General features: G+C 37.0%; 3 protein-coding genes across 3 annotated transcripts; 1 reads left to right on the top strand and 2 right to left on the bottom strand.

Annotated features, from left to right (window-relative positions):
• Positions 1-47,449: 47,449 nt before the first annotated feature.
• On the bottom strand, positions 47,450-53,946 carry LOC113897760 (late histone H2B.L4-like). The gene is made up of 4 exons (XM_027550735.1): positions 53,830-53,946; positions 50,751-50,778; positions 48,497-48,518; positions 47,450-47,699 (listed from the first exon to the last, which is right to left on the bottom strand). The coding sequence occupies exons 1-4, from the start codon at positions 53,944-53,946 to the stop codon at positions 47,450-47,452; spliced, it is 417 nt and encodes a 138-aa protein (XP_027406536.1).
• A 21,969-nt stretch (positions 53,947-75,915) lies between these two features.
• Positions 75,916-112,173, top strand: OSTN (osteocrin). Its single transcript, XM_027538364.1, has 5 exons — positions 75,916-76,003; positions 91,623-91,721; positions 94,208-94,422; positions 107,360-107,456; positions 111,196-112,173. Exons 2-4 carry the CDS (start codon positions 91,623-91,625, stop codon positions 107,442-107,444), a joined length of 399 nt encoding a protein of 132 aa, XP_027394165.1. The 5' UTR covers positions 75,916-76,003; the 3' UTR covers positions 107,445-107,456; positions 111,196-112,173.
• Positions 112,174-113,104: 931 nt separating this feature from the next.
• Positions 113,105-130,377, bottom strand: UTS2B (urotensin 2B). Its single transcript, XM_027552197.1, has 5 exons — positions 130,164-130,377; positions 125,175-125,273; positions 123,957-123,994; positions 122,616-122,709; positions 113,105-115,301 (listed from the first exon to the last, which is right to left on the bottom strand). The coding sequence occupies exons 1-5, from the start codon at positions 130,264-130,266 to the stop codon at positions 115,276-115,278; spliced, it is 360 nt and encodes a 119-aa protein (XP_027407998.1). The 5' UTR covers positions 130,267-130,377; the 3' UTR covers positions 113,105-115,275.
• Between the last annotated feature and the right edge of the window lie 13,802 nt (positions 130,378-144,179).

Below are 144,179 nucleotides of genomic sequence, written 5' to 3'. Positions count from 1 at the left end.
GACAGTAACACAATATTAGTAGGAGACTTTAACACCCCACTCACACCAATGGACAGATCATCAAAACAGAAAATTAATAAGGAAACACAAGTCTTAAATGATATATTAGATGAGATGGATCTCATTGATATCTTCAGGACATTCCAACCAAAGGCAGAATACACCTTCTTCTCAAGTGCACATGGGACATTCTCCAGGATAGACCACATCTTGGGTCACAAATCAAACCTCAATAAATTTAAGAAAACTGAAATCATATCAAGCATATTCTCCAACCACAATGCTATAAGACTAGATATCAATTACAAGAAAAAAAACTAAGAAACACAAACACATGGAAATTAAACAACATGTTTCTAAATAACCAACAGGTTACTGGGATTTCCCTGGTGGCTCAGACAATAAAGCATCTACCTACAATGTGGGAGACCCAGGTTCAATCCCTGGGTTGGGAAGATCCTATGGAGAAGGAAATGGCAACCCACTCCAGTACTCTTGCCTGGAAAATTCCATGGGTGGAGGAGCATAGTAGGCTACAGTCCATGGGGTCGCAAAGAGTCAGATATGACTTCACTCTCACTTTCTTAACAGGTTATTGAAGAAATCAAAAGGAAAATCAGAAAATTTCTAGAAACAAATGACAATGAAAATAGGAGAACTAAAAACCTATGGGATGCAACAAAAACAGTTCTAAGAGGGAAGTTTATAGCAATACAATCCTACCTCAAGAAACAAGAAAAACATCAAATAGACAACCTAAATTTACAACTAAAACAACTGGAATAAGAAAAACAAAAAGCCCCAAAATTAATAGAAGGAAAGAAATCATAAAGATCTGAGCAGAAATAAATGAAAACGAAATGAAAGAAACAATAGTAAAGATTAATAAAGATAAAAGCTAGTTCTTTGAGAAGATAAGCAAAATTCACAAACCTTTAGCCAGACTCATCAAGAAAAAATAAGAGAAGAATCAAATCAACAAAATCAGAAATGAAAAAGGGGAGGTTACAAGAAACAATGCAGAAATACAAAGGATTATAAGATACTATTATGAACAACTATATGGCAATAAAATAGATAACCTGGAAGAAATGGACATATTCTTAGAAAAGTTAAATCTTCCAAGACTGAACCAGGAAGAAATAAAAATTATGAACAACCCAATGACAAGCACTGAAATTGAAGCTGTGATCAAAAATCTCCCAAAAGACAAAAGCCCAGGACCAGAGGGCATCACAGGAGAATTCTAACAAACATTTAGAGAAAAGCTAATGCCTATCCTTCTAAAACTCTTTCAAAAAATTGCAGAGGAAGGAACATTTCCAAACTCATTCTCTGAGGCCACCATCAGCCTGTTATCAAAATCAGAGAAAGACAACACAAAAAAAGAAAACTACGGGCCACTGATGAACATATATGCAAAAATCCTCAACAGAATTTTAGCAAACAGAATTCAGCAACACATCAAAAAGCTCATACACCATGATCAAGGTGGGTTTTTTCCAGGGATGCAAGGATTCTTTAATATATGCAAATCAATCAATGTGATACACCATATTAACCAATCGACAGATAAAAACCATATGATAATCTCAATAAATGAATAAAAAGCCTTTAACAAAATTCAGCACCCATTTATGATTAAAACTCTTCAAAAAATGGGCATAGAAGGAATCTATCTCAATATAGTAAAAGCCATATATGATAAGCCTACAGCAAACATTATTCTCAATGGCGAAAAAATGAAAGCATTCCCCCTAAGATAAGGAACAAGACAAGGGTGTCCACTTTCACCACTATTATTCAACATAGTCCTGGAAGTCCTAGCTGCAGCAATCAGAGAAGAAAAAGAAATAAAAGGAATCCAGATGAAGAAGTAAAGCTCTCACTGTTTGTAGATGAAATGATACTGTACATAGAAAACCCTAAAGATAGTATCAGAAAATTACTAGAGCTAGTCAGTGAATTTAACAAAGTTGCAGGATATAAAGTCAATACATAGAAATCACTTGCATTTCTATATACCAACAATGAAAACTCAGAAAAAGAAATTAAGTAATCAATCCCATTCACCATTACAGCAAAAGAATTAAATATCTAGGAATAAACTTACCTAAGGAGACAAAAGAACTGTACACAAAAAATTATGACACTAATGAAAGAAATTAAAGATGACATAAACTGATGGAGAGATATTCCATGTTCCTGGGTAGGAAGAATTGATACTGTGAAAATATCTATACTACCAAATGTAATCTACAGATTCAATGTGATCCCTATCAAATTAGCAATGGCATTTTTCACAGAACTAGAACAAAAAATTTTCATAATTCATATGGAAACTCAGAAGACCCTGAATAGCAAAAGCAATCTTGAGAAAGAAGAATGGAGCTGGAGGAATCAACCTTCCTGACTTCAGATTATACTACAATGCTACAGTCATCAAGATAGTATGGCACTGGCACAAAAACAGAAATATAGACCAATGGAACAAGATAGAAAGCCCAGAAATAAACCCATGCACCTATGGGTACCTTGTTTTTGACAAAGGAGACAAAAATATACCATGGGGCAAAGATAGCCTCTTCAATAAATGATGCTGGGAAAACTGGACAGCTACATGTAAATGAATGAAATTAAAATATTTCTTAATACCATACACAGAGATAAGCTCAAAATGGACTAAAGACCTAAATGTAAGACCAGAAACTATAGAACTCTTAGAGGAAAACATAGGCAGAACACTCAATGACATAAATCAAAGCAAGATCCTCTATGACCCATCTACTAGAGTAGTGGAAATAAAAGTAAACAAGTGGGACCTGATTAAACTTAAAAGCTTTTGCACAGCAAAGGAAACTATAAGCAAGGTGAAAAGACAACCCTCAGAATAGGAGAAAATAATAGCGAATGAAACAACTGACAAAGGATTAATTTCCAAAATACATAAGCACCTCATACAACTCAATGCCAGGAAAACAAAAAACCCAATCAAAAAGTGGGGAAAAGACCTAAACAGACATTTCTCTAAAGAAGACATACAGATGGCTAACAAACACATGAAAAGATGCTCAACGTTGCTCATTAATAGAGAAATGCAAATCAAAACTACAAAGAGATACCACCTCACACTGGTCATAATGGTCATTATCAAAAAGTCTACAAACAATAAATGCTGGAGAGGGTGTGGAGAAAAGGGAACACTCTTGCACTGTTGCTGGGAATGTAAATTGATACAGCCAGTATGGAAGATGGTATGCTGCTGCTGCTGCTGCTGCTAAGTCGCTTGAGTCGTGCCCGACTCTGTGCGACCCCATAGACGGCAGCCCACCAGGTATGGAGATCCTTAAAACACTATGAATAAAACCACGGTGTGACCAAGCATATACCCTGAGGAAACCAAAATTGAAAAAGATACATGTATTCCAATGTTCATTGCAGCACTATTTACAATAGCTAGAACATAGAAGCAACCTAGATGTCCATCAACAGATGAATAGATAAAGAAGATGTAGTACATATACACAATGGAATATTACTCAGTCATAAAGAGGAACACATTTGAGTCAGTTCTAATGAGGTGGATGAACCTAGAACCTATTATACAGAGTGAAGTAAGTCATAAAGAGAAAGATAAACATTGTATTCTAATGCATATATACAGAATCTAGAAAAATGACACTCAAGAATTTATTTACAGGGCAACAGTGGAGAAACAGACATAGCGAATAGACTTATGGACATGGGGAGAGGAGAGGAGAGGGTGAGATGTATGAGAAGAGTAACATGGAAACTTTCATTACCTTATGTAAAATAGATAGCCAACAGGAATTTGCTGTATGGCTCAGGAAAATCAAACAGGGGCTCTGTATTAACCTAGAAGAGTGGGATGGGGAGGAAGATGGGAAGGAGGCTCAAAAGGTAGGGGATATGTGTATACCTACGGCTGATTCATGTTGAGGTTTGACAGAAAACAGCAAAATTCTGTAAAGCAATTATCCTTCTATAAAAATAAATTCATTTAAAAAATTACATGTATAGTGTTCTTGAGATTTTTATTAATTTAAAAAATTGACCATAAAAGGATACATTAACTGTTCTATTAGAAAATGAATATTTTCCTAGTGTGTGGCTTCAATTTAATTTCTAGCTACTTTAGTCTATTACACTGAGAACAATTTGTAGGTAAATGTTTTTAAATCTTTAAATCTCAGAAGCAAAAATGCTCCCTGGGAGAGGGACAACACTTTTTTAATACTTATATTTTTAGTATGTTTAGAATCAGTAAAAACCTGTTAAAATATCACATTTTCATTTTATTCTTTTGCAGAATTTATTAACTTTTCCTTGCAAAATATAGCCAGTTATATGAACAGTAAGGTTTGCAACATAATAATGATGAATATTTATTGTATGCTACCATGTAGCAGGCCTAGCACTAAATGCGGTACCAACCTGATCTTATGTAACCATCAAAACTACTTTATATGATAGTCATTACCATTTTCCATATTATCTGGATCCAAAAATGAATTCTTATGAGAGCTTAAATAACTTCATAATGTCTCTCAATGTTAAGTGTATTTGTCTACTAATTATCAACTGTATCACAAAGCTGGTAGACATTTCAGTAAAATTAGGGTTAGCAAATTATTGAATGTAACTCCATCTTAAAATATATGCAATTATATTAAAATTTGTTGTTGTTCAGTCACTAAGTCACGTCTGACTCTTTGTGACCCCATGAACTGCAGCACACCAGGCTTCCGTGTCCTTCACTATCTCCCTGAGTTTGCTCAAACTAATGTCCATTGAGTCAGTGATGCCATCCAACCATTTCATCCTAATACTAAACACACTTACACTTGGGGAATTCCAAATACTTAAAAAATATTATTTGTGTTAATTCATGAAAAATATTACTTGTGTTAATTCAGGAAAATATTATTTGTGTTAATTCATGAAAATTTGGGGGCTTCCCTGGTAGCTCAGCTGGAAAAGAATTTGAGACCCTGGTTCCATTCCTGGGTCAGGAAGATCCACTGGAGAGGGATAGGCTACCCACTCCAGTATTCTGGCCTGGAGAATTCCAAGGACTGTATAGTACATGGGGTCACAAAGAGTCAGACATAACTGAGAAACCTTCACTTTCATGAAAATTGTTAATGTAAATTTCTCATTCAACTTGTATAAATGATTGTGCACTATGTATGTCATAGCAAATCATGGAATTCTAAACAAACAAACAAAAACCCTCCAAAATTCATATTTTTTAACCCCAAACTTGGGAGGAGAAAGCTTTAATTGTAATTTATTTATGTTGCAGCTGTTCCACAAATATTTGTTCTTGGCTGCTTTCTAAAAGACTCTCAGGGAAATTTTCATACCCATAACAAAGGTCAACCATAAGACTTAACTTACTTAGGGCTTTCTAATTTCTGATATAAATCTCTTTCTACAGTTTTAACATCTTTCTGAGGCTACAATATTCAATCAATTAATCAATCTACCCAATGCCATCCTTATAATAATTTTAACACACTCAGTTTAAATTTTTCCAGAATCAATTACCTAGGTCCCAGTTGGATTAAATACTAATAAACAAATTCACTGTCTACATTAATGAGATGCCATAAAAATAAAATTATGACTCAGAGTTACTTTAAAAGACTTGGAAGATTAAAAATGCTATATTTTATCATTTTTGTTTGACATACTGATGTTATTTAAATCAGAATTAGTGTTGATTATTATAGTTATTCATTTTATACTGATATAACTTTACTGCTTTTTTAGGTAGAACCAAGTCTTTGTCCTGACAAATCACAGAAGAATAATCATAAGGGCAAAAGATACTGTGTGCTAAATAAAAGCCTTCCCATTCAGAAACCTCCTGACGTATTAATACAGGAATTGAAAGCTCTTTACCAAATGTAGGCAATGAGTGAGTGAAAGTCACTCAGTTGTGTCCGACTCTTTGAGACCCAATGGACTATACAGCCTGTGGAATTCTCCAAGCCAGAATACTGGAGTGGGTAGCTGTTCCCTTCTCCAGGAGATCTTCCCAACCAAGGGATTAAACCCAGATGTTCTGCATTGCAGGAGGATTCTTTACCAGCTGAGCCACCAGGGAAGCCCAAGAATACTGGAGTGAGTAGCCTTTTCCTTCTCCAGCAGATCTTCCCAACTCAGGAATGGAACCTGGCTCTCTCGCATTGAAGGTGGATTCTTTACCAGCTGACTTACCAGGTGTATACATTGGGCCAGGCTGTATTCTAGGCACTTAGGTTTCAGCCACAAATATAACATAAAATTCCTTCTTCTCGTGGTTCTGTTGAAAAAAACAGACTTTAATAAAGTAAAATGTAAACCAGTATACTAGAATCACTGGACATAGGTTATACATAAGCTCACCTTTAATCAATACTAACAAAGAGTTGTTCAAGTAATTGTGACTGTATATTTCCATGCAATGGCCCCACTCCAGTACTCTTGCCTGGAAAATCCCATGGACGGAGAAGCCTGGTGGGTTGCAGTCATGGGATCGCTAAGAGTCGGACACGACTGAGTTATTTCATTTTCACTTTTCACTTTTCACTTTCATGCATTGGAGAAGGAAATGGCAACACACTCCAGTGTTCTTGCCTGGAGAATCCCAGGGATGGGGGAGCCTGGTGGGCTGCCGTCTGTGGGATCGCACAGAGTCGGACACGACTGAAGTGACTTAGTAGCAGCAGCAGTGTATGAGAATTCCCATTGCTCCACATCCTTACCAACAGCAAATATTGTCTATCTTTTGATTTCTAGTTGATCAGTGTGAAGTAGTATTTTATTTGATTTTCATTTCCTTTTAATTGATCACCATTTGAATACTTTGTTGTCTGTTTGAATATCCTCCTCTGAAGTGCTTAGCCAGTAATTTTATTGTCTTTTTCTTACTGAATTATAGGAACTCATCATATATTCTAAATATAAACTACACTGTCATATGAGTTACAATCATTGTATTCAATTCTGTTGCTTTTCACTCTATTAATATTTGGAAGGAATGATGCTAAAGCTGAAACTCCAGTACTTTGGCCATCTCATGCGAAGAGTTGACTCATTGGAAGAGATTCTGATGCTGGGAAGGATTGGGGGCAGGAAGAAGAGGGGACGACAGAGGATGAGATGGCTGGATGGCATCACCGACTCAATGGCCATGAGTTTGAGTGAACTCTGAGAGATGGTGATGGACAGGGAGGCCTGGAGAGCTGTGATTCATGGGGTCGAAAAAAGTCAGACATGACTGAGCGACTGAACTGAACTGAACTATGAACAGAACTCCTAAATTTTAATAGAGTTCAATTTTTCAAGTCTTTAATTCTATGATTAGTATCTTATTGTGTTTTACTTAAAAAAATCTTTGCCCATCCACAGTAATGAAGGTGTTCTCCTGTTGTTCTGTGTCATAACATGTATCGTCTTTCACATATATGTCTGCAATCCATTTGGAAATGGTAAACTCTAAGGTATAGGTCAAATTTACTTTAATACAGGTTTCCAGCTGTCTCAGTATCATTTATTGGAATAGTAAAAGCACTTTGTCCTCCATTGCTGTGGCACTTTGTATAAAAAAGACATTTGCTTAAAATGGTACAAGTGTCAGCAAGTTTGAATGCTGATAGCAAAATATCCAGTAGAGAGTAGAAGACGACGATGAGGGAAAGGGAAAACAGAATGAACTGGAGTAGGCTACTGTGGATGTGAATAGAAGTGTAAATGGAGATGGTTACCTTAGCTGAAAACATAGATAGTCATTCATAATGGCAATATTAGTGATAATAATTAGTAATGCTTATATTATTTACTATAAACCAGATAGTTACTGTTCAAAGCACTCACACACACATATATACCTATGAATTCATATAGGTATATGTATTTTATGTCTAAATGTTTATAAACTCATATACATATATTTATATAAACTAATTTCATTTTCTAGCAACACCATGTATACATGTACACAGATGTACACATACAATATTGTTAGATAAAATATATGTGTAAGTGAAATTAGCTCATATATTCTATTCTGCATTTAATTTAAAATATACTATGCTATAGACATGGATTTTATGCAAGAAGTATCTTAAACAGAGTATAAAAGTAATTTGGCCAAGAGTGGTGAAGCTGGAGCTGAAATCCTGGCAAACACATTCAAATTCTCTAGGTTTAAAATTTTATGCTATATTTACCTATAGATATATTTTTATTCAGATTAGATAATAGTAAATTGACAAATACTTATTAATCATCTGTAGCTAACAGAGATTTAGCCAAATATCTAATTTTGGCTATTTTGGCTATTTAGATATTTTGGCAAACATCTAATACCTATTTTCCTGTGTTTTGAGATGTCTTACTAAGTTTAAATTAAATCTCATTTGTAGTATAACTTTCATAAATTTAGCTGTTAAAAGTAATGGGAGAAATGAATTTGATCAGTCACTTTGAGTTTCCTATGTAATGTATTTTTTAAGGCGAATATTCCTCCTTTATCTGAAACCTGTCACTCACAAAATTACAAGCCAGTTAATAGATTCAGCATTCAAAATTCCATTTTTGGTTGCATCCTGCCACACTCTTAAAATGTAAAGTGAAAACTGTGTAGAATGAATCCAAACACCACATTGGAATCCGCTTTAAGCACATGCACAGTTGCTCTAGTGCTACTTGTTTTATCTAATATCATGTTTGGATGGAACATACACATGGTTTTTTAAACACACATTTTAGTCAAATTGTAGACACTAACGTCAGCATAATGTTTGTGTGGTTTTGCAACAGCAAATTCCAAATAAGCTCCTTAGCCCTCTAACCTCTGGAAAGCAAACTAGAGCATGATGCCCATCAGACATTATATTTCTCTGTTGCCCATGAAATCACTGGCATTTATCAGCCGGTTCTGTGAAATTCAGACCAACGCAAGCAGAATGAAACTTGAACTTGTGTTTAATGTCACATAGGTTTGAATCACTTCCCCTAGTTTCCCTACAATTTCTCTGAGGCTTTTCATTTATATGTCCTTTAAAAATGTATACATTGGTCATTGCATTTCAAGATTTAAAAATACTGCTGTAAATAGAGAGTTGCTAAATATACCACACATCCACTACTAATTTTCAAAGCAGAGAGACAGCATTCTAAGCTAAGAGAAAAGCCCAAGAAACGGAATAAGCATGTCACAGCATGTTTGGGAAAAGAGGCAATAAGTTAGCTGGCACAGTGGGTGGCTGTTTAAAACCAGAGTAGGAAAAAAATGCAGAACTTGTGTTAAGTCAGATTATAAAACTCTGGAAATTAAGTTGCAGTATTTAATTAATTAGCTAATTAATTTTAATAGTATTTGGAGTACTTACTTTAGAAGGCACATTGCTATGTACAGATGATTCAGATTTGAACATGATATGATATCTGCTCTCAAGGAACTCAGCATTTCATAGGGAAAAGATGCATGAAAACAAGGTAACACTATATGATAAGATCTATAAAAAGGACATGTTTAAAATGCAATGAGGATTTAAGGTTAAGGCTTATTCAATCTTCCTAAGGGAAATGAGAGAAGTGTTTCCCAAACAGGTTGCAGTTGGTCTGAGCATAAGACCAAGTAATGGTTTACTGTTCATTTCTTGTGGAGGGATCAGCAGTTACAAAAATCCAGAGGCAGATCCCTCCAGAGGCAGATATTTGAATTCAGATGGCACACTGTCAGATAACACTTTCTATTGCTCCCTTCCGTCTAAATATCACAATGACTGATAAAATATACATCTAAAAACTTCAAACAGAAACAGGTTTGTTTGACCAAAACAAAAATTTGCAACTGTGGACTTCAGCCAGTGTTTTCTGCGCTCTGATACCAAGAATAGACTGAGACAGTCAATTTCATCTACTACAGGGTATATATGTATGTCAGGTGACACAAGCCATGTTTATTATATTAAATCAGAAGCCAGAACTGGTTGCTCCAAGAGGAAGGCTAAACCACTGTGCCCACTTGTGATTACTTCTCCAGTAGAAATAGGTTGGTGAGAGAAAGAAAACAAAGCCATACATATAGGACATGGGTCAAGAGATCTGGTGTTCAGTGAATGGATAAGTCTTTTCATGGTTTTGTCACAGGAGAGAAGGGCCCAGTTGTAAATACTGGATCTCATACCAGACTGGGAGATGAGGATACAGGAGTGTATCTGCAAAATGGCTATATTGGATGCAAGGACTACAGAGATCAAGAGCAATATAACAAATGACAAACAAAAACCTCCTGTTCAAACTGAGCTTGAAAACAAAAGATCTAAAGCACAGAGGACTTCCCTGGTGGCTCAGATGGTAAAAGCATCTGGCTACAATGTGGGAGACCTGGGTTCGATCCCTGGGTCGGGAAGATCCCCTGGAGAAGGAAATGGCAACCCACTCTGGTACTCTTGCCTGGAAAATCCCATGAATGGAGGAGCCTGGTGGGCTGCAGTCCATGGGGTCGCAAAGAGTCGGACACGACTGAGCAACTTCACTTCACTTGAAGGAAAATTAAGAATAAGAGTCACTCTTTTACTAGAGCATAGATAGCCAGGGTGACCTTTTTAAATAAAACCACATAATGATGAAATGCACATTCACAGACATCTTTTAAAGCTAATTTTAAGGAATTTCCCTGGTGGTCTAGTGGTTAAAACTTTGCCTTCCAATGCAGGTGGTACAGGTTCTATCCCTGGTTGGGGAGCTAAGATCCGATATGCTTCATGGCCAAAAAATCAAAACATAAAAGAAGCAATATTGTAACAAATTCAATAAAGACTTTACAAATATATAAATAATAAAACTCATTTTAAAGTGATCTGAAAAATAGGAATATGTTGAGAAGAATGAACAAATAAAACAGAAATCCTGGGATGCATAGCGTTAGTATAGCCATTTACCCTGAAAGTGTCTGCCAAACCTCTGAGAAGGCACTTTGATGACTACATGTGATATGGGGGCATAAGGTGAATTTCAGGAAACTCTCAAGTTGCCATTCTTCAGCTAAAACTAGGACCCCAAAGAGCTCTACAGAAAGTAAGGGTGAATCAAAAGCAGACACATGGCACAGTCAATAAGAATTTGAATTTATTATCTCTGGCACTAGATGGAAGGGAAGGAAAAAGTGATATCCCCCTAGAAATCTTTTTTTTTTAAACATTTTTAATAGAAGATAACGTGAATATATTAAATTTCACAAATCTAAAGTGTACAGATGTTTGAATTTCACATTCAACTACAGCAGAGATGAGAATACAGAATATTTCTATCACTCCAGAAAATAACCTCGGCTTCTTCCCAGTTAATCCAGCCTTTATCCTTGGGGTAACTATTATTCTGGCTTCTAGCATTATAGATTCCTTGTTGCTTGCCCTTGAACTTCATATAAATGTAATCATACAGTGTGTCCTATGCGTGTCTGGCTCCCTTCACTCACTGTGATAGGAAGAATAATGAACCTTTAAAGGTATCATCAATCACTTCAGCTAAAGTCAAGGGCACATTTCTTGTCACCTTTTCCTGTTGAAGTTAAGATGCTTTCAACAGTGTGGAAGTCTTAGCAGGCCATTTTCCTCCATGAGGAAGGTGACAGCGGTGGATATTAAAGAAAAAAAAAGATCATTAATGTATCTCTTTCTGCTATATTCTGGAGGTTTTTATTGTTCCTTCCAGAACTACCTGGTTTATTATTTCACCATCATTGCTGCAAAGTTGGTTTATCCCATAGATATAAAACTTATTTTTCAGCAGTTACCTGTTCATGCCACACCTGTGATCAAGAGAGTTCAAGTGCAGTAAGGACAAAGACATTTTTGTAAAACTTACAGAGATTCATTATGTCATCCACTTTGGCTCTTGTACGTTACTTAGGGGCATTCAGTGGGTAGCATATTAGCATTTTGTTTTTAAAAATTGCAATTTGTTTCAATAATACATAGTTCCAAATATGCTACGCTATGCTATGCTAAGTCGCTTCAGTCGTGTCCAACTCTGTGCGACCCCATAGACGGCGGCCCACCAGGCTCCATTGTCCCTGGGATTCTCCAGACAAGAATACTGGAATGGGTTGCCATTTCCTTCTCCAGTGCATGAAAGTGAAAAGTGAAAGTGAAGTTGCTCAGTCATGTCTGACTCTTAGTGACCCCATGGACTGCAGCCTACCAGGCTCCTCCGTCCATGGGATTTTCCAGGCAAGAGTACTGGAGTGGGGTGCCATTGCTTTCTCCAAGTTCCAAATAAGAGTATCTTAAATCTGTTAATCTGTATTTCTTCAAGTGGAAGACCAAACTGCTCTATCATGGCCAACTGAACCAAATATAGCAAGGTTCCTTCAGGGGAATATGGCCAGAGTTATGAGAAAGGACTTGATTTCTGCCCACAGAGAATAGCAAACACAGGCAATTTGGATTCTCCATTTCTAGCACCTACAGTTGAATAGTTGTAGCAGCCCAGAACACACTGTTGAATAGCAGTTTAGCTCAACCAGCAGTGTACATGGACTAGGTATTTGGGAGACCTCTGTGAATCAAGGGCTTCATTAAGCTAGTGACTTTGCATGAGACAGCAGAGTGTAAAATAGACTTTCTCCCAAATGCAAAAGGTAAAGCTGAGATGCCTTTGGGATGAAGCTAGCTACATTCTTTGATATACTGTTTCCATTTGATAAGCAAGATTTTTGAATCCTTCCTACCATATTATTCATGTGTTCAAGTTGACACACCTTATCAGCCTACCAGGCTGAAGACTAACAAGGAACCCATGAGTCAGGTATTTCTATAGAAAGTTAACAGCTAATTTTCAAAGTGGACATGACAGATATGGCAGAGGGACCGTTAGTCCAAAATCTCAAGGGGAGCCTCCCAGTGGAGCTGCTTCACTTGCCTGAGTCTGTAGCTGGCAAAATCATCAGTCACAAAGTGGTCATTACGACTGTGGGACGCCAAAGGTACTAGTGCTTCTCTACATGTGACTCTGTCCAACTGAGAGAGTCCACTTGGTCACAGAGGGAGTTGGGAAATAAAAGCATACAAACATCAATCCCTGTCATATATTTAGTTGTATGATAAACAACAACAATTCATCGAGTTGGCCCAAAGATACTCTTCCACAAGGTCACCTTAGTTTCCCTTCCACATCGTGAACTCTGCCCAAACTCCCATAAGGTGAATCTAAAGACCTCCTCCCACAAGGGGACTGGGTAGGATGCTGACTTCTGGCACCTGCGGCAAATAGAGTTGTAAAAGTGTGAGTTTCTCCTTTTTCGGATATTTTTTAGCATATTGAAATCAGTGCATTTGAACTTCAGTCCACTTTGGGGACAGGGAGAAATTGTCCTGCCCCTAAGTATTATTCTTTTTATTTATTTATCTATGTTTTATTTTAATTGGTGGCTAATTACTTTACAATATTGTGGTGGTTTTTGCCATACTCTCACATGAATCAGCCATGGGTGTACATGTGTTCCCCATCCTGACCCTCCTTTCCACCTCCCTCCCCATCCCATCCCTCAGGGTCATCCCAGTGCACCAGTCCTGAGCACCCTGCCTCATGCATTGAACTTGGACTGGCGATCTATTTCACATATGATAACATACATGTTTCATTGCTATTCTCTCAAATCATCCCACCGTCACCTTCTCCCACAGAATCCAACAGTCTGTTCTTTACATCTGTGTCTCTTTTGCTGTCTCGCATAGAGGGTCATCATTACCATCTGTCTAAATTCCATATATATGCATTAATATACTGTATTGGTATTTTTCTTTCTGATTTACTTCTTTCTGTATAATAGGCTCCAGTTTCATCCACCTCATTAGAACTGATTCAAATGCATTCTTTTTAATAGCCGAGTAATACTCCATTGTGTATATGTACCACAGCTTTCTTATCCATTCATCTGCTGCTGGACATCTAGGTTGCATCCATATCCCGGCTATTGTAAACAGTGCTGCGGTGAACATTGGGGTACACATGTCTCTTTCATTTCTGGTTTCCTCGGTGTGTATGCCCAGCAGCAGGATTGCTGGGTCATATGGCAGTTCTATTACCAGTTTTTTTAAGGAATCTCCACATTGTTCTCCATAGTGGCTGTACTATTTTGCATTCCCACCAACATTGTAAGAGGGTTCACTTTTCTCCACACCCTCTCCAGCATTTATTGCTTGTAGACTTTTGGATAGCAGCCATTCTGACTGGTGTGAGATGGTACCTCACAGTGGCTTAGATTTACATTTCTCTAATAATAAGTGATGTTGAGCATCTTTTCATGTGTTTGTTAGCCATCTGTATGTCTTCTTTGGAGAAATGTCTGTTTAGTTCTTTGGCCCATTTTTTTATTGGGTCACTTACTTTTCTGGAATTGAGCTGCAGGAGTTGCTTGTATATTTTTGAGATTAATTCTTTGTCAGTTGCTTCATTTGCTACTATTTTCTCCCATTCTGAAGGCCGTCTTTTCATTTTGCTTATAGTTTCCTCAGAGAATTCAGTATTATTCTTTTTAAAGTGATCAAAAGCAGGATAAAAGGGTAGGCGAGAGCTACTATATGCCAGGAAGCAAGTGCATCCACTTTCCACTTTGTGCTACATAACAACTGCTTGCAACCCAACCAAATGAATTTCCAGTGTTTTGTCCACCCAAAACTCTATATATTGAGGGATAAAGTCATCATGGGTGACACCATCTATTCCAGCTTTGAGAGAACTTTCATTCAGCAGTCATGGCCATTTTGCTTCCATCTGAGACTAGGATTTTGGATCTTTGTCTTATTTGAACTTGAATCACATAATGACAGCTTTTCAAAAAAAGAATCTACCTTAATATGGGGCATTTGCCGATCCATTTTCATGATAGCATCTTTTCATTTTTCATCAGTTTTAAACATAAGGGCTAGAGGACCTGTTTAGTGTGGTGGATCTGCCTGCAAACATGTACCTATATTTCTTTGGGTAGTTTCTCCTTCTCCAGTGAGTCATCATCATCAACATTGTACCAAATATAGGGCAGTAAGAGCTCAAATACTAGCCAATGCCTTATTTATAATTTCCCATGTGAATTGGTCTCTATAAATTCTCCCCAAGAGGGTCAAAATTTACTTATAGCCATCAGAACTTCAAAACTGCACAACTTTGAAAAGTTTTACAAACTGTATATTAAATAATATTATTGCATTACTGATTACCTTAATTTGGAAATTATGTTTTAATGCTGGGCTGGAAGAAGCACAAGCTAGAATCAAGATTGCCAGGAGAAATATCAATAACCTCAGATATGCAGGTGACACAACCCTTATGGCAGAAAGTGAAGAGGAACTAAAAAGCCTCTTGATGAAAGTCAAAGAGGAGAGTGCAAAAGTTGGCTTAAAGCTCAACATTCAGAAAATGAAGATCATGGCATCTGGTCCCATCACTTCATGGGAAATAGATGGGGAAACAGTGGAAACAGTGTCAGACTTTATTTTGGGGGGCTCCAAAATCACTGCAGATGGTGATTGCAGCCACGAAATTAAAAGACGCTTACTCCTTGGAAGAAAAGTTATGACCAACCTAGATAGCATATTCAAAAGCAGAGACATTACTTTGCCAAAAAGGTCCATCTAGTCAAGGCTATGGTTTTTCCAGTAGTCATGTATGGATGTGAGAGTTGGACTGTGAAGAAAGCTGAAGGCCAAAGAATTGATGCTTTTGAACTATGGTGTTGGAGAAGACTCTTGCAAGTCCCTTGGACTGCAAGGAGATCCAACCAGTCCATTCTAAAGGAGATCAGCCGTGGGTGTTCTTTGGAAGGAATGATGCTAAAGCTGAAACTCCAGTACTTTGGCCACCTCATGCAAAGAGTTGACTCATTGGAAAAGACTCTGATGCTGGGAGGGATTGGGGGCAGGAGGAGAAGGGGACGACAGAAGATGAGATGGCTGGATAGCATCACTGACTCTAGGCACGTGAGTTTGAGTGAACTCCAGGAGTTGGTGATGCACAGGGAGGCCTGGCATGCTGCAATTCATGGGGTCGCAAAGAATCCGACACGAATGAGCTACTGAACTGAACTGAACTGAATGTAAATTAAATATCCTTTTCTTTGGTAATATACACTGAATTATTTAGGCGCAAAAGGACATCATGCCTGTAGCTTACTTCCAAATGTTTCATTGATAATATGAAGAAGGAAGAGCAGCAGAAGGAGAAAAACATATACATGGAGAGAAAAAAAATGTGACAAAATATTAATAGTAATTAATCCAAATGAAAAGACCATGAGAGGTTATACTTTTTTTGCAGGGCCAAAAATTTTTAGGCAAACTGGAAGGAAGGAAATATATAATATATAGCATTTAAATTTTTTCACAGATACATGAGATGCATTTGCCAAGAACACTTGATAAATGATACACAGTTAAATATTATTGTAGGTTAGGGTAAAAAAGAAGAAAAAGATAGTAATATAGTTGAAGAGAAAATTATGGAAAGAAGATGGAACTTTCACCAAGAGTTGATAGATTGCTTCACCAACTTGGGAAGTAATTTTACTACATTCCTAATTTAGAAAACATAATTCTGGTGGCAAAGAGGGTGACTGGACATATGTTGAAGTTGGAGAGAGGAAGGCAAATTAGAAGGATATTATAAAAGTTCAAGTATGATATGATGCAGGCCTACTTTAAAATGAGTACAAAAAGGGGAAAATGTCAGAGGTTATTTTAGAGGCCTCATTTTTATTTCTTTCTCACATGATAGCATTTCAGACTGCTTAATAGTACGTGGTCATCTTCTTTGCACTTGCTTGTCTGTAGTCTATAGCACCTAGATATATTAAACTTCCAGCTGCCTTTCTGGAAAGCCAGGTCTTATCACTAGCAAAAGAAAAGGTCACAGCTTAAGTGCTTTTCTAACAGTAGTTCTGTTCCTTTAGGAACAGACACGGTTGTATTTTTATTTTTTATTGGAGTATAGTTGATTTACCATGTTGTGTTACTTTCTGCTATACAGCAAAGTGAATAGTTTATACATAACAGAGAGTCACAACATATATAACTATCTTCTGGTTTGTTTTCAAGAGCCTGAAACTTAACTTCTCCACCAAATAGAATAGAAACCACTGTAAAACTTCCCATTTATAACATACACTTATTCCAGTACCAATAGAACTTTAGATCTGTGCTATGAAGTCACTTGCTTGGCTGAAATCCATTTAATTTTATTTTTCATCCAAATGTATGTTGTAATAAACACCTGAATATATATACAATATCTTCTGTATAAGAGAGAAACATTTTAAATATAATTAAAGCATATTTATGTCAGAATCATTGACTGAAAACACAGGCTACCTAGATAGAGTCTCCTTTCTAAATTTATTTTGCAAAATGAAAGGAATGCAAATATTCCTTTTTCTTCTTTAGCAGGAAGTCAGGGCAGTTGGGAATTATTTTCAGTTATGATTCTTTTCTATATAAATTTACAGTGGCATATACTGGGGAAAATAAAATACTTGCTAAAGGAAAAAAAGAAATATGCTCAATGAATTAAAAATGGGGAAGATTCACCAAACCATCCAATTCTTTCTTCCCACAGTTGAATTCAGGAAGACATTTTTGCACAGCAACCGCAAATTTTACACAATGTTTTATAAACATTGTCTTCAAACTCAATGAAAAAGTATGTGATACCTATTTTTTACTTTAAGAAATTACATTGTGCTTAGAATTTGTCTTCTAGAAGATACAAGAATTAAAACATTGGCCTAGAATTTGGGTATACATAGTCACATATGGCACCCCACTCCAGTACTCTTGCCTGGAAAATCCCATGGACAGAGGAGCCTGGTAGGCTGCAGTCCATGGGGTCACTAAGAGTTGGACATGACTGAGCAACTTCACTTTCACTTTTCACTTTCATGCATTGGAGAAGGAAACGGCAACCCACAGTGTTCTTGCCTGGAGAATCCCAGGGATGATGGAGCCTGGTGGGCTGCTGTCTATGGGGTCACACAGAGTCAGACACGACTGAAGTGACTTAGCAGGAGCAGCAGCAGTCACCTATTTAAAAAGGCATCTTCGGAGAGGACTGAAATGCATTTTTTAAAATTACTTTGGACTTTGTAATAAATAGTTTATCAAACTCTTAGCTACAGACTCTTGTTAACTGAATTTAAAAGGTTGGCCAATAGAATAATATGTTAAATTGTGTCATTTGTGGTAGAGCATTTTAAGTACCTCAGTTCAGTTCAGTTCAGTCGCTCAATCGTGTCCGACTCTTTGTGACCCCATGAATCGCAGCACGCCAGGCCTCCCTGTCCATCACTAATTCCCGGAGTTCACCCAAACTCATGTGCATCCTGTCAGTGATACCATCCAGCCATCTCATCATCTGTCGTCCCCTTCTCCTCCTGCCCTCAATCCCTCCCAGCATCAGGGTCTTTTCCAAAGAGTCAACTCTGCATGAGGTGGCCAAAGTATTGGAGTTTCAGCCTCAGCATCAGTCCTTCCAATGAACACCCAGTACTGGTCTCCTTTAGGATGGACTGGTTGGATCTCCTTGCAGTCCTAGCTTCTATTTAAACTCAGAACTAGTTTAAATCATTAAAAATTAATTTTAGCATATTCAGGCATCTACTTTCCCTGTAGAAAGAGGGCTGAATACCTGTGCCCAAACTCTGCACCTCCTCTCAGTGGGTGTGCTGCATGAGCCCATTCACACATGTGCACACACACATGCACGCACACACGTGAGCACACACACACAAACACACACACATGCATCAGCCAGGCTTGATCTAATTTCTTTTTTGCTCTCTCTCTCTTTCCAGAATGATGGTGCTGTTACAACCTCATGAATTTGCTTCTCTAAATGCTACTTTGTTGTTACCCTGGGCTTAGGTTAGTGTGGCATTTCTTCAGAGTTTTAAATAACACTGATTAAGGCCTTGGATTTCTTTGGAAGGAATGATGCTAAAGCTGAAACTCCAGTACTTTGGCCACCTCATGCGAAGAATTGACTCATTGGAAAAGACTCTGATGCTGGGAGGGATTGGGGGCCGGAGGAGAAGAGGACGACAGAGGATGAGATGAGATGGCTGGATGGTTGGATGACATCACCGACTTGATGGACATGAGTTTGGGTGAACTCCGGGAGTTGGTGATGGACAGGGAGGCCTGGCGTGCCACAATTCATGGGGTCGCAAAGAGTCGGAGACGACTGAGCAACTGAACTGAACTGAACTGAAAGAACACAGATACAGGACCAAAATGCTGGGACACGTATCTAGATTCTGCTGCTTACTAGTTGTGGAAAATTTGGAGTTACTTTTTAAAAAATTATTATTTATTTATTATATTAAGGGGGGGTGATAATGTAGTACTTCCTCATATGTTATGAGGAGTGGGTAATATTTATAAAGCAATTATTACAGTATCATGTGGCAGAGCACATGATGAGCACTATCATGGTTAAACACTGTGCTGCTACCATAGTTGTTGATTTCACCTTGGCACCTTCAGAGATGTAGTGATGCTTCCTATACAGATTTCACTGACACTTGTTCCATGAGAAGAATGCTGGTTCTACATTTCTGAAAAATAAGCCTAACTCTGAGGCCTCCATTTTCTTGATGAATGGAACACTCTTGCTTGTTGCTTCATATTTTGAGGTCTGGAAGATATGTACATATCTCAGAAAAAAGACACAGAAACCAAACATCTGCTGCTAATTGATAGGGAAGTAGTTGCATTGAGATATTGGTTCTGAACCATTTTGTGGTCACAGGGCATTCTGCTTTTTCATGGTGGAGAGTAGTAACCTACATAAGACAAAGAATTACCTATCTTTTCCACCTTTTTCCATTTTTGGTTACTTGCCATTTTGCTCTTTTGCAGGACGAGTCAGTTTGCAAACTCCTCTAGCAATGACAAGACTTCCTTTCCCCTGTTTGTGTGTGTGTTAGTCACTCAGCTGTTAAACACAGTCTGAGTTGGAGGCTTTGAAACAAGATAAATTCTCCATATAAATTAAGAAATGGGAGCTTGACTCACTTTTTGGTGACAGAAATGATTAATTAATTCATTCAGTCAGTATTTTAGCAAGCATTATTTTTAATGTCTTCTCTGAACCTGAGTTGGTGATGGACAGGGAGGCCTGGCATGCTGTGGTTCATGGGGTCACAAAGAGTCGGACACGACTGAATGACTGAACTGAACTGAACTGATTAAACCTAGGAGATATTCTGCCCTCTTCCAATAAAGGATGGTTAGTTTTAGCTAGAGAACTACTTTATTTTTCTCATCTCTATATCCTTGGTGGAAGGAGGTATCTATCAGGTGTCTATGTGTTTGAGTGAACTCCGGGAGTTGGTGATGGACAGGGAGGCCTGGCATGCTGTGATTCATGGGGTCGCAGAGAGTCGGACATGACTGAGTGACTGAACTGAACTGATGTTCCATAATAATTAGAAAAAAGAAGAACCAAGTGTAAGAATGGACTAGAATCATTTCGAAAGAGATTCGTGACAAAACTTTCTCCATTAGATGTCTATTTTATTGCTAGCTTCCTTTAATATCACACACTCTGTGCTGGCTTCATAATCAAGCAAAAATCTGACATCAGGTCAGTTTCCCAAGCACATATCTCTACTTAGAAGACAATAAACTCACTGACTGATCCAGATACATACACAAACTTTCCAAGTCCTGGATTCTTTCTACTGTATCAATCATTCCAAATTTACCAGTGCAAAAGTTTAAAATGCTTGTCACAGTTTTTCTTTAGACAAAATATAGCAATATGTTGAATATTAGGGGGTAATACTTTTCAAATGTATTTGAATGCTACTGTAATTAATAACAAAAATTACTTAAAGCATTGCTGAGAATGTAATTGCCAGAACTTAGAAGCAATCATGATGGTCTTCAGTAGGTAAATGGATAAATAAACTGTGATACATCCAAAGACTTAAATGTCATTCAGTGCTAAAAATGAGTTTTCAAGCCATGAAAAGAATTACACAAAATTCTGGAAAAATCAAACTATGGAGACAATAAAAAGATCAGTGGTTTCCAGTGGCTAGGGCATGGGTTGAGGTTGGGGGATAATAGGCAAAGCACAGAGAATTTTTAGGGAAGTGAAAATATGATACACATAGTAATTTCACATTGTGTGTGTCAAAGACATCAGTAGGGCCTACCTATTGAATGGTGAATATAGCTTTAAAGATTAATAACCTAGGTATAATTCTGAGTTTTCTTTAAAAATTTTCCTTTTCAAATATATGATATGTCAATGTTGAAATATATTGAGCCATTATTAATTATCATCATTCTATTATTTATCATGTCACTTCTCAAGGTGACAACTAACTTTGAAACAAGAATTTCAAACTTAGGATTAATTCTGACAGGAAGAAAGGAAAAGTTTCAATCTGTATCATCAGTTACAGAGAATTGTCAAACAACAACTAGATAAATGGGTGGATAGATTAAAGGAAAATAGAAGAATTTTGTTTTATGTAAATGATAAAGTAGATTCTATTATTCTAGGGGCAAAATTCTAGTGGTCTTAGTATCTAATACTGAAATATTAACAGTACTATTATCTCATGCTGAAACATTAATATTAGTATCTAATACTGAAACATTAACAGCATTAATATTTAAGTAGTAGTTAATATTTGTCTGCTTTATAAACTCTGAAGAAATTTGAAGAGTACAATAAATGATCATGATGTTGAACATACATTTAGTGTAAATACCAACTGCTTATTAGAATGGTCATAAACTATACATTATTAACATTGTACTCAATTTTCTTTGGATCTCGAAGTACCACTTATGCTTAAATATCCTATCTACTGCATTCTGCCATTTTACAAGTTCCTCTTTAGCTCCCATTGCTGTGTCAGGCACTGGGAATTCAAAAAGTAAGTCACAGTTCTAAAGCAAGGCATTCTAAACTTTGTGGTTGTGATGAAAGGGGTACCCAGCATAGCCTGAAGTGGTCCAAGAAAGACAGACTTCAATGCATACTCAAAGCATAAATAGAAGTTGGTCTTCAGGATAAGCTAATAAGTTGAAAGCCCTTTCATGCAAATATTCCTTAAATATCCGACAACCTTAGCAGTCAACGTGTTGAGTGGCTAATAACATAGACTGGACTCAGGTTGTGCTATGCTCAGTTGTGTCCGACTCTTTGCGACCCTGTGGGCTGTAGCCCACCAGACTCCTCTGTCCATGGGATTTTTTCAGACAAGAATACTGGAGTGGGTTGCCATTTCCTTCTCCAGGGGATCTTCCCAACCCAAGGATTGAACCCGAGTCTCCTATATCACAGGTAGATTCTTTATCAGACTCTACTATTATCTGTGTAACTTGAGCTGGTTACTAAAACTCTGTGGACTTCATTTTCCTCACCTATAAAATGGAGATCATATTACTAGTTCCTACATCAGAGGTATTTCTGTGAGGATTGAAAGTGTTAATGCATGTAAAAACTTAGAACAGTTCTTGCCACATAATAAATGCTGGTCAGGGATGGCTGTTGCCATTTATTTTCAGGAGCTAACTAAATACTCTTAGTCAGCTTGGGGGACACTCACAAAAGCAACCAGCCACTCCCCTGTTGCCATGAACAATCTGGCTCTGTCCCCAAGTTTTCATATTCCACACAGAAATTTATATCCCCTGCATTTGTCTGGACTCAGTGTCCTAATAAAGTAATGTAGAACTCTATCGGTTTAGGACTTTGTTCCTTGGGAGCCCCACCTTTACTCCGACCTCTAGTATTGAGTGTTACTGCAGCCTATAAACATTACTCTCTGTGGTAAAGTCATTTTTTTCTCATATGTTACAGTTTTACTGATTATGTCTAGTCCCTTACAGCCTAGGACTCTAGAAATGGTCTGACAGGTCTGCTCATCTGCTGCTGCTGCTGCTAAATCGCTTCAGTTGTGTCCGACTCTGTGCAACCCCAGAGATGGCAGCCCACCAGGCTCTGGGATTCTCTGCCGTCCCTGGGATTCTCCAGGCAAGAACACTGGAGTGGGTTGCCATTTCCTTCTCCAATGCATGAAAGTGAAAAGTGAAAGGGAAGTTGCTCAGTCTTGTCCTACTCTTAGCGACCCCATGGACTGCAGCCCACCAGACTTCTCCATCCATGGGATTTTCCAGGCAAGAGTAGTGGAGTGGGGTGCCTTTGCCTTATCCGGGTCTGCTCATCAAGATAGGCAAATCTCAGGGTGTGTGTCTCTCAGAAAGGGGAGCAAAAGGGTCTCGAGAAAGGTGGGTAAAGAGTGAAGTAGTGGGATGGAGAGGGTCTTAGCATTCTAAGGAGAAAGAACTGATTTCTTTCTTTCTTTTTTTTTTTTAAAGAAGTACTTCAACTTGGACTTAATGATTTCTTTGAGTTTAGTCTTGAAACATTCTGGTAAGTTCCTATTTGTTTACAGAAGGTAACACTTAAATTTGGGTAATTGAGTTCACATTTGACCTATCACAGCCCTCTGTTCTGTTTCTGCACCCATCAATATCCAAGAGCTATTTGTCTGACCTAGGAGCCATGCATTGGTGTGCATTTGGCTAAAATACATGAGAGAATTTTTTAAATCTTCACCAAATTAAATTCTTTGGGAGGAAGGCTTTCATATTTCTTATTTGTCTCTTCAAGCCCCATACCTAAAAGAGGTTCAGTTCAGTTCAGTCACTCAGTTGTGTCCGACTCTTTGTGATCCCATGAACCACAGCATGCCAGGCCTCCCTGTCCATCACCAACTCAGGTTCAGAGAAGACATTAAAAATAAAAATAATGCTTGCTAAAATACTGACTGAATGAATGAATTAATCATTTCTGTCACCAAAAAGTGAGTCAAGCTCCCATTTCTCAGTTTATATGGAGAATTTATCTTGTTTCAAAGCCTCCAACTCAGACTGTGTTTAACGGCTGAGTGACTAACACACACACAAACAGGGGAAAGGAAGTCTTGTCATTGCTAGAGGAGTTTGCAAACTGACTCTTCCTGCAAAAGAGCAAAATGGCAAGAAATCGAAAATAGAAAAAGGTGGAAAAGATAGGTAATTCTTTGTCTTATGTAGGTTACTACTCTCCACCATGAAAAAGCAGAATGCCCTGTGACCACAAAATGGTTCAGAACCAATATCTCAATGCAACTACTTCCCTATCATTTAGCAGCAGATGTTTGGTTTCTGTGTCTTTTTTCTGAGATATGCACATATCTTCCAGACCTCAAAATATGAAGCAACAAGCAAGAGTGTTACATTCATCAAGAAAATGGAGGCCTCAGAGTTAGGCTTATTTTTCAGAAATGTAGAACCAGCATTCTTCTCATGGAACAAGTGTCAGTGAAATCTGTATAGGAAGCATCACTACATCTCTGAAGGTGCCAAGGTGAAATCAACAACTATAGTAGCAGCACAGTGTTTAACCATGATAGTGCTTATCATGTGCTCTGCCACATGATACTATAATAATTGCTTTATAAATATTACCCACTCCTCATAACATATGAGGAAGTACTACATTACCACCCCCTCCTTAATATAATAAATAAATAATAATTTTTAAAAAAGTAACTCCAAATTTTCCACAACTAGTAAGCAGCAGAATCTAGATACGTGTCCCAGCATTTTGGTCCTGTATCTGTGTTCTTTCAGTTCAGTTCAGTTCAGTTGCTCAGTCGTCTCCGACTCTTTGCGACCCCATGAATTGCAGCACGCCAGGCCTCCCTGTCCATCACCAACTCCCGGAGTTCACTCAGACTCACGTCCATCGAGTCGGTGATGCCATCCAGCCATCTCATCCTCTGTTGTCCCCTTCTCCTACTGCCCCCAATCCCTCCCAGCATCAGAGTCTTTTCCAATGAGTCAGTTCTTCGCATGAGGTGGCCAAAGTACTGGAGTTTCAGCTTTAGCATCACTCCTTCCAAAGAACACCCAGGACTGATCTCCTTTAGAACGGACTGGTTGGATCTCCTTGAAGTCTGTGTTCTTTACCACTGTAAAAATGAAAGTGTTAATTGCTCAGTCATATATGACTCTTTGTGACCCCATAGACTGTAGCCTTCCAGGCTCCTTTGTCCATGGGATTCTCCAGGCAAGAATATTTGAATGGGTAGCCATTCCCTTATCCAGGGGATCTTTCTGATCCAAGGATCCAATTCAGGTCTCCTGCATTGCAGGCAGATTCTTTATCCTCTGAACCATCACTATACTAAAGAAGAAATATAGTATACTCTTACAATTTGGAAAACAAATGATACCTCTGAAGCTTTTAACTAAATTAATTGATAATGTCTCTCGAGCTCCTGCCAAAAAATTTAACAAACATATATGCCAAGCAATGTATTCAGCACTCATGGTGATGGGTAAGGAATCATCTCTGTGCCACAATGAGTGATGAGCTATAAAGGGCAGGTGTGTATAACCAATGGCAAGAGGAATCAAATGAAATAAACACAATAATGGAGAAACATTTTTTGATGCAGGAAGGAGGCCAGTGTTAGAAACAATTGACAGTGGGTTCCAAGGCTTTTGATTTATCTCAGATATTTATTTATTTGGCAGTACAGCATGCAAGATCTTAGTTCTCCAACAAGGGATCGAACCCAGGCCCCCTGAAGTGGACACACAGTGTTAACCACTGGACCATTACGGAAATTTCTAAGATACTTGTTTAAATTAAGAGTCCAGCTTTTGAGGGCCTAAAACTATAAACAGAGGGTCATAATATTTGACTAGTGGAGAGAGCACAGATCAGAAATTAAAAGATCTTTAAGACTAATTCTTTCATTAATTAGTAATCTGAGTTTCAGTTACCTTATCTTTTGTATAGATATGTAAGTCCTCCTCCCATATTTATTTACCCTTTTTTTGGTTCATTATTTTAGGCAATATTCAGGTAGACAATGTGTAAGGATACACAGAGCAATCAGTAAAATACTGTGAGTGTTAGTATTCTTTGTTTTTTCTCTACTTGGTATCACGCAACAAAACTCGCTGTAGCCACATGGGATGAACACCATTCACAGCTTCAAGGTAGCATTCATATGGTTAACGGAAAGAAGGAATAGATCAAATCTCTTACTATACTGATTTTTTAAAATTATTTAATCACTCAGTTACTTACTTGAAATGATGTGGTAAAAGATGTGATACATGTATACAATGGAATATTACTCAGACATAAAAAGGAATAAATTTGAGTCAGTTGCAGTGAGGTGAATGAACCTAGAACCTGTTATACAGAGAGAGGTATGTCAGAGGAGAAAACCAAACATCATCCATTAACACATACATATGGAACCTAGAAAAATAATAGAGATGAACCTATTTGCAAGGAAGAAATAGAAACACAGATGTAGAAAACAGACATGTGGACATGGGAAGGAGGGAGGGGAGGGTGAGATGAATTGGGAGAGTTGCACTGACATGTATACACTAGTTCAGTTGCTCAGTCACGTCTGCTCTTTGCAACACCAAGGCCAGGCTTCCCTGTCCTTCATCAATTCCCCGAGCTTGCTCAAACTCACGTCCACTGAGTCAGTGACGCCATCCAATCATCTCATCCTCTGTCATCCCCTTCTCCTCCTGCCTGCAATCTTTCCTAGCAGCAAGGTCTTTTCCAGTGATTCAGTTCTTCACATCAGGTGGCCAAAGTACTGGAGCTTCAGCTTCAGCATCAGTTCTTCCAATGAATATTCAGGACTGATTTCTTTTAGGATTGACTGGTTTGAGCTCCTTGCAGCCCCAAGGACTCTCAAGAATCTTTCCCAACACCACAGTTCAAAGGCATCAATTCTTCAGTGCTCAGCTTTCTTTATGGTCCAACTGTCACATCCATACATGACTACTGGAAAAACCACAGTTTTGACTAGATGGACCTTATATATACACTATCATGTGTAAAACAAATAGCTAGTGTATATCTAAAACAGACCAAGATGTGGAGAAATGGAATCCTCATACATTGCTGGTGAGAATGGAAATATACAACTACTGTGAAAAGTGGTATGACAGTTTCTCAAAAAGATAAACATTGCATTTCTGTATCATTAAGAAAGTCTACTTCTGGGTATACACTCCAAAGCATTGAAACGGGTATTCCACAGGTATTTGTACACACATTCATAGTAGCATTAGTCATGATAGCTAAAACATGGAAGCAACACAATTAATAAACAAAATATGGTATATACATACAATGGAATATTATTCAGCCTTTAAGAAGAGGGAAATTCTGACACATGCTACAACATAGATAAACCTTGAAAACAGTATGCTAAGCAAAACAACAAGTCACAAAAAAGACAAATGCTGTATGATTCCACTTATATGAGATAACTAGAGTAGTCAACTTTCTAGAAACAGAGTACAGTGGTGGTTGCCAAGGACTGGGGGAGGACGGAATAGGAGTTAGCATCTAATGGGCATGGAGTTTCAATTGGGGAAGATGACAAAGTTCTGGAGATGGATGATAATGATGGTTGCACAGCAATGTAAATATATTAAATGCCACAGAACTGTACACTCAAAGTAGTTAATTTTATATCTGCTGCTGCTGCTAAGTCGCTTCAGTCGTGTCCAACTCTGTGCGACCCCGTAGATGGCAGCCCACAAGGCTCCCCCATCCCTGGGATTCTCCAGGCAAGAACACTGGAGTGGGTTGCCATTTCCTTCTCCAGTGCATGAAAGTGAAAAGTGAAAGTGAAGTCGTTCAGTCGTGTCTGACTTTTAGTGACCCCATGGACTGCAGCATACCAGGCTAAGTCAAGATTAGAAGACTAAGGTAAATTGCATGGCATATATTCCTCAACTAAAAATAAATACAAAGCAAAGAGATAAGTTAATACTGGTTGATGCATGTGTTGATAAGACAAAAAAATAATAATAATAAAATAAGCTACTAACCCTAACTGGAAACCTATAACTTCTACCCTAGTCTCTTAGGTATTTCTCTTGGCAAGGTTCTGTAGCACTTTATATTTGACAAGAGATCAGAATTTAGTAGTGATTCAATAACAGTTTAATAAAGAAGACTTTTTTGGTACCTAAGTTTGAGCTTTGAGCTATATAATCTATAAAATCAACTCTCTTAATATGTCCATCCTTTCAGAAAATAACTAAATAATATTACTGGCCTGTGTATGGTATAGTTGGGCTTCCTAGGTGGCTTAGAGGTAAAGAATCCGCTTGCAATGCAGGAGCCACAGGAGAAGTGGGTTCAATCCCTTGGTCAGGAAGATCCCCTGGAGGAGGGCAGGGCAACCCTCTCCATATTCTTGCCTGGAGAATCCCATGGACAGAGGAACCTGGTGGACTACAGTCCATAGGGGCGCAAAGAGTAGGACATGACTGAAGCAACTTAGCATGCACGCACACACATATGGTATAGTTACCTTGACTCGTTAATTAAATCTTCTTACCTGATACCTGTTTTCTTTTGATAGTAGATTCTTCAAAAAGCTGTGAAAATCTTTTATTCTGAGGATGGACATCACATCTGACATAGTCACATAATGCTAAATCGTTACTCTAGATCAATTGTCATTAGCAACTTTATAATGAAATTTCCTAAAACAAAATCAGATGAAATTTAAAATTGATTTTGTGACTAGGCTCTGAGTCATGCGATCCATTAAAACAAAAACTTTCTGATATTTATACCTGGGATCTAAATCTTATATACTGTCAAATGCTCTAGTCTATAAGTCTAGGTAGCCAGCAATATTTCTAACAAAATACAGCTAATACATGCATGAATGCACAGAAAAATACACATGTACAATCCATTCATTATTGTCACTTTTATCTTGGGTATCAAAAAGCAACAAAATCTTAGTTTATATACTTCCCCATATGAAAAAAAATTACTTGAAATATTGCAAAAAGCTTATGAAAAGGTTTTCCATCAGTTGTCTCTAGCGTATACTCCCTGATTATTTTCCTAAAGCCCATCTTTGATCACATCACTACATTTCACAGAAACCATCAAGAGTTCTTTATGGCCTGAGAAGTGAACCCAAAAACCTCACTCAAACAGCCCAGTGCCTGGAACAGTCTGCAACTTCCTTCTCCAAGTGCCCTGCACTGCTTTTCCTTATTCAACCTCCTCTCTAAACAAAACAGGCAACCTGCCATTCCTGAACAAACCGAAAATTTCCCGTCCCTAGAACTACTGATTCTGCTTGGTTGCCATGCAATTTTATGTGTCTATATGCCACTCTTCCACATCTAAGTGTTCTATAATCATCTTGCTTAGCTGTATACTAGCGTATAGAAAGGAGTACACATACAGATGGGCTTTCCTCCACTGGTTTATAAATTAACACTAAGTACTTTGTGGTATTTGTTTAAAACTTACAAAGCTAGACAGATATTTTGGCTTTCTAGGAATCTGGAAATCAAAGTTCTACATGATTTTATGCAAGTTTCTCTTTCTGGAAGTAAGTTTAATGAAAAAAAATGCAATCATTTTCAACTTGTTTCTCTGGGAATTTTGACCTTTGAGGAATAAAAAGAAACCACATACACAAACGTTATTTGTATATTCCACAAACATTTATTGAATACCTTCCATATGCTTCAAATTATTGAAGAAGAAAATGGAAACCCACTCCAGTACTCTTGCCTGGAAAATCCCATGGACAGAGGAGCCTGGTAGCCTACAGTCCATGGGGTCACAAAGAGCTGGACACGACTGAGCAACTTCACTTTCACTTCACTTTCACTTCAAATTATAGATGGTAATTTAAAATGATGGAAAAATATTAATACATTCTTTGGAGTAAAGAGACATAATTATAATACAGAGTAGACAGTTCTCTTGCCTGGAAAATCCCATGGGCAGAGGACCTGGTAGGCTGCAGTCCATGGGGTCGCTAAGAGTCGGACACGACTGAGCGAATTCATTTTCACTTTTCAGTTTCATGCATTGGAGAAGGAAATGGAAACCCACTCCAGTGTTCTTGCCTGGAGAATCCCATGAATGGAGGAGCCTGGTGGGCTGCCGTCTACCGGGTCGCACAGAGTCAGACACGACTGAAGTGACTTAGCAGCTTAGCAGCAGCAGACAATGACATGTTGTAAAAAAAGAGAGACAGAAAGATTGTGCCTGCTTGGGAGGATCCCAGAACGCTTCGCATTAAAGCAAGTTGTTTCCATTTGTCTTCAGCAAATGTCAACCATAATGGAAAACCATTAAGACATCTAAGTATAAAACCTTTCATCATGAATCTGTTTCCATGGTGTCAGTTCTATATGTTTATATAGACTATTTTCTTGGTCTCATGAAAAAGATTTTAATAAATTTATCCACACAAAAACAGTGAAAGTTGCATTTGCCACAAGATAATAGCATTCTTAAATATTAGTGATTTGGAATATTACTGTGTATATTCCTATCCTGGAATAGTTCTCTCTTTGAGATTTGGGGAATGTTTTCAGATTATCTTGTCCTCACAAACTATTGATGTTGTCTGAGTTCATCAGCACAAAATAGGTCCATGAGAGGAAGATAAGCGCTTATTTCAGGAACTACACTTGTCTTTCACACATGAAAAGGGCTAGAGGTGACTTTATGAGTTAATTGCAACTCATTTCAGGACTCCTCTTGCCTTTAGTGAGTATCTTAAGAGATATACTCCAGATGCACTTTCCTTCTTTAGAAAAATATATGAATTCCTGTGATGCAGGGAAAAGCAACCAAGAAATCCTGCTTAATACATGCTGGAACATTGCCATTAACGAAGGATAAATATAGTCGTTTTTTTGAAATGTCAAGCAGAGCAATGGATTTTTTTAAATATAACAAATATTTATTTAGTTCCTAAAAGTGCCACAGTGTCAGGCACAAGGGACATTGCAGTGAAATAGGCAAATGGTCCATGCTGTCCATACAAGACACGTTGCAGGTTTATGATCTATGGGTTACAAGAAGAGAGAAGGTAAGAAGTTGGAGAAGAGAGGAGATAAAATGCAACTGATTAACAAGCAAACAAATTTCAAAAAATAATTTAAAATAGTGATGAGTGCTATGAAGACAATAACTCAGGGCTATCTGATAAAGAGGAAATTGGCAGAGACCTTTGGTTAAGTGGGTATGGAAGGGAGTCATATATAAGAAGGTGATGTTGGAGCTGATGCCTGAGTAACCAATTTACAAAACAACAGCCATGTAACAATCCAAGCACAAATGCAGTTAGGGCAAAGATCCTAAGGCGGAATATAGGTTGAAAGATTCCAGGGAAAAAAAAAAGGCAGTAGAACAGAAGCATGGTGACTGAGGTGCGGGGTGCTCCAAAGTGTAATTGTGGGGTTTAGCAAGATCATTTAAGATTATGTAGGAAGATCTTTTAAATTTGTGTAGTATATGTAAGTAGTTTGGATTTTATTTTGTAAAGCCCTGATTTGAAGTCATGGTAAGGATTTCTGTATACTTTTGCATACATTAGGGAAGTGAAAGTTTGATGTTTATATTTATTCAAGCAGCAATGGATGAGGAATTCCTATGTTCTAGAGTCTGGAATTAAAGCAGAAAGTAGACAGGAGGATAGACTTAGTACTTACTCTCTAAGAATTTATAGAGTGATAGAAGAAAAGCACTAAAAGTTCCAAGCATATTATATCACATTTATAAAATGGTTTGGATCATCTAAGGACTGATATACCTTCTAGTCAGTAATATATTTTCATATAATATGGCATATAAATTGAGCCTTGAAATATAGATGAGTTGAGTATGGAAATAGAGGCACAGGGAGGTTCTGGAAAATGGATTATGACAGAAGGAAAAATACAAGACACTTTATGGAATGCAGTGAACAGCATTTAACTAAGTGTGGTTGATACTGGCCTTATATATGAGACAATGAAGTGAAATTTGTTAATTCACTCATGTATTTGGTGAATATTGAGCAAGTACTATGTAAGAGGAGCCATACTAGCTGCTAGTGAGCAGTAATGAATGAGACAAAGTTCTTGTTCTTATGGAGGGGTTCAGTTGGTGGGAGGGGTAGATAGACAATAAATAAATAAGTAAATACAGACTGCAAGGTGATAGTAAATGCTATGGAGGAATATCAAGCAGAGAGGAAGAGAAGGTAGTTTGTAGGTAGTTAAACTTTCACGAAGAGTAATAAGAAAGACTCGTCTAATAAGTGACATTATAGCAAAGACCTAAAGGACATGAGAGAGTGACTCATTCAAACACCAAGGGAAGAGAATCAGAGCAGAAGAAGCAATCAGTAGAAATGCCCTCAAGTGAGAGCATACTAGGAATGTTCAAGTACAGAGACAGGTGTAACTACAATATTGGATGAGTTGAAAGTGATAGGAAATGAGGTTGCAGAAGTGCTTTGGGAAGGAGAGGATATAGACATGAGCATCTGGTAGGTGATAGCAAGTTGGGAAGCCAGTGGAAGGCAATGAACAAAATGGTAGAATGTTCTGAATTTCACTGCCAAGAGACACAATGACTCATGCGGTGAGAAGATGAGCATGAAACAGAAGCAGTAGGCTATGGACATTATCCAGGTGAGAGGTGGTGGTGACATGGATCTGGATCTTGATGGAGGAAGTGATGAGAAAGGCCAAATTGTGGAAATACTTTGAACAATAAAGTTTAACAATGGGTCAAATATTGATAAAAGTAGAGTCAGATTGACACCAAGTTTTTTAGCTGAAGTAACTAGAAGGATAGAGTTGACATTCACTCAGAAGAGGAAAACCCCAGAAGAACAGGGATTTGTTAGACAATCTAAATGACAGTTATAAACACAGTTTAAGATGCCAATTTGTAGCTAAGTAGAGATTTTGATGGGCAGTTGAATGTATGGGTCTTGGGTTCAGGGCAAATGACTTGGCTGGAAATAAAAGTTGGGGAGTCATCAGAAGATACATGGCCTTTAACACCTTGTGACTGGATTATCTGAACAGTGGGGTAAATCTAGTGAGAAAAGATGAAGTTTGAGTCCTGAGGTACTACAGATTTAGAGGCCAGACAGAGGAGGAAAAATCAGCAAGGAGAGGAGTTCTAATGATGAAGGAAGTAAAAAGTGAGTCAAAAGGAATTAGTGTGCCAATAGATTAATGAACATAGAGTAATCAACACCAACAAATGCATTTAAGTAATATAAGAATTGAAAAGTCCCCATAGCATTTGGTATTGGGGAAGTAATTAGTGACTTAGCAAGAACAGTTAGAGTGGAGTGGTAATAATTAAAACTTCACTAAAATAGAATTAAGACAGAAAAGACAGAGAAGAATTAGTGAAAGTTAACTCCTCTGAAGAATTGATGCTTTTGAACTATGGTGTTGGAGAAGACTCTTGAGAGTCCCTTGGACTGCAAGGAGATCCAACCAGTCCATCCTAAAGGAAAGCAGTCCTGGGTGTTCATTGGAAGGATGCTGAGGCTGAAACTCCAATACTTTGGCCACCTCATGCAAAGAGTTGACTCATTGGAAAAGACCCTGATGCTGGGAGGGATTGAGGGCAGGAGGAGAAGGGGACGACAGAGGATGAGATGGCTGGATGGCATCACCGACTCAATGTGCATGAGTTTGGGTGAACTCCAGGAGTTTGTGATGGACAGGGAGGCCTGGCGTGCTGTGATTCATAGGGTCGCAGAGTCAAACACCGACTGAGCGACTGAACTGAACTGAAATGAACTGAACTGAACTCCTCTGAGTGGGGCTTCCCTGGTGAAGAATCCGCCTGACCATACAGGAAATGTGGGTTTGATCTCTGGGTAGGAAAGATCCCCTGGAGAAGAAAATGGCAACCCACTCTAGTATTCTTGCCTGGGAAATCCCAGAGAAGCCTTGTGGGCTACAGTCCACAGAGTCGCAGAAGAGTCAGACACAGCTTGGGGACTGAGCACGCACACAGATGGGATAGCAAATGTTTGTAGAAATTTTTTTTTTTCTAATTGCTTTTTGCTGCTCAATGAAATAGAAGGCAATTTTATCAGCTGAGAGTGAAGCCAGAAAGGAGGTGGTTATAGAGAAGATTTAGAGGAGACCTCTAAAGAAGTAGGAAGAAAAAATGGACGTTTCCCTAAGTGGACTATAAGTCAGTGTAAAATGTCTAAGATTAGCAGGCATGTATTTAAAAGTGGTGTCATTAAGTAAAGAATATGTTTTACTCATTATGATTGCAGAAGCAGTAATGAATTTAATCAACTTTAATTTTGTGAAATTAGTATGAAGTGAGGGGCAATAAGGAGATCAGCCCTGGGATTTCTTTGGAAGGAATGATGCTAAAGCTGAAACTCCAGTACTTTGGCCACCTCATGCGAAGAGTTGATTCATTGGAAAAGACTCTGATTCTTGGAGGGATTGGGGGCAGGAAGAGAAGGGGACGACAGAGGATGAGATGGCTGGATGGCATCACTGACTCGATGGACGTGAGTCTGAGTGAACTAAGGGAGTTGGTGATGGATAGGGAGGCTTGGCGTGCTGCGATTCATGGGGTCGAGAAGAGTCGAACACGACTGAGCGACTGAACTGAACTGAACTGAGGGGCAGTATGATGCATGGAAGAATTCTAAACTATTTGAAGACATAAGGGATATAAGTACAGTGAAAACATGATAAGATCTAAAAAGTATAGTTCCTGAAATACTGGAGTTTAGATACAAGGAAGACAGATTTGGAGCTGATAAGTTTGAAGATATTTTGATTACTCATATTTGATAAAGTCTAGTTGTTTTCCTCAAAGTGACTGGTCAAAGTTAGACCAAAAAATGAAATCATTTACAAAGCGGTAAAGAAATCAGGATAAAATGATTAATTTACAGTATATGAAATAAGGGCCACAGATTTCATCTTAGAGTATGTGAGATATGCTGAAATTTTTAGGAAAAGTGCCATGATAAGTATTTTGAAACAGGTAATCAGGGGAAGGGGATGTGGACAGAAACTGAAAGTAGGAGAGAAAAATAAGCAGTCTGATAACACCTTATGGAGTAAAAATGCAAAGGCAAAAACTGAGGAGAAGTTGGGTTGTATAAAGAAACATACAGACTGGACGCATGGTCTCAAGAATTTGGCATTCAAATCAGGTAGACAGGCTTGTAAGTAAATAATTTTGACCAGATGTGATAAACGCTGTGTCACAGATATGCACAAAATGTTATATAGACACGAAAGGGAATTAAATAATTCTGATGGTTCTGCAATGAGCAAAATTGAGGGATAAAGGAAAAATTTAACTGAAGACAAAATTGTTAGTTGAAAGCGGAGTGGTCATTTTCCAAGCAGAGGAAGGTAGAACTGGGTGTGCTCAGTAGAGAGAAGAGAAAGCTTAATATCTAAGCAGTGCAATAATATGACATGTCTAGTAGATAGTGCTGTTTTGGGTACATTTTAGCATGGATGCTAGAGGGGGCATAGTGGGAAATAAGGCCAGACTTAGAAGTTGAAGGCAGTTGTGAGTAATTTGGAATGGCAACCGAAGGGATTTGGACCCTTTTCCTATGGGTACAAAGCTAGTGGAGGTGATGGAATTCCAGTTGAGCTATTTCAAATCCTGAAAGATGATGCTGTGAAAGTGCTGCACTCAATATGCCAGCAAATTTGGAAAACTCAGCAGTGGCCACAGGACTGGAAAAGGTCAGTTTTCATTCCAATCCCAAAGAAAGGCAATGCCAAAGAATGCTCAAACTACCGCACAGTTGCACTCATCTCACATGCTAGTAAAGTAATGCTCAAAATTCTCCAAGCCAGGCTTCAGCAATATGTGAACTGTGAACTTCCTGATGTTCAAGCTGGTTTTAGAAAAGGCAGAGGAACCAGAGATCAAATCGCCAACATCCACTGGATCATCAAAAAAGCAAGAGAGTTCCAGAAAAACATCTATTTCTGCTTGATTGACTATGCCAAAGCCTTTGACTGTGAGGATCACAATAAACTGTGGAAAATTCTGGAAGAGATGGGAATACCAGACCACCTGACCTGCCTCTTGAGAAACCTATATGCAGGTCAGGAAGCAACAGTTAGAACTGGACATGTAACAACAGACTGGTTCCAAATAGGAAAAGGAGTACGTCAAGGCTGTATATTGTCACCCTGCTTATTTAACTCATATGCAGAGTACATCATGACAAACGCTGGACTGGAAGAAACACAAGCTGGAATCAAGATTGCTGGGAGAAATATCAATAATCTCAGATATGCAGATGACACCACCCTTATGGCAGAAAATGAAGAGGAACTAAAAAGTCTCTTGATGAAAGTGAAAGTGGAGAGTGGAAAATTTGGCTTAAAGCTCAACATTCAGAAAACTAAGATAATGGCATCCAGTCCCATCACTTCATGGGAAATAGATGGGGAAATAGTGGAAACAGTGTCAGACTTTATTTTTCTGGGCTCCAAAATCACTGCAGATGGTGATTGCAGCCATGAAATTAAAAGAAGCTTACTCCTTGGAAGAAAAGTTATGACCAACCTAGATAGCATATTCAAAAGCAGAGACATTACTTTGTCAACAAAGGTCCATCTAGTCAAGGCTATGGTTTTTCCTGTGGTCATGTATGGATGTGAGAGTTGGACTGTGAAGAAGACTGAGCACCGAAGAATTGATGCTTTTGAACTGTGGTGTTGGAGAAGACTCTTGAGAGTTCCTTGGACACCAAGGAGATCCAACCAGTCCATTCTGAAGGAGATCAGCCCTGGGGTTTCTTTGGAGGGAATGATGCTGAAGCTGAAACTCCAATACTTTGGCCACCTCATGTGAAGAGCTAACTCATTGGAAAAGACTCTGATGCTGGGAGGGATTGGGGGCAGAAGGAGAAGGGGCGCCAGAGGATGAGATGGCTGGATGGCATCACTGACTCGATAGACGTGAGTCTGAGTGAACTCTGGGAGTTTGTGATGGACAGGGAGGCCTGGCGTGCTGTGGTTCATGGGGTCGCAAAGAGTCAGACACGACTGAGCGACTGAACTGAACTGAACTGAATGAGTATTCACTAAAAGTTTTAATTGTGTACTTTCAGAGGTTTTGTCTGTATGTGTGTATATTTGTTTGTGTACAGTAAGCATGTTTGCCAGTGTTTAAGACAGTGAATGATGTTCTCTCTCTTTTTTTTTAATAAGTCTGAACTTTTTTGGTCACGCTGATCTCCCATAAAATGAGTGATAACTTAAATTGATGTTGTGGTAAAAATACTTGCCCATTAAGAGGACATAATGAGCCTTCCTTTCTAGTAACCCAGTTGGAAACATTGGCCTCATCAGTATTACATTCTCATAAACTGAAACTGATTAACAATTATGTGATTGGGCAAAACCAGAGCCTGGCCAATATCATCCAGCATTTAGATTCTCTTTGAATCCAGTTCCACATTTGTATAGTGGCAAGATGGATATGGACATATTTGATAATTGTAAGATTTGTTTCATGTCTGAAAGTGTGATGACTCCATACAAAGAAGGAAAAAGGCAAACTATAACTAAAATTTCACTATGAATATCCACATATCAAAAAAATGAAAGCAGTTATCCTGTTTTTCCAAATCAGGAATAAAATGTAAAATACTGTTGCCCAAAATAGAAATTGGTTAATATCCTATTAGGCCAACATTAAATAGGCACAAAATTATTAATATATTGAATGCTAGTACCTATATATTGATTTTCAAGGATAGTTGTGGCACATTGGTGTCTGGTCTGGTTAGAATAATTTTCTTGATGTTCAGTTCTTACTGGATTTATTTCATTTGAACTCAAAGGAATAAACCAAAACTTTAAAACAAAATTGGCCAGTTTTTCCTGTGTTTATACATTTTTGTAAATTTTGTGACAAAGGTTTGTAACAAAACCATAGGTCTCAGTGGGTGCATGAGGTTTAAGTGGTTTCATCTCAAACTGGAACCAGATGTGAGGACTGGTGAAGTGACCAAATGTCATATTACAAAACCAAAACAAAACCACTGTTCACTGTCTTCGTCTCTGCTAAGCACCAAAATGATGTGTTTCAAGGACCAGCAAGTCTGAATGAAATTTGTCTTCATTGGGAATTAGGATTTAATCCAAGACCAGCAAAGAGTAAAATCATCCAAGGTATTTGGGTGAAAATTTGCACCATAGATTTCAGAGGAAACTGTTTACCAAACGCTTGGAGCCTGATAATTAATGATACGGAGGTATTTTCACAATTCTACATACCTTATTCATATCCTTTTTAATATTCTTCTTTTATACCCGTAAGTGAGACAACTTTCACTTTTCCTCTCTTCCAGTTTCATCACTGCTCATCACTAGCACTTGCCATGAAGATTCCATTCTTTCATTAGAAATCACTGAATCCCTTTACAAGTGGGAAACTATGTCTCAGAGATATTTATTATATTATTATGCATAAATATTTGTTTATATAAAGGTAAATTACATATATAATTTTTTGGTGAAGTCATACCATTTATTGGAGGCTTAGAATTCCTCTAAATTTCTACAGCTTTAAGCATGTATAACCAAATAATATTTACCATAACTAGAGAAGGGCACATCCCAGATTATAAACATTCAAGCTCGAACAGTATAATCCCACATTGAACATTGAGGGAGATACCTATTAAAAATTCTAGGATGTGATAAGTGTCCCCTGAATTCCACAATGTTACCTACACTGATGCTTTCTTCATAGGTCCAGAAATATGGAGGGGAGCAGCACTCTTTTTCATGTCTCTAAATGGTTTCAAAATCTGAAACTAGCACTTTAATTTCACAGGTTCTCTACTATTGCACCAAAAGATATTTTTATTCTTGTAGCGTTCAAACAACCTAAATTTTCTAATTTCTTCTCATCAATTATTCAGCCAGAGAAGAATAGCAAGATAAAGTGTACTGTTCTTTAAACATGAGTAAAGTTTTCAAAGTAGGTAATATGAAGTCACTTGAAATCAAGTAGTGACCTAGGAGATAAAGTAATACAGTAGTCTAAAATCTTGTGTATCATATAAACCAACAACATTAAAACTCAGAAGAGGAAAAAAATTGGACAAGATAACCCAGCACCTAGCTAAGGTTGGAAACCCACTTGTTTTTGTTCAAACACTTGGCTAAAACAAATGTTGTCCACTTTCCATCTACAAGAATTAGTAGCTCTGCCAATAGCTGCAGTTTCCTAGGCCAAGATTCTCCCACATCTCATAAATCTTCTAAGTACAGTGGTGAAAAATTCCTTTTAAGGTTGTAACTGGTAAAAAATGTCTGAAAAGAAAGACAAAATAATTGTTTCTTCTCCTGAAAAATGTAAAGGGCTTACAGGAAATGGCATGAAATTAGGACACCTAAACAGCAATAAATATCTATAGATGAGTAAGCCTTTTTACATTCTGGAAGCCATGGTATGATATACTCAGGATGTTGTTGAATTGTAAAACACTCTCTAACCCAAACTTATAAATAGCTCCCAAGTGATTGTTTGATTTCCTGACTTCCCCTAAGGGTAACTGGCTTCAATACATAATCCTTCAATAAACTGGCAAAGTTTAGTAAACACAAAAGTTGGCAATAGACAAGGATATATGGATTTAAGGTAATAATGGCACCAGCATATGAGGCCTTCAGAAGCAGGGATTAATATTCTTGTAATTGGCTTTTCACCTCTTATACGATGATATTTCCATTCTCTGAATTTACAATCTTAGTAGAAAACCATTATCATCATTTATATTGACTATTATTCAAAAAATATGAAATTTAACCTGCATTCTACACTTCATCAGTTTATAGCTCAAATAATAAACATATATTGATCAACTAATATATTCCAGGTACCGTGCTAGGCTCTGAGAATATAAAATGAAAAAAAAAAAGTGGTTTTCTTTGAGGAGTTTGCAATTCCAGAAAATGTAGAAGACTGAGGCAGAGAATTAGCAACTTGCACTTATTAATTTATAAGTAGGAGGAGCAGCAACAAAAAAGAGTAATACTTGACTTCCACAAGGCATACATTTAGTTGCAGAAATCAAATGCCCCCTGAATAAGGACTTCATAAAATAGTTTGCTTCTATCAAATTCCAAATCCCAAGCCTAGCAGGTTAAAATACATAGATTTTCATCCTCTCATATCTCTAAAGAAAAGAAGACTACAATTTGTTCTATAATGTTGGTTCCTTATGAAATTACAAATGAGCGAATGAGGCACTACTCCTTTAAACTTTATTATAATATATTTTAAAATCTAGCAAAATAGATGTTTAAAATATATAAGTGTTTCTCATTTATAGCTATATATCTATATAAACCTAAATATATAGATATAAATGAGTAATGTTTATACCAAATATGGCTGTAAAACTGAAAATTCAACACCATAGAATGAACAGGAAAGTATATTTAAAGATATATTCTGACCCAGAGAAACAAATAGGTCCTATGTTTACATAAACTTTTCTAAATCATAAATTGTAGACAGAAAACTGCTCAATCATTTTGATACTAGGTATCAAAAACCATCAACATGCACACACGCACACCCTAAATAAAATCCCATTCATATGCCTAGATTCAAAACCTCCTAAAATTAGTATATTTTAAAAAATCTAAAAAGTAGTAAACACAAAGAGCAATATATTCTGAAGAAATTAAAAAAATTCAGAAGAGAACAATAAAAATATCTTCTTTCCCTCATTTGATGTTTCTGTATTTTGTTAGACTTTGTTAAATATAGATTAGAATTTGCCTGACATATGTTATATTTTGGAGAAGGAAATGGCAACCCACTCTAGCATTCTTGCCTGGAAAATCCCATGGACAGAGGAGCCTGGCATGCTGCAGTCCATGGGGTCGCAAAGAGTGGGACATGACTGAGAGACTAACACACACACACACTATGTTAATTTTAACTTTGTTTTCAACTTTTTAAAAATTATAAGTATTCTTCAGAATAGTGTTTAATTGTTTTTTGTTGTTGTTGTTAGTTTTTTCATTAACTTATTAACCTGATTTTACCCAATTCAAAAGTGTCTATTTTTGGAAGAAGAGAATTGATCATTTTATATTTATTGTAATTCTTATCTGTTTATCTTATTTCTCCTATCTATTTATTCTGTAAGTATATGGAAATCTGGGAAAGGGTTGTGTTTTTTTTTTTCTTTCATATATTTTGCTGAAATTTATAGAATTTTTTTCTTCAACATGTGTACTTCTGGTGATAGATTTCTATCATTGTGATATAGCTATGTATCTAGCATAGGGCCTCCTTACTTTAGTGTGAAAACAAATAGCCTTTATGAGGTATTAGTGCTGAGTCCCCTCCTGATGGCAGAAAATAAGCTGAAAGATTTCTTTTGCCTGTGTCTTTTATGTGGAAGGACTTAACATGAGAAGGGTGAATCCAGAGGAGTTTAGAGAAAGAACGTGGATAAATAGTACCACATCCCAAATTTGATATCGAGTCCCGTTCAAAGAGCAATGTAGATATCAGCTAGTGACCTACAAGCACCTGGACAAAGGGCTTGAAGGAATAACAGGACAGTGTACAATTACTCATTAATGCAGGTTTTGGGCAAAAACTCAAGCCCAAGAATGTCTCACCAAACACAAGAAATATTATAGTTGCAATTCTCATTATTCAACTTAGTGTTTGACCTTGAGTATATGTCTTTATCCTTTTATTTTTTTTCTTTTTTTTTTAATTTTATTTTATTTTTAGACTTTACAATATTGTATTAGTTTTGCCAAATATCGAAATGAATCCGCCACAGGTATACATGCGTTCCCCATCCAGAACCCTCCTCCCTCCTCCCTCCCCATACCACCCCTCTGGGTCGTCCCAGTGCACCAGCCCCAAGCATCCAGTATCGTGCATCGAACCTGGACTGGCGACTCGTTTCATACATGATATACATATTTCAATGCCATACTTTTAAACATCATCAATTAAAGTGATAACCTCAATGATGGCAACACACTCCGGTATTCTTGCCTGGAGGATCCCAGGGACAGGGGAGCCCGCTGGGCTGCCGTCTATGGGATCGCACAGAGTTGGACACAACTGAAGCGACTTAGCAGCAACTTAGCAGCTACAAAACTCAAATTCTTGGCAAAAATTATCTTCCCAGACCAAGCTGTTTTTGTTTATCACTTAGGACTACACGAACTGGAAATTCCCTTGGAGGAGAGGCCAGTTTTAGTCTATTCTAGGTTTGTTTTACCTGATTATCATTTTATCCCATATTTGAGAAGCCAGAAAAGTACCTGGTATCGTATTCACCCTTTCCTGTTCCCCTCCAGTGACTCTGAAATGATTGCACCAGACACAGATCATGGGTTTTGCTTAAGCTTTCAAACAATAAAGCTGTAATTTTAAACACAGAAGAGAAGTTACCCTATTTTTGTTCTTCAATTAGCTAGAATGATTGAGGTTGGAAATTTTTTTGGAACAATCTCTCACACCTAGTTAGTCTTGCTTGTCATTTTATGATAACTCTCTGCATGCCACAGGATCATGTCAACCCTGGAACATGATTTTATGAGGAAGCTCATTTAACATTTATGCCTTTACCAGGGCAGTTATTATTTCTACTAGTTAAACATTTCTAAATTGGATTACAATGTCAAACATCACATTTAGAATGTAAGTGTTTTGGTGGTCTGAATAGTGAATAAAAGGAGTTAAAAACATCATGTGTATGCAGTTGTTCATTGAGCTACTGGCTTGCAAGCATGGCATACTTTTGAATGTCAATTCAACTTGTAAAAATAACTTGGACTCTTAAACACTTAGGTCTGTATAATAATTTATAGACACAGATTAGAATCCCATAGAGTGCTTTGGAAATTTGTTTAGGTAGACTTTATTCCAGGAAAATCTCATCATGTAAGTTTGATAGCTAAAACAGTGTCTTAAATGTTCCAGGCAATTGCCTGCTAACTTGAAATCTTGTACACTCAATATAAAAATTATGGCCATTGAATTTTCAAGGGAAAAATGAAAAAGTTTTTTTTTAATTTTCTTCTTTTAATTCCATAGCATATTTACACCCCAAACTCATAGATTTAAGAGCAAGAATCAGATACCATCTGGCCCACTCTCTATTTTGTATATAAGAAAACCAAGGCCCAGAACAGAGAAATGGATAATTTGGTTATGCAGACATTCGTTGCAGGTCTAGGGAATAAGACTTAAAAATGATGCTGTGAAAGTGTTGCACTCAATATGCCAGCAAATTTGGAAAACTCAGCAGTGGCCACAGGACTGGAAAAGGTCAGTTTTCATTCCAATCCCAAAGAAAAGCAATGCCAAAGAATGCTCAAACTACCGCACAATTGCACTCATCTCACACGCTAGTAAAGTAATGCTCAAAATTCTACAAGCCAATTCTTCAGCAATACGTGAACTGTGAACTTCCAGATGTTCAAGCTGGATTTACAAAAGGTAGAGGAACCAGAGATCAAATTGCCAACACCTGTCGGATCATCGAAAAAATAAGAGAGTTCCCCCAAAACATCAACTTCTGCTTTACTGACTATGCCAAAGCCTTTGACTGTATGGATCACAACAAACTGTGGGAAATTCTTCAAGAGATGGGAATACCAGACCACCTGACCTGCCTCTTGAGAAATCTGTATGCAGGTCAGGAAGCAACAGTTAGAACTGGACATGGAACAACAGACTGGTTCCAAATAGGAAAAGGAGTAGGTCAAGGCTGTATATTGTCACCCTGCTTATTTAACTAATATGCAGAGTACATCATGAGAAATGCTGGACTGGATGAAGCAAAAGCTGGAATCAAGATTGCCAGGAAAAATACTAATAACCTCAGATATGCAGATGATACCACCCTTATGGCAGAAAGTGATCAAGAACTAAAGAGCCTCTTGATGAAAGTGAAAGAGGAGTGAAAAAGTTGGCTTAAACCTCAACATTCAGTAAACTAAGATCATGGCATCTGGTCCCATCACTTCATGGGAAATAGATGGGGAAACAGTGGAAACAGTGACAGACTTTATTTTTGGGGGCTCCAAAATCACTGCAGATGGTGACTGCAGCCATGAAATTAAAAGACACTTACTCTTTGGAAGAAAAGTTATGACCAACCTAGGTTGGTCATATTAAAAAGCAGAGACATTCCTTTGCCAACAAAGGTCCATCTAGTCAAGCTATGGTTTTTCCAGTAGTCATGTATGGATGTGAGAGTTGGACTATAAAGAAACCTGAGAGCCAAAGAATTGATGCTTTTGAACTGTGGTGTTGGAGAAGACTCTTGAGAGTCCCTTGGACTGCAAGGAGATCCAACCAGTCCATCCTAAAGGAAATCAGTCCTGAATATTCATTGGAAGGACTGATGTTGAAGCTTAAACTCCAATACTTTGGCCACCTGATGCAAAGAACTGACTCATTGGAAAAGACCATGATGTTGTGAAAGATTGAGGGCAGGAGGAGAAGGGGACGACAGAGGACGAGATGGTTGGACAGCATCACTGACTCAATGGACATGAGTTTGAGTCAACTCTGAGAGATGGTGATGGACAGGGAGGCCTGATATTCTGTAGTTCATGGGGTCACAAAGAGTCGGACATGACTGAGCGATTGAACTGAGGGAATAGGACACAGATTTCCTACACCTAGTGTTTTCAACTGTGCCCCAGATTACAGTAGGCTGCTGCCGCTGCTGCTGCTAAGTCGCTTCAGTCGTGTCTGACTCTGTGCGACCCCACAGACGGCGGCCCACCAGGCTCTACCGTCCCTGGGATTCTCCAGACAAGAACACTGGAGTGGGTTGCCATTTCCTTCTCCAATGCATGAAAGTGAAAAATGAAAGTGAAGTCGCTCAGTTGTGTCCAAATCTTTGCAACCCCATGGACTGTAGCCTATCAGGCTCCTCAGTCCATGGGATTTTCTAGGCAAGAGTACTGGAGTGGGTTGCCGTTTCCTTCTCCAAGTTCTGGTATACCAAATACTAAATGAGACAAATTCACCTTTTCACTAAAATATGGTACATCAAACAACAAAGGTTTTGAAAGAAAATGAAATTTCCAACATATAATCTTCATTGTCTGACTGATTAAGAGAAAAACAACCAATTTATCTTTGAATGCTAGTAAAAATCAGATTTTTTAAATAATGAATTTTAGGCATGAAAGGAAAATAACCTAAAAAGAGAGCATACAGTTTGCCTTCTGGGGATATTTATTCAAATGTAATCAAGTACCCTTTTTTTTCTTTTTGATTTTTTTCCTTTTGATTTTTTAAATTACAAAAGTATAATAATACATTTACAGAAGACTTGGAAAATACAGAACAAATTTACATATAGTTCTTATATATATTACAATTATTTTTTAAGTAGATAAATTAAGATTTTTAGTTGGGTTTCAATATCAAACTCTCAAAAATTATGGAATTATGTTAGAAATCAATATCAGAAGATATTTGAAAATAAGCCACATATTTTCAAGTGCGCTGTGACATTTACCAAAAGAGATCTTTCATTTAGCCATTGAAAGCCTCAAGTTAGAAGACTTAAAAAACACAGATGATTATAGAGAAGAAAACATTGAAATGAGAAACTAATATCAAAGATACTTTAAAAACCCACGTATTTGAAAATTAAATATCTACTTTTAAGTGTTGGGTGTATCTAAAAAACCATACAAAGGAAAATTAGAAAATATTTGTAACAATAAAAACAAGAGGAAATTATTAACTAAAGTGTTGCTGCTGCTGCTGCTAAGTCACTTCAGTCGTGTCTGACGCTTTGTGACCCCACAGACGGCAGCCCACCAGGCTCCACCATCCTTGGGATTCTCCAGGCAAGAACACTGGAGTGGGTTGCCATTTCCTTCTCCAATGCATGAAAGTGAAAAGTGAAAGTGAAGTCGATCAGTCATGTCCCACTCTTTGCGACCCCATGGACTGCAGCCTACCAGGTTCCTCTGTCCATGGGATTTTCCAGGCAAGAGTACTGGAGTGGGGTGCCATTGCAGATTTTCTTAAATTTCACAAAATTTCATGCTAATACCAGAATTTGAAGCAAATCATTGGAGTACATTAAAACAAATATTTGCTTTTGGAATTAAGGAGTCTACAGATTTTACTAAAAGTTTATGAGAAGTTTCTAAACAACATAATCAAGATTCTTTTGTTGGAATAATTAGTTTTGAAAATGAGAGCTATCAATGAGCCACAAGGGAAGAGAAGCAATTCCTGTTGGGTCACAAGTCACTATTTCCACTCAACAGAGTATTAGGGAAGATGAACCTATAAGAGGGACAGCACAAAGATGTGATCTTCATGTTAAATCAGCTATGCTGCCCTAAACTTAAATGACTGAGAAGATACAAATAATCATTAAATAATGGAAGAGAATTCTATTCTATGAGGGTTTGCTGTGAGACATAATGACCTTCATGAATGTAATCTGACTCAAATTAAATATATCCACAAATTATGTGAAACATGTTCTAAAAATTTACGCTAGCTGACACTGCCCCCTGTGCCCACTTCCACCCCTTCATTCTCCCACTTAGCAAATAATAAGTCTGGATGGTGAACATTCAGATGATAATAAGAAGGAAATATATATATACCATGTGAGTAATACATATTTTAGTTACCAGGCTCCTCTGTCCATGGGATTTTCCAGGCAAGAATACCGGAGTGGATTGCCATTTTCTTCTCCAGATATGAGTTATACTTATGTTTAAACCAAAAGATAAGGAAAGCAATAAAACAAGTAAACAATATGTAATAAAGAACATATTGACCTTATTCATCTTACACCTAAAAGTTTGTACACTTTTACCCACCCCTTCCCCAGGTCCCACCAAATAATTTTTTATACTCTATCCTTCTGAATTTAACTTTTTAAAAAATTGTATATTCTACATAAAAGTGATACCATGCAGTTATTTTTCTTTATTGGTCTGGCTTATTTCACTTGGCGTTTCCTCAAGGTAAACATGTAAAATGATGGGTGTGGTTAAATAACTAGATGGGAGGAATCCTTTCACATCCTTTCACTAAATGGGAGGATTTGCAGGTATTGCAAATCACCACAGTGTATCTTTTAAATAGCTTACAATTTTATATGTAAATTATATCTCAATAAATCTGAAATTTTAAAAATACATACATTATTATTTTTTTAAAGTCTTCATTATAGGGTTTTTATAAAATTAGTTGAACTATGCACTTAGAATGCTGTAGGCATAGGGTAAGTTCTCAGTAAACCTTAGTTATTATAAGTACATATCAGAAAGGAAAACATGCACCCCTTAGCAGATGGTATTATGCATAAGTGAAAGTGAAGTCTCTCAGTCGTGTCCAACTCTTAGCGACCCCATGGACTACAGCCCACCAGGCCCTCCGTCCATGGGATTTTCCAGGCAGGAGTACTGGAGTGGGGTGCCATTGCCTTCTCCGTTAACAGCGGCTGGGCATATTATATTTACTTGGAGCTGGTATACTTGGTGACAGCCTTAGTGCCCTCGGACATGGCGTGCTTGGCCAGCTCCCCAGGTAGCAGCAAGCGCATGGCGGTCTGGATCTCCCTGGATGTGATAGTCGAGCGCTTGTTGTAATGCACCAGGCACGATGCCTCGCCAGCGATGCGCTCGAAAATGTCGTTGACGAAGGAGTTCATGATTCCCATGGCCTTGGACGAGATGCCGGTGTCTGGTATTTTGCGTACTGTTTCACTAGCTAGTAAAAAAAAAAAAAAAACACTAAGAACTACAGGTGAATTTTTAAACTAAATATGAACAATAAAAGTATAAAGGTAATGAAGTTTCTTTTTTAATTTTAAAAATATAAATCACAAGGCATATGTTTGATAAACTTGACTAGCTTAAAATTCAGAAGCTGTGTTCACGACAGATGTCATACCATGTGCCTTGTGCTCAGTCGTGCCTGATTCTTTGTGACCCAGTGGGCTGTAGTCTGCCAGGCTCCTGGGTCTACAGAATGTCCAAGGCAAGAATACAGGAGTTGGTTGCCATTTCCTCCTCCAGGGGATCTTCCAACCCAGGGATCAAACCCGTATCTCTTGGGTTTCTTGCACTACACGCAGATTCTTAACCTGCTGAGCCACCAGGGAAGCCCGACAAATGTCACAGGCAGAGTTAATAGGAAAGGAAAAGGCTAGGAGGAGATATTTGCAACATGGGCTTCCCTGATGGCTCTGCAGGTACAGAATCTGCCTGCAGTGCAACAGCCCCAAGAGATGTGGGTCCATCCCTGAGTCCAGAAGATGCTCTGGAGGAGGATATGGCAACTCATTCCTGTATTCTTGCCTGGTAAATTCTATGGACAGGGGAGCCTGGCAGATTACAGTCCATGAGGTCACAAAGAGTCGGCCACGACTGAGCACATGGCATAAAACAATCTCTAGAGTATAAAAAGAGCCCTTAAAATGTATTAATATCAAAACCCACCAAAAAAAAACCAATGATCCCAAATAACTCTAAATGGGAGAAGTTATGCTACAAAAGAAAACTATATAAGCACAGAATTATTTTAAATATTAATAATATTAAACAGCTTTTAAAATTACAGTTATTGAAGAGGATGTACCCTGCAAGCATGCCACTAAAAAAAAATTTAGATGATGGAAGCAAGCAGAGAAGGTAGGAAGATATATGTACACAAATTTCTCATTCTTTTAAAGCAAGAAACAGTAGATAGTGTTCAAATTGTGTAAACTAGGAAACTGTTTTAAATAAAGAAGTAATTACAATCAGAATACAGCTGCCCAAATTAACCAGAAAAATATAAAAACAAAAGCACGTAAAGCAACACTAACATGGACTAAAAGTAAATGAGGTCAAAAGAAACACTGAAAACAAAGTCAAATATAAAATTAGAAATCAGAACTACAGTACATGTGCTAAATTTCCAAAGCCTGTCATCTACAATATTCAATATTTTCCATGTTTCCTAATCTACTGCCAGCATCTGGAGAGCTGGTTTAATGGTTGATACATCTTTCTGCTAAGTTACGTGCACCCAAGTAAGCACTAAAAAATAAATTCTCAATTTATAATGAATGTATATACAGTTCATCCTTGAACAATGCTGAGATTATAGGTGCCGACCTTTCACACAATCAAAAATCTGCCTTTAATCTATAGTCACTCTTCCTTAGCAATTCCTTATCCACAGTTTTACATCTTCAATTCAACCAATCACAGATGCAGATGAACAATGTAGTACTGTAGCAATTACTACTGAAAAAAATCCAATAAAAGTGGAACCAAATAGTTCAAAAGTGGACACTTTTGCTCAAGGGTCAACTCTGTTTTGAAACCTAGTTAGAGGACTGAAAAATACTTTAAGCATAGCATTTAAGATTGATTAAATAGCACTGCTGATGCCAATATTTTAAAGAGGTTTGAAGAACAATTAAGAATAATGTATTAACCTTTATGTGAGTAGTTCAATCTAGAGTCTTAGCAGAAACAAAAAAATGGCACTTTCAAATTGAGTAAATAGAGGAGAGTTTCAAAATGGATTCTTGTCAAAGCCATGGATCTGATGTAGGGAAACAGTAAGGGACAGCACAATATCCTAAGGCTAACAACAGTGGAGTTCTGCCACCGTCCTGAGTCCCATGGGAAACAGGTGAAGTGAGTTTCGAGAGAGCAGGAAGGCTCATTTTTGGGAGGTGTGACCTGCTGGATAGACAGCTAGCTCATAATAACCCCTGAGGAAAACTGACTGGGGCAATAAAAACCTGAAGATACTTTTTTCCCATTCGCCAAATCTCTTGGAGGACAAGCTACCGCTCAAAATCACCTGAATGCTAGAGAACAGGGAACCAACTGATTTAGCTTAGAACTCAGCCTCTCTCCAAAATGCAAACAGAGAAAGATGAATAGAGGTTCTGGAGGGGCAAACAAACTACCCACCATGGACTCTACTTTCCAAGACTGGAAGAATATGATCTATGTCCACTGTTTTCCAAGGTAGGCAGATAAATACTTTTTAATTAGTAAATACCATGTGTTGGTTCTGAGCTTCTATTTGATCCAAAATTACAATCTCTATCTTCTGTGTATCTAGTATATTCTCAAATAAAATGGAAAAACTATATTCTATTCACTCAGATAGAGTTCTCATTCACAGGTCTTGTTTTATCTTCCCTGGTTTAGAAAATTGAGTCTATGATCTAGTTTTTGGTCAATAAAAAATAAGTCATGAATGACTGAGATAGTTTTCTATGCAGCAAAAATTTTCAGATCACTCAATTCTCATTGCAGCAAAGGTAAAGGTATATATATATATATAATTATATATATATAATATAAATCTATATATTTATACATATAAATAAATTATAATAATAATTTTTATATATAGTAATACACATATAATATTTTTTCTCAGCACAGCAGATCCAAAGAAACACCTAAAGAGTATCTTCTCTTTTGGCTTTTAGGGAGTCAATCCTTTGGCACCAAATCTTACATGATCCATTTTACCACATTATTAATAAAGACAGATGTTTTGAATTGAGAATAAAACACAAGACAAAATGTGCTCTTGACCTTAAAATACTGGATCAAACTTCGACTGTATTGTAATGTTTTTTCATCCAGAGACATTTATTTTGGGATGCATTCCTGTTAGATTTCTGTCAAATGAATTGAAGTACTTTATTTGTCCCTTTGATGGTTAAATCTGAGCACTGCAGATTTAACATTTAACTGGACTTAACATTTCAACTCTGCATTCAGATGATTATATCTTTCCTTTTCTCCTTTGCTTTTCACTTCTCTTCTTTTCACAGCTACTTGTAAAGCCTCCCCAGACAGCCATTTTGCTTTTTTTGCATTTCTTTTCCATGGGGATGGTCTTGACCCCTGTCTTCTGTACAGTGTCACGAACCTCCACCAAGGGAACATTTCATGCAAAGATGGGCTCGATAAAGGACAGAAATGGTATGGACCTAACAGAAGCAGAAGATATTAAGAAGAGGTGGCAAGAATACACGGAAGACTGTACAAAAAAGATCTTCACAACCCAGATAATCACGATACTGTGATCACTCACCTAGAGCCAGACATCCTGGAATGTGAAGTCAAGTGGGCCTTAGAAAGCACCACTATGAACAAAGCTAGTGGAGGTGATAGAATTCCAGTTGAGCTATTTCAAATCCTGAAAGATGATGCTGTGGAAGTGCTGCACTCAATATGCCAGCAAATTTGGAAAACCTCAACATTGGCCACAGGACTGGAAAAGGTCAGTTTTCATTCCAATCCCAAAGAAAGGCAATGCCAAAGAATGCTCAAACTACCACACAATTGCACTCATCTCACATCCTAGTAAAGTAATGCTCAAAATTCTCCACTCAAAATTCTCCAAGCCAGGCTTCAGCAATACGTGAACCATGAACTTCCAGATATTCAAGCTGGTTTTAGGAAAAGCAGAGGAACCAGAGATCAAATTGCCAACATCTGCTGGATCATCAAAAAATCAAGAGAGTTCCAGAAAAACATCTATTTCTACTTTATTGACTATGCCAAAGCCTTTGACTGTGTGGATCACAATAAACTGTGCAAAATTCTGAAAGAGATGGGAATACCAGACCACCTGACCTGCCTCTTGAGAAACCTATATGCAAGTAAGGAAGCAACAGTTAGAACTGGACATGGAACAACAGACCGGTTCCAAATAGGAAAAGGAGTGCGTCAAGGCTGTATATTGTCACCCTGCTTATTTAACTTATATGCAGAGTACATCATGAGAAACGCCGGGCTGGAAGAAGCACAGCTGGAATCAAGATTGCGGGGAGAAATATCAATAACCTCAGATATCCAGATGACACCACCCTTATGGCAGAAAGTGAAGAGGAACTAAAAAGCCTCTCGATGAAGGTGAAAGAGGAGAGTGAAAAAGTGGGCTTAAAACTCAACATTCAGAAAACTAAGATGATGGCATCTGGTCCCATCACTTCATGAGAAATAGATGGAGGAACAGTGAAAATAGTGTCAGACTTTATTTTTTTGGGCTCCAAAATCACTGCAGATGGTGATTTCTGCCATGAAATTAAAAGACGTTTACTCCTTGGAAGGAAACTTATGACCAACCTAGACAGCATATTCAAAAGCAGAGACGTTACTTTGCCAACAAATGTCCCTCTAGTCAAGGCTATGGTTTTTCCTGTGGTCATGTATGGATGTGAGAGTTGGACAGTGAAGAAAGCTGAGTGCCAAAGAATTGATACTTTTAAACTTTGGTGTTGGAGAAGACTCTTGAAAGTCCATTGGACTGCAAGAAGATCCAACCAGTCCATTCTAAAGGAGATCAGTCCTGGGTGTTCTTTGAAAGGACTGATGCTAAAGCTGAAACTCCAATACTTTGGCCACCTCATGTGAAGAGTTGACTCATTGAAGAAGACTCTGATGCTGGGAGAGATTGGGGGCAGAAGGAGAAGGAGACAACAAAGGATTAGATGGCTGGATGGCATCACCGACTCGATGGACGTGAGCTTGAGTGAACTCCAGGAGTTGGTGATAGACAGGGAGGCCTGGCGTGCTGCAGTTCATGGGGTAGCAAAGAGTCGGACAGGACTGAGTGACTGAACTGAACTGAACTGAACATTTCAACTGGGCTCAAAACAGGCAGAGAGTGCTAAGGTAGAAGGTATTTTTACCAAAGTATTGAAATGTAAATCTCATGTTAAAATGAACTAGCCTGACATGACATCTTAACTCTTGTCATTTTTATAAGAATTCAAATTAAAAAAAAAAAAAACTGTGCCAAATTACAGTTCTTCACAGTGGAATTCAGAGCTTATGCTTTGTTTTCATATTCTAGTCAATTTATTTTGTCATCCACTTAATTGTCATTTCAAACAGTAATCAGTTCTCTAATTTCCTTACCTACCTCCTTTACTCTCAACCTCCATGGTTTCTCTCCTAGAATGCAGACCTGAAGAGCTAAGAGATGCCTGAATAATTCCTTAGATGTCACATGGGCACTTACAACTTCATTTTAAAATACACCCTCTTTTTTTCTGGGATTCTCTATCTCATTAAATAACCTATCTATTATCCAGTTTTCAAGACAGAAATCTTGAAAGTTTTCAAGACAAAAGTCTATTAAATCATCACTCTTCATTACACTCTTCAGCCTCATAACCAATTGTTACAGGTTGGGTTCTCTGGGAAGCAAACTCTAAGGCAGAAACTAGCTTTCAGAAGTTTACTAGTAAGTGCGACTAGGATGGGAAGGAAGGGAGGGCATTGGAGGGAAAAGAAGGAAACAAGACTGTGTAGAGGGAATAGTTGGGCTGGGATGCTGTCCCCATCCCATTCCTATGGTTAATCATGGATGAATATTTATATCCCCACACTGATTATTCACTGGATGTGGCCATGTAGGAAGGGGTACAACCTTGGGCAAGGGAGATCTTCCCAGCTGAAGCTAGGGCTTTTTAGCAGCAGCACAGTCTAAAAAGTGGATTTGAATGGCACAGTATCCATCCTACCAACAAACCACCTCATTCTGTCATTTTGTTTCTTAATTAGCTCTCAAGTGATTCCAGTTCTTCATGTCCCTACTTCTACTACTCTGATTTGTTACTAACATTCCTCCCTTATATACAAGGTTTATACGTGTTTTTACTGTATCTAGTGTATTTCTCTTCTACTTTAATCTCCTTCCAACTGTGCCATCTTTGCAAATCATTTACTGGACCACTTTTATCGTGTGCTTAAAATTTTTCAATAGTCTCCTATTGCCTTTGTTATAAAGCAATTTCTTACCAAGATCAGTGAGGCTGTAGTGATCTGTATGTCTCTTCTTTAACATCCTGAAGCCACTTACTCCTTTATGATAACCTCTGTCAATGACTGAGAATATCAAGACTTTCAAATGGATCACATGCTCACTTTTCAGATTTTCCTTACATTGCTTCTGCCCTTGGGAATACATATCACCCATGTCCGTTCTTATGACTGGTTAGCTTACTCTTCCTTAGAGAAGTATTTCTTGAATCCTCAGACTAGCTTAGATTTTTCTGCCTCTGCTCCCTTGTGGTTGGTGTTCAGTTGCTAAATCATGCCCCACTCTTTGCAACCCCATGAATTATACCATACCAGACTCCCCTGTCCTCCATTGTCTCCGGGAGTTTGCTCAAATTCTTGTGCATTGAGTCAGTGATGCTATCTAACCATTTCATCCTCTGCTGCCTGCTTCTCCTCCTGTCTTCAATCTTTCCCAGCATTAGGGTCTTTTCCAATGAGTCAATTTTTCACATCAGTTGGCCAAAGTATTGGCATCAGTCCTTCCAATGAATATTCAAGGTTGATTTCCTTTAGAACTGACAGGTTTGATCACCTTGCAGTCCAAGGAACACTCAAGAGTCTTCTCTAACACCACTTTAAAAGGACTGGTGCACTGGGATGACCCAGAGGGATGGTATGGGGAGGAAGGTGGGAGGGGGGGTTCAGGATGGGGAACTCGTGTACACCCGTGGCAAATTCATGTTGATGTATGGCAAAACCAATACAATATTGTAAAGTACAAAAAAAAAAAAAAAGACAAAAAAAAAGTATCACTTCTTTGGCGCTCAGCTTTATTTACGGTCCAACTCTTACATCCCTATATGACTACTGGAAAAACCATAGATCTTTGACTATACAGATCTTTGTCAGCAAAGTGATGCCTCTTGCTTTTTAATATACCATCTAGGTTTGTCATAACTTTCTTTCCAAGGAGCAAACGTCTTAATTTTGCAACTGCACTCACTATCCACAGTGATTTTGGAGCCCGAGAAAATAAAATACGTCACTGCTACCACTTTTTCCCCTGCTGTTTGCCGTGATGTGATGGGACTGCATGCCATGAGCTTAGTGTTTTGAATGTTGAGTTTCAAACAACTTTTTCACTCTCCTCTTTCATTTTCATCAGGAGGCTCTTTTGTTCCTCTTTGCTTTCTGTATTTTTCCTATCATAATACTTTCCTATCATAAAAATGGTTTATAATTTTCTATCCTTACTAACTTAATTTGTGCCAATTGCCTGCCAATACTCTCATAAAAGCAGAACTTGCATTTGCCATAATAAGCAATATGGCCCAATATTGAGTCTTCATCTGCAGTCTTACTCTTATATAGCACCTGACTCCTATACATATTCCTAATAAATAAGAAAAAAAGGAAAAAGTTAAAACCAAGCACACAATAAGCAAAACATAACTCAAAATCTTTTGAATAAGTAGGTTTGAAGAGAGAATCAGTGACCTTGAAGGTGAATCAGAAGAAATAAACCCTAATCAATCACTGAGCAAAGTGAGTGAAACAGGCGTAATAGTTGGGTAAGACATAAGGAAGATCTAGTGAGATAGTCTCAGATAAGTATAATTGAAATCTCAGAAAAAGAAAAGAGAGAAGAAAAGCAGCAGCAATATGTGAAGACATAATAGAGGAGAATTCTACCATGATAAATGACACAAAAGTTAAGAAGGTATGTTTGATCCAAGAGATCCAAGTAATTGATCCAAGTGACCCAAGTAATTCTGACCTAATTACATTTAACTGATATTCCTAAAAACCTGAAACAATAACAGAGCATAAAAGAAGCTAAAAACACACACACACACAAATATTTTCAAAAGAGCAATAATTGGACTGAGAGCTGAATCCTCAGCAGAAGTAATAAAATAAAATAAAAACAATAACATATACTCTTATAGTACTAAAATAAAATAAATAAAACTTTAGATTGCTGTACCCAGAAAAACAAAATGATAAAAACAAGCATCTTAAAAAATTAATGTGAAATAAACTTATCTTCATATAACTAAAAATTATGAGAATATTATCCAACAGACAAAATTAATTACAAGGAGTATTTTTTAAGTGGAAGGGAAATAATTTCAGATGGAAAATCATAGATATAAGAAAGAATAAAGAGCAATAAAAGTAGTCAATATCAAGGTGAGTCTAAATAAAGATTGACTATATCAAACAATAATGTCTTAGGCTAGATATATAGAGAGAAATAAAATTAAAATACTTATCAACTGCTTATAGATGAAATGTAGCAGTAAAAGGAGTTAAAAGTATTAAGTCCCTTAGTTTTTTAAGGTATAAGTGCCAATTAATTTAGACTAAGTCAAGGATATCGTATTCCTAAAGTATTTACAAAAATAATAATAAAAAGTAATTTTCACCTAACAGAGAAAAAAATGGAACCAGATAAATATGTATTCTACCCCAAAGAAGCAGAAGGTGAAAACAAGATAAGAGAGAGGAGAAATAAATAGAAAGCAAATAGGAAAATGACAGATTTTAGAACAACTATATCAATAGAATTAATGCTTATAAGTGGACTAAGTGTTCTAATTTAAGGTGACTCACATGGTAAAGCATCTGCCTGCAATGCGGGAAACCTGAGTTCGATCCCTGGGTTGGGAAGATCCCCTGGAGAAGGAAATAGAACCCACTCCAGTACCCTTGCTTGGAAAATCCCATGGATGGAGGAGCCTGGTAGGCTACAGTCCATGGGGTCGAAAAAAGTTGGACACGACTGAGAGACTTCATTTTTTTTTTGTAAGACTCAGAAAATAATAATATACAACCTACAAAAAGCATTTTTTACTTTTTTGTTTTTTTTACAACAGAGCTCCAAAGAGCTAATCTTTTCAAATTAATCAATTAATTTATTTATTTGTTTTTGGCTGCATCATGCAGAATGGCAGGATCTTAGTTCCCCCACCAGGGATCAAACCCACACCTCTGCAGTGAAAGTACAGAGCCCCCAACCACTGGACCACCAGGGAAGTCCCACAAAGCATTTTTAAAAATATATAGGTCCTGCAATGTTGAACTTAAAAATTTGGAAAAAGATATAGAATACAAACACTAACTGAAAGAAAGCTTTTAAGTTATATCAGTATCAGACAAAGCAAACTTTAGTACAAAACAATCATTATTAAAAATAAAGTCAGACACATCAAATGGTAAAAAGTTACCCACTAGGATTATAAAGATATAAGATATACATTTGCACACAATGTTATTGTCTCAAAATTTGTGAGACAAAAAATAACATATGTATGGAAGAGAAATAGACAAATACATGATAAGGGGATATTTTAATGCAAGTTATTCACTAGCTGATAGAATAAATATAAAAGAGAAAACCAGTAAATATAGAAAAAAATTTAACAATGTGGTTAGCAAACTTGATCCAACTGAAATATTTGCAACACCTGTAGAAATACCTTCTTTCAAAAATTCTTGGAATATCCATGCTTAGTCACTCAGTCATGTCTGATACTCTTTGTGACCCCATGGACTGTAGCCCACCAGGTTCCTCTGTCCGTGGGGATTCTCCAGGCAAGAATACTGGAGTGGGATGCCATGCCCTCCTCCAAGGAATCTTCCCAACCCAGGGATGGAACCCAGGTCTCCCACATTGCAGGCAGATTCTTTACCAACTGAGGCACCAGGGAAGCACTGAAATATCCATAGAAAATGATTAAACAAAGTAATTTAGAGCACACACTCTTGGCATTTCCTACTAAAGTTGAAGTAACATGTCCTACTTTATGACAAAGGAATTCCACTCAGTATTACAATGTTTTAAAAATCATACAGAGAAGCATCAAAAAGATACATGCAAAATTACTCATAGCAGCAGTATTCCTAATGGTCAAGAACTGTGGAGAATCCAACAGCAAAAGGATGGCTATTAACTGAGAACACATTTATATATTAGAATAGAGATCCAACCAGTCCATTCTGAAGGAGATCAGCCCTGGGATTTCTTTGGAAGGAATGATGCTAAAGCTGAAACTCCAGTACTTTGGCCATCTCATGCGAAGAGTTGACTCATTGGAAAAGACTCTGATGCTGGGAGGGACTGGGGGCAGGAGGAGAAGTGGACAACAGAGGATGAGATGGCTGGATGGCATCACTGACTCGATGGACGTGAGTCTGAGTGAACTCCGGGAGTTGGTGATGGACAGGGAGGCCTGGCGTGCTGCGATTCATGGGGTCGCAAAGAGTCGGACACGACTGAGCGACTGATCTGATCTGATCTGATATGGTAATGAAAATAAACAAACTACAGCCAAAAGCAACAACATATTTAAATATTACCAACCTAATATTTATCAAAAGAACTCAGTCAGGGATAATGTATATTAATACTATATGCTTCCATTTGTACAAAACTCAAAAACTAAAGAATAGTATTAGAAATTGGCATTATCATCAGTTTTTTCAGAGGCAGGCACGAAATAGTGAATGAAGGTAGAATGGGTGCTGGTAATATTCCATTTCTTGAACTGGGTGATGATTACACAGATGCTCTCTTTGTGATAATTCAACTCCACAAATAAATTTTTTCTACATTCTTTTCATATATGTGTTATATATTAGGTTTATATATAGGAATGTATAATTATATATAAGGGAAAATATATATGCATAATCAGAATATGGAGTATGCTATGACACGACTTTCATTAATTGAAATAAGCATACTATCAACCTCTATGGCAACTGACAAATTTTTTCAGCACTTGACCTTGACAAATAAAGGTGTCTCAATCTCTTCCTCTTAAAAATAGTCTATTTTGCGTAGTTAGATTAGAAATAGTACCAGCTGTTGTCTCTTCTTTGGCCCAGATCCCTCCCCTGACACAATAATCAAGCATCTCCTCTAAATTAATATTGAACAAATATTTAAAGGCTATGATATTTAACCAGTGCTAAAACAGTAGACTTCATAATACATCTACATGACTTAATTGAGACTATATGTATAAACGATCTCATGTACCTATTCTATTCCCCAAATCAATATTATTTCCCTTAAAGTGCAGGTTTCACATCTAACTTTCCTTTTATTTTTATTTCCTTGCCTAAAATAATTTACTCTACAGACTAGGTATTCATTAGGTTTTTGTGAATATTAACCATTATCATATGCTTATAAGGTAAAATATCAGTATTTACAGGCTTCCCTGGTGGCTCAAATGGTAAAGAATCTGCCTGCAATGTGGGACACTCGGGTTCGATCGCTGGGTCAGGAAGATCCCCTGGAGAAGGGACTGGCTACCCACTCCAGTATTCTTGCCTGGAGAATTCCATGGACAGCTACAGTCCATGGGGTCAGAAGAGTCAGACTTGACTCAGTGAAATCCATATATATCTCCAAGTTAAATAAGAGGAAAATAAAATTTTGAGAGCTAAACTAAACTACCCATGAGCACACAGATAGAAAATGGCAGAGTTCATATTCAGAGTCTGACTCTATAGCTAAAGTTCTACCCAGCAAGTTCTGCACTGTCCCTAAGCAGAAAGTTAGGGACTCAGATCTTATTTTTTCTTTATTCCTCGCGTTAAGACTCAAGAACATGTAAGAGACAGTCAAAGAAAAATCCCCTCTCCAAAAGAGATTTGAATCAATTTTTTTACACATCTCAACCCACTCTGATACTCAGAGTTCTTTCTTGTAAAACTGTTTGGTTTATCATGCGAAGAATTTCCAGATGAGTCCCTACTATTGATCTCCAGACATGTCCCAGACATATTCAAATCTTCAGTGACAGTTTATGCTAAAATATGTGAATCTCTCACACATAAAAAAGAAATTTGTTTTTCTACCCCCAGAATAGAAATTTAACATTGCCTCATGTGAGTTATTCTTATATTCTTATTAAAAAATCATCTTTGTATGTGTGTCTCTCTTTCCCTCTAACTGGTGAATTTCTTAAGAGCAGAATGTTTATTCTGACTGTCTAATCATATTCAAAGCACTTAACACAGTGCCTAGTACAAATAAGCACTCAGTTAATGTTTTTGTTCAATCTTTCATAGAAATGAAGAGAATTAAATCCACTCAAAAGAACAACAGGAAAATCCAGTGTTGTGTCTTTATTATTAAGATTAATTTATTTGGCTTAGTTTAGGCTAAATAATATAGGTCATTTTTCAATTTTCACCTGATTATCATGTTTCAGCATATTAAAAAAAAGAATGCTGAAGATTGCCCCTAGTAATATGTGTGGAAATATCTCCTTGAGCAATTATACTTGCAAGGTTTTTCCACTTTTACCCTAAGATTTGGTAGCAGATGGAAAAAAGAGGGCCAGTAATAACAGTTGCTAGTGGTAACATATCATGAGGACAAACAAGAAGGAGATCCTGGGAAGTAGCATGAAGAAAACCAAAGAGTTAAGAAAGGATATCAAAGTAAAAATAGAATAATTTAGAAATCACCATCTTTCATTCAATGGATATCCTGGTAGTCAAAGTCCACAAACAGAAGCTGCTTGAGCCAAGACTTCCTTTGAAACCACATCTATTTCATGGAAACTAATTTTTTAAATGCTCAGTGGTTTAGGAACATGAAGAGTCAGTTTACAAATCATTATCCACTTCATGAAAAGAAAAAGAAATCATCAAGAACCTAGGTTTTTAAAACCAAATAATGGAGTTAGACATTAAGTCATGTGACAAATTAGAGGGGCACCAGAGTAATTTCAACACAGTCAAATCATCAGCCTTCAGTCCTCATAGTGATTATGCTCTCAGCTTACATACATCTCCACATTACTGTGGTGTCTTAATAACATCTGTTAAAAATCCTGACATGTTAGTAATGTGAGGAGAGAACATCCTTCAGTGTACCTATGCCAATAAGCAAATGTCTGTTCTAGTTACTGAGGTTTTTAGCCTTTCCAACTATATATAGCTCATACTTCTCTGTTCTCCTGACTTCAGAATGGAGTGTATTAGGTAGCTCAATGAAAATAAGCAAGTTGTGATTATTGATCATTTCATAGGTTGATTTGAAAACCCAGGTCTATGATAAAATGTTCTAATATCCATGAGGCAAGCATGCATTAAATATGGACTTGGTATGAGAGGTGCATTAAATTTATCTTAAATATTACATGGCCATCTTGTTATTTGTTAAGATTTTTTTATTTTCCATTGCTGATATTAAGAAATTATACAGTTATTGTATATTCCATCCCAAATATAATAGCGCTTTCCCCTAGAATGCACACTTTCATCCACAGATACCTCTCTGTGGTTCTCATCACTGAGTACTGTACATATCCTTCATATCTTAACTCATGTACCTCCTACGTTATGAAACCACCCTCCACCCTCCAGGCAAAGGCAATTAAGTGACTTCCTTCATGCTCTCCCTGAATTTACAGCAGCCATAGCACTTGTTATAAGAGTGTGCTTATTTTTCTCTTCTCTTGGATTAAGTTTCTCAAATGCAGAACTGGCTTGTTTAGCCTAGCTCTGGAACATAGTTGAGAAATTTTTTTTAGAATTTGTTAAATGAGCCAATCTGCCTTCTGGATCTTATCTCATAATACCTCACCCCAGTACCACATATGCATTTCATTATGCTTCAGGCACAGAGGAATAGTTACCATTTCATATTTTTTGTTACAGTAGTTTGGTTCAAAGAGGTGTTTCAGTCTGCGTGGCCCATCTCTTGGCTATGACAGAAGACATTCATTGATAGACAATACAGAACTGTTCTCTTGTCTTTAATGAACTCTAGGGAGTTGCCTCGGTTGCCAGAGTCTCTTCCATCAGAGTGTCTTTATTTGCATCACTGCCTAGTCCTACATTAACTTGCAGTTACTTAGAAAAAGATCAACCATTTAATTTCTCTGCTGATACTTTCCAATGTGCACATTATCTGAGAGAGAGAACAATTTGCTCAAAACTCAAAACAATCTCTACACTTTACTGGGTATGTGTTTTGGAGCTGATCATTTATCTTCACTTTGTCTCGAGTCCTCAATTGAAAATTCATGAGATAATTTGATTAATGAGAGTAACCACCTCAAAATACTACCTATTTTATAAAATTCAATTGAATGTGAAACTATCATGATAGTCATCATTTTATTGAATACATACTAAGTATTTACGTTTGCTTTACATACATTATTAAATTTAATCATTCCTACAGTATTACAGAGTAAGTATTGGTATCCACTTTCTACAGAAATACGTGTATGTGTGTGTAGGAGACTATATCTTCTTGAGGATCTAGTCTTTTCAAAAATATTGATGTGCTGTATTCTATTTAATGTTTATCCAAAAGATACATCCCCTCAAGATGGAATTCAAGGCAAATGTAAGGTATTATTATCATGTGACCAAAATATATTAATCATCAGAATTTAAACCACAGAACAAAATCCTGTTTCATAATTTATCTAAAAAGTACATCCCCAGATAGAAGTGAAACCTGTAAAGATACAAATTTAGCTCACGATTTGCATTTTTTCCTGAAATTCAGCCAAGTCTGGAGTGCAAAACAACCATACCTGGTTTCTCTATTAATAAGATCTATGTAATAGGAAGTAAGACAACTGTTTTTTTGAAGGCAAATTAGTTATGGAATTAAACGAAATTCCATCAGTCCAGTTCAGTTGCTCAGTCATGTCCAATTCTTTGCGACCCCATGGACTACAGCACTCCAGGCTTCCCTGTCCATCACCAACTCTAGGAGTTGCTCAAACTCAGGTCCATTGAGTCGGTTCCATAATTCTAATTAAATTCCACAATTATAACTTAATATTTAGTTAATAAATTAAGCTTTTCACATTAGTTCTTTCCAAACCCTACCCCTGTACTTTCTTCACATATCTTACTCCATACTGGTGAAGAAAACAATAACTTCTATCCCTTTGTCAGAAGGAGTATGAGTGAAGGTGATTCCAGATAGGACACATTCCCTGTAACTGAAATAGAGCTAGAAATGGGAAACTTTTACCTTGATAACTTGCAAATAGAGGAAAGATCCCACAAGTCAGGAATCAAAGATTAAAATTTAATGAAATTTAAAAACCAAATAGTCTTTCCAAATAATAAGGTGACCAGTGACAATGAGTAACAAAACTAACTTGTGATTTGAGAAACCAGAAAAACTAAGGATAAAAAGTTGTGGAGGAGACAAAACGGAAGTGATCTGGAAATGCTCCTGAAATGGAGCAAGGTTGAGGTCTGGTAACCAAACCCAAGGCAGGTAAGGGTTTTGTATGTCAGCAGCATCTGATAGAACCTCAGAAGAACAGAAGAAGAACTCATTCTTCTTATTAGGAGATATGAGCAATATGCCAGAAATAAAACCACCTTTTACATTTGTTTCCATGTATTAGTTTAAATCTACTTATCCTATTTACAGGGTCCTTAGAAGCAAATTCCTTCTTATAGTAGGTGCAAACCTATCTTTTAAAATAAGCATTTGGAAAGTCAAAGTTTTTTCTCTGCCCCAATAAGGGCATGTTGATAGAGAAAACAAGGTTTTTGAGAAAGTAAAAGCCATTTTTTAAGATATTATGTTTTGATCCCAGAATCAGTATTTTTAAATGAGCTAAAAAAAAGTCCTAAATTAAAAACCAATTTTTGCTTACTGAGTTAATTCAATCAATAAAACTTTAATGTTAAGACAGTAAATGTAGAAAAACATTTCCAACAGACACATTTCAGAGTAGTTTGATATACCAATAGCCCTTGCATCGGTAGAGAGCTTTCTCCTTGGGATCTTGAATTCTTTGGACCAAAGTAAACAGACACTGGGCCAGATTCTACAGCCCTGCCTCCAATTTTTCCTTCCTTAATCTAGCCAGCCCTGTTTCTAAAAAGAGATTTTTATACACATATGTGATCAGTATATCCTCTTCCATATACTTTGTCTTAATATTTGCAGATGCTTTCTTCATCCTAGCAAGTTTCCCAAAAGAAAAGAAAGAATGAAAAGATACTTTCTAGATAACTTGCTCTAGGTAAAAGGGTGAGTAGAAATTATTTATATTTAAGAGGCTTATGATACGTAGTTAGAATATAGACTGTGAACACATCAGGTTTGAATCCTCCCCCTGCTCCCTCCACCCCACCACTTACCACTTACTAGCTGTGACCTCTCTTAAGGCATTTAAACATTCCATAGCAAAGTTAGTGCTTTGCAAACTTATGGCTAATAATAATAATATCATCTCTTAAAACTACCTGAAGATGAAACAAGATAAAGAACTTGACACTATTAGCAGAGTGCTGACTCTGAGGAAGAATTAAACAAATGTTAAGGATTATTATGATTATTACTAGACACCTATTTTGGTAATATGGAAATGAGCTATTCTTTGTTCCAATTTCCTTTTCCTTAATCAAAATATCACCCTTCGGTCCACAGGAATGGGGATGGGGGATCATGAGGCTTTTAAATAATCATAACCAAATAGATAATTAGATAGATAATTTTTCTTCAATGAGACAAAGTTCAATAAATCATAATTATTTAATAAGGTTGTGCTCAAAGATCCATGAATAAAATAATTAAGAGAAATATGTTATTGGAAGTTTTGTTGCTTAACAAACTCAAATCTTGAAAAAGTGTTTTAAAACTTTTAATAACTGAACTAGCTAAACATTATTTTTAATTTTTAATTAAGTAATCTTTAATGCAGTAATAGTTAACTTCAATGTTCGTCATTTTGAGTGATTTTTACTTCACTCTGTTTTATGTAAATAATGAAAGTAATTTTTCTTCCAATGATTTAACCTACTTTTGTTGTTATTTCATACTAGACTTTAAATATAGTAAAAAATAAATATGAGATTTTAGTGCCCCAGTACTGCTCAGAGAGGACTGGATAAAGCTGGAAATTATTATGGGACAGACTGGGAACAAGGATGGCTTTGCTCACAGCCTTGATTTCCACTGTCAACTCTGCAAAATGAAATTCCACAACTTAATTTTCAAGTTCATTACCATTTTCACAATTATAATTAGATTTAAGGCTAAAGTGTATGCTTTAGTGAGAGGTATATAGTTCTGCTTCACATTGACAGGTAAGTGAATTCTAATATCTTGCAGACTAGTGAGTGAGAGTTTATTGCAGATAATGAACAAGATTCACAAATGCTGAAACAAAGGCTCAATGTGAAGAGTAAGAAAGAACATTTGGGGACTTCCCTCGTGTTCCAGTGGTTAAGAAGCCACACTTCCAGTGTGAAGGGCACAGGTTTGATCCTTGGTCGGGGAACTAAGATCCTACATGCTGGGTGGCATAGACAAGAAAATTTTTTTGAAAAACAGAATTTTTTAATATACTAAAAAATATAAAGGAAGAAGGCTAAGCACATTTTATTTCTTTTTTAATATAAATTTATTTATTTTAATTGGAGGTTAATTACAATATTGTATTGGTTTTGCCATACATCAACATGAATCCGCCACAGGTATACACGTGTTCCCCATCCTGAACCCCACTCCCTCCTCTCTCCCCGTACCATCCCTCTGGGCCGTCTCACTGCATCAGCCCCAAGCATCCAGTATCATGCATCTATTCAAGAAAATAGCTCATGGTGATAATTATAAGTAAGATATATTAAGAATGGACTTTACAGCTTCATTTTTTTTTTACATCGACGGACCCTGAAAAATAATATGGATCTTGAATATTAAAAAAGTTACTTTTGTTCCTTTACAATCATAATAGCATAGACCTTGAAGGCTTTTTCTAGTCTTAACTTGCAGATGGTAAGATACATCCTTATTCAGAAAACATGTGCACATACTTAATGTTAGGGTGAGACCCGTCAGTCACTCTTCAGGCACCCTGGAAACGAAAATAATATGACAGAAGGTAAATCTCTCAAATCATGTTTAAAATATGCTTCCATAAAACTGTTCTTACACTATTTGTATAGCACTAATCACATTGAAATGTCGTTATTTTTCAAATTAACACTCTTCTCTGCAAGACCTTAAGTTACTTGAGAATGCGGGCTATCCCATACAAATTCTTTATCCTACACTTTGACTTTCTAAGGACCTGGTCCACAAAAGACTCTAAGGAAATATTTGTGGAAATGAACACCCTACGCTGTAGTCAATGTAAGCACATTTGCAGATAAGCGGTTACCTGACTTAGTGAGTCAAAGACATTTGAAAACTGGAAAATGCCGTAGGGGTCACTTGAAAAAGCTCCTTATTTCACAGAGAAGGAACTAGAAGCCCAGAAAATATAAGACTTGTCCAGGGCCTGTACAGGACAAAGACAATCTTACTCTTCAATCCCAACTATGCCAGTCCAAGGAAGACCAAATGGTAGCCAGGGGTAATTTTTCCAGGGAGTATCTTACGTCTAATATGCAAAGGGAAAACCTGTGGGATATTCCTAAATTAAATCATGCTAGCAGCTGGAAGTTCAGTTTTGTAGAGGCCGTTTTGTAGACGTAAAGATTCTGTGTGTAGAAAAAGATAACTTACTTGCCTCCACTAAGTATCTACTGGCCTCCAGTGCACAAAGTTATAAAAACATTAAAAACGCTAGAATATGTGTTTGTGTGTCTAACAGAAGGAGAGAAAATGAAAGAAAGAGAACAAGACTGGATGAGAAATATTCCCCCCAGAGTTATATTAATTTTGGGAAAACATAAAAATAAACAATAGCATTTAGTCATAAATATCTTTTAAAAACAAAAAGGAAAATATTACCTTTACTAATTCCTAATTTTTATGGCTAAAACCTATTGCTATTCCAGCTAAAATTGTCACTTGTCACTTTCTTGGCACAATGCACTTTCTCTATCAATAAAAAGTGACGGCCAAGAATCTGGCCTCTGAACCAAACTGAATCTGTTGACTAACCTAAATATATCTCAGTTTCCTTATTTTCAAAATGAATATAATAAAAGAATTAACCTCAGAGTATTGTTGTGATGATTTTAAGTAAGCTGATACAATCCCAAAAAAGGGCAACGCCAAAGCATGTTCAAACTATTGCACAAGTGCACTCATCTCACACCCTAGTAAAGTAATGCTCAAAATTCTCCAAGCCAGGCTTCAGCAATACGTGAACTGTGAACTTCCAGATGTTCAAGCTGGTTTTAGAAAAGGCAGAGGAACCAGAGAGCAAATTGCCAACATCCGCTGGATCATGGAAAAGCAAGAGAGTTCCAGAAAAACATCTATTTCTGCTTTATTGACTATGCCAAAGCCTTTGACTGTGTGGATCACAAGAAACTGTGGAAAATTCTGAAAGAGATGGGAATACCAGAGCACCTGACCTGCCTCTTGAGAAACCTGTACGCAGCTCAGGAAGCAACAGTTAGAACTGGACATGGAACAACAGACTGGTTCCAAATAGGAAAAGGAGTACGTCAAGGCTGTATATTGTCACCTTGCTTATTTAACTTATATACAGAGTACATCATGAGAAACGCTGGGCTGGAAGAAGCACAAGCTGGAATCAAGATTGCCGGGAGAAATATAAATAACCTGAGATATGCAGATGACACCACCTTTATGGCAGAAAGTGAAAAGGAACTAAAAAGCCTCTTGATGAAAGTGAAAGTAGAGAGCGAAAAAGTCGGCTTAAAGCTCAACATTCAGAAAACGAAGATCATGGCATCTGGTCCCATCACTTAATGGGAAATAGATGGGGAAACAATGGAAATAGTATCAGACTTTATTTTTTGGGGCTCCAAAATCACTGCAGATGGTGACTGCAGCCATGAAATTAAAAGACGCTTACTCCTTGGAAGAAAAGTTATGACCAACCTAGATAGCCTATTCCAAAGCAGAGACATTACTTTGCCAACAAAGGTCCATCTAGTCAAGGCTATGGTTTTTCCATTGGTCATGTATGGATGTGAGAGTTGGACTGTGAAGAAAGCTGAGTGCCAAAGAACTGATGCTTTTGAACTGTGGTGTTGGAGAAGACTCTTGAGAGTCCCTTGGACTGCAAGAAGATCCAATCAGTCCATTCTGAAGGAGATCAGCCCTGGGATTTCTTTGGAAGGAATGATACTAAAGCTGAAACTCCAGTACTTTGGCCACCTCATGAGAAGAGTTGACTCATTGGAAAAGACTCTGAAAAGAGGGATTGGGGGCAGGAGCAGAAGGGGACAACAGAGGATGAGATGGCTGGATGGCATCACTGACTCGATGGACGTGAGTCTGGGTAAACTCCAGGAGTTGGTGATGGACAGGGAGGCCTGGCGTGCTGCGATTCATGGGGTCGCAAAGAGTCGGACACGACTGAGCGACTGAACCGGACTGGATACATGTAAAACCCCTTAGAGCAGTATATGGTTCATGGTAAGTACTTAATAAATTTTAAATATGTATTTAACCTTTATTTAAATATTTATTTTCATAAATAAATACAGAGTGTATTTTAAAATGTATGTCTGATTCCTAAACACTGAATTCTTCAATATACCTCCTAATTTGAAATTTGGAAGGAAAGAAAAGGAAAAGAAATTTAGTGTTTAAAGAATTTCAAAGTCACTTGTAAGTCATCCCCTCCTCCTTCCTCAATTTGAATTCATTATTAAAAAGACAGAGAAAACTAAACTTATATACTTTTTTGCTTGAGAAAACAATTAATTAAAAACCAAAAAATGATTACTGTAGAACCATCTGCCTGAGGTTAGAATAAATTACTTTTATTTAATATATGGCGGTAGTAACTAGGGAGATGAGTGAAATCTGATGAGAAATATTCTTGACAAGGACTTACATTCATGCCTATACCTATCTACTCCCATTTAGAGTGAAAATATTTATAATTTTGTGAGCAAATATAATAAGAGAACTAATTCTGAAGCAAAAGAGATTAATGATTGTATCACATATTACATGTATATTTTATTCAACCAGTGTATTTGTTTAGGTAATAAGATATAAATTGATTTTAGGGCAAAGATGGGCAATATCAAGTCAAAGTTTATTTTAACTTGTCCAATATGTCTGGCAACCACACTAAGGAGAGTGCTTTATATTTAAAACTTACACATGGTAATAACTTTGATCAATATATGACAGATGATATAAACAAGTCACTCTGTATATTTGAATATATGTTCATACCAATATATACTTTTCAGTTTTTGTTAAGAGAATCACAGGTTTAGAACCTTACTAGTCTTCTAATCTAAGGGATTAGAAGTGCAATCCTTTCTTCAACACACTCAACAGACTCACTTTTCTTTTTGATGTAGGGACTAACTGTTCTTTGAGGGAAATAATTCTATTGTCAAAAGATCTAAATAAAATGTAGACAGTGCTTTGTTCCTATTGAATTAAAATCTCTCTTCCTGTGTTTTATGACCCATAATCAATATTAGGACCCTCTATAGTTTGTTTGCTTGTTTTTATTTTTTGCCCCTCAAATTAAACTTATGCATTCTTCTATATGGTCTTTAAAGCAACTGTCTTCCAGATACCACCCTGAGCTGGGTCCTCATTTTGGGACACTAATTTGTCTGCAACTCTCTCAAAGTACAATACAATCTGACACGCATAGAGTAGAGTAGGATGATTACGTTCATCCTTTGGATACTGTCTATGTTAGAGGTTTTTAAGCATTCATATTATAGTTAATTTGCACTGGATATCTTACTTGAAGTCTTGCTTTATTGGTGCTTTTGAATTGTGGTGCTGGAGAAGATTCTTGAGAGTCCCCTGGACTGCAAGGAGATCAAATCAGTCAATCCTAAAGGAAATCAACCCTGAATATTCATTGGAAGGACAGATGCTGAAGTTGAAGTTTTAATACTTGGGCCACCTGATGTAAAGAGCTGACTCATTGGAAAAGATCCTGACGCTGGGAAAGATTGAAGGCAAAAGGCGGCAGGGTTGGGTTGGGGGAGAGGGGAGGTGCAGAGGATGAATTGGCTGAATAGCATCACCAACTCAATGGACAAAAATTTGAGCAAACTCCAAGAGACAGTGAAGGTCAGGGGAGCCTAGTGTGCTGCAGTTCATGGAGGTGCAAAGAGTCAGATACAACTTAATGACTGAACAACAATCAACAAAGAGAATTTAATAATCTTGTTACTGGCTGTATAGTCAGGCCACCCAAGGTGGCTGTTCTCTTGCTCCCCATACAACCCCTGCTCAACCAGTGCATGCCTCACCTATACCCTGCTCACAAGACTGACCTTTCTACACACTTGCCCCAGGCCCCCACTAGTGATAATTCTTACCAAAAGGAAAGGGTGAGAGGTGTGCCTCTCTCCTGGTTTTCCAGTAACCAGTGAGCCCATTGTTGTTGCTGTTGTTGTTCAGTTGGTAATTTGTGTCCTACTCTTATGTGACCCCATGGACACGTTTTTGTGATCTCATAGACCCTGCCAGGTTCCTCTGTCCATGGGACTTCCCAGGCAAGAATACTGGACAGGGTTGCCATTTCCTTCTCTAGGGGATCTTTCCAACTCAGGGGTTGAATCCATGACTTCTACATTGGTATGTGGATTTTCAACCACTGATCCACCAGGAAAACCCAACATGTAAACCTACTTGATGTCTATTCCTTCAGAACTGGTAACTTCTCCCCACCCTCGAGAGAGAGAGAAGTCTCCTGCCATGCCCTGCACCATCTGCCACACACAGTGGGGTGTCACTCTCGGACCTTGTTTCAGACATGTAAGCTCCTCCATCCATTAAGCCGTTGACCTCTCAGTCTCAGACTCCAGGCTCTTTTGTTGGTCCTGAAGCTGGGCAAGTACAGGAATGTAAGTCTGACGGGTACAGTCCAGCAGTGGCATTTCCTACTTACTTGCTGCTGCTGCTGCTAAGTCGCTTCAGTTGTGTCCAACTCTGTGCGACCCAATAGACGGCAGCCCACCAGGCTCCCCCGTCCCTGGGGTTCTCCAGGCAAAAACACTGGAGTGGTCTGCCATTTCCTTCTCCAATGCATGAAAGTGAAAAGTGAAAGTGAAGTCGCTCAGTCGCGTCCGACTCTTCGTGACCCCATGGACTGCAGCCTACCAGGCTCCTCCGTCCATGGGATTTTCCAGGCAAGAGTACTGGAGTGGGGTGCCATCACCTTCTCTGTCCTACTTACTTAAGAGGTTCTAATTTACTTGTCTTATTTCCTATTGCATATTGAGCAAAGTTTATTTATATTTTGATACCTGAGTATCCTTCCCAGTGTGAATTTGTAGAGATGAATTTAAAGGGTATATAATTCATAAAGACATGACTTCTCCACAATGATGAAAGTTGATGGCCTAAATAGATCATTCCAGAATATCAGGGATACCCAGGACTGTCAAGCTGACTTCTCAGCATCATTGGTATAGCACAGTGGAAAGCAATATTGAAGAAGTTTTAAAGAAAAGTTTTGGAGGAGTCACTCACAAGCACAAATCCTAGCTCTCACCTTTATACCTGCATGACTTCGAACATATTCCAAATCGTATTTCCCGATGATTTAATTATGGATAATTCCTACCTTGTAAGATGTGTCCCTTATGGCGGAAAGTGAAGAGGAACTAAAAAGCCTCTTGATGAAAGTGAAAGAGGAGAGTGAAAAAGTTGGTTTAAAGCTCAACATTCAGAAAACGAAGATCATGGCATCTGATCCCATCACTTCATGGGAAATAGATGGGGAAACAGTGTCAGGCTTTATTTTTGGGGGCTCCAAAATCACTGAAGATGGTGACTGCAGCCATGAAATTAAAAAACGCTTACTCCTTGGAAGAAAAGTTATGACCAACCTAGATAGCCTATTCCAAAGCAGAGACATTACTTTGCCAACAAAGGTCCGTCTAGTCAAGGCTATGGTTTTTCCAGTGGTCACATATGGATGTGAGAGTTGGACTGTGAAGAAGGTTGAGTGCCAAAGAATTGATGCTTTTGAACTGTGGTGTTGGAGAAGACTCTTGAGAGTCCCTTGGACTGCAAGGAGATCCAACCAGTCCATCCTAAAGGAGACCAGTCCTGGGTGTTCATTGGAAGGACTGATGCTGAGGCTGAAACTCCAATACTTTGGCCACCTCATGTGAAGAGTTGACTCATTGGAAAAGACCCTGATGCTGGGAGGGATTGGGGGCAGGAGGAGAAGGGGACAACAGAGAATGAGATGGCTGGATGGCATCACTGACTCGATGGACGTGAGTCTGAGTGAACTCTGGGAGTTGGTGATGGACAGGGAGGCCTGGCGTGCTGCGATTCATGGGGTCGCAAAGAGGCAGATGCGACTGAGAGACTGAACTGAACTGAAATTTAAAAAATTTTTAATCACTAAAAATTATTGACTTTGTAAAATAAATATAGAAAAAATAATTGGGTTTATAAAAGCGAAAATTAAAAAGTGTGACAATAATGCTACAAAGGATAAAAAGAATACTATGAAATTATACTATTAAAAGATGGTTACCCTATATGTGAAGTGGAAAAATATGACTTGAAGGAAAGCTGTGTCAATATAATGATTGGCATATTGTAAATCTATAGCAACAACTTAAACATAGGTATTAACAATAATCCAAATTAAAGTAGAATAGTAGAAAATAGATGAAACAAAAAACACCAGTTTTAAGATTGTAGCTTTAAAAATAAGTATATCAATAATTGCAGGGGTTTCCCAGGTGGCTCAGAGGGTAAAGAATCTGTCTGCAAGCAGGATACACTGGTTTGATCCCTGGGTCGAGAAGATCCCTTGGGCAAGGGCATGGCAACCCACTCCAGTATTGTTGCCTGGAGAATCCCATGAACAGAGGAGCCTGGCGGCTACAGTCCACAGGGTCTCAAAGAGTTGGATTGAGCAACTAACACTTTCACTTTTCATCCTAACCCCTAATGTGATAGTATTAGGAGATGGGGGGTGGGGGGGTCTTTGAGAAGTGATTAGGTCATAATGGTGGAAGCTTCGTGTATAGAATTAGTGTTCTTACAAAAGAGACCCAATGGGTTTCCCAGATGCCTCAGTGATAAAGAATCCACTTGCCAATGCAGGAGACACAGGTTCGATTCCTGGGTCAGAAAGATCCCCTGGAGGAGGAAATGGCAACCCATTATAGTATATTCTTGCCTGGAAAATCCCATGGACACAGGAGCCTGGTTGGCTACAGTCCATAGGGTCTCAAAGAGTCGGACACAACTGAGAGACTGAGCATACATGCAAAAGAGACCCCACAGATGTCTCTCACACTTCCTGTTATGTGAGAAAACATTGAGAAGTTCATCATCTATGAACCAGGAAATACGCTCCCATTAGACTCCAAATCTGCAGGCACTTTAATCTTGGACTGCCCAGCTTCCAGAAAATTAGAAATAAATGTTTGTTGTTAAGCCTTCCAGTCTATAGTATTTTCATTATAACATCCTGAATGAACTAAAACAAGGGTATAATTCTTCCCAATTATTTTGTAAGACCACCATAATTCTGATACCAAAAGCTGAAAAATACATTTTAAGGAAATAAAAAGCCTACCTCCCTCATCAATAAATACCCTTAAATGTATTCATTGTGATCAAGTAGAATTTATCTCAGAAGAGCAAGGTTATAATTCACTTTCAGAAAACTAATAACCGAAGGGAACTTCTGCAACCTGATAAAGGGCAGTTATACAAACCCTACATTATCATATTTAATGGTGAAAAATTAATACCTTCTTAACCACAAGATCAGGAACAAGGTGGGGATTTTCACCCTCCACTTCTATAGACTATTTCACTGGAGGGGCTGGATAAGGCAATAAACAATTACAAAAATATGAGAGACATGCAAGTTGAAGATTCAAAACAGGTTTCCTACCTGAACCAGGTTTTTTATGTACCTACATAAAATCCTGTTTAATCTATAAAAACCTACTAGAACTGATAAATAAGTTTAAGAAGGTCACAGAATAAAAGATCAATAGACAATAATCAATTGTATTTTTGTAAACTAGAGATGTCCACTTAGATATTGAAATTTTAGAAGCTACATTTGTAATAGCATAAAAAATATCAAACAATTAGTGAAATATTTAACAAAATAAATACAAGATTAGTACTCTTTGAAATTTAAAAACATTATAAGGAGAAATCAAAGAGCTAAATAAACTATGGAAAGTAGGCTGCAGTCCATGGGGTCGCTAAGAGTGGGACATGACTGAGCAACTTCACTTTCACTTTTCACTTTCATACATTGGAGAAGGAAATGGCAACCCACTCCAGTGTTCTTGCCTGGAGAATCCCAGGGACGGCAGAGAATCCCAGAGCCTGGTGGGCTGCCATCTCTGGGGTCGCTAAGAGTCGGACACGACTGAAGCGACTTAGCAGCAGCAGCAATAAGGTTATTATGATAATTAAATAATGATGTAAGTTTTTAGTAATACTTTTTCCCTTTTTCATCTTAGTCTCTCTATTACTGGGTGTTTTTTCTCCTTCAGTGTCTTCATATGCTTCTATTTCTACTCTCTCTTTTAAGTAATACTTTCTTTATTATGTATAAATGTATAAGTAATTTACATAGGGCTTTATAATGTGGAGAAGCCTGTATAAATGGCTTAAATGTACCATGGTTATGTTCCTGGAATAAACTGTTGCTATTTCTACTGCTACAGAACAGTTAAGTCAAATTTTTGAATTAGGTCAACAAAATCCACAAATAGGGTGGAATCTCTGGACTGTCTAAGCAGGGATAGATCTGGAATAAATCAGCCACAGATATCACTTGTCAGCACTCTAAGGGAGGCCTTTCAAATAAGGGTAGAAGGTACATCAAGAATATCAGCTTCTAGTAGCATTATGACGAATCCATTAAATCTATATTGAGAGTTTTCCATCATGTGGATTCAAGTTAACATAATCGTTTTATTGCAGTAATGTCTAAACAAGGATCCACGATTAGGCTGTATTTTTATCTTGACTTGTGAACTATTGCTGCCAACTACTCAAATTTCAAGCTTGTTGAGACATATGTTATCCCTGGAAACCCTTCATAAAAATGAAGCATTTTACTGTCCCACCAATTCAGTACAGTCTGGTCAGTTCTCCATCTAGATCTAAGTAAACCATGTAATAGTTCCTACACTAGCCAGAAGTTTTGAAAATGGCTTTTAAAGTAAAACCAAAAGAACAAATTTATTTCTATTTGTGCCAATTAATCTGGTTTGGATTCTCTTTCCTAACTTCTTAAATAATGGGACAGAATGAAGTTGTGGGAAAAGAACTGGATATGGAATTAAGAAGATCTGTATTTGAAATCTAGCTCTAATGCTGCTTCCTAGCTGTGTGATTTCATTAAATCATTTACCTAGCCTCAGTCTCTATCTGTCAAGTGGGAATCTACTGGTGACTTAAGTGAGCTAATAATGATCTGACAACATATTCCTTTAAGGACTTAATAACTTATTTTTTATAACTCATGTATGTAAAGTTTCAAATGTGATTAGTGAGAAATGGGAATGAAGGAAATTTTCAGACAGAGGCAAGAATGTTTAGTTAAAAGGAAATTAAAAAACAAGAGAACAAAAGCAAGATGAAAATGAGTACAATGTATGCATTTATAGCCCACATGTCACAGTTCAGTATTTATAGGTTTGTAAGTGACAGCCTTCCCAGTATAGCAAAGTTAATTATGAAGTAGCTGTCAGTTTCAAGCTGTGTACCTGACTGAGGCTGAAACTAGTCACCATTTCCACACATGATCATTTAATTTAAGAGTCCAAAATATACACCAATAAATCAGTTTATGTTTCTGATTTTGTTTCCCTAAATCTTTTTTTGAAATGGCCTAGTGACTTTCTATTTAATGAATATTAGTGCATTTTATTTCGCAAATGTGATTTGTAATTATCAGAGCTGGACTGAAACCTCAGGAAGAGGTGATGAGTCCAAGACTGAACGCAATACTAAATGTATACTTAAATTTTCCAGAGCTGATGCTCCCGTTGCTACTTAAATTCCATGGTCAAAACAATAGATAGAATAAATATGAAAAAGAAGAATAGGAGATGGAAACAGAGAAAGAGAGACAGAGGTGAAGAAAGAGAGAGAGAAAAGAATGAGAGAGAGAGATTGAGAAGAAGCTTGGGAAAATGTTCAGTGGAAAATCTGTAGAAATGATGTAAGAGAAAGCAAAGGCAGGGATTGGAGTGAGGGGTGTATAACTGAGACTATAAAAACTCAGACAGAAAACTCACCATCAGAGCTGAGTTTGGGAGAAACTGCACAGACAGGACTCTAAAGTTAGACTCTCCTGATTTTTCACAAGGTAAGTTAAATATAAAAGCTGATAAAGAGTTAGGCTTTTTCCTTTTAACTGTTTTTTTTTAAGTTTTTGATTACTTTTCAAATGCTTTGATTATATCTTGATTTTGTTAAAATTAGAAATGTTTTGGGGAATATTATCCTCTCTAAAATGAGTAAAATACCTAAGATATTTTGTAATGTAAACTTAGGGTAGAGATAATTGTTTGCTCAGGCATTTTGTATTTATTATATTGTTTTTGCTTTTATATTCTATTTCAAAATAAAGAGAAAAGGAACTCAAAATAATGATCCTATAAGAGTGTTAGATATATTAATTTTGCTTTTATCAAATATGTCCAGTGTTAGGAAATTTTTAAAGTTACAAAGTGGCCTAAAAACCTAGGTAGAAAAGAAAGTTTCTCTCTTATCTTTATTTCTGTTAAAATTAGAACTTAAGAAACATCCCTATATTAACCAAATTATATGCTCTATGTTCTTCAAACCTATACTATCCAGTGCTTTTATTCTTATGAACCCAAATAGGCAAATATGATACTAATAACCTAGTTTAAAATAGACCTAGGTCATGTTTATTCTTCAGTATTTGAAGTACTCTTGCTATTAATGATTGAATTAAGTGTTAATCTGAAACATATGCTTGAGTTCTGTTTAAGAAAAAATTTAAAATGTTGTTTCAAGTTTTCATCTGTGGAAACAGTGTACAGTCTACAAATTCAGTTCTAGCAAAACAAAATATGACTCTTTTGAATTCCAATTATAGGTTCCATAGGTTTAGGAAAGTGACTACTATGTATTTCTGAGTTATCTCTCTAGAAATTAGATAAACAATGATTTACGATGATTTCAGTGCTCAAGTAAGCTATAGAATTGATAGCAGTATATTTAATGGTCTCCCACAAACATCAAGCACATTTTGTGTCTTCTCTTTAATTTGGTGTTACTCTTCAGCACTCTTACAGAACTTTTCTAAGGAGAGCTTCCTGTAGATACGCATTCAAGTCTCCTCTTTATAAGTTAATTGAATGTGGCTTCATTCAGCAAGTTAATTTAGGTATTTAAGGTTATTTGCTTTCTCCCTTTATTTCTCAGGGTTCTTAACTGATTCTAATACAATGAATCATGGGCAATAAAGAAGCAGTTATGCTTAAAGACTAGGTTTGGGGACCTTAGGGGTGCAATTTTAACTTATTCAAATATTTTCATGATTTGAACATTAGTTAATAAAATTAAATTGGAACAGAACTCAAATTGAGCAGTTTCAAAATATTACCCCAACTCTGTCATTATGCAGTTGTGCAGCTTCAGGCAAGCTTAAGCACAGAGTGGTGCTCCATTACATTTTGTTATCATTGAAAAAGACAAAAGAACTAAAAGGGTCAGTGATACTGAATGTGAGAATGACCTGGGAAGCTCCCACATCTATCATTTTTCCCTATATTAGAGAATGAAGAATCAGTATCACAGAGTCTTGGGGCTAATCCTTAGACATCATCTAATTTAACCTTCTTACCAACAATTCATCCACTGTGATCTGTACCCACCAGACAATCTTTGCTTAGATTCCATGTTATCAGAGGAACACAAGCTTTGGAGTCAGGAAAACAGCCTTCTAATCTCAGTCCCAGCTTTATCAGCTTTTACACAGCTTCCCAGGGGCTTCCTTCTTTCCTAGTAAAACTAGAGTTTGTGTGTATACAAATGAGGAGACACAAGTTCCCTCCTTGCCCTGGGCACCTCTCTACATGGGCCAATTTCTATGTCCCTGAAGATCTCTCTGATTAGAGATGTTTTTAACTGAGTTCTCCTCCTTTCTCCAAATAATTCTCAGGGCAGCTCACAGGAACAGTGGTTAGCATCACTGGCCAGTAATTACTGGTGCTTTGGTCGGCATGAACTGGCTGTTACTCAGTTTTGCCTTTTCTCCCTTATTGATGCCTCATCAGCTCTGGTCTCAGCACAAAGCACACACTCCCTCCAGAACCAACTCTTCTGCCATGCCTCCTTCTGCTTACCCCCTCTCCATCCATTTTATATCTCCCTTTCATCTCCTCTTGCTTAGACAAGTTAATTACCTTTGAGTCTGGCTCTCTCCATTTACTGAGACTGAAAGTGAAAAGTGAAAGTCTCTCAGTCGTATTCAACTCTTTGTGACCCCAAGGACTATACAGTCCATGGAATTCTCCAGGTCAGAATACTGGAGTTGGTAGTCTTTCCTTTCTCCAGAGGATCTTCCCAACCCAATAATCCAACCCAGGTCTCCCACATTGCAGGTGGATTTTTTTCCAGCTAAGCCACAAGGGAAGCCCAACAATACTGGAGTGGGTAGCCTATTCCTTCTCCCAGGGATCTTCCCGACCCACGAATCAAACTGGGGTCTCCTGCATTGCAGGTGGATTCTTTACCAACTGAGCTATCAGAGAAGCCCTTACTGAAAATAGTAAATTCCAGTTGCTGATGATAGCCTCCTTCTTTTCTAAAACTCTATGTTCCTAAGATACAAGGCTCTAACCATTGTGAAAAATGCACCTTTAAAATATCAGCTGGGCCACCACTGATAACTTGGCTATTGGCCCACCAAGTAAGAGCTGTGGCTTTGCATGGTCCTCTCCAAGAGCCTTTCCATGGATTTCTCCATGACTTCCCTGTGTTCCCACATTGGTGGTTGAATTTCCTTGCAAACTCTGACTTGTCCATCCATGCCAGGGCACTAAGATGTTTAAACAGTGACATCTCTTCCTCTTCCTCTTCCATAGTCCATCCCTTCCTGACTGCTCCCATGTTTGTGTACAGTCCAGTTCCTGTAGTGAAGTCCTTAACTACCATAACAACCACGTTGGCTCCACTTCCATTACACAGCCTCACTATGCTATACTGTCAACATTACAAAAACTGTAGGAAAACCATGACTGAACATAATTAGTGATTTTTTAAAAAAAAATAATAGAGATATTTTATGAACCATAAAACAAAATATAAATCATTTAAAATTCAATTAAAATTTTACTTTGGTTAATATAATAAGAGTTTGAAGAATAATTATATTTTAAGTATAACAGATTTTTCCCTTTGTTTTCTTTTCATTATGATATTGTTCATGCGTGCATGCTTGCTAAGTTGCTTTAGTCATGTCTGACTCTGCGACTCCATAGACTGTAGCTCACTGGGCTCCTCTGTCCATAGGATCCTCCAGGCAAGAATACTGGACTGAGTTGCAAGGGATCTGCCTGGCCCAGGGATCAAACTCACATCTCTTATGTCTCCTGCATTGGCAGTCAAGCTCTTTACCACTAGTATCACCTGGGAAGCCAGATATTGTTCATAGTTTTACACTAATATTTTAATAGAAGTATTATGGCTGAAATTAATGATAATACATAGTATACTATAACATTAAATGTTAAAAGTAATTGCCATTTATAACTCTTTAGTAAAATTTCCTTCCCTCAGTCAATGTTATTTCATTATATTTTATTTTCTATCACTATTCTATAATTCTAGATTCCAACGTCCAATTTTACTCCTTAAAGTGAACAAGGATAAAATTTTTTCATAAAAATAAAAGAATAAAAAGAATATTTTGACAAGTTGCCATTTTTAGAAGGCAATATCAGGATGTGGTGGTTTAGTCGCTATGCCATTTCCAACTCTTGCAACCCCAAGGACTGTAGCCTGCCAGGGTCTTCTTTCCATGGGATTCTCCAGGTAAGAATACTGGAGTGGGTTGTCATTTCCTTCTCCAGGGGATCTTCCCAACCCAGGAATGGAACCCAGGTCTCCTGCACTGCCGGCAGATTCTTTACCGACTGAGCTAGGAGGGAAGCGCCTAATATCAGGATAATAATAGCTATTATTTAATAAGTTATCACTTTATGCCTGTCCCTGTACCTGTATTATTTCTAGTCCTTACAATAAGCCTAAAAAGTAAGTTTTTGCCCCATTTTCCTGGTGAATATATTAAAAACAATGAAGCTAAGTAACATTTCCAGTCAAGAGTCATATTCAAGTCTGTGTAACTTAAGAACAACCAGTCTCTTTCTACTAACTCACTTTTTTTGGATTAGAAAGTATAACTACAATACCAGGAGTCAGGAGATGAGGAAGTAACCTGAGTTGGGTCAGTTAATCTATTAAAAAATAGAATTATAATATTTTCCATATAAATCATAGCTTGACTATTAGGAGGATGAAAGGAGATAGACAGATTTCAAAATAATAAAGTACCTTGCAGACATAATCAACTGTACTTGAAGGAAATGAAAGAATTACAGGAAGAGTCTGCTCTTGCAGGAGGAAATCATTGGCTGGGCAGAGCCAGTGGCCAAGGAGTTTTCATCTCCGCCAGGCTGTGAGCAACTGGATGACAGAAAGAGTGTCTCATTCATGTTTATATCCCTGGTGCCTAATAAATAGCATATACCCAATAAATGCATCTTGTTGAGTATTACAAAATATATTTTTGGCTTTTATTTATATTTTAGAGTATTTTTTCATCGATTATATTGTCTAATTTAATGTAATTGAAATGTAATTTACTATTTTATTAAATAGTATTCATACAGGCTAAGTCGCTTTGCTGCTTCTGCTGCTGCTAAGCCCCGTCAGTCGTGTCCGACTCTTAGCGACCCCATAGACGGCAGCCCACCAGGCTCCCCTCTCCCTGGGATTCTCCAGGCAAGAACACTGGAGTGGGTTACCATTTCCTTCTCCTAAGTCGCTTCAGTTAAGTTCAGTTCAGTCCAGTCGCTCAGTCGTGTCCACTCGGCTCCTCTATTCCTGGGATTCTCCAGGCAAGAATGCTGGAGTGGGTTGCCATTTCCTTCTCCAATGCATGAAAGTGAAAAGTGAAAGTGAAGTCGCTCAGTTGTGCCCGACTCTTAACTACCCCATGGACTGCAGCCTACCAGGCTTCTCCATCCATGAGATTTTTCAGGCAAGACTGGCATGGGTTGCCATTGCCTTCTCCGGCTAAGTCAGTTTCAGTTCAATTCAGTCACTCAGTCGTGTCTGATTCTTTGCGACCCCATGAATCGCAGCACGCCAGGCCTCCCTGTCCATCACCAACTCCCGGAGTTCACTCAGACTCACGTCCATCGAGTCAGGGATGCCATCCAACCATCTCATCCTCTGTCGTCCCCTTCTCCTCCTGCCCCCAATCCCTCCCAGCATCAGAGTCTTTCCCAATGAGTCAACTCTTCGCATGAGGTGGCCAAAGTACTGGAGTTTCAGCTTTAGCATCATTCCTTCCAAAGAAATCCCAGGGCTGATCTCCTTCAGAATGGACTGATTGGATCTCCTTGCAGTCCAAGGGACTCTCAAGAGTCTTCTCCAACACCACAGTTCAAAAGCATCAATTGTTCGGCGCTCAGCTTTCTTCATAGTTCATCTCTCACATCCATACATGACCACAGGAAAAACCATAGCCTTGACTAGACGGACCTTTGTTGGCAAAGTAATGTCTCTGCTTTTCAATATACTATCTAGGTTGGTCGCTTTAGTTGTGTCCAAATCTGTGTGACCCCATGGACTATAGCCCCCCAGGTTCCTCTATCCATGGGACAGAGGCAAGAATTCCAAGCAAGAATACTAGAGCAGGTTGCCATGCCCTCCTTCAGGGAATCTTCCTGACTCAGGGATCAAACCCACGTCTCTCATGTCTCCTGCACTGGCAGATGTGTTCTTTACCACTAGCACCACCTGGGAAGCCCATTAAATAGTATATGCAATTACAAAGTGGAGTAAAAAGTGAAGGAGGTGGTAATAGTCCATATTATCCTGATGCATATATATGCCATATTTAACTACATTTATCCAACTTTACTCTCTGAATGCCTTTTCATACCACATAAAAATGGCTTGTATCAAATGACCAAATAGCATGTGTATGTGCAAGTCTATCTACATTTCCCTGTCTCTAGTTTTGAAGATTCTTTTTTCTCCCATTATTAACTGTTAACAATCATACATGAAGTTCTCTTCTATTTCTAGAGGATATAATTTACTATGAAGAAATTTACAATATTTCACGGATCAGAATGCAAATTAGTGTTTGATAAGGAGAAATCTTAAACTTTACTGGAATAATGATTAGGGAATAAGGACACATGTCCCTCTCATTAGAATGAGAATCTGTGATGTGAAATATGAACAGACATACCCGGAGTTTGGCATAACTTCATCACATATTATTGTAGGTATAAAAGTTGGGCAAATCTCTTCCCATGACTAAGCCTTAGTTTCCATATCACTTAGTATCTGTCCCTCCTTTCTGTTTACCTACCACAGAGGGCGGCTTCATTCATTCATTCTTTCAACACATAATACTGACTCCCTGCCAGGCATTATGTTGGGTGCTGAGATAAAATAGTGAACATGACATAGTTCCTGCCCTCAAGGAATTTACAGCAACATTTAAATAATTTACTTATCTGGGCTTTTTAATAATGTGATCTTACTAATATCATGGTAGGTTTCTAACTTCTTAAATGTGTGCAAGAAAGATACTAGCAGTATGGTTGAAAATTCAAAATGGAAAAAAAATTGAGGTTTAACAACAAAGTTTTATGATTTTGGAAGACAATAGTGTCTGAAAAAGAACAAAAATGGTGCCAGACAGAATAAAGTCACTTAACACATGTATACTAGTAAATTATCATTCTTCCTGATTTGTAGTACTCAGGGAAAGTCATTTTAAAATGCAGGTGTCTGCCACCTTAAGAACACCTCATCCATACACATCTGACTTTATAAGCAATTTGTTTTGGAGATGGGAAAATGCTTTATACTTCCACAAATAAGTTAAACTTGAAGAAGCATGAAACTGAGAGGCTGAAAGCATTACGTTGTTGTTCTGGCTCTTCTAACTGGCTTTGTGACTTCGGAAAATTGACTACCGCTGATGGAAGAACAATGAGAAATGAGAAAGAATGCATTCCTGACATTTTCATTTTTTTTTTAAATGAAATGTTAAGTTTCTCAGTCTCAATTTGCACCTTCTTTTCAAAATCATACTCAATATATCAAGCAAATGCCCATCACACAATCTACTAAAAAGAGCAAATTTTACACAGAGAATTTTAAATAAAATAAACACCAAGTATTTCTCAGATGTATTTCAGTGAGAATGATATAGACAATGTATATGCTAGTGATAGAAGCAACCAGCTGTAGTTCAATTGCTCTTGGGTGAAAATCCTCAATGACTTTAAATTAAGTATTTGAGTTTAAGAGGATCTGAAAGTAATACCCACTCCTGAAGTTCTAAGTGCCTTAGCCACGATTAGTTCTCTTGTTTGTGGAGCCGACTGCACCAAAGGTTGTGGCATGGCAGCACCAATAAAGGAGACATTCCAGCGTCCAAGTCTCTGCTTTCCAGCAGGAGAGTGTCTCAAGTACCTGGTTTCTTCCCTCATCAGTGAAAACTAGAAACAACCTTAATGCCTGTTCGAATGTCATTCATTGAAACATTAAGATTATGCCTATAATGTCAAACTGTTCTGTATCCTCTTGATTTTTTAACATAGACTTTGCTGATTGACGTCAAAGATGGCCCCAAGTCCCCTAAGTCATTGTGGGTATAAGCTTTACTTTCCCTGGAAGGACTTGACTTCAAATACCTGCCTTGGGCTCAATAATAATTATTTTTATACAAAATGGTTTCAGGCAAAATTTAGAGTTTCCATTGAAAAATTTTACCTATGATAAAATAAGAATGATGCAGTGTTTTTTTACAGATAAATGTATATCTTTATACATTCTCAATAAAAATATTAAACATAAAAGTACATGTTTTTATTGCTCTTGTTCAGCAAACAAGGCAAATCCATAATGATTTGTGCCATTTGTAAATTAAACAATTCTAAATTAAACAAATTTAATTAATTAAAATGTGAGATCATACATGAGGTTTATTAGACAACTTGACAGTTTAGGCATCTTGCTCAAGGTTAACTAGCACAACAAGGAGAATTATCCCTATCCTTCAAGTCTGATTCTGAGTTTTCCTCACCGTCACAGAAATATATGTTTTCTATATATATCTGAAATTTCCTATTATCAAAAAGTCTTACTTTTGTATTTAAAATTATTTTGTATTAATTTTGTATCCATTAATATATGAAGTAGGAAACAGCAGCCCACCCCAGTATTCTTGACTGGAGAGTCCCACGATCAGAGGAGCCTGGTGGCTATATACAGTCTATGGGGTTGGTGGAGTATAGTTCATGGGGTCACAAAGAGTCAGACACAACTGAAAAGACTGGGCACATCCACTAAAACTAAGACTTGTGAGTACTCTGAAAAGAGTCAAATGATTATTTTACCTTGATAGACACACTATTAATAACAAATACAGAGGAACAGGAACTCAGTCAAATCTTTAAATTTTTTAACATTATGTGATTTTAAAAAAATTTAGTCATTTTCTGGCTGCATCACGTCTTAGTTGCAGCATGCAGGATCTTAGTTGGGGAACACTGGCTGTGCCTGGGCAACACTAGTTGCCCCGAGGCAAGTGGGATCTTAGTTCCATGACCAGAGATTGAACCCACGTCCCTTGCATTGTAAGCTGGATTCTCAACCACTGGACTACCAGGGAACTCCCAACATTATGCGATTTTTTAAAATTTACAGCTAATAATGCATTAAATATTGCACAATCCTTTCTCTCACTCCCAAAAAGCAGACGTAACTGCTGCATACCAGGGCATCTGGATCCTCCCTCAGCTCTAACATCTTTGTTTCTAAAGTGTGGGGGAACTGAGTATACTGTCTTAAGAATGATGAGAAAAAAAACTTGAAGTAAATATTTGAAAGTAAATAGATATAGCTTATTTCATCCCTTCTGTGCACCTTGAACCTCTCTAAAATTGGAACACCTTACACTTGATTGCTGTTGTTGTTGTTTAGTCGCTCAGTCTTGTCTGACTCTTTTGCGACCCCATGAACTGTAGCCTGTCAGGCTCTTCTGTCCATATGATTTCCCAGGCAAGAACACTAGATCAGGTTGCCATTTTCTTCTCCAGGGGATCTTCCCAACACAGGGATCAAATTTGTGTCTCCTGAATTGGCAGACAGATTCTTTACCACTGAGACACAGGGATGCCCTTACACCTGATTGCATGTCATAACTTAATTGATAGCATTTTTTTCTTTCTTAAAATACACTTATAAAATCGAATCACTGCAAATGAAATCTTAAAATCAAAGACTTGAAGGCCCTCTCTTTTCAGTTAGAAATACTTTAAATTAATGAGAAGTATTTTTATGTGAAAACCTAAATGCAGTCTTATGCATAGACCCACCTGATTTGAGGGAGGGCAGAAAGGTTTTCTCAGCCAAACCTACACCAACAACATACAGTGTCTGTGCTTCCATCAGAAAAGAGTCGGATTCAGCAACAGTCTTTACAAAAGCTAGAAGCAACTTTAGAGGTCATTTGCCCAAAATCGTATAGTGAAATAACAGCCAAGCAAGAGCAGGGCCTGAGTCTCAGAACCCCTAGCTCAGGTCTCTATCATACAGACTTTGTGTTAACCATTGTCCCTTAGATGCACCTTTACAATAAGAAAAAAGGTAGTTACTCTATTATCTGCTATACTGGAAGCTTTCCTCCATTACTAAAATGACTCGGGTGAGCATGACTTCATGGAGAAGGATAAACGCTACACTGTAGAAGTAGCCTACAATATCGGGCTTCCCAGGTTACAACAGTGGTTAAGAACCCACCTGCCCAACCATGAGACATAAGAGACTCCCTGGGTTGGGAAGATGCCCAGGAGAAGGGCATGGCAACCCAGTCCATTATTCATGCCTGGAGAATCTCATGGACAGAGGATCCTGGCGGACTACAGTCCACAGGGTCACACAGAGTCGGACACAACCGAAGCAACTTAGCATGCAAAGGGTATGCTTTCGAATTTACTCTGCTTTTCAGTTTTACTGTGGGACCAAGGTGACCCACCACTTGCCTAGAAGACCATGCCTGTTTTCAGAGAAAGAAGGTTTGAGGAGTGTTATGTGCAGGCTTACAAGGCCATTTCCCAGTGATAGAACTAGGGACCTTCCACAACATGTCCTGTTAAATCTCACTTAAATGCCTGCCATGTCACAGTGGGAGAGGATTTTTAAGTTTAATTACTTTTTTAAGTACTTTATCTTTAATTAAGCCTTTAATTTCTGTTGAAAGTAATGTGGGTAGAGTCTATTTTGTATATTTCCAATTAAGAAATTAGTAATATAAAACATCCAAAGAATTATCTAGACTAAACCTAAAAATTTAGTCCTCTCATGAATTTCTAATGGTTAGACCCACTATATCTAAGTCAGACCTTGTTGAGAAATTGCCTTAGTAACCTGAGTGATTTGGTTTTCTTCAATACCAGCCCTCAAAGAATGGTTGCCAATCTTTTCCTAGCCCAGTCCACTTTAGAGATTATTTTTCATAATAACGATGACTCACTGCAGCACTGATGGTCAATAATGCAAACATCTTTTTTGTTTTAGCAGACTTCTCATTTAATCTTATTTTAAATAAATTATATCAGAATTTTTAACATGTCAGTGTGCACTGTCAATGTTTTAAAGAAATATATATGAAAGTGAAAGTTGCTCAGTCACGTCCGACTCTTTGCAGCCCCATGGACTGTAGTCCGTGGAATTCTCCAGGACAGAATACTGAAGAGGGCAGCCTTTCCCTTCTCCAGGGGATCTTCCCAACCCAGGGATCCAACCCAGGTCTACCACATTGCAGTCAGATTCTTTACCAGCTGAGCCACAAGGGAAGCCTTGTGGCTATAATAAATGTCTATCTGCAACCCAAACTTCAGTGACAAACCATCAGGTCTTCCTCCTCCCACCACAACTCCAGCCACAGATTGGATGATCCCTTCAGGGTATAGTGAGTTCTTGCATATGAAAAATCTTTGAAGCAAAGGTTAAGATGTTACACAATGTAAGACGTTTGTTTATTCAATAGCAATATCATTAGTGACAATATGTAGACATGGTAGACCAATGGACTGAAAATGAAGTACACGCCTAATCTTATAAGGTAGAGCTCATGCCCACTGTCTATTTGGAAACTCCTCGCGTTGGAGAACTGTTATTCAAAAATTTCTCAGTGAAAATTATGGCTGTACAAAAAATAACTCCAGGTGCCTCCACTGTCATATATTCACACAATGAACATCCTCTGAATGTTCTTTCTGGAATTCGCAGTGTACATGGTGCTGAGTAGATTTTTAGTCATGGACTAAATTTATCCACTATCAACAAAATAGGGAAATGGAGCTCAACCTGGTCTTTTCCTTCCCTCCCTATAATTTCCTGTTTCTAATTTTGTAGCAATCAAGTTTCAACAAGTTAATCAAATGTCTTTTGTGTGGCAGGTGCCAGGGTGTTTGTTTTCATTAGTGTACCAAATGCCATATTTAGGAACTTGGCCTTTTGGTTAACTGGCTACAAGCATGGCTTTAAACCGTTAAATGTGTGTATTTAAACTCAGCATTTATTTTTATTTCTCCCTATCCAAATAATCAGGATGTGGTTATCTATAAGATGACACATTATGACTTTTTTCCTATATACACCCAAGAACAAAAATATATGCCTCAGACATAATCATCAATATTATAAACACCCATCATCCTGTGCCATTTATAAGATTGCAGAGATGAAGAGAAACCTGGTTAGTAAAATGTGCATAAAAATAGATGAAGAAAGTCCACACAGGAAAGCTTATAAAATTGAAAAATTTTGAGACTGTTTAAAAAAAGAGTGGAAAGAAAACATCACAATTATAAGCTTATCTTTGAGTGAATAGAAGAGTTACTTTTTTAAAGATATGCCAGAAATATGAGATCATTGTAAAAAAATGTTATATTTTTAATATATCTTACCTTTTGCCGAGGAAAGTCAAACACATCAGCAAAATCAGAAGGAAAAATAAGATTCAATGCCTGATTTTCTAAAAGAATAAGTAATGCAGTTTTTGGTTGGTATTTTTTACCAGATAACTTTTACATTTCTTCCTGTTAGTTTTCTTCTGTCCTAATTTAGAGAAATAATCATGATCAGCTCTATTTAGAAGAGAAGCTATGGGGCAAAGGAGAAAAGGAAAGATACACCCATCTGAATGCAGAGTTCCAAAGAATAGCAAGAAGAGATAAGAAAGCCTTCCTCAGAGATCAATGTGAAAAAATAGAGGAGAAAACAATAGAATGGGAAAGACTAGAGATTTCTTCAAGAAAATAAGAGCTACCAAGGGAATATATCATGCAAAGATGGGCACAATAAAGGACAGAAACAGTATGGACCTAATAAAAGTAAAAGATATTAGAGGAGGTGGCAAGAATACACGGAAGAACTATACAAAAAATATCTTAATGGTGTGATCACTCACCTAGAGCCAGACATCTTGGAATGCAAAGTCAAATGGGCCTTAGGAAACATCACTACAAACAAAGCTAGTGGAGGTGATGGAATTCCAATTGAGCTATTTCAAATCCTGAAAGATGATGCTGTGAAAGTACTGCATTCAATATGCCAGCAAATTTGGAAAACTCAGCAGTGGCCACAGGACTGGAAAAGGTCAGTTTTCATTCCAATCCCAAAGAAAGGCAATGACAAAGAAGGTTCAAACTACCCCACAATTGCACTCATCTCACATGCTGGCAAAGTAGTGCTCAAATTCTCCAAGCCAGGCTTCAACAGTATGTGAACCATGAACTTCCAGATGTTCAAGTTGGATTTAGAAAAGGCAGAAGAACCAGAGATCAAATTGCCAACATCTCTTGGATCATAGATAAAGCAAGAGAGTTCCAGATAAAACATCTACTTCTGCTTCACTGACTGAGCCAAAGCCTTTGATTGTGTGGATCACAACAAACTGTGGAAAATTCTTCAAGATATGGGAATACCAAACCACCTTACCTTCCTCCTGAGAAATCTGTATGCAGGACAAGAAGCAACAGTTAGAACTGGACATGAAACAGCAGTCTGGTTCCAAATTGAGAAAGGAGTACGTCAAGAGTGTATATTGTCACCCTGCTTATTTAACTTCTATGCAGATTACATCATAAGAAATTCTGGGCTGGATGAAGTTCAATCTGGAAACAAAATTGCCAGGAGAAATATCAATATTCTCAGATCTGCAGATGACACCACACTTATGGCAGAAAGTGAAGCAGAACTAAAGAACCTCTTGATGAAAGTGAAAGAGGAGAGTAACATTCAAAAAATGAAGATCATGGCATCCTTTCTCATCAATTTACGGCAAATAGATGTGAATACAATGAAAACAGTGACATACTTTCTTTTCCTGGGCTTCAAAATCACAGCAGATGGTGACTGCACCCATGAAATTAAAAGATGCTTGCTCCTTGGAAGAAAAGCTATGAGCAACCTAGACAGCATATTAAAAAGCAGAGACATTACTCTGCCAACAAAGGTCCACCTAGCCAAAGTTATGGTTTTTCCAGTAGTCATGTATGGATGTGAGAGTTGGATTGTGAAGAAAGCTGAGAGCCGAAGAACTGATACTTTTGAACTGTGCTGTTGGAGAAGACCTTTGAGAGTCCCCTGGACTGCAAGGACATCAGACTAGTCCATCCTAAAGGAAATCAGCCCTGAATATTCATTGGAAGGACTGATGCTGAAGCTGAAACGTCAATACTTTGGCTACCTGCTGTGAAGAGTCGACTGATTGGAAAAGACCCTGATGCTGGGAAAGATTGAAGGCAGGAGGAGAAGGAGACAACAGAGGATGAGATGATTGTATGGCATCATTGACTCAATGGACATGAGTCTGTTCAAGCTCTGGGAGTTGGTGGTGGACAGGGAGGCCTGGCGTGCTGCAGTCCATGGGTCACAGAGTCTGACACAATTGAGCAACTGAACAATATATGCGGTGGAGAGTTTATACATGAATTAATCCAACCTCTCAAAGTTCTTTTGAAGTCAGCATTACTCCTCATTTCACCAGTATGGAAAATAAATTTCAACAGATTAAGTAACACACACGCAAGGCCATACTATTACTAAAGCAAATATGAGTCTCAAATCCAAGTATTCAGATTGAATAATTCTTCTTTTTGCTCCCTGCAGGTTTCCAAATGATTTTTTTTCTTTTTTAAGGAAACAGAAGTTTGCTGAGAATTGTTATTAATGATGAACTGGGGGACTTCCCAGTGTCATGCGTTAAGTGGAGAAGTCGAGTCGCTTTTATTGGTAGCCCAAAGCCAGGGATCTTTTCCCAGCAGGACAAGGCCTCCCATTTTAACCAGCTGTCAGACTGGCAGCCAGAAGGTCTAATCTATATTGTAAATAAGCTTTAATTGGATTTATAGTGCTTTATTAATGTAAAAATTCATAAAAGTATCAATGACACACGTTTGTGCTTACTACACAGAATTAATAAATGCAACCTTTTGACTTATTTGCTTTCCTGTGTATATACAGGTAAAACCTGAGTCCCTTATGTTTTCTTCATAATCTTATATTCTCCCCCACTTTCCCCAGAAGCAATCAGTCATGAATCAACTTCCGTTGGTCTCTATTTTAATTATAGGTATAGATTTCAAAATACAGGAAATTGCTTTATGTATTTCCAATTTAGGTAAATGGTAGCATGGCATATATACTGTTCTAGAATTTCTAATCTCCCCTCAAATCTGCTCTGTTTTAAGTCCATGCATACAATTACACATAACATTTACATCGTTTGTTTGAACTATAGATAACACATATATTTAAATCGTTTGCTTTAAGTCCACAGTATGAATGTAACTCAACTGACAAATCCATTTCCTTCTGAGTAAGGTACTTGGGTTGATTCATTTTTTCACTGCTATAAACAATGAGGCTATGAACTTTCAAATACATGTTTTCTTATAAACTTTGGCCCATTTTTATTTAATTGTGTCTGTTTTTTAAATTTTATTTATCAGTTACTTAAATGTTTAAAATGCTAATCTTGCTTTTTTATATCTGTTCAAAATACATTTCATTTGTAATTTGTTATTTATTGCAATTTGTTTACTGTACCTTATCATATGGAAAATTTCAATTTTGATATAGTGTAATTTGTTAATTTTTTCTATGAAGTTCACCTTTTGAATCTTGCTCAAAAAAATCCTTTTAAATCACAGGACATAAAGATATTCTACTATTGGAACAGTGGTGTTTTTGAAATTTCATATAAAATTACTTTCAGACGCAGCACATTCTGTCTTGTTCACTGCAAACCCCAGCAGGGGTTGGTTTATCATACCTAGTCAATTTAACACATTTCTCCTTAGATACATGATGTTGTAACCTGTGGATTACAAAGAATAAGGGTCCACAAACTAGATTTCTCAGACTCGGGGTTTTTTTAGTTAAATTATGATTATAGCTGTACGACCCCAGTCTAGGTTTCCATGGAAATGAAGCCTTGATAGAATTCATTCTGGGAGATTGACAGCCTCTATTAAGTATAATTTAAGTGTTGCAAAGGTGCACTCCAATGTAGAGAAGCTGAATAATTTAGTTTATTACCTGCCTATAACAAGCTTTACAGGCATTTTTGTTTCCTATCTTTATATGTCAAACTAATGAATGTTAACCCTGTTGTGTGTGGCCCTTAGATGCTGGACTGGAGATTAGCAAGTGCACATTTTATCCTGGCTATGACACTGATGCTCTGGAGCTCAGGAAAAGTGTTCTCAGTGGGTGTCACAACAGAGGTAATGGAAACTAGGGGCCATGTTTTTTAATGAACTTAAATCATTTTTCCTAAGGTCAGTAGCAGGTGCTGCTGACAAATACGGAGAAGTTTCAATAACACAAAAATCAAGTAAATAGACATTTCTTCCTATGCTGTGTCCTCACAATGGATTCAGAGAAAACCTGGTATATAAATCTTTAAAAGAAAAAAAAAAAACTGTAAGTCACAACAAAGATTGGTATTCCATAAACCAAAAACTTTAGGAGAAAATTCATTATAATTTCAGCCATATACATACATAATTGAATGAATTATATAAAGATGAAGTACTTTTACGTGAACTTTAAAGTTGTTTACATGTCAGGATTTGAGTCACTTGGCCAAAATTTTATCACACTATAAATATTTTCTTGCTGCCAATACTAAACTACAAAGGAAAAGAAATGTGAGGACATCCTGACACAGAGAAAGGTTAACTTGGATCATTTGATCTTAAGAGAAATATGCATTCTTTGTACTTGCTTACATAGCATGCAGTGAGAATCTGAAACGCATTTTACTGAAGGGCAAGTTTTATAAAAGGTTTGTGCCTTTTTTCTGGAGGATTAGGAATATCTTTAAAACGAAAGAAAACTTGACTTTGTATGTATATCAGTAGGAAGAATTAACACATATTTTTCGGAGGACTCTCAGAGATAATAAAAGATCTCTTAACTTTGCCCTGTGATTTTTCTCTTGATCTTCATCATTTCTTTCTCATGATTATTCCCTCTTTAGTTTCTATGCTTCCAAGCTTATGCAGGGAAGTAATTGAAGTTAAGATTTTTTAAAAGGAGTTCTGGAGTTTGCACTGTAAGTAACAAAGGGTTATACAGATTTTTAATTTTTTTATATGATGAAAGTAGTGTTTGGAGATAATTTACTTCATGGCAGTACTCAGGACAGAACAGAAAAGAGGCAGAGAGAGGGAACAAATGAATTATATGAGGATTCAGAGTGTGCACTGAGTGAAGAGGTTGTTGCTGTTGTTCAGTTGCTGAGTCGTGTCCGATTCTTTGAGACCCCATGAACTACAGCATACGAGGCTCCCTTGTCCTTCACTATCTCTCAGAGTTTGCTCAAATTCTTGTCCATTGAGCTGGGGATTATATCTAACCGCCTCATCCTCTGCTGCCAAGAGGATCTGATGTCAATCACTCCTGATAGGAATCAGAAAGAGCAGGGCAAGAGGAGTTTTCCAAGAAGAACTAGCCATATTTAGAGCAGATTTGACTTGTTTAGGAAAGAAGTTCAGCGGCCATTAGTATCAAGAGCTTTGAGGCAGACTGCAAGTATTCCAAAAGAAAAATGTTTGAGTCGACGATGAAAAGGTTTAGAAAGTGCTACTCTTTCATTTTATTGCAGAAAAAAATGAACGGAAGAGAAAGAGAATGAGATAAACAATTCAAAAACAAAGACAGGATGTGAAAAAAGATAAGTCCTGCTCACACCAAGAGTCAGCTGTAGTTAATGTTTCTTCTCAGAGGGGAATATTCTCAAACTCTTAGGAAAGAAGTTATATCCCCTGGACTACAGAATGACTCCAGATTGTTAATAGGAGCATTTTTTTTAAATGTTGTGATTGGGCCTGAGAAAGGAAGATAGACTTCATAAACCAGACACTTACACACTTTTATGACTTGGATGGACTACCAAGTGGCAGTATGTGTAAATAAACAAAGAAATTTGACATGGGACAATAAAATTCTTGGGATAGCTCTGACTCGCCGTAGATACTGATTGCTATTTGTTAGTAAATCACACTGGTAGAGATGGTAAGCTCCCTCAAAGCACAGATTGGATTTTTCTTATTTTTGTATCTCTTCGGTCAAATACAGGACCTGCATAGTGGATGTTTAGTGGTTTGAATGAATGAATCAGTAGTGAAAAGAAAACAGCAAGAGGTTTATATTTTTTTGGAATTCATTCAATAAATATTCATCAGAAATGTACTAATTAGTGCAATAATAATGAGAAAAATACTGAAATAGGGAATGAATAGCACAAACAAAAAGCTGATTAGACATAGTCTTTGACTTCAAGTTACTCACAATTTAATATGCAACATACATATGTTTTAGTTAATATAATACAGGGGAAAATGTAATAATTGTAGAGATGGAAGAAGTATAGATAAAACGCTGTTAGAGTAATAAGAATGCAGTTGTTACTGGGAAAGAATCTGAAAAAATAATTAGTTAATATACTAAATTTTAGAGGCAGGTCTGGAGTTCATCCTTTTTTTCTTTGTATATATGTGTGTGTGTGTGTTATTTTCATTTCTTTTGGATAAGCTTCAACCCTATGTGTTTTTCTCCTCAAAAGTCTTTCTCTCTGGATCATAGCTCCGTGAGAAACCAAGTTTTGAGACATGTCAGCTGAAAAATAGTAAAATCCAAATATAGATAGATGATTGTATGCATACTCTTTCTCTTAATGAATGGACTCACCTTTCTTGCCCAATAGGCCTTTGATTCTGGAGTCTTAGGTGTTCAGTCATCACCCACAGTCAGAGAAGCGAAGTCGGCCACTGACCTGGCAGCAAAACTCTTACTTCTTGATGAACTTGTGTCTCTGGAGAATGACGTGATTGAAACAAAGAAGAAAAGAAGCTTCTCTGGGTTTGGTTCTCCCCTGGACAGACTCTCAGCTGGCTCTGTAAGTCATAAAGGTAAACAGAGGTAAGTGCATTCTTGGAGAAGGAACATTTTCATTTTCTAATTTCTCCACACTGGGTTGAGAAACAGGGAGAATTCTACCTAGAAAAAAGTACAATGAAAGTCTTGTAGGTAAACAGATTTGAAAGTATCTTAGCTCATTTCTGAGTTTAAAGGCATCATTTTGGAAATAAAGTTTGGGAAGCAAAATGACTGCCATTCTTGAATTATCAAAGTACTTAAAATTGAATTTGCCACTAATATGCACAATATGCACTAATATTTTTGTCAAAATATTTTCTGAAGAAGATTCTGTTGCATGTAGATATAAAGTAATTATTACTAAAGACATACAGCATTTGGGAGGTAAGAGCAGAAGTATACACTGTGAGATAAATGTTCCAGTCAATTAAGTTTTCTCTTTAATAGAGGTAACTAGAATTCCATTTTTATTTTTACCCTTGTTACAAAGCTTTCCAAATGATATGAGTAAGTCTCCTCTCCTATACCAAGAAGGTAGTGAAGATCTCTCAGGATCTAGAGTCAAAACAAATATGTCTATGTCAAATTTCTTATTATTTCTAGCCATGTGATTTGTATAAGGATCTTACACTCTGTGATCCTCAGCTTATTTATCTGGAAAGTGGGGATAATTACTTACTTCCATAAAAATCAAATGAGAACTTTGCAAACTGTTAATTATTATAATAAAATTAAAGTAATTAAATCTCTCTTTAATCAGTGAGCAATTGTCAGTACTTTAAAGCAGTCATGCCAAACTTAATTAATTTTATACCTCTTCAAAATCTATTCCTTGTGCTGCTGCTGCTGCTGCTAAGTCACTCCAGTCGTGCCCCACTCCGTGGGACCCCATAGACGGCAGCCCACCAGGCCCCTCTGTCCCTGGGATTCTCCAGGCAAGAATACTGGAGGGGGTTGCCATTTCCTTCTCCAATGCATGAAAGTGCTAGACACTTCATATTAGCAGTGGCCCAAGAGACTACCCAGTTCCCATAGTCTGGAATTTGGGGAATATACTAGGATCACAAGATTCCTCACAGGATTCCTTTTGCTCACAGGATTCCTTTTCTGCACTTGAAACACTGCGTTTATCACTAAATTCTTTAAATCTTGTTTGTTTTATATGTTAAATATCTCCAAGATAGCCTTTCACATGAAGACTTTCCTAATTCTGGCCTAAATGATCTTTTCACCTTTTCTTTCTCCAGTCTTCCCTCATCTCTTCTTCCACCACCATCCTCACTTTTTTAGATCACCAATTGTATCTTTTACTACCAGAGGAATTATCTAACACTTCGTGAAAAGTTCCCATTGCTTACAAGATAAAAGCAAACTCCTTAGGAAATCCTGTGCAGAATTTCATTTACTGACACCTCATTTCTTCCTGCACTCATCTACATATCCTTTAGTCCAGTTTTCTTGGTCACTTGGAATTCTAGGACTTGTCACATTTGTTCCTGGTGAATGATTTTGCTTTCACTTTGATTTTCAACATACAGGATGCAATTGCTAGGCTTCTGTTCTGAAAGATTCTCAAAGCAACACTAGGAAATAAAATCACTCTGGGACTAGATTTATCCTACATATACTTGACAAAAATTTCACACCTGTATTTTGAAATTCAGATCCTATTTTAATTTAACAAATACAAGTTAGTTTCACTTATGTTCTAGGCACTGTGTTGGACTATGGTGGAAAAAAGTAGAAAAATATAATCTCTGTCCCTCAAATAAATCACATGCCAATTAAAAGCAGAAGTATTTTTAACCAATTATAACACAAAGCAAGAAGAGATACATTTAAAAGCAATTTATAAAGAAGAATATGGAAGAACAAAGGATAAGTGGAGAAAAGACTGTGCCTTCTAATAAACAGAATTTCTCTGATTCCTGGATCTTGCAGCAGTCTACAAAATAATTTGAAAATCAACATGTAAATGTTTATGTAAAACTTGTATATGAATTTATAATATTGCATAAATATAAATATATATAATCTACATAGAGGTTTCATCATAACAATTTCTTTAAGATATCAGGAGATATAATCTACCTAATATAGCTCAATTTATAGGCAATAAGGGGAAATTGGTGAACATTTAATATTCATTTAAACAGCATTTCACATTTGAAGGCTAAAAATAAACTATTACAACTGTTTAAAAGATTAGGGAATATTGTTCACATGAGTAGTACTTCCTGAGGAAGTTACTAGATGAATTTGTTCAGTCAAAATGACTCTAGAGTTATGCTCATAAGAACTGGTGCAAGCATAACTTTAGAATTAGAGTGTAATGATGGTTGCAAAACAAAAGAGTGCCACGTATTATAGTTATGCAGTCTGACAATATAGATATAGCAAAATATCAAGTAATTTAGGGACAGTAGTGAAAGCATATAAAATGTAGAGTAAGTTTTTGATTGCTTCATGGCTATTAACTGAGCATAAAAGGATATTACAACAAATAGTTGCTTGCAAACACAAAGAAGAAAAGGTGGAATTTTCTCTTTATAAAATTTGTACAGCTAAAGCAATGAAGAAACAATACACATAGTAGATGAGGTCGAAATTCTCCTTTATATAATTATTCCAGCTAATAAGTGAAGGAAGAACAAAAGTATTAGAATGTCTCCATCTTGCAAACCCTAATGAAATGATGGCTCTAGACAATGACTGTCAATTTTCTGCTAGCATCACAAGAGAAAAAAGAGCAAGTCATGATACGCCCTATGTTGGACTAACTCAGTACTACTTATATAACAGAATTGCAAAAGAAAATTCTTGCCTCAAGTTCCACCTGCCAATTTTCAGGAAATATGAGAAGACAGAGAAATGACCAGAAACAATACAGGGAATCTGGGACTTCCCTAGCAGTCCAATAGTTAATAATATGCTTTGTAATGCAGAGTGTGCCGGTTCTATCCCTGGTCAGGGAGATAAGACTCCACCTGCCTTGCAGCCAAAAAAATAGTAAACATAAAACAGAAGCAATGTTGTAACAAATTGGTACATGACCCCAGATTTTAAAGCTCTGTCTCAAGCATATGAAATGCATTATTTTATTTTCAGTTACTATAAAATATTCAGAAAAGAAAAAATTTTAAATCTGCTTTTGGAAAGGTCCATAAGAGATGGAAATGGAAGAATGAATGAACACCTAGAGAAAAATAAAAAAGAAAACAAGCATAGAAAACAGGACAAAGTCTACGTCAGATCATAATAAAATGAAGCAAAGAATCATCTGTTGTTTCCTATTTTATATTATATTCAATATTTATTCCACCTGATTATGATATTAGCTTCATTTTCAATTGAATGTGCAAGTTACTTTAATTCTCAGAGCAGGGTTATCTCAACTATGCTTTGAAATCCAAACTATTTTCTCCATTCAGTTCACTTGTTTAAAGCCTGAAGAGGCCATTCAGTTTATGAAAAATAAGAGGAAGTAGCTTCCACAACTTCCCTAGGAAAATAATAGCTACTATTTGAATGACCTTTAATATTAGAAGATATTGGAATTTTTCTAAAAAGTGGTTTCTCTCTCTTTTTCACACAAAACTGAAAATGCCTTGTAAAATATTAACAATAATAATACTTTATATTTGAATTTAATTAGGGTAAATATTTTCACAACTGTATTGTTCTAATTCTCCCATTAATATTTTGAGGTCAGGAAAGGAAGTAATATCATGGTGTCAGTCAGCGTTTCCAGAGGAAACAGGCAGGACATTTGAAACAGGAAAATTTGAGAAGGCACACTACGAAATTCTGGGAGAGGCACATCATACCGTATGGCACAATAGCCCAGGAACCTGGTCTTTGAAGAGTCAGATTCCCTGGGAGAAGCTATGACCTCCAGTTAAGAGGAAGTGAGCTTGCAAGGAGGGAGCAAGTGGAAAAGTATCCTGATTTCACTTCCTCTCTCCTTCCAGTCTCTTCTGCCAAGGTTGCCCATTGCCTGCCCCAGACCAAAGCCAGGGAGTACAGGAACGTTTGTGGGATCCAGAAAGGTTAATTTCCTAGACTGAAAAGGCAGAGAGTGTATCTGAAGAACAGATGAAAGTTACCCAGCACAGTTACATACATTCTATAGATTCAGGTCAATAAACACTTTGCTTTTAACATTGTTTCTATAATCACTTAATTGAAAGAGAAGGACTTTATAGAACATAAATAGAAAAGCAACTTTATTCCTCACCCACATGAATTCAAACACATTCAATAGGAGTTGTTATTTTCTATCTTTTGGGTAAAAATAAAAGAAGGTGCTATGACTCTGTGGGTCACATTGAAATAACAAAAAATTTTCTGATCACTTATATTAGAAAAAGAATCTTATTTCAGTAATTAAAATAACTATTCATATGTCTTAGCTGTTGTTCAGTCACTAAGTCCTGTCTGACTCTTTGCGACCCCATGAACAGCAGCATGCCAGGCTTCCCTGTCCTTCACTATCTCCCTGAGTTTGCTCAAGTCGGTGATGCCATCCAACCATCTTATCTTCTGTCACCCCCTTCTCCTTTTGCTCTCAGTCTTTCCCAGTATCAGAGTCTTTTCCAATGAGTCGACTCTTCACATCAGGTGGACAAAGTATTGCAGCTTCAGCAACAGTCTTAGACCAAACTATAAGTATTAAAATGTTTCTCCTTTTCAGGCTGGAAAGCTGCAGTGGGAAAGAGTTTGTGTCAGTCTGCCCTCACCCCTTCCCCTACCACTCTGGGCTGTAGAAGCAAAGTCTTACTTTATTGATACTATCATGACTTGACATTTATGTTCTCTGCCCTCAGTGAATGCTCAAAGTGACTCCTCACCATGGGCTGTTTTTCTGGGGTCACTGCATAACCACCGTGAACACTGACAATAAATACCCTTGCCTCCAGCAATGCTTCTCTTTCAGCAGATCAGTTTTGCTCCTCACCTTCATCCTATTCGCTTGGTTTCTTCATTTGACAGCACCATCACCAGCGTCCTGCTGAGGCCACATCACCCATAACCCCTGGCCAAAAGCAGGGGAAGTTTCCTTTTATAATTAACCTAGGCCAACTCTACCCACATGCTTGCTCTACATCTGTTCCACAGAAAACCCACATCCTTGACTCTGGTCACTGAAAGTAAAGCTGTTGCTTATGTAACCATCTCTTCACTCTGGAATTGAGCCAATTCTCACAGCTTCCTGCCCTTTAGATTTCAGTCTGTTCTATGAGGTCTACCCTGCTTTAAAGGGTATTTGTTGTTGTTTAGTTGCTCGGGCATGTCCAACTGTTTTGCGTACCCATGAACTGCAGCCCCCAGGCTCCTCTGCCAAAGCATAGAGACTGACTGAGAAACAAGGTTTTCTTGAAGCCCTTTCTCCATATGAAAAAAGAGGGAAATGTCCCTGTTCTCCAGTAACTTGCTCCAGAGAAATTCTTATTTACCTCTTCAGTATCAATCTTTTTTTTTTTTTTGGAAAAATAGTTTATAGCCACCTTCTTTACAAATACTGCATAACTCTAGCACCCTACTTTGGAATGCAAGAGGAAATACCATCCTTTTATCCCCCTCAGTTTTTCTGGGCCACAGCCAAAACTGTGACAGAAAGAATCCCATTTTAACGTTCCAATACACTGGGTTTTTAAAATTCCTAACACCCTAAGAAAATATTATCCCCTATTTATTGGTATATTTTCACAGATATAAAGTGACTTCCTGGCTATAATCTAGCTAGAACGCCAGGTTCTTGAACCTCAAGTCCAATGACTTTCTAGAGAAACAAACTGCTTATGATAAAGAAATTAAATTATGTGTGAATAAGGCACTTGTCCAAGGCCAGAAAAAGTGAGATTCACTTAGAATGACTACATTAAATAAATCATTTTGGAAAAACTGTACCAATGATACATATGATTCTATCCTAAGCCAGACATAAAGTTTAAATTAAATTGAGAAGAGCAATTCCAACTTCAATTTTTCAGACACAATTGCTCTTCTTGACCAAAGATTAAAGGTGAAAAATCCTAAGATTTCACCTTTTTAATTCATTGTAAAACAATGCCACAGACTAAGGCCAATCCAGTTACTCCATGAGTTTTTACTTCTTTCCAGCTTTTAATTGTTAATGTCTAAAGCAGATAGTTCAAAATGGGCTCCATTCCATGGTGAAGAACACAGAGAAAGAACTCAGAATGTGATGCCCTATTTTCATGTTTCCTTCTTTATATTCAAAAGTCTGTCTGTTCTATAGGAAATGCCCTTGAACATTGATCTTGGGCCATTTCCCCCAATAATTGTTCTTTATTGCTTGCCTCTTACACCCCAACTCAGGTCCATGAAAAGAAACAGTTCCTTTACCTTTTACTTCTAACCTAACTCATGCATGAAGGTTTAAAACTTTCCCCCAAAAGGGATAATGCTTAATTCCATATATGGGTTTTGAAATGTACATTATCCACTCCCCACAAAAGAAAATTATAGAAGACATTTTTGTGTAAATTCATTTGCTGGATAGAAATTCCAAGTGTCATTAGTCCCTAAAAGAGGCTCATGAGCCAAGTAAATGAAAATCCTTTCCGCCTAGTCCTACAGATCTACAGTAGCTTCCAAATCAGGCATGTCTGATTTGGAACCCTTTAAATCTCGCTATTTAATTCCAGAGCTCTTGGTTTATTTCTGAATGCCTGTTAATATGGTCCGTTTGGGGAATAATATTTCAGAAGCTGACATTATGCCTAGTCAGCACCATCATCAAAAATTTAATAGAATCTACTCAAGATTGAATTACCACTTTTGAGGTAGAACTCCAAAAGTCGTAAGTCAACTGTGTGCTAATGAAGTAGCAGTTTCTTTCATCATTCCAAACATATCCCATTTATTAAGTCATATTTTCCAGCCTCATGTTTCCAAGTAGAAGAACTCCAGTTAGAAAAATACTGACCCCAAGCATTAATCCTTTATTCATTCTTTCCCAAAGGAGAAGTAATCATGCACCAGATAGGTTAATTTGGGAGGAAGAGTTGAGCATGTTCAGCTCATCCTCTTCTTCTTGTTTTTACTTGATAATTAGGACTAATTGTGTAAATCAGTCTAATCCTCAGAGGAAATGTAGGAAAGTCATTTAAATGCAAATTGAAGTTTTATTCTACATTCAGCTTAAACAAAATGATGTTTTGATTTCTATGCATTGATCATTCATATCATTTCTACTTTGTGTCTAAAGATGGATTCAGAAAAAAAAAAGGGGGCATTATGTATTGGTCCCTAAAAATTACATCATCACTCAGATTTGTGTGGTCTTTCATCAGAACATTCTGGAATTTGAATTTGAAAACCCAGTTGTCTCTTTTAAATTTAAAAATCCATTTAAAAGTTAACCTTTCATTCATTCTCATTTTTTACAGGCCCTTGCTGAGTCTCCTTCATACTAGTCTGTCTCATATATTAGTTTTTCTAAGCTCTTATATTTATATCTAACTTCCTATGTCATTTATTAATTCTATAATTTTAAATTGTGATAAACAAGATTGCAGGACTCGGGGGTCACCGTTTGTTTTATTGTTTTCATATGTTCCATAAGTTCCTCCTGGAACCCTCAAATTTGGCTATGATCTCTTCTCTTGTGGAATCCCACAGCCCTTTGAGTCTTACTGTATTAGGTGTCTATTGCTATGCAAGCAAGTTACTCAAATACAGCAGCTTAAGACAATAAGGAAATGGCAACCCACTCCAGTATTCTTGCCTAGGGAATCCCATGGACAGAGGAGCCTGGTGGCTACAGTCCATGGGGTTAAAAAGAGTTGGATATGACTCAGTGACTGAGCAGCAGCAGCAAGACAATAATACACATTTATGTTCTCACTCAGTTTTTGTGCATCACAAATCTAGGAAAAGTTTGCCTGAGTGATTCTGGCTTAGGGTCTGTCCCAAGGTTACAATGAAGAAGCTGACCAGGATTGCAATAAACTGAAGGCTGCATGGGGACTGGGGAGCTCCATTTCCAAAATGGCCCACTCACAAGGCTAATGGCAGGAAGTCTCAGGCCCTTGCTAGCTCTTGGCAGGAAGCCTTAGGTCCTTGTCATGTAAACCTCTCTGAAGGAGCGTAGGATGGCCTTAGAAAGTGGCAAGTGATTTCCCCTAGAGATCCAACAAAGCAAGGCAGAAGCTGCAGCATTTTTCATTACTTAGCTCTAGAAATCATTTCCACAATATGCTACTGATGACAGAGGTCCGTCTTGTTCAATGTGGAAGGAGACTGCATTATAGTAGAATTATGGGAGTTTATCTTGGAGCATGGCTACTATATGCACCTAAACTTTATACATATTTACTTCTGTGTTTTATTAATTTAAATTATTGAACTGTTTATTTGGCCACACCACACAGCATGCAGGGTCTTAGTTCTCCCACCAGGGAGCTAAGTGGAACCTCAGAATCTGCAGGGAAGTCCAATTACTGAACTATTTAAATGAGCATCCTCTGTTAGCCATTACTGTATTTTCCCTTTTTGATGTTACTCAATGTTGGTGGAGCTATATGCCCTTCTTGAAAGAGTCCAGATATTTTATTGTCCTTTTAAGATGTAGCAGCAAATCATTGTTTTGTGAGAACACTCTCTCCACTAAACTTAATTCCTAAGTTTCTTTCTTTGAAACTCAAAACTTTAAGCAGAATCAATAAAAGTTCTTGTGTATCCTACAATTGGTGAGAAAAATTGATTAAGTTCACATGAAACAACTGTTAAATAAGTATCTGTTCACAAAATAAGCCTTAACATCTTTAAAGTCTTGATTTTCATACAGAACATAGTCTCAGAGCATAAAACAATTAAATAAATAACAAAATAATACCTAAGAAAGAAGGTATAGTTCTCAATTCATTTCACGAGATTAGCATTATTTGGACACCAAAACCATGTGTGTAAAAGAGTAAGAGTAAAGTAAGTAAAAAGAGTAAGAAAAGAAAATTACAGTATAACTCCATCAATAATTACAGATATAAATTTACTGGCAAAATTAAAAGTCCACAATGCAAAGGCTGGCACAGATTTGAAACAATAGAAATTGTCATACACTGCTCTCTGGTGTGTAAATAGGTACCATTTTGAAAAACAGTATGGCATTATATAACAAAATTAAGTATAAGAATAGCTAGCAATTCTAAGAATTTACTATGGAGAAATCCTCAAATGTACATTAAAGGCATGTAAATGAAAAAAATTAGCTGAACAGTACATAACAATAATAACAAAAAAAGGAAATACCTCAAATTACTATCAGTAAAATGTGTTAATAAGTTGTGCATATTTATTATCCATACAATGAAATACTATACAACAGTGAACATAAAAGAACTATATCTACACAAGTCAACATGGACAAATCTGAAAACATGAAACATTTTTTGAAAGAAGTCAAGAAGAATTCACACATCATTTCTTTCAAATAAAATTCTAGAACCGTCTGAACTAACCAAGAGAGTTTTAAAGAATACATATAGATTATAAAGAAAATCAAGGGAACTATTAGATAAAAATTCATCCTTCAGATTACCTCTGTGACCAAGTTATGGCGGGGAATCAATTTGGGAGGAAGAACACTGAGGACTTCTAAGTAATGGTAATATTTTATTTCTTAGTTTGGTGCTATCAATAAGGATGTTTGTTTTATTTTTTTACACTGAACATAGATAAATTTATAGAATCTTTGATATGTGTGATTCTAAACAAAAAGTATAAACACAAGCTTTCCAACAGTTGTTTTAGAATGGTGAACATCTTTAGAAATTGAATTATCAAAGAATATAAATGACTCTGTCTATATTTTAGTGTGAAGTTTAAAGTTATATTTAAAGTAATCCATCCTCATTATATTACTTTGCTCTATATTCTGTATCCTTAAACTACTTTCAGAATATTTTAGAATGGAAAAGATGGACTGTTTTCAATAAATATATAAGCCGTGTCATTCCATTATTTTGTCACAAGAGGGACTAGATAGTTAGAAAGTATGGCTTTCCCTTTTGGTCCTAAGAATATTTTTCTGTGTTAGCATTTAAGTTTCACACACTCTTCATTCATGTCAGTGTATGTGCTAAAGAGTGTAGTATTGTTATATATATTTCATATCAGCAAAAATGTTAAGATAAATGTTAGATTGCCATTTTGCTTCTGAATTGATAGAAAAGTATATAGAAATTATTTGACTTAGCTATTCTCATTTTTGGTAAGTAGAAGAAATAAATAGAATACAAGCCAATATCTCCTGATTTCTAATACTTTTTGGATCAAATCTGGGGGAAAGAAGGGAAGGAAAGAACAGGGACTGAGGGAAGATGGAAGGAGAAAGAGTTTATTTTCTTTTTATCACACCATTGTGTGTTTTAGTTGCTCAGTAGTGTCTCTGTGACCCTATGGGGTGTAGTTCGCCAGGGTCCTCCTTTGGTGCGATTTTCCAGGCAAGAATACTGGAGTGGGTAGCCATTTCCTTCTCCATGGAATCTTCCTGACCTAGGGATCAAACCTGGATCTCCTGCATTGCAGGCAGACTCTTTACTGTCTGAGCCACCAGGAAAGCCTGTAGCGCCCTCCCATCTACCTGAGCAGGAAAAGTAGATTAACTGTAATACAGAAAGAAAAACATGTTATTTTCATTTTTTTACTTTCACTTTTGAAAGTATATATCGGTAATATGGACCCATACATGTTCTGTTCTAATTTATAATAATGCATGAAACCAAACCATCATGCTATTGCATTGTGCTGTGCAGTGATCACTCGTGTCTGACTCTGCGGCCCCATGGACTTCAGCTCGCCAGGCTCCTCTGTCCATGGAATTCTCCAGGCAAGAATACTGGAGTGGGTTGCCATTTCCAACTCCAGGGGATCTTCCCCACCCAGGGATCGAACCCACCCCTCTTGCATCTTCTGCGTTGGCAGGCAGATTCTTTACCACTGAGCCACCTAGGAAGCCCTGAAACCATCACACTTCTCTAGAAAAGTAAAAGGATTATTTCTGGTGACAGTATCCACTCCACAGAAGCTTTCAGAGGTCAGCTCACATGTGGGCCACTATTCTTTCCCCAGCTGCCATTTCCTTTCTCTTCTCATCAGTCCTTTAAACACCTGGAAGTGCTGGTTTCTCACTTCCTCTTCTATCGTCTGGGACTTCCCCAGAGCATTCTTCTCTATCCCAGGATGGCTTCTACCTCATCTCTTCCCTGGAGTTATAATGGGAGTTGTTCATGAAGGAATTTGAGGACTCAAGGAATAAAAATCACATTTGCTTCATGTTTTTAGGCATTAGCTGTAATACACTCAGACATCAACCCTAAATCATACAAACAAACATGTTCAGTTTTTTATTGCTGTGGTAATGAATTAACACAAACATCTGGGTTTAAAAACCCACAAATTTATGTATTATCTTACAACTGTTTAGGTCAGAAGGGCAGTATATCGTCTTACTCAGTCGCTCAGTTGTGTCCGACTCTTTGAGACGCCATCGACTGTAGCCTGCAAGGCTCCTCTGTCCATGGAATTTTCCAGGCAAGAATACCTGAGTGGGTTGGCATTTCCTCCTCCAGGGGATCTTCCCAACCCAGGGACTGAACCCACATCTCTTGCATCTCTTATACTGGCATTTGAATTCTCTACCGCTTTTCCACCTGGGAAGCCTTTATAGATGATGTAGTTTTAGTGTTTAAATTATGTAGTCTAATACTGACAATATAATGCAAGTAATTAGAAAGAACCAAAAAAAAAACAAAACTGTTGAAAATGCTCTGAAACAAATCTTGAAACTCTTTAAGCTGTTGAATATTGACGAAGTTGTCTTGAGAGGCAATTAGATCTTCTTCATTGAGATTTTCAAGTGATAAGCTGTGTCATCGCTGATCAAAAGTTGGAGTTGATATTCTTATGTTTGGTGTAAGAATTAACTTTAAGACTCTTTCCTATTCAAAAATATTTGATTTCTGGTAATGTTCTATTTCTTGATCTGGGTAGTAATTATGTTTATAATCTGTATATATCTCATATTGTTCACTTACAAAATATCCTATTTTCTGTATGCATATTATGTCAATAAAAAGTCCAACAAATCTGTTAAGTCAATTCCCCTTAGCTGTGAGACAAGTCACTTACTTACATGGCTTTCTTAGTTTCTCCCTATTTCTATCTTTCTTAAGAAGATAAAAACGTCTTTAAAATCCAAGGCCAGTGAAAGTTATGCATTCACAGCTCTGGGACCTTTCCTGTTAGCATTTTGACTTGATAGAACTAAGTAATGGCAATAACAAATCAAATTAAAATGTGTCTTTTTAAAGAGATAATTCATAAAACACACAAATTGTAAGGCCTCTTGTAAAATTTTTGACTTTATTTTAATAACGAAGTTTTTTTCCCCAAAAACAATATTTGAACATATATAACAAATATAGACTATCACACACAAAGCTTCTCTACGTAAAATCTGAGTGAAGACCTGAGGGGCACACTTACTCCATATCCAGTCTTGGCTTCAGCATCTGTCCCTCTTCCACCAGCATCCTTCCCCAGGAAAACCATTGTAAGGAAGAGGTTAGGGAAAACGACTGACCTGGTGCAACCTCCCTCAAGTGACAGAGGAACACACCAAAATCTGAAGAGGGGAAAGGGACTTACCCAAACTAAGCACTTATCAGATTGGTATGCTGGTAAGATCTTATTTTTCATCTGGCTATTTGATTTTGAATAAGTCGTTTAATTTCTCTAAGCATCCGTGTCCTCAGATGTAAAATGGAAGTGGGCATACCTACTTCAACAGATGTCCAAAAGATAAGAGATAGTGTCTAACACATACTGGGTGCTGATGAATAAGAACTACTAGTCATTCCTACTCCAGAAGAAAGCCCCCAAGTCTGCGGGAAATAAAAGAGCAAAACTAATTGGACATTAGCTTAAATATGTTATTTTTGGTTTATTTCAGGAAAGTAGTAGATCATCCAAAAAGGCGATTTGGTATCCCTATGGATCGGATTGGAAGAAACCGGCTTTCAAATTCCAGAGGCTAATGGATTCCAATCGTGAGTAAAATTTGAAGAAATAACAATACCTGCAAGCTTTGATTAATATTTCAAAGTGGGCTAATTGATCCATCTTGGTTTATAAATCCCCCTTTGTATCTCTTGGCTTATAAACTCAGTTTTTCAAACATTTCTGTACTTGATTAGTACATTGATGTTAAATAATTTAAATGATGTTAAAAAACAATGCCTAGATCTACTTTGCCCTAAAAAGAAAACTTATTCTCACAAACTTGCATATTAAATACTAATATGCAAACAAAGATTAAAGTCCTAATTATCATTAAATCATTTTCATAAATATAAATAAACATGTAGCAATCCCTCTATTATTAAGAAGACACATTCTGGTGATATACATCTTGTTGCTTATAACTAAACTACCCAATTATCATCATGAACCAGGAGAGAAAATGATATAGCAGAAAGGGTATCAGGCATGAAATCAGGACATGTAATCCAAATCCTGGTCTGTCAGTCATTATCTCATTTCCATCAAAATAATTTATTTCTCTGCAGCTTGTACATTTAGATAATAACATTAAGGGTGTTGTGAAGATTAAATTAGATGCCTGTACTAATTCTAAATTGTATTAGACACATAATATGTGCAAGTGAGAAGAGCTTATATTACAGTTCTGAAAATTAACTCTTTGCTGAGCCCTATACTTAGTTTTATTTACTCATCATGTTCCATAAAGTAAGTACTATTACTATTCCAATATCTTGAAAAGTAGTACAGTATAAGGGGTAAAATACCAGGTGGACAGGTCCGGTTTTGTGGCTCATATCCTAGGTCATCTATCTATTAGCTGTGGCAACTTGCTTAAATTCTGAAATCCTCCTTCATAAAATGAGGATAATAATAATTTCAACCACATTGCATTGTCCTGAGGATAAATGAATTGGTATACATTAAGCACCTAGAATTGTGCTCAATAATAATTATTATTATTGTACAAGTAAGTGGAAAGCTTATATTAATTAACTCACAATGCCCCACAGCTAGTAAGTGATACAAGTAGAATTCAATTCCAGAAAGCTTAAATCATTAGCTTATATTTTAAATGTATTTAATTGTACATATTATATGTTTTAAACAGTAAATATTTTTTGGACACACAATGTAGGCACTCCCAATAAGGCTTACAGAGAGGGTGCATCCTATCTCCCAAACATATTAAGACAGCTCAGAACTGTTTTGACAATTTCAGACTACAGAGAGAAAACTCTGCTTTTTGCTTTTCTCAAGATAATACTCAGACCAATGATGAAGAGGCCCAGGAGCATCACATTAACCTTGACCCTCTTAATTTGTCATGCTGTTTTGCCTCCTCATCAAATACTGTCAATCACAATGAAAAATCAGTATTTTACCTCAACTATCTCATTCACAGAATGGCAATTAAAATAATTTTTCCCTGTATGGAATCATTGGTCAGTGAAGTGGCAAAGTTACTGAATGTCCATAACTACTGGAGGACTTACTGAAAATAACCAATGACACTGCCTTTCGAGCAGCACCATCTTCAAAACTCAGGTTGAAATTTTTTTATTTCTAGAGATATACTAAGAACGGTTACTCTTCAGGGATGTTAAAAAATCACCACATTATATTTGAGTAGGAACTAATTGCTATTAAAAGTTAAATAAGTCCTAGAAATCGGGACCACAACCCTGCAGTTTCTTGATATATTGAGAACATTATGACACTGAGATTAAAATAATTAAATTCAGTTGGTTTCCACATATATCCCATCACCTTTGCAACTCTGGGTTATCACCCATTTTAATATTTCTGAATTTAACCAAAACTCATGTATGACATAAAAGTCATATAGGAAGTTCATTTTTCCTATAAATTTTACATATGTTTTAGACCATAAAAACTCCAGAGAGTTATTAAACTATGCAAAGGGAGTTGAATTAATGTTTTCTGAATCATTGCTATGTGAAATCCAAATTAATATATTATGTCCCTTACTTAATAGATTTTATAGAGCATCAAGGGGTTCCCTAGTTGGTAAAGAATCTGCCTGCAATGCAGGAGACCCAGGTTCAATCCCTGGTTAGGGAAGATCCCCATCACTGTCCTTATTATTAAAACCTAAAGATAGTAACATCATAAAAATATGTTGAGAAAAGAGTTTAATATCATACATTTTTCTCTTTCCCTTTCTTCAATCATTGTGGGTTCACCTGCTCAACCATTGTTTCTATTCTTTACTGCCTGCCACTATCACCAAGATTTCTCAGACATTTTTTGACTTCCTCATGTAAAGTTTCATGTCTTTATATTTTAAGAATAATAAAGGCTATGAAAATACATTTTTAATTTCCATTTAACTTTTCAAAATTATTTTTGCTGTGTTATTTCTTATTGTCACAATATTCCTGTGAATTAAATAGATGTAATATGTGAATCATTTAATAGATAATATGAATAATTAAATAATTTTCACATAATCACGCAATGAAATCATTTGAGATTCAAGAGTATAAAGTCTCCTTCAACCTAAATCATTTTTGTAAATGAATAAGAACACAGGCTTTGAGAAGAATCTGATCTGCCCAAAATTTTACACACTTTTGGACAAAGCAAGCTCCAGGTCTCAGCCTCTGGACTTGTAAGCCAACATTTTCTTCATAGCCCATAAGATCTGTGTGCTAAATTGTTATTGTTGACTTCACTGATTATCCATCTCTTAAACAAACAGAAATAGTATCTCAGACTTTATGAAAATCTTTGTTTCACTTCTGTGAGAGCTGATATACACTCTTTGGGGGCAGTTTTATTTGTGGGTTTTCACCTTCTGGGTTTCACTGTAAGTCTTCACACTAATAACGAAACTGGTACTAACATGGAAGTTTTTCTTGGTTTGAGGTCAAGTCTAGATACAGCTGCTGTGTGTTACTTAGTTTCCAGAATAAATGTTCGTCTCTTCCTGATACACACTTTGGAAAGGATCCTAATCTGCTTTTTACACAATGTCCTTCTCAAATTGGTAATATATAGGACCAAAGTTCTGAGTTTTTAATAGGTTTCAGTTCTAAGCAACTCAAATTCAGAGTGGTAAGGCACTGTAGCTTCTCTAGCTGCAGTTAGCAAAGTTCTAGGTCTCTGCTGTTGAAACAGGATGCCAACTTAATGAAATGTGGTAAATATGATCATTAATTGTGCTACCCCTTGCTGCCACAGTGCCTTAAGACTTTTAATAATGTAAAACACATGTTGTTGCAATATACTGACAATTTTTATTTTAGAACAATATTGACACACTATCATTCTGACAAAGCAACATACCTCTCAAATAACAGAAATATTATGTTTAAATGCCAGCATATATTTGGATCCTTTAAAAAGAGCAAAATATACAACAATTATCGACATGTTAACAATAAACAGAAAGTAGTAATCAAATTTTCTTTATCTTTCCCTTGTAATGGCAACATCCTTTGACCTAAGATTGGAAACTCAAAAGAAATAGAGGTAGGAGAAGAAAGGAGGTGTGGGTTCAGCATAAGCACCTACTTGTTACATTTAAAATACACTTTTTAATAAATTTTTATCTGAAATTATCATTTTACATTATTGTCTCTGCAATAAAAGACATGGCACTTAAATAAAAGCTATAATGAAACCTCATGTAATTAAAGTTTTAGCTCTTCTCAAGTTGATGGATTTCCCCTTATGCAGAGGTCTCATTAGCTATAACATTTTCAACTTTCATTTTTGCAGACACAACTTCCTTGGGTGAAATGTCACAGAAACATGGAAGATATTTTGGTGAAGTTCTTCACACTTCTTAATGATTAAACTTCTAAGGAAACTTCTGTCATCCTTTCCAGAGCTTGAACTTCTGTTTATCACATCACAGTATTGTTATAACTTCAATTAAATTGTGCAGATAATTTCAATGCATGGATATTTTTAAAATATATATTTTAGTTATTCATGAGTGGTTACTATACCCTAAACATTACTTTTTAACAAACACAATACAGTGATAATGCTTTCTGTGTGCCTTTACCATTTACATATATGAAATTGAGGAATAATAACTAAAGACTGACAGATTTATTTCAGTAGAATTTAGGTACAATCCATTTGATCATCACTGGGGAACAAGGAAAGACAATGCTGTGTATTTTCTCTTGAAGACTTTTATTCCTCTCTTATCTTTTCTCTGTGAGCCTCTTGGGTAATGATTATGAAATTAGGCTTCTTTTACATTCAAATGTCAATTCGGTTCAACCAACTAAAACACAATCCCAGTTCCAGATATAAGAGAAAAACTCTCTGAGCAAGAAAAACCAGCAGTAATTCAGCCCATAAATTTTATTCTCCCAATAAATTGAAAAACACTGCAGGTCAGAGCACACTGACTTAGAATCAGGAATCAAATAATATTATTCATTTGCCAAGTTTGGCTATCTCGTGTCCCCTAACAGCTTTCCATTTCTCTAAATTATAACTTACAGTTAATTAAGAGTAGCGGTGGCTGATTAGGAGAGCTATTTACAGAAATAACAGATGAAATTGTGGAGGAAGTCAAATAGGAAACCACCAGAGCTCTTGGGGCCAGTTCAATTCACCTAATTGAAGCACAGTACATTTTAGCACATTACAATAATTCTTCTTAATGTTAACCACCCATCTATGAATCCATTTAATCTGTTTCATATATTGTGTTTAATAAAGCATTGAAGAGTATAATACATTTGAGAATGATTTCTTTAAAATGATTCAAATTATTTTTAATTCGCCTATGAAAGCACAAGGTTTGGTATTCTGCAAAGCAGTCCTCAGCAAAAACTGCATTGTTGCTGTAATTTAAGTGCCTAAGTCCATTATGCATTGTATATGCTTTAAAAACATACAGAGAATTTATCACTTGAACAAGAGATTTAGCATAAATTAGCAGAAGTTGAAAAAGCCTCTAATGCTTCTTTAAACTCTAGTAATCACTGTCAAGCAGACCTGATATGTGAGAAAAAAAAAAAAAAAGTTTGACCAGTAGAGAAAGGTTTATTTTAGCCAAAAAGGAAGAGTGTAATGAGAAGGTTCAGTTATACTGGAAGAAGAGAGAAGTGAGTAGTTGTTGATCTTAACTAAAAATAAATCAACATACAATCCAAAGAATAAAATAAACTCAAACACAGAAATGACCATATATAGTTAGCATTGTACACAAAGTGATTTTGTATGTAGTTTCTTTGGGGGAGAAATTTTCTAACTGCTGAAAATCTTTACATTTAATTTAGGCAAAAAAAAAACTGAAAATGAATTATTCTTTGAATTGTAAAAGAGGAACCTTAGCAAAGAAAAGTAAATTTTGAGAAAGCTCACAGATTCTTTGATTTCTGTTCATAGTCTTGCACTAGAAATTTAGCAGTGGTACACAGACAAAGATCCTGCAGGACTTACTATTTGAAAGAATTATTTAAGTTATAATTTATCTTGCCCAACTTTGTGATGATTTATAGAAATGTATCCTATTCCTTAGCAACTCTTTCATTTTTCTTCCATTTGGATATTTGTCAGACTCTGCCTGCAATGCAGAAGACCTGGCTTTGATCCCTGGGTCAGGAAGATCTCTTGGAGAAGGGAATGACTACCCACTCCAGTATTCTTGCCTGGAGAATTCCATGGACAGAGCAGACTGGCAGGCTACAGTCCATGGGGTCACAAAGAGTTGGACATGTCAGTGATTAACACTCCACTCTATTCCAATCCAACTGGGTGCTGCTGCTTCATGCTTTGACAAAAGGTATTAAAACCTAGTGTAGCCTAAAAATTTCTCATGGTAAAGACTTAAAGTTGGATTAAAAAAATTGATTTCCTATCTACTTTAATTTTTAAATTCAAAATTATGCTTATGGGCTTCCATTTTAACTAAAGTAAGAAGTCACAATATATTGATTTACACTTTGTTCTAATGTGTAATGCATTTGTCTCATAGCATATACACCAGACTTACATGAAGAAAAAAAGAAAAATGTTTTCTCTATTTGTAACTATTTGATTTCATATTTTAATTTCTACCACTACTTTATATAGAGTAGAAAATCATGAGCGGTATTCTAGTTTAAAATATTTGTTTAACATACCAGGAAATTAAGTCATAATTTCTCTTAAGAATATGACAAGTCATCTCATCAATTTGTATAATGTATTGTGTATTACTAAACCCAGCTATATGTCATTGAAAGTTACCAGCTTAAAGGGACTTTTCATCTAGTTTCAAAGAAATAGATTACCTTTTCTTCCTCTTTGTTCCTGTGTGAAGCTTCATGGAGAAGTGAATAGGGATTTCTGAATTTTGGTGTTGATTACATAACTAATTTTTCATGGGGGATATTAATTGCTGACTACAAAAACAAAAAATATCTAGGGAATTCTACCTTTACTTTACAGATATTGTTGGGGAATTAAACTTCTTAAGGCAAATTTAAAAAAATAACAAATTATAAGAAAAACTATTAATAACTTTCTCTAAAAGGAAAAAGTATCAGAAACTTTTTAAATAACATTACCCATAACGTTTAAAAATGCTTGAATATCATTCAACTGCACCAAAGTTAATAAACATGAGATGATGAAAACAGACATTTTATCTTTGTTTACAATAATATCATGCTTGTGTTCACAGCAGATGTAAATATGTGAGAAACATTCAGGCATTATTAAGTCAACTGTGTATTTATGTACATTCAAGTGGCTCCTAACAAGTTTATTTAAAGCACTACAGGTATATTACTCAACTTGGTCTGATTTATGAATTTTTAAATTGTTTTTCACTTAATATCGCTCATTCTAGGTCATGAGATAGTTTTATTGTTAAGAACCACACAATTAGCATATGTAGATAAACTACATTTCCCTTGTACTGTGATATAAAGGAATGCCCATAGACTATCTGGCCATTGATAGTCTACCATTGATATTTTTTAATTATAAACTTCCTTTGACAATGTTTTGGTGTCAAATAAAAGTGACAGGTGGCAAATAAAAGTGAAGTTGGATTCCCAGCCTTGAACTGATTAAATAAGTTTGTTCAGAGATAAATAAGAGCAGTTTAATGTGAAGATGTGAGAAAGAAATGAATGAAAAAAACTCAAAGAGTTTTATGTTTTGTTTGATGTTTTTAGTACAGTGAATCTAGTCTCTCACTGACATGCTAAAAGTCTCAATTTCTGATACTGTGGTGAAGGCAGAGATAAGAATTAAGGGGCCCAAAGGCAAATTGTTATGTAAGAAAATTTTCTTAATATCTCTCTCTCAAACACCTAGTACTACTTTTTCCTAGAGTCCGATAAACAAGACTTCTGCTTCCTAGTAATGCAGTCATTTGGTAGTAGGAGTCTTATTGACAGTTATCCTAATGAACAGAAAAGAGATAGTAGCCAGCAGAATCACACACACAAAAAAGGGAAAGAATAAAGATACATATTTTCCACATAGGTTCAGACAATATAATATAATTTTCCAAAGCAATTTTTAAATTTTTTAATTGCTAGCTCAACAGCTTAGTCATCACTGAACAAAATGACATGTAGACAATGAATTTATGGAAAGCATACAATAGATACAGCACTCTCAACTTTAGCTCTACAGAGTCATTCTGATAGTCCATGCCATTCAAGTGCAGCTAATTTGTCACTACGATTTGCAACATAAACTTTGAGCATGTAACAAACTTTATAGACTGCCACTATTTTTTTATGCTTAAAATAGCTTCAATCTTTAAACAGTAGAGTGGGCAGATATATAACTTTTTCTAATTCTTAATCCTTTTTTGCACCCAGAGCAAAAACTTTAGACACAGTATTTCCAAAAACAAGCTGAAAAAGAAACAAAACAATTCTTCATTAGAAAGAGTTTTGATAAAAATATTACATTTAAATAAAATAGTTTAAGTATGCCTGAGTATGAGGAAGTTTTCTAAAACAGATATTTAGTGGTAGTCAGCCTCATATGGATCTTTAAATTAATTAAAATTAAATAAATTTTTGAAGATTCAGCTTCTCTATAATACAGACCAACTTTTAAGTGCTCAATAGATGACCATAATGGACAGTGCAAATTTAGAGAACGGTCACCTCATTAAAGAAAGTTCTAATGGACAGCTCTGTTTTACATTATAATGTATGTAATACAATTCAAAAAATACAATAGGCCATCCTACTAGAGGCACTCCTCTATTTTAGAAGGGCTTCTCTGGTGGCTCAACTGGTAAAGAATCTGTCTGTAGTTGGGAGAGACCTGGGTTCGATCCCTGGATTGGGAAGATTACCCACTCCAGTATTCTGGAGAACTCCGTAGACTATTCCATGGGGTCACAAAGAGTCAGACATGACTGAGCGACTTTTACTTTCTATTTAGAGTTGGCATAAATCACTTCATGGGAAATTGATGGGGAAACAGTGGAAACAGTGTCAGACTTTATTTTTCTGGGCTCCAAAATCACTGTAGTTGGTGATTGCAGCCATGAAATTAAAAGACGCTTACTCCTTGGAAGGAAAGTTATGACCAACCTACATAGCATATTCAAAAGCAGAGACATTACTTTGCCAACAAAGGTTCGTCTAGTCAAGGCTATGGTTTTTCCAGTGGTCATGTATGGATGTGAAAGTTGGACTATGAAGAAAGCTGAGCACCAAAGAATTGATGCTTTTGAACTGTGGTGTTGGAGAAGACTCTTGAGAGTCCCTTGGACTGCCAGGAGATCCAACCAGTCCATTCTAAAGGAGATCAGTCCTGGGTGTTCTTTGGAAGGATTGATGCTAAAGCTGAAACTCCAATAATTTGGCCACCTCATGTGAAGAGTTGAAAAAAGACTCATTGGAAAAGACTCTGTTGCTGGGAGGGATTGGGGGCAGGAGGAGAAGGGGATGACAGAGGATGAGATAGCTGGATGGCATCACCGACTCAATGGACGTGAGTTTGAGTGAACTCTGGGAGTTGGTGATGGACAGGGAGGCCTGGCATGCTGCAATTCATGGGGTCGCAAAGAGTCGGACACAACTGAGTGACTGAACTGAACTGAAGTCCCAAAGAGGACTAAGCAAATAAGCAAAATCAGTGATAAATACGCTTCTATTTACTGGAGGAAAAAGAAGGAAGAGAATTTAAACTTCATTTTGCAAACCACCAAATGATATTTATGTAATTTGATTGTCAAATTGAGTCTCACATTCTGATCATAAAGTGATTCTTCAGAAAAAAGTCAAACTAATTCAAGCAGCATTTTAATCTTTAAATGCATGAATGAGTGATTTTAAATCTTCTGTGGATTGTTCCCAATCAATTGTCTGACTTAACGTCAGCTTCATCTAATTAATTACAAATTTCTCTAATTTCCTTCAAACTAAATGTTTTATAAAATGAAGACCTTGGGGAGATAGGTCTTTGATTCACTATTGATTAATGGGATGCACAATAAAAACGAGTTGAAAATTCATAGGACAGTTAAGACACTTTTTGCCATAAATAATAAAAGTCTATCTTCTTGCCCGGGTATCTCTCCCTAACTCCACTTACTCTTTAAACTGTTGCCTTAGTGCTCATGACCACATATATACAGAGTGTTACGATAGTACTCAGAGTTTACTTTTCATTCCTAAAAGAGCCAGAGTTTTCTTTCAACAAAACACACTCAAATCCTATGAAAGCAGAAATTTATTTTCAGACAGTAAATTGAGGAGCTTGGTCCTCTAATCCAATATTCTTTTTATATTTTGGAAAGTCCCTTTCTGTCCCTTTGGATATCTTTGGATATCTCAATCAAGAAGGAAAATATAAATCTACACATATCCAAGACTTGCATCTCAAGAGCAGCTTGGTTCTGGTGCACTGGAATATACTTCCCAGTTGAAGGAAATCATGAATGATATCACCAGTAGAACCAACTCCTCACTGCTTATCTATCATTTATCATTTATGTTGGGGGCGGGGGGGACACCCTAGCCAGCATTCTTGTGGTTCTCTCTTCTAATTCCTGTTTTAGCATGATGCTTGGTGTTGGACAGTTGTATCTTTAATGAAAGGAAGGATTTACCAGGTGTCTGTCAAGTATATATTAAATGATTAAACAGATAACATTATTTCACAGACATTTAAGATACTCTAGCTTTAAGCTGAATCTCTGAGTTCATTTCACCTTCATATATTGTTGTTCATGGTAGACTGTTTCTAGTTATCCCAATAAAAATGACAGATGTGATGTGGATTGCTCCTGTCACCCAGCCTGGGCATCTAATTCATATGTTTATCACTACAAATATTTAATTTGTTCCTAGTACATGCATAAATGCTTTAATATCTCCTTGCTTAAAAATAATCACAAAGCTTCCTTGACCCCTCCAAGTTACTCCAGCTAATATTCCAACTTTTACTACCCTTCAGAACAAAATTCCTCAAAAGAGTTGTCTGTTGTTAGTCATTTCTGTTATTTTATCATATTCTCCTTAACCAAAAGTCCATCAAATAATTCTTGTTGAAATAATTAAAACCCTTCCCATTCCTGTTCAGATGAAAAGTCTCAACTCTCATTTTACTGGACCTACCATAGCTTTAGGAACAGCTGAACTATGTCTTTCTGGAAACAGTTTTTCTGTTTGACATCTGAGGCATTTTTCTCCTTGTGGCCTTTTTCCACGGTAGCTGCTCCTTCTCAGTCTGTTTTGCTAATTCTCTCTCATCTGCCCAGTCTCTAACCTTGGTGTGACCTGGCACTTGTCCTCAATATCTTCTGTTTTATATCTACCTAGAGTGATTCCCTAGAGAGTTTCATCACAATACCAAGCCATGCTGACATGCAGGTAACTGTCATATTTAGATCTCCAGTCTGGGCTACTTCCCTAAGCTCCACATTTATATACTCAGGGGTTTACTCAAATTACTACTGGGAAGATTCTGTTATACATGGCATAACAAGCTCAAAATGTCTATAGTAGAGATAGGATTCTCCAACTGTTCATTGTGTTTCTGAGCATTTTCCAGGTGCTCCCCTAATCCCATTAAGTTAGACTGAAAACATGTGCCTAATTTGGGAAGGTAAGGATGCGTTTTCCTCCATATCGTTCCTATCCTGCCATCAGAACACGTGGTGCAGGCACAAAGTGAAGGAAAATAACCAAGGTACACAAGGCTTCATGTAAACATGAAATAAATCTTAAACCAAGTTACACCACTGAAATATTAAGGTTATTTTGCTGATGTGGTTTGCCTAATTTATCCCAAATATACCTTAATAACTTGAAGGAGGGTGCTACTCTAAGAGGAAGCTAAGTCATGGCACAGCCTCAGCAACTGATTAATGGCAGACAAGGAAATTGATGTCACAGGCTGGAAACAAGAAGAGTCATTTTTCAAAGTAGCAAAATGTGTGGTAAAACTGACATCTATAACAGTTCAGATTCAGAATGTGTTCCTCTGGAACTTCTAGAAGAAAAAGGTAAGGAAATAGAACATTGGCAGTATGTTTAGGTTTCTGGTGGATACACTTAGCCAGATATTACAAGAAATAGTAAGCTTAGGGGGAAATGGTGTCTTTACAAATAAATAAAAATGAAACAAAGGTAGTTCAGAAATATAAGACCTTGAAATATTTCAAGAGCTGTTTCTAGATACCAAAACTATAAAAGGGATTTAAAATGATTCTGAGTGAAGTCAGGTAAGTATCAATTGAAATAAGGAATTCAGGGCAAAAAATTAGATTAAGTGTTACTTTTCAAAATATATTCTTCAAGGCAACTCAGTTGGGGGTGATAATACAAAATAGTTAAAATAGTTTTTTAAAAACTGTGTAGCAATAATTGAGAGGCTGTCTAAATTGGTACAAGAAATCATTGTCAAAGACACCATAAACCCTAGAACTAGAAACATCTTTGACACTTTAAAATGAAATAAACCTTGGGCCTCCAACTTTGTGAGAGTAGGAAGAGGCCTGAGAAAACCATTCAGGCCTCAGAGAGAATACTTCCCTAAACGCACATAAGCTGTGTTGAGGGATGAAAAATGAAAAAAAAAAAAAAAAAAAGCAAAACTTCGGAAAAGATGGAGCCAGGGGAAACAGCACAATGGACAGAAGACTCCTCCTACACACTAGTAGGTCCTAAGCAAGAAACTTTTCTCCATCTCCAGAGTAAGAGACCTGTACAATATTTGCCCTGTGGGATTTCAGAATTGCTAGAGGTTACCACTCATGTCTCATGTTCTTTTCCTTTATGAATATGATGACTGATTGTTGTTATCCTTTCCCTATTCCCATGCTAATTACTGAATTTGTCCTTTTAGCTAATAAGTCTGTGAATGAAGTGGAGCCACATTGTATTTGACAAAAATTAGTATCTCCTGGAGAGCCTGTTCTTTGTTCAGGGTGCAGCAGTGAAAGGAATTTGGGGTTGTCTCTAATAGAGAGTCAGTTGAGTACAGTCTATGTGGTTAAGAAAAGACCAAAGGATTGACTGTGGTGGAGGTGGTACTCCCCATGTACTTTTATAAGTGCTTTCTAACTTTTATTAGCTTGTTCTTCCAATATGTTGGTGGCAGCTCAAGTGACTAATTAAAGGCAGTGGATCAGTAGAAGTGATGCATGTCCCTGAACTGAGGCAACTAAGGGCTGAGATTCAGCCTCTATCCCTCTCCTTCATCTTGGTAATCTTGGAGGCAGTCAAGTTACAGCAACAATCTAGATGACACAGTCACAAAATAGAAGAGGCTTGTATTAATACTATGTACATTGAACTTTATGGATTTCCTTATATTAAGTCTCTGAGATTTGGACTAAAATTTGTAACATATCATAGCCTAGGCCATACTGACTATGAAAAGATTCAACAAATCTCTATACCAACTCTTTCCATCACCAAACCCTTGCACCATGTTGCCTCCTCCAACTCTCTGTCCATGGAATTCTCCAGACAAGAATACTGAAATGGGTAGCCATTCCCTTCTTCAGGGGATCTTCCCTGATGAGAGATCAAACCTGAGTTTCCTGCATTGCAGGCAGATTATTTACCTTCTGAGCCATCAGGGAAGCCCTCAATAAACAGAAATTGCCCTTTTATCCCTAGTCACTTAGAACAAAACCTTGGAGTCTTTTACAAACCTTCCTCTTTTTTCACAACTCATATATAATTTTAGAGCAAATTTTGTTGACTTTTTTTTTTCAAAGTATATCTAGTATCAGACTCCTTCTTATCAATTCACTACTGTCACCCTAATTAAAGTTACCACCATTTATTATCTAGATCCTTAGTTAGCCTCATTAAAGGTCTCTGCTTGCATTTTTGCTCCTTTTTGCAGTGTATTCTGGAGAAGGAAATGGCAATACACTCCAGTGTTCTTGCCTGGAGAATCCCATGGACAGAGCAGCTTAGTGGGCTGCTTAACATGCATGCATGCATTGGAGAAGTAAATGGCAACCCACTCCAGGGTTTTTGCCTGGAGAATCCCAGGGACAGAGGAGCCTGGTGGGCTGCAGTCTATGGAGTCGCACAGAGTCAGACATGACTGAAGCGACTCTTAGCAGCAGCAGCAGCAGTATATTCTCCACTAAACATCAAGATTGGTTCTGTTGAATCTTAGCACTCACTTGCCCCAAATTTTCAGTGATTTCCCATATGATAATTGTTCAGCCACTAAGTTGTGTCCGACTCTGATTATATGAATTGATTATAAGGAATGAGAGAAGCACACCAGACTCCTCCATCCTCCACTATTTCCTGAAGTTTGCTCAAATTCATGTCCATTAAGTCCATGATGTCAACTAACCATCTCATCCTCTGCCACCCCTTTCTCATTTTGCTTCAGTCTTACCCAGTATGACCGTTAATAAAAGCTAAAGTCCTTAAAAAGCCGGAAGATTCTCTCCCTTCCACCTTCCAATATATCCTCTACCAATGTCCTTCAGGCTCTCTGGTTAAATCACTTAGTAATTGGGTTATTTTCAGCATGCTACTTAACCCCTCTGAGATGTAATTTTCCCATCTATAATATAGGCATAGTAATAGCTATCTTATGGTGATTATGATGAAAATAAAATAATAATTATAGTAATAATGATCAAAATGAATTTTTAAAGTAGGGCTTACATAGTACTGATTACATGCCAGATATTGTTCTAAGTGACTTTCATATATTAACTTATAAAATCCTCCTAACAATCCCATAAAAATGATTATTATTATTTGTATTTGGGGGCAAAGAAAATGAGGCACAGGAAGTTAGATAATTTCCCAAGGTCACACATATAGGATATATCAATATTACAATTTAAACCCAGGCTGTCTAACTTTAGACTCTATATACTTAACCATAACAACCTGAGATAGTAAAATATAAAATGTCTGGTATATGCTGTGTCTAAAGAATGCTGTTTCATCCTTTTCCATGGTAAAAACCGCTTTTTTACAGCAGTTAAAGACAAACCTGAGAGGAAGGGGACAAGTGAAAATGAATAAAACATGCCTTAGCAAATCTCATATCACAACATGAATAAAGAGACATATATGCAATTTTTTCATAAACAAGAATTTTCCAGGAATGTTATAAAAAGAAATAGGGATCCAAAAGACAGATCTTTCTAAAATTAAATATTATGAATCAAAACCTGGACTAAGTGCTATAGCAATGAGAGTACTCTTTACTCTCCAGTGTTAAAGCAAAATAGCAAGGGGGAGACACAGTTTTAAACAATGAAAGTCTAATTTTACTTAAATCTGGAATATATGACCTTGCTCACCATGTTGTATGCGTGACAGAGTTCACAGACATTTAATGCCTTCATTTGAATGTCTGTGTACTCAGTCACTCAGTCATGTCCTACTCTGAGATCACATGGACTGTAGCCCGACAGGCTCCTCTGTCCATGGAATTCTCCAGGCAAGAATACTGGAGTGGGTAGCCATTTCCTTCTCCAAGGGATCTTCCCAACCCAAGGATTGAAGCCCAATCTCCCACACTGCAGGCAGATTCTTTATCGTCTGAGCCATTGGGGAAGCCTTCATTGGAATTTTTTTTTTTTTTAATAAGAGCTTTGATCTGATCATCAACATAAGATAAAGAAGTGTCAACTTAATTTCTTCCCTTTCAGAAATACTTGCAAAAGTAATCTTAGAATTCAATGTTAAGACTTTGAAGTGAAAACTTACCTCGCTTATTAGGATGGGAAGAAGATAGACCGTCTATCGCATAGGACATCTCAGCATCCTTTGCTTCCATGAGCTGCTCTTTCAGCTTTTCCAGCTTTTAAAAATCGAATATGAAAATTATTAGTCTTTAATAACAACAATACCATTTTCTATGAAAGAAGAAAGAGCAAGAAAAGGAGGAAGAAGGAAAGATGGACAAAAGGAAGGAGGAAAAAGCAACAGAAAAGGAAATAAGAGTAATAAAAAAATAAAAATAATTAAACAGAAAAATAAAAGGAAACTTGCATTTAGAAACTGACTGGAAAGGTCCATGACTCAACAGACAATCAGGAACAAACAGGTTTATGGTGAAGGAAGTCAAGTCTCAGTGTTCATTAATGGGAAGCCTGTAAACACAGCCTGTGTAGCTGGACTTGATTTGATGTCACCCAAAATGACCAGTCCTTTTCAAGGAGTTTCAAAGACTTTATGTGTATGTTTGAATTTCCTGAAATATTTGTCCTTCCTAGTGGGAAAGGAGTATTTTAAGACCCTAAGGTTTCCATCCAGAGTGTAAGCCAAGTTGATCTTTATCAAGATCACTGATTGCCTAAACCCTGGAGATCTAACTATCAAAACAGAATTCAGCTTGAGCTTCTGCATGTATCCGTGTCCTAGCTGCTAATAATTGATGGGGCATACTTCTCTCTCACAGCCACATGGTTTATATGATAATGAATTTGCATGCAGTTGTGTTTGAAAGAGTTAAGAAACAATCTAATGCAACAATTTTCCAATTTTCCTCATAGAGAGAAGTTGGGGGATAAGGTTGCTAAGGGGTTCCCTGTACCAAGGCCAAAGACAGGTCAAGAATGCAGCACTTCATTCCCTCTCCTCCCAAACTAGCTGCTTCAAGCAGAACAGCTCCACTTTTATATGTTTCATTTACTGGGAACACATACAATTTTGTTTGGAGAAAAATATTTCCACTTTGCAAAGTAATAATAGCTTTTGAAAACCACCAATCTAATTATAGTCTCCTATTTTACAGATGAGGAGATTTAGATCCAGAGAATTTTAATTCTTCCATGGTCTCCTAGGTAATTGGAGAACTGGATCTAAAATCCAGATTTCTAGACATTTTATCCCATGATCACTTCAGTTATAGTTTTGTCTTGTTTTCCTTTTCTTCCTTTTTTAGTAGAATTTGATTGTTTTTCCTAGTGAATTACTTCACTCTTTTTCTAGCAAGAATAATAGTTTTAAAATACAGTTATTAATAATTTTAAAAACTACTGTTTCAAAATAAATTGTCTTATAATAATTATGAAAATTGAGATTTTATGTGTTTCACATTCTCACCTGGTTAAGTTCCTCCAATTTGTCAGCCAGTTCTATATCTGCAAGACACATTTGTCATATGAAAAGTATACATTGCAAGTAATATTTAATTCACTTCAGGTCACACATTCAGAAAGACAAGGTATTTTTTTTTGTATGATTTGAGATCACCCATGTATCTCTCATACAAAGCCCCGAATATGTTTTCAGTGTCTGTAATGTTGAAATATAATCAGTACTATAATGAGCAAGCATTTAATTTCTATCATAAATACAGAGTTTTCTTAAATAGGGACTTTCCATAGTTCTAATAAGGACTACTATTTAGAAGTAAATTTTTACACTGGCATGGGGACATTCTCATGAAAAAATCTTAAGTAAAAAAAAAAGGCAGGCCACAAATCTTTTCTGTAAAATTTAATCAAGAGGGAAATTTCCCAAAATACTAATAGTAATGTCTCTGGGTTTTACAATTTGAGTACAGATTTTTCTTTTTATAATCATGTTCAATTTCCTCAATGAAACATCTTATTTCTAATTTTTAAATCCTGTATTTTTAAGTATTTATCTTTTAACCAGTACCCTGTCCCATGAATAGACAGTTTTTTTAGAACAGATGTTTTCTGAGAGAGCACTACATTATCATATTGTCATACTGTCTCTCGGGTTAGACTTGCTAAATTTCTGACAATATCTATCATTTCTTGGAGACCAATCTGTTGCGTAATTGTAAATCAGATTATCCTGTACTTCAAAGAAAAAAAATAAATAAAAACTTTGGTGGAGCCTAAATTTCTCAATGGTTTCTACTCCAGTCATTTCCCAAATTGAAAGAATCTGATTGCAAAATAAGTGCCACAAAACCACAGTTAATTTGAGAGATTTCTAGTGGAAACTTATTTCAAAACATTTAATAATACCCTGGAAGCATTTAGTAAAAGAAAATATTAACTGTACCTGTGGGGAGTAACATAGATGAGAGGGAAAAATATAAGTAAAGATAACTGTTTTGTAACTCGACAATTACTAATCCCATTAGAATACTCTAATTGAACAAAACAAGATTTTAATGTTTTTTAATAACGCCATTGTTTTTAGCATGAATATGAAATAACAGACACTTGAGCCTTTAGTGCAGCTTTAAATCAGTAATTATTGCTTTCTTTAGTATAAATTAACATGTAGAGAAAACAGGTCAGAAGATGGAATAAATAATGTTTGACATTATTCTTAACTCACCAATGTTGGAAGGTCTTTGGAAGCCAAAATTTTTATTCAGTAGAGCCAGCAATAGTTCTTCACCATCTGCATCTTCTTTATCTGGAAGCAATTCATTTCCTGTAATAATTACCTCAGTGTAGTGAAAGCTCTTTTCAATCTGTGTCACTTGAATGTCTTTCTGATTAAATAGATTCCACAGGTAACTATTAAGGTGTATGTGTGCTCAGTTGCTCAGTCACGTCCGACTCTTTGCGACCCCATGGACTATACTGTAACCCCCTAGGTCCCTCTGTCCATAGAATTTTCCAGGGAAGAATAATGGAGTGGGCTGTCATTTCCTCCTCCAGAGGATCCTCCTGACCCATGGATAGAACCTGAGTCTCTTGTATCTCCTGCATTGACAGGCAGATTCCTTGCCACTGCACAACCTGGAAAGTGTGTGTACTTGCCAATAAAATGTGTATAGAGAGAGATGTGTAATATAAAAAGACAAGCTGTTTTAAAAATCATTGAATGTATATGAACACTCAAAGAGAGATTGTGAGAAAGAGAAAGAAGCAGAGATGGAGAATATATCTGGAAGTTTACAGTCTAAAATTTACCCGTAATTATTTCTGCCTTCGTAGAATTACAGAAAGTTGTACTTTCTGTTTTTTCATCTGTATTTAAAATTTTTTTCTACTATTGTGTTTAACATAAGAAATATAAATTAAAAGTTGTTTTTAAGATAAAAATATAAAATTTGACTTTGAGATTTTATGCACATATAAATATGAGCCATTTTGTATTCTGGGAATTGCCTTGAACCATCGAAGGCAACCTTGTGGAAGTGGTCAGATGGCGCCTAGTTTTTCTGTGATCATAGCTTTACATCTCTGTCCATTTACCTCCTAACCCACTCTCTCAGCACTCTAAAAACAGAAAAATCAACCAAATTTTCCTAAATATTTTGATTCTGGAGTAAAAATCAGGACAATAGACTTTATTCAAGCTATAAAAAATGAAGATTCAACAGGATTGTAATGCAATTAAAATAATAATTAGTGCCTTATAAACAAAATGAACTTTGTAAGGTGGCCTAAAATAATCAAACCTTTATTATATAATTTTTATAGGATCAGTCTTCCCTCTCTTTTTCTCCTCATGTTACCAAACCCAGGTCTAGCTTCTGCCACTCAAAAGCCATTTAAAGAGGCCAGCTTAGTGGAAGGAACGTTTGCTTTATTTTGGATGCCAGCAACCAGGAGGGTTGGGGAGGGCAGAGACCTGTCCAATGTCTGACTGCCCCCTGATTGTCAGGAGGCATGAGCTTTAACAGGCTGAGGGAGGGGGCTACGCGCATAAACATGTCAGCTCTGATAGTCATTTTGAAATTGGTTATCAGTGGTCTGACCAGTGTAATCTTGCTTATTTTAGGTACTGTTAATCTTCAGTTCCAGCATCAGTTTGTTTCCATTTCTTTGAGGCCAGTTCTCAGAATTGTGGCTGCTTATCTCATGACTACAGTCTGGTCGTCAGGTAGTTAATTTCTCCACCTGATATTTCAGTATCTATAAGACAGCTCACAGGATATGGCTCAGAATATTATCTATAGCCCTTGAGAAGGAACTAAAGGTCCTTGGTTATGCTTAAAGACTACATTATTATTATTGGGCTTCCTTTGACTGTTTCCCTTTGTTTCTTCATTTTCTCAGTTCTCCGACTAAACTTATTCTTTGTCTAAAGTTTTTCCATAAAAAAAAAGGAAGTCTGAGGACATGGGCAAGGGGGTTGGGGGTCAAGGACCACAAGGTCCTGCTCCATTTCAGTCATAATAACTGATATTGTGTGGATAAAAGATAGATTAGTGAGTTTAAAATTTAAAAGCGGGAATATTGAGGCTTCAGTTAGAGAAATGGCTCATAATTTAACTAGACTCTTCCTTTAAATTGTCTCCTATTCCCTGCATCTCCAAAATGTCAATTAATGAACTCAAATAACTAAATGGCTAATTAAAGGAATAAACGATTTGCTGAGAAAGACAATACAATGACTTGGGGTAGGTGGCATCATCAAAAGTTTCTACACTGACAAACACATTTATTGTTGCTCAATTTCCTCAATTTTAAAGTTCCTCAATTTCCATTACTTCATAGGCATAGAAATTATTTGTGAAATTCTGGGGTACTCTTTTCTTTGAGTAGTTAAAATAATAGACTATCAGTGGAACTTTTGCTTAACATCAATTAAACAAAGACCCTCAGGAATAATTTAGTTTAAGAGAAAGATATGACTATGCAATAGTGTAGCAATTTTTATTATAGCTATTTATTAAAATGTTAAATTATAATTTTAAAATGCTTTCATTGAAAAAATGAGGAACACTGTGTAGCCAGGTGATAATGATTATTTGTTTTATAAAGAGAACTGTGATAAAAGAAACAGACTCCTCGCCTTCAATTTAGGGAATTTATAAAACTAGGAGGAAGGTAACTAGAAAATGTTACCTTCTGAACCTTTTGTTGGCTTAATTTACAGTCCCCTTCTCTGTGTGTTTAAGTGGAACATTTTTCAAAAGAGAAAATTAATGTATTTACCATTCTTTACCCATTTGGTTTCCAGTGATTACACACTGTCCTCAGTAATTCTTGTCACTACCTTTTAAGAAAACCACCTTTTGTAGGAAACTCTGAGGAGAAGTTTTTTCAAGAAATTAAAAAAAATTTTTTTTTCTAAAGTAAGACATTAGAAAGATAAGAAAAATAGTAGAAAATAAGTCTTTTTTCTCATTTTTATTTTTAGTCTTAAAACAGATACAGCTTTAAGAGAAAAAATGCATGTAATTTTAATATTTCTGTCTTTGAACTAAAAGTTAGCATTGATAAAGAAACTGTTTGAATAAAAACCTGCCCAAGTGCCGATGTCCCTTTAGCAAAAAGGATGGCAAAGTTACTCAGAAATGAGAGAGTGATTACTTTTGCAATATATAGGAAAAAAAAAAAGAAAAGACTCATTACTACCTGAGACACTGAAGCGTAAAAGACGCAGTTGTATCCTTGCTTGACATTTGAATGTGATACTTTTTATGAGATATAGATAAGAAATTTTGCCAGAAAGAAACCTGGAACACCCTCAAATGATAATATACCAAAAATTTTTAAGTAGTCTTTCTAGTCATGACATTCACTGCTGTTCATTTCACAGTGGGCAATTTGTCCAGTTTCAGGCTTATGAGTTATGCTTTCATGTGACCCCAAAACCAGAGGAAAGCTGGCAGACTGTGTTCTTGGTCTTGGATGGTATCTGACACAGAGGATGGTGACCCCACCTTTGTGGTCTGTCAGTGGACAAACGCTTATTTGAAAACAGTGTGTTAAAAGACTAAAATAAGTCAAACGTTTAGTTGCTTTGAAAAACGGTGAGAAGTTCACTCTAATCCTGGACAATTTAGATTAGAAAATAAACTTCCCAATAACTTGCCTTCTCTATTTACGTATAATGAAACTGAGATCAAGGGGTCCCAGAGAGAAACCTTTCCTATATGTTGCCAATGATATATGGACATCAGTGTGTGGTATTCTGGGGTCAGAGATGTTATCTATTTGTAATCTTGTAAAAAGTTTGAGTTGGATTTTTCTGTATTTCACATACATGATATCAGAAGTTATAATACTGTTACCACTAACATCCTCATTTTGCAGAGTCTTCTGTGAGTGGCCAGATGTTTCCTTCCTCACACATTTATGCTGTGAAGAACATTGAAAATCCCATTATTTCATAGGAAAAGCAATGAAGGCCTACCAAGTACAATGATTTTGGCTGGCCAAAGTCAAAATGTGAGTGCCAGGGATAAAATCCAGATTCTTTCATCCCCAAGCTTGTATTTAGGTCTTGCAGTTAGGTCCCAGGCTTGTATTTGTTTTTCAAAGGGAAAATCCCTATAAATAAATAACAAGGGTTTATGCAATTTTATTTCCACTCTCAAAAGAACTATTCTAATTTCCATTGACTTTTAAAGTCTCATTTGAGGCAAAATGGTCTAGTAAAGTTGGATTAGATCTGAAAGAGGAAACTTAATTCCTTTCCTCAACCCAGAGTCATGTAAACAAAATTTATTAAATTCTGTCTTGGTTTCCCTAAGAAAGCAAAAGCAAAGGCTGTCTCCCTCCCTCTTCCTGACAAAGAGGTCAGTTAGATGATAGATTCAAATTGGATGAGATATTAAAGAGCACTATTTTTAAGTTACTATTTTTAAAAGGTAAAGACATATATAAAAGTTTCAATGAGGTTAGGTTGTTTGCCTAGTAAGTCAGCATTAAATCTAACTCCACTGATTGCCAGATTAAAAGCTATTTCCACTACAGAATGCAATGAAAAATTTTTTTAAAAGATCAAGTTCCAATATGACCAGAATAGAAACTTATTTTCTCTAAATTTATCATGGTATTTGTAGATGTCAAAAATTACATTATTTCATTTAATATAAGTACCCTAAGTATTTAGAAATCTGATTACAGTCAGTGAATAATGTGGGTGTTAACATTCTCCTCCTGAAAGTACTATATAAATTTCCCAATGTATCATTCTCCCCAGGTCTCTGCACATACAAGTGTTATCTTGATATGTTCTCAGAGTCATTCTCCTTTTTAAGTGGTTTATTAGTAATCTCACTGGATGAAACTCTTTTTTCCCCCTGAAGATATACTTTTGAAATATGCATTGCACTATATTACTATTTATACATCCCTGTCTTTGATAATGAAATAGAAATAAGAAAAAGATTTCCTTTGATTAAAGACAAATGCAGTTGAAATTAATTTAGTACAGTGTCAGTTAAAATTAATTAACTTGAGAACAGCATCACAGATTACATTTAATTTAAAACAGCAACTACTGAAGTGTTGTCTGAAGATTAAATTATATTGATGTTTAAAACATTATTGCCATAATGATAGAAAAATCAAAGTAACGCAAATAGGATAAGGATTATTTACCTACCTGTAGAATTTTACATTCATGTGTACATACCTTGAACAAAATATGGCACCCCATGCACCGATTCTAAAAAGATCATTACAGATAACAAAGTTAGGAGTCCAAAGGAAAGAGTGGTTGATAAAATCACGTTCATATTAAAAATCTTCTTCCGTGCTAGCAGAGAAACTGACTATCCAGGTCAAGACGAATATTTCAATGGCTCTGGAATGCTGCAGAGATCACTTTTAAAAGGTGGCAAATGTGCTTCAACTACAAATGATCTGAACAAAGGAAAAAAAAAAAAACCTTGTAAAATGTATTGCTCTCTGTCAACATGATTCACTACTTGGAGAAGTGACAGGTTTTCTACTCAGGCAATGGCAGGAAGAACCCAATCAATATATCTCATATCTGCCCATTTCACTAAAAGCAGGCATTCCTGTTCATGCACACGCACTCAGACACATGCACCTCATAAAGCTAAAACTAAGACTAGAGAACCTGTCAGTTAGATTTTCATAACAATGAAATGGGAACAACACCTTTCATTTGGCTAATTTAGAACCCAGTATAGTCTTCTGGATACTGTTGTTATTTGCAACCATCACTTCATTTTTAACCAACCAAACAGATTTGAGCTGGGAAGAGTTCAAATTTGAAATGAATCATAATGGGAACATTAATGTCTTACTCTATCATTTTGCTGCAGCCAACACTTTTAAAAATTAAGACTGAATCTAATTAATTCAAAGTTGGCAAATGTCCCATCAATTATTCTCTTTAATACTTGCTTTAATTGTACTTTTTTTTTTTAAGTAAAAGTCTTTCGGTATTATCTATAGTTACAATTTTATGACTGAAGATGCAGTAGTGACCTCTGGCCTTGGCATTTATTTTTTCTCCGAAGAGACTTAAGATGTATTTGCTTTAAAACTGTATTAGAGACATGTTCAGCTCATGGTTCCCTAATTTAAAAAAAAAAATGTTTTTAAATGTAAATAAGGTTATTCTGAATTTTTTTTTAATACAAACTTCTGTTATACAAAACAAGGAACCCTGTTCTCACAGGGTTTGCCTTCTAATAAGAGGCTAAATAATTGACTTGTCTTCTCAGATAAGGTTGGGTACTGATGACTTCTTCCTAAACAAAATTATGTTTGGTTTCTTTCCACAAAGGCTTTTTCAGGATATCTGATACAACTTTCTGAACCTTTTCTTCTGTTATGTTTTAGTTGATGTTGGCAATTTAATGACACATAAGTTCCTTATTCACAACCATCCATTCACTTTGGGAAAAAAATTTACAAAGACCTTTCATTAAATCATTCAATCCTCTGTCCCTAACAATTAAATTATTTTACTAAATTCTTCTCATGAGTGTTTAGCCAAATTAATTGTTCAAAGAAAAACAAATTTTCACTATTGACTGTGTTAGATAAATGAAGTTAGCATGTTTGTTCCTGGAACCATTAGTATGCTGCTGCTGTGGCTTAGTCGCTTCAGTCGTGTCTGACTCTGTGCGACCCTATGGTCTGCAGCCTGCCAGGCTCCTCTGTCTGTGTGATTCTCTAGGCAAGAGTACTGGAATGGGTTGCCATGTCCTCCCCCAGGGGATCTTCTTGACCTAGGGATTGAACACAGGTCTCTTGCATTGCAGGCGGATTTGTTACTGCTGAGCCATCAGAGAAGCCCACCATTAAGTAGACACAGTAATAATATATACTGAGGTTATTGTTGCCATTCAGTAAGCAGTCATCCCATGTCAGCTCCTGTTCTAAGCACTTCACAAACTGTATCTTATTTAATTCCCACCTCAATCCCTCAATAATTATATAATTGTTGTAACATTTCACCTTTTTCAGCAAAGGGAGAAAGTTGTGGAGCCAAAAGTGAAACCTAGATCTATCCAACTGCAAAGTCACATTCTTAACTCAAGTTGTCTCTTTCCCATCAACAGGGAAAAAAAGATTGTTCCAATAACAGAGACCTGATCTTTAAGAGAGGCTTCCCAGGTAACCTAGTGGTTAAAGAATCCACCTGCAATGTAGGAGACACAGGAGATGAGGGTTCGATACTTGAGTTAGAAAGATTCCCTAGAGAAGGAAACGGATTGTTCCAATAACAGAGACCTGATCTTTAAGAGAGGCTTCCCAGGTAACCTAGTGGTTAAAGAATCCACCTGCAATGTAGGAGACACAGGAGATGAGGGTTCGATACTTGAGTTAGAAAGATTCCCTAGAGAAGGAAACGGCAACTCACTCCAGTATTCTTGCCTGAAGAATCTCATGGATAGAGGAGCCTGGGGGTTACTGTCCATGGGGTCACAAAGAGTCGGACACAACTGAAGCGACCGAGCATGCACACATGCAATTTTAAGAAACTTACAACACTTTCACTTCGCATTTTCAAGAGCTATTTTTTAATCACTTAATCTGTATTTCAATTACAGCAGATAAATAACATTTTTATTTTGTCAGTAAGGACATTTTAAAGTTATAATTTACAGATAGCTTTAAGATTCACATACATTTTATCTGTTTCTCATGATGAGCAACAGGAAAAGAGCAGAGAGTCAGGGTCCATATGGTGACTCTAACACACTTGAATAATCACTTTTGACTCTATTAAACTCTTGGGTTTTTTTTCCAGTAAGTAGAAAAATTGAACAATTTCATTCTGACCTCTGTCTGACCCTGGTAGTTCTTGGTAAAATCCTGACACATCAGTTAAATGAGTGAATAAAAGCAGCAAGCAGGAGGAAGCAAGCAAAAGCAGAGACTCTCGAATTCTGACAAGTCAGTATATAGATTTTATTAAGAGTTCAGAATGACCTTTATTTGTCAAAATTAAATAGAAATGTCTATCCAAATACGTTAAAAATTTTTTTAATTGAGTTATTTGTCTTTTTATTATTAAGCTGTAAGTCTTCTTCATATTCCAGATACTAGTGCCTTATCAGATGTATAATTGGCAAACTTACTTTATATTCTGTCAACTGTCTTTTCACTTTGTTGATAGTGTCCTTTGAAGCACCCAAGTTTTTATTTGGATAAACTCCAACTTATTATTTTTTTTTTCTGTCGTTTTGTGTTTTGAGTATTGTATCTAAGAAACCATTGCCTAATACAAAGTCATGGGGCCTTTTTTTTTTTTTTTTTTTTTTTTTAGTTTTGTAGTTCTGGCTCTAAAATGTAGGGATTTGATCCATTTTGTGTTAAGTTTTGCATATGATGTGAAGAAGGGGTCCAGCTTCTTCTTTTACATGTGGACGTTTAGTTGTCCCAGCACCATTTGTTGACATTTCCCCATTGAATGATCTCAGCATCGTGTCTCTATCAACTGACTATGTTATTGTTGTTCAGTCACTAAGCTGTGTCTAACTCTTTGTGACCCCATGGACTGCAGCATGCCAAGCTTTCTTGTCTTTCACTATCTCCCAGAGTTTACTGGAACTCATGTCCATTGAGTTGGTGATGTTATCTAACCATCTCATTCTCTGCTGCCTTCTCCTTTTGCCTTCAAGCTTTCACAATGTCAGGGTCTTTTCCAATGAGTTGGCTCTTCACATCAGGTGGCCAAAATATTGGAGCTTCAGCTTCAGCATCAGTCCTTCCAGTGAATGTTCAGGACTGATTTCCTTTAGGATGGACTGGTTTGATATCCTTGTGGTCCAAGGGACTCTCCTTGCCATCTTCTCCAGCACCACAGTTCAAAAGCAACAATTCTTCAGGACCCAGCCTTCTTTATGGCCCAACTCTCACATCCATACATGACTACTGGGAAAACCATTGCTTTGACTATATGAACCTTTGTAGGCAAAGTGGTATCTCTGCTTTTTAATATGCTGTCTAGGTTTGTCACAGCTTTTCTACCAAGGAGCAAGTGTCTTTTAATTTCACGGTGGCAGTCATCATTCATAGTGATTTTGGAGCCCAAGAAAATAAAATCTGTCACTGTTCTACTTTTCCCCGTCTATTTGCCGTGAAGTGATGGGACTGGATGCCATGATCTTAGTTTTTTGAATGTCGAGTTTTAAGCCAGCTTTTTCACTCTCCTCTTTTACCCTCAGTTGACTATAGATATGTGGCTTTATTTCCAGATTCTCAATCATATTTCATTATTCAATTGTCTTTTTGTTAGTACCATATTGTCTTGATTAATGTAGCTTTGTAGTAAGCTGTGAAATCAGGGAGTGTGAGACTTCCAACATTTTCATTTATTCTGTATCACTTGTACTTCTATATAAATTTTTGGATTAGCTTGTCAGTATCTGTGGGGGAAAAAAAGCAACTGCGATTTTGACAGGAAAGGTCTTGATTTTGTAGGATCGGTTTGGGAAATATCACCATCAAGTCTTTCAATCCATAAATCCAGGATATCTAACTATTTATGTCTTTTATTACTTTCAAAGTTGTCTCATCATTTTCAGTGAACAAGTCTTACAGTAATTTTGTTGAATTTACATCTACATAGCTTTTTGTTGCTATAATAAATGGAATTATTTTCTTAACTCAATATTTGCACTGTTCATCGCCAGCGTATAAAATATAATTGATGATCTTATTTCTCGCAAACTTGCTGACCTCACTTATTAGCTCTGACATTTTTGTTTGTTTGCTTGGCAGATTTCTGCAGAGTTCCTAATTAGAAGGTCATATCATCCACAACTACAGTTGTACTCTATCCTTTCCAATCTAGATGCCTTTATTTACTTTCCTCACCAATTTTCTGGCTATAATCTTTAGTACAATGTTGAATAGAAGTGATGAGAATAGATTTACCTTGTTCTGATCTTAGATGGAAAAGCTTTCAGTCTTTCACCTTTAAGTCTGATATTAGTTCTGGACTTTTTGTAGATGCACTTTATTAGGTTGAAGAAATTCCCTCCAGCTCCTAGTTTGTTGAGTGTTGCTATTATAAAAGAGTGTTGGATTTTGTCAAATTTTTTTCTCATCCACTGTGGTTTTTCACATCTATTGTGGTCCTGTGATTTTATTCTTTATTCTTCTGGTATGTTGTATGACATCAATTTTTGTGTATTAAATGACATTTGTATTCCTGGGGTAAATTCCATTTGGTTGTGGTATATGATTTTCTGACTATGTTACTAGATTCAGTTTGCTAGTATTTTATGGGGTTTTTTACACCTATATTTAAAGGGATATTATCCTGTAGTTTTCCTTTCCTTGCTATGTCATTTTCCAGCTTTGGTATGAAGAGAACAATGATGCCATTGTTAATATGCTAATGTAAATATGTTAATAATTAATATCCCAATTAAATTATTGGGAAGTGTTCTCTTATCTTTTAATTTTTAAAAGAGTTTTTGAAGGATTAGTGTTTACTCTTCTTTAAATATTTGGTAGAATTTGACAGTAGAGTCATCTGTTCCTGTACTTTTCTTTGTGGAAACTTTTTCTGAAATACTAGTCAATCTTACTTCTCATAGGGCTATTCTACTTCTTGATTTAGTTTTAGCAGTCTGTATTTATCTAGGAATTTGTTCATTTCATCTAGGTTATCTAAATGTTGGCATAAATTTTTTTCATAGTATTCTTTTATATGCCTTTTTGGAATAAATAATTTGATTATACATGTTTTAAATCTAGAAACAAAATACTGAGATACTTGTCACTTATCAAGAAGAGCCATGAGATATAGAGACCTCTCTGGCAGAATCTAATGCAGAGTAATAGTAATAATAGTATATACAACATATATTAAACAGCAATAAGAACCGAATCCAGAAAAGGCTTTACTACAGTGGATAAGCATGGCATCAGGAATTTCTGCTGCTGCTGCTGCTAAGTCACTTCAGTCGTGTCTGACTCTATGCGACCCCATAGACAGCAGCCCACCAAGGCTTCTCTGTCCCTGAGATTCTCCAGGCAAGACTACTGGAATGGGTTGCCATTTCGTTCTCCAATGCATGCAAGCATGATAAGTCATTTCAGTCGTGTCCCACTCTGTGCGACCCTATGGACCGCAGCCCACCAGGATCCTCTGTTCACAGGATTCTCTAGGCAAGAATACTGGAGTGGGCTGCCATTTCCTTCTCCAAGCAGGAATTTCTAGATACCTGCATAATATAAAGTAGGAGTTTAGCCTGTTTTCAAGTAGCATTTTTGATAATGATTGACAGCATGGTAAATATTTGAGTAGAAGTAGAGGCTTTGCCAACAAGGTTCGTCTAGTCAAGGCTATGATTTTTCCTGTGGTCATGTATGGATGTGAGAGTTGGACTGTGAAGAAGGCTGAGCACAGAAGAATTGATGCTTTTGAACTGGGGTGTTGGAGAAGACTCTTGAGAGTCCCTTGGACTGCAAGGAGATCCAACCAGTCCATTCTGAAGGAGATCAGCCCTGGGATTTCTTTAGAAGGAATGATGCTAAAGCTGAAACTCCAGTACTTTGGCCACCTCATGCAAAGAGTTGACTCACTGGAAAAGATTCTGATGATGGGAGGGATTGGGGGCAGGAGGAGAAGGGGACTACAGAGGATGAGATGGCTGGATGGCATCACTGACTTGATGGACGTGAGTCTCAGTGAACTCCGGGAGTTGGTGATGACAGGGAGGCCTGGTGTGCTGCGATTCATGGGGTCGTGAGGAGTTGGACACAACTGAGCAACTGATCTGATCTGATCTGAGAGGCTTAGATTCTGGCCCAGATTGGGGACTTAAAATATATGCTTCCACATCTGTAGTACTTGATGCAAGACAGAGCATCATTCAGAACTGTAACCAAGGTGAAACCACAGAGCAAAAAATCATATGAAATACAGCCAATGGGAACAGAAAGAGAAAAATTGGGTTCAAAATCCAGGATCTTCCAGAGGATGTAAAATTAAATTAGCAATCTTTGATAAAAAAAAAAAAAAAAAAAGTAGTTAGACTCTTAGAATTGAGATGAGAGGGAAAAAACTCAAGAATTTTGGGCCTCATTTTAGGTTTGGGCCTCCTTCGCGAACAGGGGACCTGGGTTATAAAAAACGTCTCAAAATTCACTATCTTCCTTCAGTTTCCACAGAGATGGTAGCTGTGAAGACAGTTTATCCTTCTATCATGAATCAGGAATTCCATGTGCCATAATCACTTCAGTTCAGTTCAGTTGCTCAGTTGTGTCCGACTCTTTGCAACCCCATGAATCGCACCACACCAGGCCTCCCTGTCCACCACCAACTCCTGGAGATTACCTAAACTCATGCCCATTGAGTCGGTGATGCAATCCAGCCATCTCATCCTCTGTCATCCCTTTCTCCTCCTGCCCGCAATCCCTCCCAGCATCAGGGGCTTTTCCAATGAGTCAACTCTTTGCATGAGGTGGCCAAAGTATTGGAGTTTCAGCTTTAGCAGCAATCCTTCCAATGAACACTCAGGACTGATTTCCTGTAGTATGGACTGGTCAGATCTCCTTGCAGTCCAAGGGACTCTCAAGAGTCTTCTCCAACACCACAGTTCAAAAGCATCAATTCTTCGGCACTCAGCTTTCTTCACAGTCCAACTCTCACATCCATACATGACTACTGGAAAAACCATAGCTTGACTAGATGAAACTTTGTTGGCAAAGTAATGTCTCTGCTTTTTAATGTGCTATCTAGGTTGGTCATAACTTTCCTTCCAAGGAGTAAGCGTCTTTTAATTTCATGGCTGCAATCACCATCTGCAGTGATTTTGGAGAAAAATAAAGTCTGACACTGTTTCCACTGTTTCCCCATCTATTTCCTATGAAGTGATGGGACCAGATACCATGATCTTAGTTTTCTGAATGTTGAGCTTTAAGCCTAACTTTTGCACTCTCCTTTTTCACTTTCATCAAGAGGCTTTTTAGTTCCTCTTCACTTTCTGCCATAAGGGTGGTGTCATCTGCATATCTGAGGTTATTGAGATTTCTCCCGGCAATCTTGATTCCAGCTTGTGCTTCCTCCAGCCCAGCGTGTCTCATGATGTACTCTGCATATAAGTTAAATAAACAGGGTGACAATATACAGCCTTGACGAACTCCTTTTCCTATTTGGAACCAGTCTGTTGTTCCATGTCCAGTTCTAACTGTTGCTTCCTGACCTGCATAGAGGTTTCTCAAGAGGCAGGTCAGGTGGTCTGGTATTCCCATCTCTTTCAGAATTTCCCACAGTTTATTGTGATCCACATAGTCAAAGGCTTTGGCATAGTCAATAAAGCAGAAGTAGATGTTTTTCTGGAACTCTCTTGCTTTTTCCATGATCAAGATTGGATGTTGGAAATTTGCTCTCTGGTTCCTCTGCCTTTTCTAAAACCAGCTTGAACATCTGGAAGTTCACAGTTCACGTATTGCTGAAGCCTGGCTTGTAGAATTTTGAGCATTACTTTACTAGCATGTGAGATGAGTGCAATTGTGTGGTAGTTTGAGCATTCTTTGGCATTGACTTTCTTTGGGATTACAATGAAAACTAACCTTTTCCAGTCCTGTGGCCACTGCTGAGTTTTCCAAACTTGCTGGCATATTAAGTGCAGCACTTTCATGGCATCATCTTTCAGGATTTGAAATAGCTCAACTGGAATTCCATCACCTCCACTACCTTTGTTCGTACTCAGGGCTTTTTTCTCTCCCATTTTAAAACAAACAGGAAATCAACTTTATTAGACTACTCACATAGTCTTTCAACTATGTTCTGAGTTTCTCCATTCCACCAAGGCCAAACTTCCTGAAATAATTTCCTGCCCCCAGTTCTTTCTCGTATATTTACTTTGCTGCTGCTGCTGCTAAGTCGGTTCAGTCATGTCCAACTCTGTGCAGCTCCATAGACGGCAGCCCACCGGGCTCCCCGACCCCTGGGATTCTCCAGGCAAAAACACTGGAGTGGGTTGCCATTTCCTTCTCCAATGCCTGAAAGGGAAAAGTGAAAGTGAAGATGCTCAGTCGTGTCCGACTCTTCACGACCCCATGGACTGCAGCCTACCAGGCTTCCCCGCCCATGGGATTTTCTAGGCAAGAGTACTGGAGTGGGTTGCCATTGCTTTCTCTGATATTTACATTAGCCTATTTCAACCTTGCTTTCAGCTTCCTCTTCCCAACTCTATTGAAATGGTCCTTCCCAATGACCTTATTACTGCTTAGGTTTTCCTTTTTGTGGCTATCTTTTCAGAATCTCCTTGGTTGACCAAACTCTTCTTACTGAAAAACTCCCTGGTGTTCTCCTACTTTGCTAGTCATTCTTCTTCAGTTTCTTTTACCATTTCCTCCTCCTCTGACCTTTAAAAGGTGAACTTCCTCAGGTTTTGATTCTAGATTCTTTTTTCTTATCAGGCTTCAATCTCTTCTAGGAAATGTATGACTTTAACTATCTACATACCAGGGACTCAAAAATGTGTCTCTCACCTCACCTTTCTTTGGTTACCATGCCTGGTTTTCTTACAATTTTCTCAACCATATACAAAAGAGAACCATTCATTTTTCACTCTAGTGCTTCGCTTCTCTTCTAGTGTTTACTACCTGAGTAAATAGTAGGGCCCTTACCAAGTTACTCATTCAGGAAAACCCTTCCTCTCCATCTTTTCCAACTAAGAACAAAGTTCTGTCTAAACCTCATAAGTATTTTTCAGATCTTTCCATTTCTATCTTCAATACCACCTCCCTAGACCAAGAAGCTATCATTCGCACTTAGGTTACTGAAGTACACTTTTTAAGTCTCTTCGCATCCCCTTTTATCCCTTTCAATCCATTTTCCAGAAAGCTTTTAATCTTTTGAAACTGAAAATACCAGTCTGTATTACTCCTACCCTTCAACTTCTTTCCATTACACTTAGGATAAAGATCAAAGGCATAATATGGTCAGTGAGGTCCTACACTCTCCGCTTCTATCTACATCTTCCATCTTGTCCGGACCCACCTTTCTCTTACCACAGTTCAGCCACAACAACCTTCTTTCAATTCTTCAAAAATGTCATTTTTTTCTGCCACAGGGTCTTAGTAGCAGCAGAAAGTCACACTCTCCTCTCCCCCCTCCCCCCACCACACACACATTCCTCAGTTAAAATCATTTCCTTAGCAAAATATCTGATTTTTCCATACTGGATGAGTCCTCCCATCATAGCCTCCCACCGTGCCATATTTTTCTGAATGGCAGATATTACTCATGTACGTTTTTGTGCATTGTCTGTCTCCACTGCACTATAAGGTTCATTCACTATACCTGTAAGGTTTATGTTTGTCTTGCTCATGACTATATCCCCAGCAACCAGAAGAGATCCTAGTCTATAACAGTCTTCCACAGAATATATAACGATGAAGGGTCCATTTGTAGTCCTGTTTGTGCTTGGATGTCTTCCATTAGTATGACTAATTTAAACTCCACCTGCTAGAGGCAAGAAGGCTCTGAACTATTCTAGACATAGAATAGGGCTATTTCAAGAAAAGTGGAAGGATGCCTAAAACGAGGCAGGGCTGAGAATCTCAGAGCCCAGAGGAAAAGAGGACAAGAGAAAACAAAGGCTGGCATACATTATGTTTCATTTTTCATTGTTCTCCTAAGTTAGGAAATAGCTGGCATTGAGCATGACTTTGAATTAATAGGCAAACTAATTGAATATATATATATATATATGAACATCTTAATGTGTATATAGACCAAGCAATAAACTATAATTATGCTTGCTATCCTTGAGAAAGAATGTTATTATCTATAGGGAAGAACAGTGTTGAAAACCAAATGATGTCAGAAAAGGAACCTGGCAGGCATCCTGCAGTTCACTTATAGCCTGAATCAAGGCTTCTTCTAGAGAAGCTCAGGAGCAAAAAGCCATTTTTAATGAGAATCTCTTCAAATAAAGAACTTCCCTATAAGTGTTTTTCTCTTTCTCCTTGTGTGTGACTTTGGGATTTGGACTGCAGATTAACTTAAAGATTTTGTCCCATGTAAGTGTCTGACTCATAGAGTAATTCATATATGTTTGGCCATTCCTGACTTTATTCCTGTTAGGAACGAATCTCAGGAGTCCTATTTGCCCTTCTCTAACCCTAATTTCGGAGAAGGCAATGGCACCCACTCCAGTTCTCTTGCCTGGAAAATCCCATGGACGGAGGGGCCTGGTGGGCCGCAGTCCATGGGGTCCCTTAGAGTCGGACACGACTGAATGACTTCACTTTCACTTTTCACTTTCATGCATTGGAGAAGGAAATGGCAACCCACTCCAGTGTTCTTGCCTGGAGAATCCCCAGGGACGGGGGAGCCTGGTGGGCTGCCGTCTATGCGGTCGCACAGAGTCGGACATGACTGAAGTGACTTAGCAGCAGTAGCAGCAGCAACCCTAATTTCAGCTTTTTCCTTTCTCTTGCTCTGAGATCTGGTTTCTTAAAATTTGCCTCACTCTGCAGTGGAGTTGGGAAAATACTTTCAAGAGATCATTCTTTTGTTCCTACAGTTCCCATCATCGAGAAGATTCTTAACCTTCATTTAACCTACCTTGGAAATTCATTTTTAAAAAACAGAAATCCAAGATTGTATTTTTCAATTAATAGTTATAAAATCTCCTTAGGGAAGAATAAATTGTTTGTTTTCCATATATTTATAGTATAATATAATTCTATGTGTTATGGCGCTTATTGCATAATATTGGTTGCTAATTAAGTCAGCATCTGGATCACTGTCTAAATCTGAGTTGCTTGAAGACAAGGATAGTTATTCTTTATTTTTCACTGTAACATATATCTTCCAGCCTGTGCTGAGAATTAAGCAAGAAAATATGAGATTTAAAAAAATTAGCATGGTTCATGTCACATAGTTTGTGATTATAAATGTTGGTCAAGGTGAATTAATGAATTTCACCATTCATTATCTTCATTTAGATGATCTCTTTACTAAGAAAATTTATTTAAGAAAACATTATTCATTATAAAATGTACTTAAATATGCTCATTTTTATCCAGTCAGGTTCAATGTTCTTTTGTCACTTACCTTAGAAAAACAATGAATACAAGTTGCTCTACCATGTAATATTGGGACTTTGAAGATCTGGACTCCAGTCTTCCCCATGTAAGATGCTGAGATTAATTATATCTTAGATTCTTTCTCCTTAAATATTCTGTGCAAAATTTGGCTAAATACTTTCTTATAAGCTATATTGTCATGCAAAATCATCTTAAAAATAATGCTAAATTCTTGTCATATATTTTCATACCCAAGATAGTACTGAACACAATCATAGATCCATAGTAGCCTCATAAAAAATTCATCAATTTAAACTATGAAAACATCACTGTTTTGTTTAACTTAGAATGTGTATGTGTGTTAGTCACCCAATCATATCTGACTCTTCGAAACCCCATAGACTGTCGTCCACAAGCCTCCTCTGTCCATGGAATTCTCCAGGCAAGAATACTGGAGTGGATAGCCATTCCTTTCTCCAGGGAATCTTCTGGACCCAAGGATTGAACCTGGGTCTCCTGCATTCCAGGCAGATTCTTTACAGTCTGAATTTCCAGGGAAGCCCTTAACTTAGAATGGTTACTATTTTTTTTTTCTCATTAAATCGATTTTGTGTGTCTGTGTGTGTATTCTGGTTTATTATTCTTTTTCTTCCATTTATAGTAGTGACTTACTCCTTACCACAATATGTCACTTTCCTCTCCTTGACTGAGTCATCTCCTCCCCTTTTGTTGAATTCCAGGAAGTCTTTCTGGGTGGCTAAACAAATGTAAGAACTTATGTAAGCCTTAGTCAAACCAGCAAAAGAATTTGTCTCATTTTAACTGATGACCTGAAGATGTGAATGAAACACAGTCATTCAGATTTGCTTGGCTTCACATAATCCATTTTGCTCAGTCTTAGTTGATTCACAATGCTACCTTGCCACCCACAAATTTCCTTTTATTTCTCATTACAATATTTTTCAAGATTTCACTGTGAGAAATCTTCTATGCTATCAATACATTAAGTAATGGATGAAATTAGATGTTGAACAATTCAGTTTTATTAACTAAATTCTTGATGATATTAGTGCACCCAGAGAACTTCAGTGCAAAGAGCAGTGCTTTTGGAAGAAGATGCCATTATCATAATGAGATTTCTTCCTCTGACATAAACCATTAGGTGGAGTCAATATTTATGAAGCTTTTATCCTGACTTGTATAATTTGTAACTCCTGCCTGGGTACGACTTTTCAGCTCAGCTATTCTTAAGTCCATTAAGTACTATAACAGGATGAGCTGAGATTTATTGCCACTACTGAGAGCTTTTCTAAGATGTGTGAGTTGAGAGGAAAAGAGTCTTTGGGAAGTGAGGATGTAGAAACAATCAATTTTGTTGACTGCTGAGATTCACCTCCATACACATCTTCATCAGTACCCCTTGGAAGAAATATTTTCTCTGGGAATGGAGAACTTTAGAATTGGACAGGAGTACCTAGGGACATATTCTCTTTATTAAGAAAAAAACAAAACACCTCACAGTTAATTCACAAGTACCTATTAAACCGCAACCATGTAACCATCAGTGAGCCAAGTGATATAAAGGATAAAAATGTTAGGTAGGTAGAATAGGGGAAAGGAATACAGAATAATGGTGACTAAAAGAAAGGGAAGGGAAAAGCCCGCAAAAATAGAACAAAGGAAGGTCCGAGGACCAGAGTGAGGACCTTGGGTAGAACAAACTGCACTCCTGGCTAGCCCAATTTACGTAGGGCAGGCCCAGGGGGAGGAAAAAATCATTTAAAAAGAGGAGCCAGAGGGCCAGGGGTCTCTCTCTCTCTCCCCCTCTCTCCCCCCACATCGCTCCCCCCCCACACGGCCCCCACACGGCCCCACACACGCACACCGCTCCCCCCCACGCACACACACATGTGCTCTCTGTCTCTCTCTCTCTCTCTCTCTCTCTCTCTTCTCTTCGCGCCTTTTGGGTCGGCATGCCTTCACGCCTTGGGGATGTATTCCCCTTTATTTTCTAAATAAAACTAATCTGTCTGAGAACTATAACACGGACTGTCCAAGAGCTGTGATGCACCAAGGGTTTTAACATCCGTAGCTTCAAATTTTTGTTGAGACTAGACGAGACAGAACCCAGGAGCTTACATGCCCCTGACATCTATGGTGCCGT

The sequence above is a fragment of the Bos indicus x Bos taurus genome, chromosome 1, assembly GCF_003369695.1.
Source record: "Bos indicus x Bos taurus breed Angus x Brahman F1 hybrid chromosome 1, Bos_hybrid_MaternalHap_v2.0, whole genome shotgun sequence".
Classification (NCBI taxonomy): domain Eukaryota; kingdom Metazoa; phylum Chordata; class Mammalia; order Artiodactyla; family Bovidae; genus Bos; species Bos indicus x Bos taurus.
The sequence above is the reverse complement of the archived record's forward strand: the minus strand, read 5'-3'. Positions and strand labels throughout refer to the sequence as shown.

Excerpts from the sequence above, each read along its gene's own strand:
- LOC113897760 (XM_027550735.1), bottom strand. The coding sequence starts at position 53,946 with ATGGGTGATATGTATTCCCAAGGGCAGAAGCAATGTAAGGAAAATCTG. Across the intron at positions 48,519-50,750 it reads TGAAAAGCAAAGGAGAAAAG|AAAATAATTCTGTGCTTATA; the intron begins GAAAGATATAAT and ends TTATTAATATTT. Across the intron at positions 47,700-48,496 it reads AATAATTCTGTGCTTATATA|TGAAACAGTACGCAAAATAC; the intron begins GTTTTCTTTTGT and ends TTTACTAGCTAG.
- UTS2B (XM_027552197.1), bottom strand. The coding sequence starts at position 130,266 with ATGAACGTGATTTTATCAACCACTCTTTCCTTTGGACTCCTAACTTTG. Across the intron at positions 125,274-130,163 it reads GGTGCCATATTTTGTTCAAG|GAAATGAATTGCTTCCAGAT; the intron begins GTATGTACACAT and ends TAATTATTACAG. Across the intron at positions 123,995-125,174 it reads CCAAAGACCTTCCAACATTG|ATATAGAACTGGCTGACAAA; the intron begins GTGAGTTAAGAA and ends TGTGTCTTGCAG.
- OSTN (XM_027538364.1), top strand. The coding sequence starts at position 91,623 with ATGCTGGACTGGAGATTAGCAAGTGCACATTTTATCCTGGCTATGACA. Across the intron at positions 91,722-94,207 it reads CAGTGGGTGTCACAACAGAG|GCCTTTGATTCTGGAGTCTT; the intron begins GTAATGGAAACT and ends CTTGCCCAATAG. Across the intron at positions 94,423-107,359 it reads AGTCATAAAGGTAAACAGAG|GAAAGTAGTAGATCATCCAA; the intron begins GTAAGTGCATTC and ends GGTTTATTTCAG.